This window comes from Dama dama, chromosome X (genome assembly GCF_033118175.1).
Source record: "Dama dama isolate Ldn47 chromosome X, ASM3311817v1, whole genome shotgun sequence".
NCBI lineage: Eukaryota > Metazoa > Chordata > Mammalia > Artiodactyla > Cervidae > Dama > Dama dama.
The window spans coordinates 35803264-35947442 of record NC_083714.1 but is presented as its reverse complement, the minus strand read 5'-3'; the positions used below and the strand labels follow the sequence as shown (position 1 = coordinate 35947442).

General features: G+C 42.7%; 1 protein-coding gene across 1 annotated transcript; it reads left to right on the top strand.

Moving 5' to 3' along the window:
• Window positions 1-29466: 29466 nt before the first annotated feature.
• Window positions 29467-136957, top strand: GPC4 (glypican 4). Its single transcript, XM_061136041.1, has 9 exons — window positions 29467-29965; window positions 101787-101945; window positions 115349-115740; window positions 127356-127521; window positions 132647-132777; window positions 132862-133008; window positions 133696-133832; window positions 134214-134389; window positions 134495-136957. The coding sequence occupies exons 1-9, from the start codon at window positions 29806-29808 to the stop codon at window positions 134695-134697; spliced, it is 1671 nt and encodes a 556-aa protein (XP_060992024.1). The 5' UTR covers window positions 29467-29805; the 3' UTR covers window positions 134698-136957.
• The last annotated feature ends 7222 nt before the right edge of the window (window positions 136958-144179 follow it).

Below are 144179 nucleotides of genomic sequence, written 5' to 3'. Positions count from 1 at the left end.
ATTAAGGCTGCTGAGGACAAGTAACTAGGGGATTGGGTAGACCTGTGTTAAACTGACAAAACGCAAACCCACCTGAGTGGCTAGTTGCCATCGTGTGGTGGTTAAGGATTTGAGCAGAGTTTCAGGCCAAGGATGACGTCGAGGGGGAGAACTTCAAATGCAAGAAATGAACAAATAACAAACTTGGCTTTTGTTCCTAAAAAAAAAAAATCTGAAGAATTTTGTTGTAATACCACCACTCAGCAACGTAAAATGTTGATGCTAACATTTTAGAGTATTTCCTTGCAGATATAGAATGAATATGAAGGTCATAATAATTATGTTATTTCTGTTGTTTTACACAAAAGTTTGTTGTCTCTGAAGACAATGGGCCAGCTGGATTTCCTTCCTTGCTGAGATGTGGGGGTTCTGAAAACCCAGACCTTGAAAGCAGCCAAACTAAGACATTTCCCTGGTCCTATGGCTCACCTCTGTCACTCAGATCACCAAGTGATATGTGTTGCACAATCATACTTTCAAAGATTCTGTGCACAATAGAAAGTCATGAAATAAAGCCGGGCAGTTTCCACTTTAATTCAGAGAGAGAGGAGGTACTTGAAATTGAGCAGTAGACATTCTCTCATTATCTAGGGGAGTGGAGAGCCTGTTAGGCAAACAGGAATCCTTGCAATCTCACTGGTCCTAAGAGTAGTTGGCATTCCAAATGAGGCAGTGACAAAGCTCTAAGGCACCTGGCCTTCAAATAACTGAGGATTTAGAAATCAGAATTCTTGTTCAGCCTTGCTCTGTGGCCACTGGGGCCAACATACTCAGATGCAGCCTGGGATTCTGACAGCTCTGAGCCCCTACTCCTCAAAGAATTTGGAGATGTGAGCCTGACCCCCGGGCTTTCATGATCTGGATAAATGCTGTTTCTCTTCCCTCCTTTGTCCAAATCTTATTCATGATCCCGAAGGAATTAGGTTTGATGTAGAAAGGCATGCTTTCAAACCCTGATTTTGGTCACTCGTAATATATATGAGGTCTTGGCTGCTGCACTGAACCCCTCAGATCCTCAGTTTCCATACGTGTAAAATGAAGCTAATGATATGACTTCTCTACTTGGTTTAGTGTGAGGATTCATTGAGACAGCTTCCAGAAAGTTTCCTGAGCCCAGGGAATGCGTTCAATCAATGAGAGAGTGGGGGATTCCCTCCTCTCTGTACATGAGAGACTCCATTATTTCTTCAACTAGTCCAAAATATACTTCTCTTTCATCTCTTTGCCAAATCCTTGATGCTGATTTCATGTCTGGAGTCCAGCCTCTTTTGCTTTCAATTGGTCCAAACCGCTGCTACTAAACTGGGTACATCTTTCTCCCACCTGCAGCTAGGACCTGGCTCCACTGTATAGCCCCTCCCAAACTCATCCCTGACTTCCCTGTCCTTTCCTTTCCATGGAGAACTTTCATTCACTTAGCCATTTCTCCTTTAACATCATTACTGGGACAACCTCCCAGTTTCTATTCACTAAGCCATCTTTCTTCATTTAAATCCCACTCACTTCCAAAGGCTTGCTTAAAAAATAAAACCAGAAAAAAACCTAGTAATCAAACTCAATCGAATTCTCTACCAGCTGAGCCAGGAGGGAAGCCCAGTCAAACTCAAGGGGTAGGGAAGAAAGTGTTTTCCCCCCTCCCTGTCAGTCAGAGCATAGTTACCCTGAAAAAAAAAAATCAACATTTTTTTTTTAAAGCTGATAGCCTGTGCTGGGAAGGGTGTGATGAAAAAACACAATCACGTGCTGTAGATCAGAGTATATATCAGTTCAACCCTTTGGAAAGCAACTGGGCAAGATTTACGGAACATAAACATGTTCCTGCTCGTTAACCCCGTATTTCAATTTCTAGGAGATGACTTTAAAGGAAATTGTAAGAAATTTGAGTGAAAAGGCGCTACACTAATATATATTCATTGCAGTGTTAGTTAAGATAGGGTAACATTGGAAACCACCTAAAGGGCCAACAAGAAAAGTGTAAAAGAAGTGACAGGGAATGCCCTAGGTGTATTCCACGGGTATTAAAATAATAATTATGAAGCATCTACCTAGAAAAGTTTATAGTATGAAAAGCAAAGTACAACAAAGTGTGTGTGTGTGTGTGTAGAAATAAATAGGGAAAGATTTAAATTTTAAAAAACAAAACAGCCAAGTACTACCAGTGTCTGCATTGAGGAATTGTTAATACTGAATAGGAAGGGATTTTCTTTTTCTCTACTTTTCAAAGGTTCTGTCATGTGGTTATATTACTATTATAAATGTATAAAAACTACATTATGTCACTTTATATGTTACATTATATTTATAATATATAGCTGAAGCTTCCCTGGAATTAAGGAGTTCAGAACCAGAAGTTCCCAAAAAAGGACCACCACAAACAAACCCATGCCAGGTTGGTCAAACCACCAAGAAACCAGTCCCCCAAGGGACCCTATTTTGGGCTCCACTAAATCGCAAAGCCAGAGCCTGGAATTGAGCTAGGTCTGTGCTTTCCTCAACGGGAAACACTTGCTGTATCTTGGGCTTTGCAACCAAACACCTGGAGGATGGGGAATGGGAGGCCGAGAGGAGCTCGGCCCCGGGGCTTTCCCTTCCCCGCCCCCTGCCAACGCCTGGGGGCTGGGAATTCGAAGTGAAGTCTGAGAAGAAAAAGCGATGACTCTACACTCTTAAGAGATGGTGAATTGGGGCAAATACTTCCCAGGAAGAAAGTTTTAGTGGCCATTTGTAAAACTGAAAGAAGCAATTCAGGTGTGTGTGCTCCCGCAGTGATTGGGAATTAGGGCTTTTTCCAAGCCATGGACTGGATTTGGAAGACAAAGGAACTGGATCGGAGCCAGAGTGTTTTAGGGCTGGAAGGGACTCACAGAGGATGCCAGAAAGGAACAAAAGTTTCCTGAGTGCTGGCTACTATGTGCCAGACACTTTAAAAAAAGTATCTCTTTAATCCTCAGGATAGCTCAGTCAGGAAGGTATTATGGTCCTTGAGTTTCCAGGGAAGGGAACTGAGGCTCAGAGAATGTCTGTTCAAGGTTAGGCATCGGCCAGTGGCCAAGCCAAGAGGCAGACCTGCAGCTGTCTGACTCCAGAGCCATGCCCTTTCCTCTAGGTCTAGGCCAACCCCTTTCTTTTGAAGATGAGGAACCTGAAAGTCAGGGAGGGAAAGTGATTATACCTTGTAGGAGAGCTCATCAGAAGGAGGGCAGGACTTGAAGCCCAGTCTTGTGATCCCCGGCTGGCCAGGCGCTCTCCACTCCCCCCACCCAGGGCTGCCACCCACCTTTGCCTTTAGGCTTCTGCCCAACCTGCTGCTTCTATCCACTTCCCCTTTTCAGGACAATTCCTCCTTGATTGGGAAGCCCAGGTTGACACAATCTCTGGGATCTTTGCAATTTGGGACTTATTAACATCACTATTATTTTTATTTGATTTGATTGTTCACTTCTGTATTTTCTCCCAGGCCAGGAGTATTTGTGGCAAAACATTATCTGTGAAGTAAAGAACATGTAACTGAATATAGAAAAGCTGTTTGCCCTGGGGCTTTATGTTTGAAACCAAAGGCAGCACGACCATTGAGTGTATTATCTGGATGATATCTAATACCACCGCTTTAGAGTGTGAGAATGAACCCTTTTCTTAACAGAAAAAAAAATCAGAAAAGAATATTGACCTTCCTAATGCTTCCCAGCACAAAGAAATCCATCTACTGTAGATTCCAAGACAGACCAGACCAATATGTTGACATGCTGGGCTCAGATTTCATTCCTGAAAATCTGGAACCTTATGCTGTATAAATAACATGATCTTTTCCTTCGTTCGAATCACGGGGGAAAACAATTGCTGGCAGATCTCAGAGTTCGCCCTCCATGCTAACTGTCCCCACAAGTCCTAACTTGCTACCCGCAAGTCACGACTCGCATATTTTCATTTGAAGAGTTTTGAAACATTCTGGAAACCATAGGGGGAAAGAGAACCAAATCCTCCTGAGACAGAGTAAGGGGCAAATATTTTAAGAAAAAAAAACATAAAAGGAAATGTCTTGCATATATAAGGGTATATTGAAACAGTTTATGGGACTTCATGGTACATTTTCCGGCATTGCCTTGTCAGATACAGAAGCACTGTTAGATCTGTCCTCATTTTCCAGAATGGTGTGCAGAGAGGGAATATGCCCAAAGCCATAGAAGGAACTGGCTAACTTTGACTTCTAGTCACATTCTCAGTTCTCTGTGCCAATCAGAAGAGCTAAATACCATATTTTAGTCTTTGTGGAAGATATTTCTGCCTAAACGAGTATCATTTCCTGGTTAAAGATTTTTATATTACCAAAGTGATTATTAGAAGTTGTTATCATTCTAAACCTGTTTACACGTCTTAGTGTTACATTTGTTCCTGTTTAAATTACAGCCATGGGAATTCCCTGGTGGTCCAGTGCTTCCAATGCAGGTGGCACAAGTTGGATCCCTGGCTGAGGAACTAAGGTCCCACATGCCATTGGGCATGGCCAAAAGTAAAATAAAATAATAACAAAATAAATTAAAAGTTACAGTCAAACCCTCTGAAAAATTTCTAGGTTACTCAAATAGCAGAAGAGTTGAGGGGCACTGGCCATGTCTTATTCTTCTCTATAGTCCCAGAGTGCTTAAATAGGGCTTAGTATTGTGCCTGGCACTTTTGGTCATTCATAAGAAATCAGTTGAATGAATGGAAATTAGCTTATTGGCCCATTCCTAGGCTGTTACCTGTGGCAAATTTTCAGAGACTATGGAATATACTGTAGAGATAGAATTTGGTTGGAAGCTGAGTGACCCTGAGTGAGTGATTCCAATAAATATCTTGGGAGTGGAAACAAGGTCTTTGACACTCTACTGATTTATTCCATGCACACTTACTCCCCTCTAGTCCATTCTCACCAGTATGTCTTTTTTTTTTTTTTCCACCAGTATGTCTTCTAGTATGTTCCCCTGGTCATCAAGTCCAAATACCTAAGGTGCTCTGTGGCCTACTATGATGACAAGTCCATCACCCAGGTGATGGGTCACCCAACTCCTGCCCACCTCTGCCCTGTGCTGAAGCCACAGCTAACTGCTTTTAGTCTTTTCTCCCCTACCCCCACCATCCAAGGCCAGACTTTCAACGTCTCAATGCTTCTCCCTTGAACACCCAACTCTCCACTGTTCTTGGCTAGTGAACTTCTACTCATCCTTTATTTCTCGTGTCATCTCCAGGAATCTTCCCTTATGTCAGCATTCAGAGTGCAGCATTCCCTTTCCTGTACTCTCATAGCACCCTGTACATACATAGCACCTGCCCACTGACTTGAAATACACTGTTTAGATGTCTGTTTCCCCTGCGAAGTATGATTTTTTGAGGGCAGGGACCAGATCTTGCTCATTTCTGAGTCCTTGGTGCCTAGCACGTGAACCTGGTCAGAGTAGCTTGGACCATTTAATGACGTCTAAACTTGCCCGAGGAGTTTTAATGGGTGGACCACAGCAAGAGTGCAGTAAGGGTGTTCTCTCTTGGTGGAGGAGGAGTCAGAGGGAAAAGAGGAGCATTTCTGGGGCCTCCCCATCTCCTTATAAGGGCAATATTTTTATTTTATTGAAGTGTTAAGGTAATAGTCAAATGTCACTGTGCCCCTTGGCCCACGGGAACTGAGTTCTCAGACCAGGGATTGAACCTGGGCCACAGCAATGAAAGCCTGGAATCCTAACCATTAGGCCACCGGGGAACTCCCTAAGGCCTAGTTTTCTGTAGGCTGTGAGGGCAATAACTAGCTTTTAAAATCTTATCAGACATTTCAAGATCTGGGATGGGAGACCTCATCTGTCCTACAAAACCTCTCAGATGGACCAGTTGTCTTATTGAATGATGGGGGAAGCTGGATCTTTCCATGAGTCATGGTCAGTTACTACCTTAAAAGTGGTAAGATCATGCTTTCAGGAAATAGGGTTTTATGACTTTTGACCAAGTAGTAACAGTAAGAAAGTGTTCCCCAAAGAGGTTAGGTTCCCCTTTTTGAATGAATATAAGGAAGTAAAGTGAAACAATCAGGTTACCATAAGCAAAGGATTCCAAGTAGATGCTTTCAAGACATTTGGTCTCTTTAGTAGGGCCGGGTACCATTAGCACACATTTGATATGACTTTGACTTTCAACCGTATTTTCATAGATGTTCCAAACCAGCACTATCCAGTAGAACTTTTTGAAATGATGGAAATATTCTATATTTGTCCAAAATGGCAGTCACGAGCACAAGTGGCTGCTAGGCACTTGAAACATGGCTGGTGCAACTAAACTGAATTTTAAATTTTTTTAAATTCCAATTAATTTTATTTCTAAATAACTATGCTTAACTAGTGGGTAGCATATTGGACAGTACAATTCCAAAGTAAATCTCAGTCCAGTGAGGGCCCCAATCACCTTGCCACTTGTAGATCAAGATCAGTTTGCTTCTGGCAAACTTACTTTTAACAAAGCAATTTATTTATTTATTTTGGCTGTGCCACACAGCTTGTGGGATCTTAGTTCCCACAGGGGTTTAACCCGGGCCCAGGCAGTGAAAGCATTGAGTCCTAACCACTGGACACCAGGGAATTTCCGTAACAAAGCAATTTTTAGAACAATTAATATAAACGCTTTCCTGAAAATTTAGACAATAAGGAAAAGGGAAAAACTTCTTATCCCTAATCTCAGCATTGTTACAACCACTGATACATTTTGGTACATATTTTTCCCACTTTGCCCAGCTTGCTCATTAGCACCTTGGCCCTTTTGGCAGTCAGAAGGTGGGCTCTTCAGTGGAACCTAGGGACCCTTGGGGGCAGCCATGACTGGTAGCCTCACACAAGTACTTCCGGAGGGGTGAGCAGAGGGGCCATGGCTGTTGCCTGTGGCAGCAGCAACCATAATGATGTCCTAGTTTTGACTCTCCAGGTGGAAAGGTCTTCCGTGTGTTCCAGGCTCATATTCTGTCCTACCCAGGTAAACACTGGAATATTGGAGCTTCAAGGTCCCCAGCAATGAGCTAGTCCAACCTGCTTAGAGTGTAGATAAAAGACACAGGACAGAGACTGAAAGAGATTGGACCCCTGACTCTTGATTCCAGTCCAGCACTCCTTCCTCTCAATCACCAGTCTTTACAGCAGCTTCCCAAGCCCAGTGACGGGCCTCCTCCTCCTCCTCCTCCTCCTGGTACTGCCATAACACAGCTGCTGAGGAGAAGCAGGAGAAAAACTGAATGTGAGGCACTTGTCTTCTCCCAGATCTCCTCTATTTTCATTTGCTCAGCAAAGTAGGAGCAAGTGCCCATAACTACACCTGGCCTCTGTCCTTTGGGGAGCCCCAATCAGATAGCAAGGCCACCGTCACATCTCCTCCAGGCCTGCCGCCATTGCCATCATGAAATAAAGCCTTGGTCGCCTGTTCCCACCATCCCCTTCTCTCCGGGCCTTCTCGAAACCTGAGCCTAGTTCTTTCCCATACAGGAAAGAAAGGTTCCCACGATGGAGACCATCTTTTCCAAGACTTCCCTGGCACACCAGAGGGAGGGCCACATTCCTCCAGAAGGCCAGTCCTGGCCTCAGGGAGGGTGATTTGCCCACACAACTCCTGCCTCTTAGGGGGGCGTCCCTGAACCTAAGGCACACATTCACCGCTCTCTCTCTCTATGCCCTCAGAGTTTCTCCACGAGCCCTGGCCATCATGCGGCCTCTAGTAACTTGGAAGTCGGGACCCCATCGCTACCTTCCAAATCCCCTAGCCCCATTTGCTCCCAGTAAATTTAAACAACTGCATGAGTGGGTCTAAACTCCCCTTTGTGCTATAATTAGGCTGGAACAAGGCTCACCCCAGGACAGAAATACTGTATGGGGCAGGTTATAGACTGCTGCTGGTCCCCACAGTAGGGAAGGAGCGACCTTCTGAATAGGAGGATTAACACATTAGCACATAGATTCCTGCTTCCGGGGAGGGTTGAATTCTAGGATAAGAGCTCCAGTTTGTAGAGAGGGGGAGGGGAAGGGGAAGCCGGCACACTACAGACTGTGTGTTTCCTTCTCGGGGTACCTGGGGAGTCGGCTCAGGAATAGGCCGACAGGCACCAGTCAGAGGAGCAGAGCCTCCCCAGTTCCTCCCCAGTTCGGGGTTGTGCCTGGAAAATGCAGAATCCCAAGGGAGAAAAGTCTCTCCTGCCAGCGCCCCTTTCTCCTTCCCTGTCAGATAGTGTTGGGGCAGCTGGCAGGCTGCAGAGAAGCTCAGAAAACAGGAGCGCTGAAGCTAGCCACACAGGAGTACCCGCAGGAGCAGCTGTGTGGTCTCGGGCAGGTGTGGCAGCCATCCGGGCTTGGGTTTCTTCATCCACACAAAAGGGGATATTAACATTCATCTCACAAGCTTGTTAGGAAGATTACATGAGATAACATAAGAAAGCACCTAGAAATGAATAAGTAACACCTAGCAGGCCCTCAACAAATGATAAGGGCTCCCTCTGCAACATCCTCTCTGCCACCCACGTGGGCAATAATTTCCTCAGCAGATTCCCCACTGAGTCTTCTGTTTGACTCAGTTTTCAGCTATGCCCCAAGACAGTCCTCCCACGCCTGTCCCCTCTCCTTGCCCATGAGCGCACAGGGCAGAGGTGGTCGTGTCCACCCTCCTAGCTCTCCTTCAAAGGGCTCAGCCCTGGAACATGGTCAGCCCAAGCTGGTGATAAGCTCTGCCTTGCTTCTTTCACAAGAACTCATGGAAAGGAAGCTCTTGATGTTTTCAAGGGCCATAAGGGAGGTGACGGTGGCTGGGAGGGCCCACAGGGTCTCTATAGCCACTTATGACAATGCATTGAAGTGGGCTCCAAGCCAGCAACAGACAAAGCCAACAATCAAGGAGCCTTAAAAAAAGTAAAATAAATTTTTTTAAATTGAAAATATAAAAAAACACAAATAATCAAGGGGCCTAGGTAACAGGTGCTTTTAAATGAGAGCGAAGTTGGGACATTACCAACTTTCCAACATTACCAACAAGCTTTCCACTTGTCCCTCTTAAGAAAGATGGAAAAAAAGAGAAAAAAACTTTTTTAAAAAAAAAGCCTTTAAAAACTTTTGAAAACTGAAGAGAACCTGATAATGAAGTTTTTCTCAAATCTAACAAAAACAGCAAAGAAACTCGGCAAAGAAATGCCTGGGTTGTTGAGTTACTAAAATAATGAAAAGGTTTTCCTTTACCTCTAGTGTAAGATTTGAAGGGAGCAAAAGATGTTTCCGTCCCCAGACCTGCTAGACAGCCACGACTCTGCGGCTTAGATGCGAGGTATGGTGCGGAACAGCATAAAAGATGCTAACAAAGCACCACTTGCCTGCAGAAGATTTGCCTTCCCCAGAACAGCACGGGGTCAGTTCATTTTCATGGCTTCTGCTTGCCCTATTTAGCTCAAGATTGAGATGGTTGGATGGCACCACTGACTTGATGGACATGAGTTTGAGCAAGCTCCGGGAGTTGGCGATGGACAGGGAAGCCTGGCGTGCTGCAGTCCATGGGGTCGCAGAGTCGGACACGACTGAAAGGAACTGACTGGCAGATGAGGCCAGAGAATAACCCACTGAATGTCTATAAGTCTCAGTTTCCTCATCTGTAACTGCGGGTGGGTGACCCTAATCTACCTTCACCCCAGTGGAGCTCTGACATCCGAGTTTTCATCTGAGATCTTAACATTCAGTGAGTACATATGTTCCTGTGGTAGGCTGAGGCTTTGCTCATTTGATTAAGTCCAGGAAATGAAATGCTTTGTAAACTATAAATTAATACCCACACCCCCTTTCCCCCCATAAAGTATCATGATTGAAAGTAGTACTCAAGAGTCTTGAATGCTTTCTTTAAACTGAATATTCATGTAAGGGCTGAATACACTTAAAACTTAGATGGAACTCAACATACAGGCTCTAAATCTGCCTCTCCGAGTGCACATCTCCAGGTTGAGTCTATCAGGCCTGAGTGGCTGAATTCTGCCTGTGAAAAACCACTCTTTCAGAGAATGATGATTTGTGTAGGATCAAAGGTCAAGAATGCTAATTTCACATCTTTTACTCTTAGAGTAACTTTAAGGCATTGGCAAACTGGTGAAAAATGGTTTGGAGTTTGTAAACATCTTGTATTTACTTGCCAAGCTTGCTTGGTGGTAGCTCTTCATTGGGACAGAAGAATGGACTTGCCTTGGAGAGCAACTGAACAGGTGGGATGCTAGAGCCAGAGGGCCTATCTGGCACCCAGAAAGCCCAATAACAGAAGGAAGGTCCAACACCTGGGGGGCCCAACTCCCTGAGGGTCAAAGCAGGAGCATCTCAACTCACTCCAGGAAGTATTAATACTTGGTCTGGAGCCATGCCCCCTACAGGAGACAGACTTGGGGAACCCTATTTACATTTCTAAGGGAAGAAATCCTCATTGTACCAGCTGGCACTGGCATTGGCCCTGGACTCAACAGCCACCGAAGTCAGCATGCCAGGATCTCATCTTTAGTCACTTTGAATCATGGGCAGTTAGGGCTTTGGTTTTGCAAACTTGGGCAGAGAAGCAGGATATGTGGTTAGGAGGACTAAATCAGAAACTTAAACACTTACCCACATGGAGAACTCATTACCTTAGCAGGCAACCCATTTAGATTTTAACAGCTCTAGTGGGTTAGAAATCTCTTCCTTATATAGCATTGAAATCTGCATCCTCGTAACTTCCACCCTTTGTTCCCAGTTTCTCATTCAGAAACCACATGGACTAAATCTGTTCTCTTCCCCCAAGAGGCCTTAAGAACATTGTTCCTTGACTCTCAGATTTGGCTGGGCATTGGCTATAGTGATAGGCAGTTGTTTAGATAGATGCCTTTCCATCCTTATGATTCTATGTGGGAAGGAAATAAGGAAATTGATCCTAAAAGGAGACATGACAGTTCCTAAGTTACAAAATTTCTTGTGGTTTCACTAGGAATCCTTCCTGACTCCAGGTATGCACTCCTCCACACCTACCCCTCCCCACCCACAATAAAAAGGCTCCCCTGAATTTCCATTATCAACCAGAATGTCCTGCTCTGGCTAGTATGATCAATGACTCCTTAGCCAACAGAAGCAAATATCACACAAATCCCTTTACTGTGGTGGAAGCAGTAGCAGCCAGAAAATATCTGAAGTTTACAATATTAAACACACCTTAAAACGTCAGGCTTTTCAATATAGACATCCCAGTCTCCCTACCCCCACCCCCACCCCCCCTTCCCCTTCCCTACCCCCTTTCACTTTATTACTTTTTAAATATTTTTAATTTTCTTTTTAATTAGAGGATAATTACAATATTTTGATTGTTTCCATCATACATCAACATGAATCAGCCTTAGGTATACAGACTTTTAACAGGCAATTTGGAGATTTCCAAATGGAAGTGGTCCACCAGTTTTAAGACTTGGTGCTTCCACTTCAAAGAGGTGCGGTTTCGATCCTTGGTTGGGGAACCAAGATCCTGCATGCCACATGGTGTGGCCAAATGTCAAAAATAAATAAATAAAATTTAATTTTAAAAAATAGGCAGTTTGCTGTCAAAGACTCAATTCCACAGAAGGTAATCTGGGCTCATGTTGGAGAAGTAAGCAAATCCAATCTACTGAAGGAGATGACTGAGCCATCACGCTGAGCCACCACCCCCCCCACCCCCCCCATCTGCTCACAGGCTGGCTTTCTGAACCAAACTGCCCTTGGCACGCTTGCACTTCGTGGTTCCTTTTGCCTTGTCTGAGCCAGCCAGGGTCACCAGTGAATGCCACTTAACACTACTTTAGCTGGGGCTTCTAACTAGCGTGTTGATCAAGTCCCCAAAGTCAGACAGTCAGTAACTTCTATTGAGCCTCTGCCCTAGAGGCGACTACAGTTGTATTCGCCGTCAGAAGGAAACAAAAGAAGTAAAAGCCTGGGCCCTTGTCTCGGATGGATTTACAGGCCCATTAGCGACTCTCTTGAGAAGAGACTTAAGGACACTTAAAAAACAACATACAAATGGGTATAATAGGGAGGAGAGTGAGCCAAGCAGAGATTCTAAGTTCCTTGAGGGAAGGGCTCTGCCTATGTCCCCCCAGGAAGGGCCTCTCTACTTCCTCATTAACCTTTTGTTTGGAGCAATTAAATAAACCTCAAGGCTGGTCGGCCTCCACTTTCTCTCTGGTCTCAGGCTCAATGATCAAGTTGACAACACTGGGGACTTCATTGACTTCAGATGGGAGTATTGCAATATCTTGGTGAGATGGCTGAATAGGCCTTTGGTGTCTTGTATATCCATGTGGATCTCGGCATTCCATTGAGGAGAGGAATGACAAAGCTTTTCTCTGGAGTATCTTCCCCTACTGGCTCCTGCTTTATAATACTAATAGCAGCTGCTAATTACTGAATACCTACCCTATGCCACTTTACATATGATATTTCATTTAATACAACAGAAAGGATTATTATTAAGTTTAACGAAAGCAGTACTATCAGTATTTCACTTGTTCAGAAATATTAATCTGCAAAAACAAGAAAGCCTGGGTCCAACCTGGAGTTCTTATGCAGAGTGGTGAAAAATAAATCTGAAGAGGACACAGGAAGAAAAAAAAACCACAGGAATAAAACATGCTGAGTATACAGATGAGATTCTCCTATAAAATAAGTCATCCCAGCCACATTTCCCTGTAGCAAAGTGCTGGTTAAAACTCTAGGCAGTGTTACATTTATTAAAGTAATATTTAGATAAACAGAAATTGACATAGATCTTTCATGTTTTTTTGAAATGGATTTAAAAAAAATTCGATATGGCACACTGATGTAAAAAATGAAGGGAACTAATATTTGTCATCTGTATATTATGTTCAAGATACTTTCAAGCTTCACAACCCTTCTTTGAGGAATGCCTCATTTTTATTCCCATTTTTCAGATGAGGAAACTGAAGCCCAAAAGATTAAATATCTTTCCCGAGATCATGTATGAACAAAATGGCAGAGTAAGGATTCAAACACAAGTTTACCTAATTCCAAAAATATCAATAGGATTCTTACCTCTACATCATGTTGCTTCCTAGCAATGAATGAGTTAACCCAGATAATGAGACAACAGAGGAAAAAACTCAGTTGCATCCATCCAGCCCCAGGCTAAGTGCTAAGCGGCTCTCTGCCTCCCTTCGGGTCCAAGGAAGTGCCCCTAGCCCTGAACTGCAGCCAGAGGGATGGCCCATCTCTGAGTCTCACCCCACTGAAAGGCAAGTGATTGACTGTCCATGCTTGGGTTGGGGCTGAAAAGGAAGCCAGGAAAGCCACCAGGCTCCCTGTGGCCTCCGTGTGGGCCAGGCCCGCCCTTCCTCCAGGCCTCTGCCCCTGCAGCCCCTGCCACTAGCCACAGACCAGTGCACGGGGACCCCCTCCTTCCTGTTGGGTCTGGGAAGCACTTCCTTCGTGTCAGGCCAGTTCACCTCTGTGCCAAGTGCCCAGCTGTGCTGGTGGCCTCTCTCTGGACACCTATTGTCACCTGTCAGGGTGGTCCAGTCCCAGACATGCCTGGCAGCAGGCCCTGGTGGACAGGCAGACTTCCTGGGACAGAATGGATGGATACGAGCCCAGGAGGCGGTGCTGGAGGATGGTGTAGCCAGAACAGAGGGGCACCATCTATATTGCTTCTCTTTATGCCTAATGGATCATAATTATAATACTTGGAATGTATGTGGGGCCTGCTTTCCAGAAGCGCAAAGCCCAATAGAGTACTTTAGTTTCCCAACCAGTCTCTCACACACACACAGGCAGGCACGCAAGCACACTTTAAAGAGCAGGCCAAAAAGTGTTATAAATAAAATTCTAGAACATGAGTGGGAGGAATAAACAGGAAAATTTCACTGTAAGAGATGAAAATGCACCAATTCCTTGTAGGATGGCTTTGCTCCAACAACCCACAATTGTGCTGTTAACCAGAAAGTGGGAGAGATCTCTCTTGTCGCTTTGCTCAGGCTTTTTCTCCTTCTCCTTGTCAATACACATTAGCGATGGTGTAAATATGGTTGTTTCTCAGGGTTAAGCTAACAGTAAGAAAAAGAAGGCAGTCTTCATTGGTACAGTTACAGAACACAACCTGATGGGTCACACTGACATTACAGAGCATCCTTCCCACCCAGCCAGTCTGGGCTCCTGACTGCCAACCCCATGGGCTCAGCTCACTTGCTTCTCTCCACCTGTATCCACTCTTCCTACAAGCTGAAATGTCCCTCACAGCCCTCCCTCTGCTCATCCCCAAAGCCTCCACATCCTCTAGCGCTTTGTTCAAGATATTCTGATGATCTGACAAGCCTTCCACCATCTTCCCATCCTGTTAAGGGTCTCACTGGTGTGGATAACTAAATCCAGCCCCAGAAGGTCCAGCCATTTGACCCCTCCTCTGACCATGAGGACCACAGGCTATCTGGATCTAATACATGGCCTGCTTTGTGAGTTAATAGCTCAGTCCTCACCAAAAGTGGATGCTCCCAGAGGCCAGGCCAGGGCTGTGGCTTATTCCCTCTTCATAATACATGCTTAACTTTTTTCAAAACTTGAAAAACAGAGAAGTTGTCCAGGACATGGTCCCTATTTTGATCTCTTTCATCAAAGCATAACTTACTAAATGGCTGCGTATATGATTCATAACTCTCCTGACAATTCCTCTATCAGTTCATTCTTCTCTTACTCACACAATCCCTCCTCTGCCCCAACCCTGGCCTTTGGTTCAGTGGTTGTGATGGGCCAGTAATTCATATATTTCAGGCCAGGGTAGTATTTTCAAAATAACACAAGAGCCAGCTCCATAGCGCTAGAACTTCTTTCAGTTCTTATATTGTACAAGCCCAGGAAATACACGTACGGAGGTTGCTAGGAAGTAAGAGAGATTTTTTTTTTTTCCTTTGGGCCTCCACGAATTGGAAATAAAAGAGCCCATGGGGAAAGACGGGTTCTGGAAGGCTCAGAAGAACTTTTAGAAAATCTGCTAAATAATATTTCTGTCTGCTGTTTGTAGACGTGACTCGCTTTGAAACCATCTGTCATGCAGTCCTTTGGAGAGAGTTGAGACGTATTTAAATCTGTGAAAATGAGTATATTTTGGTATATACCAAAGCAGTGTCTTAATGGGTGCCTGCTGCACATTGTCCAGTGCATTCTTCCAAGTGTGATTTTTATCCAGTTGTCAAGTAACATTTAGAAGAGAGTTGAAAGGGAGAGGGCGAGGAACGGCCAGGTCCAGGGCAGTCTGTAGCTGTGCTTCTTGCGGAATGGGGGAATGGGCGGACAGGCTGCCGGGCAGGTGGGAGAGCCGTGTTTCCTCAGGGGTCTGGGGTGGAGCTAGGGAAGGGGGAGGGCTGTGGCCAGCTGCTCCTCTTTCCTAGGAAGGGGCTAGCTTTGTGCAGCCAGAATGGGGCATGCTGACAGCCCAGCACTTCAACCTTTGTAACATTTCTGTTTTCACTGCTGCCCTTGGTCCCTCTGGGTAATATCCCAACTTAGCAGTGCCCAAGATGTCTAAATTTCTGGCAGCAGCAGCAACTGTTGCATTACAAAAAATATTAATAATTGAAAATCATCAAAAAGGGCTTCTTCATGTTGAGTGGAGAAGGTAGATGGAAATAAAAACTCCTTTCTCCCAACACCAGGAAGACTAATTGTTGGTGTTTCACATATGCCTTGGCCTTGTTTGCCCAGTTAAATTGTAAATTTCTTGAGGGCTAGAATCTTGTTTAGAGCAAAAATCAAGCGTCAGAACCAGAAGGAATTCCAGAGCTCACATATCAGAGATGAGAAAATTGAAGTAAAAAAACCTGGGCAGTGGATTTCCCTGGTGATCCAGTGGCTAAGACTCTGCATTCCCAATGCAGGGGCACAGGTGTGATCCCTGATCAGGGGGCTAGACCCCACATGCCACAACTAAAGATCCTATATGCTACAGTGAAGACCAAAGAGCCCATGTGCTACAACTAAGACCCTGAACAGCCAAACGAATAAATAAAAATTTTTTTAAATGGGGCAAAACTGACATAAAAAAAGAAAGTGGGAAGTAGCAAAGTTAGGACTCATCAGAGATGTCCAGATTCACGGTCCAATGGCTTCTTACTATGGCATTCTCCAAGATCTGCCAAATACAGACTCCTCAACTACTGTGCCACAGAGGGCAGCAGGCTAGAAACTTCTCTTATAATAGTTAGATACAATCCATGATAAAGAAAGTATGTCAATACCCCAAAGAATTGGAAATCGGTACTCAAATACATGTGTGTGTATGTTCATAGCAGAGGATGAATGGATTAACAAATTGCAGTATATATGCACAATAAATACCCTTATAAAAATCTCTTTATGCATCTCCCTGCTTATTTGTTTAGGGTAAATTCCTGGGCATGCAAAAAATGGAAAGCCAAATGTTCATCAACTGATAAACGGATAAATAAAATGTGCATATTCATACAATGGAATATTATTCAGCCATAAAAAGGAATGAAGTACTGACACATGCTACAGTATGCATAAACCTCAAAAAATTATGCTAAATGAAATGAGCCAGATAAAAGAACCAATATTATATGATCCCACTTATATGAACTGTGGGGGTCACAAAGAGTCAGACGTGATTTAGGGACTGAACAACAACTTATATGAAATGCCCAGAACAGGAAAATTAATAGAGAGAGGGAATAGATGAGAGGTTATTAGGGCCTAGTAGGAGGGAGAGATGAGGAGTTATTACTTAATGGGTAAAGAGTTTCTTTGTGGGGTGATGAAAAGAATTGGACCTAATTAGAGGTGGTCCTTGTACAACACTGTGAATGCACCAAATGTCACTCGGCTCTTCACTTTAAAATGGTTAATTTGGGGCTCCCCTGGTGGTCCACCAGTTAAGAATCTGCCTTGCAATCAAGGTCCACTGATTTGATCCCTGGTCTGGAAAGATCCCACATGCAACTAAGCCCATGTGCTACAACTTCTGAGCCCGAGCTCTAAAGACTGCAAGCGTCAACTACTGACCCCCTCACTGCAGCTACTGAAGCCCACGCGCCTAGAGCCTGTGGTCTGCAGTAAGAGAAACCACCACAATGAGAAGTCCACGCACCACAACGAAGAGTAGCCCCCGCTTGCCGCAACTAGAGAAAGTCCACACGCAGCAACAAAGACCCACCACAGTTTAATAAATGGTTAATTTTATGTTACGTGAATTCCAAGTCAGTTGAAACAAAAAAGGAAGGGGGAAAAAAAAGCATGTCAGCATCTTAGCTCATAAGTCTAGGCCATGTCTGACTGCTGGCTGCCCCCAGCACCGCACAGGGTCTCACTGCTATGTAAATAGTGTTGTAAGGATAGCCTGGCAGTCAAGGGCAGGGCTTTACTATCAGAATCAGGCATAGTTCTCAGCTCTGCCACAGGCCATCTGGGTGCCCTCGGGCAAGTGATTTAATCTCCCTGAGCCTTAGTTTACTTATCTGTAAAATGAAGATTCAGAACCTACCTCACGGAGTTGCCACAAAGTCTAAATAACACATAGCAGGTGCCCAACAGGTGGTAAATTATATTTTTATGGAGGCTGTAGAGATGAGAAGAGTTCAATAAAGAGTAGCCGTTAGCTAAGGTAGGACAGTAACCTCTTCCACCAGCCTGAAAGAAAACAAAGGAGCCAAATGAGTATTAGACCTTAAAAGTGCAACATCTAACAGTATTCAGCTCAGAGGATGTGACCATCCTAAAATATGTTTAATATTTTTGAGACTGTAAAAGTCACACATATTTACTGTAAAATACAGAGAAGTTTCCAAATTTTATGTATACAAACACACACACCTCAACCCATCCACTGAAAAAAATTATAGTTGTGGCTTGTATTCCCCTCTTGTATAACGTACATAAAGTACATACATCTGCAATGTATATATAGCCTGATGAATTTTTACATGTGTATACACGCATGTAATCAGCACATGGATCAAGATATAGAACATTCTGGCACTCCCAGAAGGTTTTCTTGAAATCCTTTTTTCATAAATACTGCCTGTGATGCCTGCTCAGCCGCTTCAGCTGTGTCTGACTCTTTGGGACCCTATGGACTGCAGCCCACCAGGCTCCTGTGGTATGAGATTCTCCAGGCAAGAATCCTCTTGGAGGGGGTTGCCATACCCTCCTCCAGGGGATCTTCCTGACCCAGGGATCGAACCCACGTTTCCTGCATCTCCTGCATTGCAGGTGGATTTTTTACTGCTGAGCCACTGGGACGGGGAAGTCCCAAATATTGCCTACCACCAGCAAATTTTAAAAACCATATCATTTGTACATATGTATTAAAAGTAGACAATGGATCTGTACTTCAAAGGAAGTAAAGTTAGGAGTCAGAGACATGAGAGCATTTATTTTTAAGTAAATCCTTTATTTCCTTATCTTTGGCTGTGCTGGGCTTTCATTACTGCGTGCAGGCTTTTCTCTAGTTGAGGCAAGCTGGAGCTACTCTCTAGTTGCGGTGCTCAGGCTTCTCATTATGGTGGCTTCTCTTATTGCGGAGCACCGGCTCTGGACACATGGCCTTCAGTAGTTGCGGTTCCCGGGCTATAGGGCACAGGCTCGATAGTTGTGGTGTGTGGGCTTAGTTGGTCCGCGGCATGTGGGATCTTCTAGGACCAGGGAGTGAACCCATGTCCCCTGCATTGGCAGGCAAATTCTTAACCACTGGATCACCAGGGAAGTCCCACATGAGAGCATTTAAATTGGAGATTTGACATGAAAATAAATTTATCTTGCTACATTATGTAGCTGCCTCCTTACCTTGACCCTAAAGAGTCAAGGGCAGAAAGGAAAGGTTCTCTTGGAAGCAGAGGAAGTGGAAGAGCAGGGAAGAGCCTCTTTATCATTTCTACCAGTTCCTGTGCGTCCTCCCCCGACCCCCACTCACCAAGCCGCATGCATGCTGTGTACTTGGAGAATTAAGAAAACGGTCTGGCCGTTTGAATTCTGGAAAGTCAGTCTGGGTAAGGGACGATGTCAGCAGAGAGGGACATGGGAAAGGCCAACCCCCCTGTGCTGCCTGTGCAGCCTGGATTCAGCGAGGGGCTCGGAATGTCTGTCCAGGTTTAATGGTTTCCTTGCTCATTTGAATGTGTTATTGTTAGAGCAGCAGCAACAGCAGCCGTTCTGTAGACTTTACCCATCACTGGTTAGAAAATGACAAATGTCAAACTATGTCTGACCCTGACTCTCTTCAGCTCTTTTTATCTGTGGTATCTCTTTGGAATAAAAATGCCTGCTCCCTGCTGGGTCTTCTTAAAAATGCACATTGTCTCTTCACATAAAAGCAGGGATGATGGTGCTAGGGAAAAAGAAGAGGAGGAGACAAAAAAAAAAAGAAAAGAAAAGGCATTCATTCAAACTTCTCAGGTTTGAAGTGCAAGTCCAAAAACCTGTTGGGCTAAACTGACACTTCATTAAGAACTTCCTTCTGTCCCTTTAAAACATTCTGCAGCTTTCTAATGGGGCCTTGGTTTTGTCGCTCAGTGTCCTGATCCTCACAGAGAAGGAACTGGTTTTAGAATGTTCAGGGCCATTGTTGGGGAGAGTGCCCTTCAGCACCAGATGCCTTGTCTATTTTTCCAAACAAGGTGGAGAATGAATTTAAAGTGCACTAGGCAGGATCACATGTCCCTGGGTGTCCTTCGCCACGCTGAGCCACAGTGATCCCTATACCTAGGAACCTGTGTTCTCAGGTGAATCCTGAGTAGAAGCACGCAGCTTGGACAAACATCATTACTATGACCACTGTTCTAGTCAGAACCTATGTTTTTGCCTCTGACAGTCTTTTGCTGGCTTGAAATTTCAAACCAAAAAGGGAAGGTCAAGTTTGAGGTGGATTTACTAAACAAATGCCAAGGTCCCTTCCAGATCTCACATTCTAGAAGTCTCTGCTCAGACTAGAAGCCTCTGCTGGTTTCCTGCCTCCATGCGACCTTTTTGTGCAATTTTCTCATCAGCTAGGCGAGATGCGGAAGTTACAGAAACAATTTTGAAAAACAAATGTTCCAGAATGCTTTCACAATCTAAGTACCAAACACTGAGCTATTAGTATTTTTATTTAATCAAAGTGATATGAAGAAATGATTTTCTTTCCATGTATTAAGCATTTATGTCCAGTGGGTAAATTAGAGAAGGAACTCTCCCAATTATATTGAAATACACATTTTATATCTAAAGCTGTAGGTCAAATCATGGTCAACAAGCTAGAGTAATGAGTATCTATGGCAACAATTTTGCCATCACATGGAAATGTACCCACTGAAAAATGTACCCACATTTCCCCCAATAATTAGAAACCCTCTTTATAAATTAGACTATAAATAAGAGCTTAGGTGTACAGAATGCCAAGACCAGAGACCAAAGATCTCTTTCCCATACAACCCCTGGTTTTGTTCTTCTACAAGCATGAGACATTAGTTGGAATTTATAGAGAAGCTACAGACTTTATGAAACTTTTGCCCCAGTAATAAAGTATGAGAAAATATCAATACCAGTGAATATGTGATTATTGCCTAAAAATGTCCATGTTACTCTCTGGGCCTCAGTTGTCTCTTCAGGAAAATGGCGATAATAAGAAACATCTTCCCTATAATGAGAGAGTACTGTATGAAAGTAACTCAGATCCCTCTCTGCTCTACAACTTGTATAACTTATAATTCAATGCTAATTATGGACCAGTACAGTGGTAATTCATGTATCTCAATACAAAATTATTAGTCCAATTTACTGTCATGCTAAACAACATTCAATGCTGATAGGGCTGGATCAGAGCAAACTGTGAAGTAGATGGAATTTATAATAACCACTGGGCTTCCCAGGTGACTCAATGGTAAAGAATCCGCCTGCCAATGCAGGAAACACAGGTTCAATGCTTGGGTTAGGAAGATCCCCTGGAGAAGGAAATGGCAACCCACTCCAATATTCCTGCCTGGGAAATCCCATGGACAGAGGAGCCTATTGGGCGGTAGTCCATAGGGTCGCAAAGAGTCAGACATGACTGAGTGACTGAGCAAACACATTATAACCATAATAACAACAATATTAGCTCATGTTGATTGAGCCCCAACTTTTAGGCTCCATGAGAGAAGAGATGTTGTTTTATTCATAAATATATTCCCAAAGACTAAAAGAGTGTTGATCTTCTAAAAACGGGTTGAATGAAGGAATGAGTGAATGGACAAATAAACAAATGCTTTATACCAGGCTGTATGCTAACTGCTTTCTGATTACTTCAATATATTTGTATTTTATCCTCCATGCCTGGAGCTGAGGGCACTAAAAGGAATTTGACATGCTCCAGGCCAAGAGGAATGCTTTTCATACGTTTTGGTGTGTGTATGTGTTTGTACTCAAATGTTTTACTGGCTTTATTCATAATCACCAAAACCTGGAAACAATCTAAATGTCAACTAGGGAATAAGTTAACAAACTGTGGTACATCCACACAAAGGAAGAGTACTCAGCTCTGCTGCTGCTGCTGCTAAGTCACTTCAGTCGTGTCCGACTCTGTGTGACCCCATAGACGGCAGCCCACCAGGCTCCGCCGTCCCTGGGATTCTCCAGGCAAGAACGCTGGAGTGGGTTGCCATTTCCTTCTCCAATGCATGAAAGTGAAAAGTGAAAGTGAAGTCGCTCAGTTGTGTCCGATTCTTCGTGACCCCATGGACTACAGCCTACCAGGCTCCTCCATTCATGGGATTTTCCAGGCAAGAGTACTGGAGTGGGGTGCCATTGCCTTCTCTGGTACTCAGCTCTACAAAGGAACAAAAGATGGTTATGGGCAACTGCATGGAGGCATCCCAAATGCACAGTTTCCTGTTGTAATCTTCACAGAATAGGCATGATACATGAGAAAAGGGAGACTTGAAGAGGGTAAGTTACTGATCTAGGGACACACAGACAGGCAATAGCAGAGCCAGGCAGCCAGGCTGCCTGAACCTTTAGCCTTGCCTTCTTCACTGGGGAACCCTACCTTTCTTCTGTCTTATATTTATTTTCTGCTCTTCATATAGAATACCCAGATGAGAATTGTTGGGACTTCATCACTTGGTTGAAAAGACTTCCAGGGCCTAACCTGCCTTTTTTCAGTCCAATCTATGCCTCCTCACTTCCTCATTTCAGTCTTTTGAAAGCACTACTTGCACCTTTTGACTCAACTTACATTATCTTTTCCCAGGGTATTGTGCCACCATTATCTGGCACTGTATTTCATGACAGTCATCCAGATGAGCCTGTACTTGGTCAAAATGTTGTCATCACAGGCCTCAAAATCCCCACTCCTCCTTGCCCACTCCTCTTTCCCACTCTTCTTCCCCATCCTTCATGGTCCAAAGGGAGACCTTTCTTCTCTACTCACTTGCACATCAGCCTTGCACTGTCTTGGAAGTTTTCCTGGGCATATTTCGGGCTTGGGGCATAGTGAGAAGTGACTGTGTCATTGAACTTGGACTGAGAGGGTCTTGATTTAAGACTCAGAACCGGTTTCCTCACCCATGCATTATGGAAAATAATTCAGGCTTCACAGATAATACATGTGGAAGCAATACCTAAACTCTGCTGCACTAAACAAATGTGTTATTAGCAGGAGATTGCCTTCCCACGGAATTCTCTTTTCACCAAAGAGTGTGACACTTGGAAATCATACTATAGGAAGGTTGACTTTGTGATAGTCCCTGGATGGATGGATGGAGGGAGAGGCTGAAGATCACTTAGGCATTGGCTCTGCAGTCCAGACAAGACGTAATGGAACCTGGACAAGGGTTGATGGAGGTTAAGTGGAAAGGAAGACTCAGTTTGGGTTTTTAATGGAGAGAGAAGAAGTGTGTAACAGTAGGATAACAGTAGGCAACACTGGCACAAACAGGGAAGTATGGCGAGGTACCTGGAGCTGGTGATTAAATCTGTAAACACAAATGAGCTCTCAGAGAGAAGAGAAACTAAGGCAAACTTCAGGTACTAGAGAAAGAATACCGAAGGGAGGTAAGGAATAAGGAGACAGGAACAGAGCACACCCATCAACTTCTTCAAAGTCGCTGATCCTTCTATTACTGGTACTTCTGTAAATCTGCAGAGGGACCAAGAGGAAGAGTGGCATCCATGGAACAAACAGCAAATTAGGATGAGTGTCCTAAGGGCTGTGCATTGTCTTGTGTTTTTTTTGCTAGTGTCTTTCTCCACATGGATATGGATCCTACCTCCCCAAGCAGGGTGCCAGCTTCACAAAGGTCTCTGGTCTTTGGAGTTTCTAGGGCCTTTGCAGGAGAAGGCAATGGCACCCCACTCCAGTACTCTTGCCTGGAAAATCCCATGGACAGAGGAGCCTGGTAGGCTGCAGTCCATGGGGTCTCGAAGGGTCGGACATGACTGAGCGACTTCACTTTCACTTTTTACTTTTATGCATTGGAGAAGGAAATGGCAACCCACTCCAGTGTTCTTGCCTGGAGAATCCCAGGGATGGGGTCACACAGAGTCGGACATGACTGAAGTGATTTAGTAGGTCCTTTGCAGAACCAACTTTTGCACACAGGAAGTAGTCAGAACACAGCACTTGGTTGGTTGCTTTCTTTTTTTCTTCAAGTTTTCATTCTTTTTTTAAAAAATTAATTAATTAATTTATTTATGACTGTGCCAGGTCTTTGCTGCTGAAGGGGCTCTTCTCTAGTTGCAGCAAACGGACTCAGCTGCTCCACAGCACGTGGGGGTCTTCTCAGATCAGGGATTGAACCTGTGTCTCCTGCACTGCAGGCAGATTCTTTACCACTGAGCCACCTGGGAAGTCCACTCGGTTGCTTGAAAAGGGGCAAGGGAGGAAAGTTTCCTGGTGAGATCTAGGCTGAAGACAGGCTTAATTTGTCCAGTAAACTTTTAAGAGTTCTGAAGTAATCACTAACATTTAAGCAACAGGGGATTTCTGGGAATTCCCTAGTGGGAATCCCTAGTGGTCCAGTGGTTAGGATCTGACACTCACTGCCATGGCCCAGGTTCAATCCCTGGTTAGGGAACTGAGATATTGCAAGCTGCACTGTGCACCCCAAAACAAAAAATCAGATTTCAGATACAATTCTAGGTCTTTTTTACCCCTGAAAAACTGCCCATCAGGCAAGAGGCATTCGAATGAAAAGCCTAAAAGACCTTTTGGAGGCTGCTGGGGATAGGGTCAAAGAATCCTGAAAGAAATCAGGACCTCTGCTAAGGCGCAAGTGTGGTAGTCATTTTGTATAGACAGGGCTCTGGATGCTCAGAAGCGGGAGCCATCAGCTCTTTTGTGTGGGGGTATGCAAATCCATGAAGGTTTTCCAAGAAGAGGTGCTATCTCAGCTGAGTTCTGTTTTTATTTTTATTTTTTAATATTTATTTGGTTGCACTGGGTCTTAGTTGCTGCATGTGGGATCTTTAGTTGTGGCATGCGAACTCTTAAGTTTTCGCATGTGGGATCTAGTTCCCTGACCAGGAACTGAACCTGGACTCCCTGCATTGGGAGTGAGGAGTCTTAGCCACTGGACCATCAGGGAAGTCCCCTCAGCTGAATTTTGATGGACAAGTATGAACGACTTGTCCAAGGAATGGAGGGGAATGAAAAAGTATTCCCAGCAAAGGCAGGGTGAGGATGCAGGCATGATGGAGAGTGGTGATGCATTCTTGTGGGGCCAAGCACTAGATACAGGGTAGGGAAGGGCCAGTGAGAAAGCTGGTAATAGAGACTCTGGCCCAACAGCAAAAATCCAGAGCTGTCGAGTGACTTGGCAATTGATCTGGAAAGTAATATGGTACGATGCGGGGAGAGGTGCAAGGTTAAGCAGGGGAGGGACATTGTTCAAGCGATGTGAAAGGCTCACTGTGATGGCTGTGGGATGGCTGGGTATGGTAGGGGAGAGACTGGAGGGCTGCAAGACAATCAAGTATTAAGGAAGGAAGTGATGTCCTACTCCTCATCCTCATATTTGGCAACCAAAACAGCTCCTCAGTGGGCCATCTCTTGGCCATCTCATCCCAAAGCTGAGAGAGTGACCGGGGCTCGAGTACTTTCTGGGCTTGGAAGCCTGCAGCAGTGAGTATATACTTTGTTCTTTCTGCCCGCCAGCAAGCGACCTCAGTGCCACCTCAGGAGAAATGCCTCACCTGGAAAAACCAACTCTACCACAATACAAGCCAAATACATTTTGGCTTGTTTATCTCTCCTCCCTCTCAGGCTGGGTAGCATCTGACATGTAGTAGGTGCTCAATGAACATTTATTAATCTGAAATAGGGACATTCATATGGGATTCGGGCTTCCCAGGTGGCACTCGTGGTAAAGAACCCACCTGCCAACACAGGAGACATAAGAGATACGGATTCAATCCCTGGGTCGGGAAGGTTCCCTGGAGTAGGGAATGGCAACCTACTCCAGTACTCTTGCCTGGACAATCCCACGGACAGAGGAACCTGGTGGGCTACTGTCCATAGGCGAGCAAAAGAGTCGGACATGACTGAAGCAACTTAGCACGCATGCACGCATATGACTAAAAAAGCTGGCTTAAAACTCAGCATTAAAAAAAACTAAGATCATGGCATCTGGTCCCATCACTTCACGGCAAATAGATGGGGAAACAGTGGAAACAGTGGCAGACTTTATTTTCTGGGGCTCTGAAATCACTGTGGATGGTAACTGCTGCCATGAAATTAAAAGATGCTTGCTCCTTGGAAGAAAAGCTATGAACAACCTAGACAGCATGTTAAAAAGCAGAGACATTACTTTGCCAACAAAGGTCTGTCTACCCAAAGCTATGGTTTTTCCAGTAATCATGTATGGATGTGAGAGTTGGACTACAAAGAAAGCTGAGCACTGAAGAATTGATGCTTTTGAACTGTAGTGTTGGAGAAGACTCTTGAGTCCCTTGGACAGCGAGGAGATTAAACCAGTCAATCCTAAAGAAAAGCAGTCCTGAATATTCATTGGAAGGACTGATGCTGAAGCTCCAATACTTTGGCCACCTGATGCGAAGAACTGACTCATTGGAAAAGATCCTGATGCTGGGAAAAATTGAAGGCAGGAGGAGAAGGGGACGACAGAGGATGAGATGGTTGGATGGCATCACTGACTTGATGGACATGCGTTTGAGCCAGGAGTTGATGATGATCCAGGAGTTGATGATGGACAGGGAAGCCTGGCATGCCTGTTCATGGCATGTTCATGGGTTCGCAAAAAGTCAGACACAACTGAGCGACTGAACTGAACACATATGGGATTCAGTCAAAGGCCCTACATTTTTTTCAGTCTTGGTTCAGCTACTTAAGAGCTCTGTGGCTGTAGATAAGCCACATAACTTCAGTGAGACTCAGTTTGCTGATCTATTTTCAAAATCACTAAAATTTTCTATGAGTATGAGCGTGTGCCTAGAAGCACTCTGCAAACTCTAAAGTACTGTTTAACCCAAAGTGGTGTACATGCCACTACATGGATGGATCTTAGAAAATAAACATGATGCTAGACACAAAAGGCCACATATGACATGATTTCTTTTATGTAAAATGTCCAGAATGGGCAAATCTATAGAGACAGAAAGAAGATGAGTGGTTGCTAGGGGTTAGCGGGGGAGAAGGGAATGGACTTTAATTGCTTAATGTGTTTTCTTTTGAGATGCTGAAAATATTCTGGAACTAGTTAGTGGTGATGGCTATACACCATGGTGAATGAATTAAATGCCACCAAATTGTACACTTTTTTTTTTTTTTGGCCACACTAGGTGACTTGCAGGATCATATTTGCCTGACCTGGGATGGAACCCAGCCCCATGAGTAAAAGCGAAAGTCCTAATCACTGGACCACCAGGCAATTCCTGGTTAGTGTATTTTATCTCAATTTAAAAAAACAAACCCCAAAGGCAATATGAAAGTTGATCATCCTGAGAAGTTGTTGATTCCCGCACTCTACCTGCAGCCCCCAGTCCATTTTTTGGTATTCAGAGAACTTACAGAATAGGTGCATCTCCACTAAGGAGTGCAGAAAAACTGGAATGGGAGTGAGGGGGATGGGGAGGAGAGCTACAGGCCATCAGAAAAGGGAAGCTAGATGGTATTTGTTTCGCAGATTGCCAGTTGTTCACCCTGTTTGTATTTAAATGAAAGGAGGCTTTGAAGTGGGAGCTGCCTCTGAGCAGGATTTGGGGTTCCTGCCTCGCGTGGTAAAGTTCAGACTTGTCCAGATTCGTTTCTCGCCAGAGGTTACCGTTTCTGGTGGAAAAGGCTCAGGTTTTGGTTAATAATACATAAACAGGAAGAGCTAAAGTAAATTGGGGGACAAAGAATGAGTTCACCCTGTACTTGATGTGAAAGGAAGTTTTCTATGATTTGGGCTGCAGAGTTTGGGAGTATCTTTTTCTCATTTAAGGTGGTTGGGTTTCATTTTATTATTAACGTTGGTCCCACCTCAGATCGTATTCTCTTTGGGAAAGAACATCTTTAAGCAAATGCATCAGTGAGTGAAAGTTAAAATTGCTGGGCTAAGTTCTAGCAATGCCTTGAGGACCTGATGATTATCAGTTTAAGGAAAACCTGGACCATTTGAAAGTCCCTCGAAACTGGCACGAAATTCATTTGTACTGGAGTTTGTTTCTGCCAACCCACAGAAACTGGAAGCCCCACTTACAGATGGGTCACAATCCCATCTGTTTATGCTGATGATCTCCAAGAGTTAATAAAACGTAGAAGAGTCTATAGTGAGCTTTCAAACCAACAGCTAGCTACTTTCTACAGCTCCTCACAGCCAGCCACATCAACCAGGTTTACAAACAACAGTGGAGGGGGAAGTCTCAACAAACCCTATGAGGGTGATAATTGTAATGATGGTTCATATCTTCACCCTATGTAATTTTATGGGAATTGAGAGTCTAGCCAAATAATAAGTTCCAGCCCCTTTTATCTGCCTAGTTCCCAGCACACTCCCGAGGTGTCTGAGGCACTTCTCACCCTAACCTCTTACAGCAGATTGTAACAATAACAAGGGTAATGACAAGTTCCCAATCTGCACAGTTCCCTTCATTAAGGAGCCCTGGGAGCTTCAAAAACATTCATTAATGGAATCTGACGAAGCTTAGAAGGTGGGAAGACTCACCCATTTCCAGTTTTCAGGTGGCTACGTGGAGACGGGGTCCTAGAGAGGTCTGAGTTTCTGTCAAGAGGCTTAAGGGCAGAGGGGAACTCGGTGGTCCTTGGCTAACTTTATTCCATGTGACCTGGGAGTCATCTCTGGATCTGGGGGCACCCCCAGCCTCATGCTAAGTGAGCTTCCTTCTCTGGGCCTCAGTTTCCCTTCGTGCAGAAGGAGATTTGGGGCCAGAAGGTGAGTTTGGGCCAGAAGGTTTCCAAGGTCAACCCTCAATCTGCCAGCTCGCCCCCCTGCCCCGCCCGCGCGGCAGTTGGGGGCGGGGGGTCCAGAACCTCCCAGTTTAGGGTTTGATTAGACTTGTAGCAGAACCAGCTTGGGGGTGGGGGTGGGGGGGTGTGTGGGTGGGCTGAGAATGCCTGCCAGGTTTCCAAACAAGTGAGCACCGTTTGATGGAAAGCAGATCTGAGGAGGCCAGGTGAGGCTCTCTAGGGCCAGCTCGTAGTCACAAGTCCCTAGGCTGCCTGCAGCAAACAATGAGATTAATGCCAGCGCTTTCCATTCCTAGCCCAGGAGCTGGGCGGTGAGGAGCGTCCTCCTGGCTGCGGGGCGGCAGCGGCGGGGTGGGGTGGAGTGGGGTGGGGGGGATGGATTGGGGGGGGTAGGTATGGAGACCAGAGGGCTCGGTCCGGCTTTGGCCCGCGGGGAGCGGGTCAGGTGGCGGCGCGCAGAAGGCCGAGGACTCGGACATGGGTTCCAAGTCCCAGCCGCTCGGCCCGGTCCCCAGGGACTTGGGCCTTTCGACCCGGAGAAGTTAGCCGGTCGTCTCCGGGTGGGGGGCGGCGGGCAGGCTCCCCGCCTCCCGGGAGGAGGGAAGGAGGGAGGAGTCCGGCGGGGCGTGTCGCGCGAGGGAGCGCCGCGCGCCCGGCGCGGCCCCCTAGGAAGTGGATTTGGTTGCTCCGGATCCAACCCCGCTTCCAGGTTTTCTCCCGTCCCGGCCCTGCGTGCTCCCGCCCGTCTCCGGCCCCCCCCGCCGCCCGCCCCCTCCCCCCGGGTGCCGCCCGCTGGGCCAAGTTTGTCGAGCGTCGCCGCGCACGCCGGCCAGTCAATCAGCGGTAGAGCTGAAGAGGGCACAGCCGCGCGGCCGAGGCCAGAGCGAGCCGAGCCGAGTCGAGCCAGCGGAGCGGATCAGCGCCGGGCAGCCCGAGCCGCGCGCCGCGAGCGCCCGCCGCCGCCCACGCCCTCCTCGGCCCCCGCGGCGCCTGCCACCTTCCCCTCCTTCCCCGCGCCCCTGTCCCGCCGCCGACCAGCTCGCCCGGATCGCTGCCCCCGCGGAGCCCGGAGGTCACCGGCCCGCGCCTCCGCTCCCTCTGGGCCGCGCAGCGCCTCCACGCCTTCCTCCTCCTCCTGCTCCCCGGGCCGGGCGCCTGGCACCGGGGACCGTTGCCTGACGCGCGAGGCCCAGATCCACTTTTCGCCCCGCGTCTCCTCCTCCTGTTCTCCTTCTCCAACTCCTCCAACTCCCTCGCCCTCTTGACTCCGCTCTCGAGCCCCCGTCTCCGAGCCCGCCCGCCCGCCACTTTCCGTCCGGTCCCAAAGGTGGGAGCGCGTCCGCCCCGGCCCGCACCATGGCACGGTTCGGCTTGCCCGCGCTGTTCTGCACCCTGGCCGCGCTCTGCGCCGCGCTGCTGGCTGCTGAGCCCAAGTCGAAAAGTTGCTCGGAAGTGCGACGTCTCTACGTGTCCAAAGGCTTCGACAAGAACGATGCCCCCATGCACGAGATCAACGGTAGGTGGGAGCCCCCGGGAGGCGAGCACCGAGACGGGCACCCCGGAGAAGGGGCCGCGGCAGCCCCCTTGCCCCGCCGGTCTCCGCGCCGCCGGACGCAGGTAGCCGAGACGGAGAAATATACGGGCGCGCTGGAGCGAGCCCCGGCGCAGAGCGTGCCCCGCGGCGCGGCGGCCCCCGGTGCGCGGTGGGCGGAGGGGCACCCCGGAGTTGCCCCGTGTCACTCTCGCGCTCTGCTTTCATCCCCCAACCCCCTCCCCCGGTCTCCCGGGTCCCAGGAAGCCCCAGAGGACTCTGGCCCGCAAAGTGCGTGTCACCGGCTCCCTCGCCTTTTCCGGGTTGAACTCCTTATTGGGCTCCCCGCTTTGTTGTCGGGGTGACTAGAGGTTGGGTGGGGTGGGGGCCGCCATTGAGGGGGGTTTCTAGAGCTTGCCAGATTCCCGGGGGCGCGAAACGTGGAATTTGAGTTGATGTTTCATTGATTTTCTTTAAACCCACTCCCCGCCTCTCCCAGCCCTGACATGGATGAGGACTTTTAGTAGCTCCAGCGGCTTTAGAAGTGGCCTTTAAAAAGAAAAACGACTCTCCAGCCCTCCAAACCCTGACTTTTGGAAACTCTCCTGCTTTCCGGAAGGTGTTGGACGAGAAGGGTATCCCCCCCCCCCCCCTTTCTTTTTTTCTTACCTCATTTTAAGGGTTAATTGCACTTTCAATTACAAACCTTTGAAAGGACTGATTACGGGAAACCTGCATCTCAGTTTGGAGATGGTTATGCAAATAGAGACAGTTTAGCCAGTGAAAAAGTTACCCGGATTTCGGCGCTGGGGGTGCGTGGGGTGTTTGTGAAAGCCCTTCTCCGAGCGCCTGGGAGGCAGCTTTGCGTCGGGTGCCCTTCGGCCCTCCTTGCCAGGCGGGCGGCGGTGGCCGGGCCGGTCCCCTCTGGGTGGCACTCAAGCATTCGCAGAGAGGCCAACTGTTCCGCGCAGCCCCGCGGGCCGCGCCGGGGCAGGTAGCCTGTTCGCCCTGAGGGTTCAGAAGGAATCACGAATCTAGCTGGCCGATGGCCAGCTTAACCTAACGGAGAAGTGAGCGATTCGAGCCCCGGGGGCCAAGCCTCCATTCCGAACCTTTCATGGAAGTGAGCAGAGCGCGCTTTTGCCTCGCGGTGTTGGTCACCCGGGTGGGGCGGGCAGGGGGGCGGTAGCCCCAGAGGAAATACTGTAATTTCAACCAGGCGCTTCCAAAGGCTTAGGAAGACTCGGGGGTCATTTTTTGGAAAGGGCTATTAATACCCTTGGAGATTAAGTGCAGTCATCAATTACACATAAATTACAAAGGTAATTGAGGGAAGTTGCTGGGCACTTTTAAGAGTGTGACTGGTATCTATCTAGAAATAGAACCCAAGAAATCGGTGGAGCAGCCTAGGAGCCCACGGCACCTGGGCAGTTATCAAGTAACTCGCACATTACTGATTAGAGACTGTTTGCCCTTGAGCTGCTTGTCTTTTGGGGAGCTCAAGTCTGTCTTCCCAGCGGCACGAGTTTATTGGCTGGAGAGCCCTAAAAAAAGCCCTCTTTCTTTCTCCTCTCCCTCCCGCCCCTCCTGAAAAAGTAAAGTTAAGCCAGCAGCCACTGAAGCTTGGAGGCTCCACAGGTCAGACGTAGGGTCTTTGTGCCCTGCACGGTTTGGGCCCTGGGGCCCAGCGGAGATGATTGGCGTGAAGGTTACAGTTGTCATTCCCCCGTTTTGAAGGGATTGATGCAGCGATGCACTTAATGGGAATGTGACAAGTTTTCATCTTCTGCCCATGCAAAACAGTATGTGCCTTTGAGGTGCACTGGAGGCGTTGGGGGAGTGGGTGGTGAAATTGTTCTCCCCACCTTCTCCAGCTTTGCTCTGTGTAGCCTTGCCAGGGAGGGACATCTTTCCCAGTCAGCATCTCAGGAAAAAGGAAGTTTGCAGGGTGCTCAAGGACAGTGCTAGGTGATCCCTTCAATTGTCATGGTCCCCGGAAAACACCTGAGGAATATATTTGCGTAAATGTTTCTCTGGACATATCCCCCCATCCTAAAGATAGGAGCGTTATTACTGACCAGCAGCAGGAAATGGAAGCTAATGTGCTCACACCCAAAACATTTTATTCTTTTTGTCTTGTCCTTCATCTCCCTCCCAGGGCTGCTGCTTTTATTTCCCCTTTTGAATGACCTACTGGACTGCATTCTCCCGAGGAACAAAGGAAGTGCCTTTTTAGCTGGAATCCTTGGAAGACCACCAAGGACTTGAGCTCATGCAGTGCAATTTCGCACCACTTTCAACAATAACAAAAATGCATGACTGAATGGCTCAAAAATGTGGAGTGTTAGAGGCATTCATTTGAGTCTAGGACACTGTCACAACACAGACAGACCCAAGTAAATACCTTTAGATGGTCAGTATAGAAACAGGGGTAATCTTTACTATCACCCTGGCCTCTCCAGATGCTTACATTGTCCTTGTCTCTCCTATGGTCCACTCAGATAATTTTGGTCATTTGGGAGAGCATAGTCAATGGGGTGATTTGAATGAATTAATTGTCAGGCACTTCCCTTGGTTGAGGCGGGAGGTGTGTGCATTTTCTTAAGTGCAAAAAGTCCGCGATTGTTTTCCAGGCAAAGGGTCACGGCGTCTGAGTGCCTAGCCCCAGGCTTAGCCCAAGTTGAAGGTTTGATTCCCAACGGCCTTGCACTTGCCTTCTAGAGGTTTGAACAGGCTTTGAGACTGTTCCACGTTCTTAAGGACTCTCAGTCTTTTAAGATCATAATTAAGATAATTTGATGTGCTCTCAAGGGTGTCAGGGAATATATCAGGCTGACAGGGCCTCCAACCTAGGTCTTTCTTGCGTTGCCTATCCACTTGACCCCTGTACTTACCAAATAATGGGCAGCTCAGATGCCATGATCAAAAGGGGTCTTTAACACAAAATATAGATTTTTGTTCAGCTTTCATTGGGCATATCTTCTGGAGCATGTACTAGGTGCGATTTTCTGTGGAGGCACTCGGCATCGTGGAGGCAGCAAAGAGGACAGGAGGGCTCTGCCCCTAGGAGCTTCCCAGGTAATAGGGAGAGAAGCTCTGTATACACATGATGGGAATACAACATGGTATGTGATAAGTACCATATGAGTGGTGCAGATGAGGAGAAAGGAGGGCCTGGGGAGTTCAAGGGAGAAGGGATTTGGGACTAGGGTATTAACTCACTAATGGTAGTTCAATAGTTAAGAAAAATAATGTTTATAATGAAAAATTGTAAAATCTTAGCATTCTCATTGTGCCTCCCTCCATAAGGACAGGATAAAGGACATGCAACAGTTGGCGTTTTATTACTCATCTAATCATTGCTTGAAATTATCTTGAGGCGTGAGCCAGTTTGGTTAGAAACCTTAAGCTTGCTAAGGTGAGATCGAAGGCTACCAAGGAGAACTTGGCATCATAGTTGTGATTTGGGAGCTTTTGTTTTCCTGTTCCCATTTACGTTTATGACCAGTGCATCTGTGAGTGTGCTCACACACTCGTGTGTATCTCCAAGGGAATCACATAAGCTATGCTAGGATTACCTGGGAGAATGTGTGTTGGAGAAGTAGGAATACTTTCTGCTATTGCATTGAATATTACATGTAAGACACACAGCGTGTCTTCAAGGTTGTATTCCCTTTTACATACTTTAACTCTGTGGGTTAGATTTTGCTGAGAACTTGTGATTTTTCTCACCTGTCAGTATAGAAATTATCCCAAGTTTCCTGGACATGCTCAGAAAAGAATTTAGGAAAAGTTCTAGCTTACACAGCCCAGTCTCTAGTTAGAACATACAAATATAAAATGTTTGATTCAGCATAATTACTATTTTCCTTTTTGATTTGACTCACATTGGGTTGCATGCAATTTCAGGATTAGCTGGAGACTAGACTGAGGAATGAAAAAGGAAGTTTTCTTTTGTTGTCTCAACAAGGGAAACAGCATCAGTGTTCATCTAAGGCACTTGGCTCCTGAATAACATCATCTGTTTTAGCACTGAATTGGTTGCAATATATGTTTTCCAAAAATGCATTTTGGCCTCAGTGAAAAGATGGGTGGCTCTTAAGTGCTTTCTTTGGGCCTGGCCCTAAACATGATCATCCCGACTCCCATAGAGGGCTGGTTTTGGAAACATAGGCTATGAGAGAACCTATACTTGCGCACTCAGTGGTGTTTGACTCTCTGTGACCCCATGGGCTGTAGCTCACTAGGCTCCTCTGTCCATGGGATTATCCCAGCAAGAATACTGAAGTGGGTTGCCATGCCCCGCTCCAGGAGATCTTTCTGATCCAGGGATCAAACCTGTGTCTCCTGCATTGGCAGGCAGATTCTTTACCACTGAACCATCTGGGAAGCCCATGAAAGAATCAGTAACTAACTAGCTAAAGACCATCCCCACAGCACTATGCTGATGCTATACCCTAATGGAGACAATCTAATGCTAACTGTAAATTGTATTTCCTGGGCCATGGGGAGCCAAAGATAGCTTCTGAGAAGGGGAGTGTTATTAGTCACACTGTTTCTGGAAGATAACTAGTGGCACTGGGAGTTCAGGGTTGGTGAGGCAAGGGGGATAAAGGTAGGGAGGCTGTTTTAAATAGTTCTTAACTGGTCTATCTGCCTCTTGTCTGTCCCCCTCCCCTATTCCATCCTAAGTATCACCAGCTTCCTTTCCCTTCAGCAGTGCTGAGTGGACGCATTCCTCCGCTTTGAGCTTCCCTGGCTTCAAGCATCTCAAGTGATAGTTTCATTGAGTCACTCCTGAACCCCCAGGGTTATGTGCATTCTTCTTCTGAAACCCTGGCTTGAGTCAGAGCCATGGTCTTTGCACCCAGCGGTCTTGCATCCTAGTTCATTGTGTGTGCAGGCACACGTGTGTCTTCTTGCCTCAGCTCTAAGTGAACGAGGGCATATAGCAGCTCCTGGCGTTTTGTGTGCCCAGCGGTGCCAGGTACAGGCGTGCAGTGCAGTATTTGTTAAACAGGTGCGTGTATGGTGGGGGTTGGGGGAGTCACATAGACAATTAGATTGCGTTGTCTGGCAGGACACCAGTGCTCTCATGAGATTATGCTGCCTTGATGATAGATAGATCGTCATTCCGCAGTCTCTTGCTCTCCTGGGAAACTTTTGGGTCTAAACATTCTGAAAAGAAGTAAGTTTAGCGTAAACCCTCCTAGAAATGTTATTATAACTTGGAGACTTTTTATTCTTTGATGGGACTGCCCGTCTTTACCACTTCATTAATAACAGTGTCATAGGAATTTTTCAGAAGGATTCAGAATTCTGATTTTCTTCCTGGTTTCTTTAAGAAACAAACAATTGAGACTTTTGTGATTAGGCAATTTAAAGCAAATGGAGAAGAGTAATTTAACACCTTAGACTCAGCATATAGAGCTGTTTGATGCACATCAACGACCTTTTAAAAAAATCTTCTTTGTTGTCTTTACCAAGGTGAACAACACAGGCTTCAGGATATGGATAGTTTATATCAGCAGGGACTTCCCTGGCGGGCCAGTGGTTAGGACTCCATGCTTTCATTGCCAAGAGCCTGGGTTCAATCCCTGGTCAGGGCACTAAGATCCCACAAGTAATGCAGTGTGACCAAAATATAAGCAAACACACTAAAATGCAAACAGGTAAAAACTAGCATTTTTCAATTCCACTTGGTTAAACATCTGTTTCTTACTATCGAGAACATGAAAGTGCAGAAAATTCATGAAACGATTCCATCCTGGAGGTAATTTGAAATATTATATTTAAGTTCTGATGCATTTAATTCAGCAATCTGGTGGGAGAGAAAAATCAAAGAGATCCATCAGCCAGGTATTCAACTTTTGAAAAAGAAACTCTAACAAATGTTAGAAATTAGGAAAAAAATTGAATGGAAGAGTTAAAAAAAAAAGTCAATAACCTCCAGGAAGCCTGGAAACTATGTAAAAACATCTTATTGGAAGCCCAGATAAATGTGTGCCAAACATCAAAAAGACCAGCTGCTTGGGGGAAGAAAAAAAGAACCCGGCATGACTAACTGGCAGAGTAAAAGAGGCTGCTTCAGGGAAAAAGGCATCTTTCACAAAATGGGAAGAGTTTAGGAAGTCCATGAGGTGTAGCAGGGCAGGTACAAACTAGAAATTAAGTGAGCTGAAAGAGAATCAGAGGTGAGCCTTGCCAGGGACTTGAAAGAGGGCTCAGGTGATGATAATGGTGAGAAGGATGGGCTAAGTGAGTCCAGCCTCAGAGGAAAAGCAATATGGCTTCTTTAAGGGGCAGCCACGCCGGATTAACCTCCCAGAGTTCTTTGAGAGAAAAGAACCAAGTGCATACAGGGAAACAGACCTAGTTTAGGCTGTCAAGAATTAGGCAATGGGATTCCAAGGCAGAGTATATTCAGGAAATTAATTTAGTTTGGGATAGGTGAGAATGTTTGTTTATTGAAAAGAGGAAAAGGGAAGGGAGGGGTAGAGGGAAGAAACCCCACTGTCCTAGGTTGAGTAGTTTACATGGTTTCTTAGAAAGAGCAGGTCTAGCCCAGCTCTGTGACAAATTAATTATTTGATCCTTTTGGTCAGGTTCTTTTGCCTCCATTTGAAAAATGGGTGTGGCGTTGTTAGAAGACTGGATTACATCAGGGATTCTCAACCCTGGCCATGCTTTAGAACCACCTGGAGATCTTTTAAAATCCACTAGTGCCTGGGCACTACCCCCAGGCCAATTAAATCATACTTGCTGGCAGTAGGGCAAGGTAAGTTTTCAATTTTTCTTTTCTTTTTTTCCTTTGGCCATGCTGCCTGACACGTGGGATCTTAGTTCCCCTACCAGGGATTGAACCCTCACCCCCTGCGTTTGAAGCCCCTTGTAAAATTTTCAAAGCTCCTCAGGGATTCCCATGAGCAGCCATGGTTGAGAAACAGTGCCCTAGATGATCTGAGGTCCCTTCCACCTCATATTCTGTGATTCTGAAGTTTCCAATAAATTTCATCACAAACTTATCTCAGAAGAGTGCTTTGATTGAGATCCAGAGCATGTTTGTTTTGATTTTGGTTAACTGTTTTTAAGAGAAGGATCTGTTAAACTTGGGGAAAATATTTTGTAGTCAAGATGCAAGTACATGCCATCACCAGTGATGCTTTGCTGATGGTTGAGAAATAAAGACTGGGACATTGAGAGTACTTTGGAGAGATTTAGACAGGAATCCAGCCTTGCTGTTGTTTATTGATTAAGTGTCAGTGTGCTGGGTGATACTTCTTCCCTTTATCTTTATTGGTAAAATAAAAAAAAATCTCTTTATCCCTTACTTTAATGTCCTCTTTGCCATGTGTTTATTCTCTTCAAGTATCTTATCAAGAAATAGAAGTACAGTAAATCCCTAGGCTTCTGGCCGGCATAGTCATCCAGAACGCAGCTGGGAATGTGGAAGTAAGCAGAAAAGCTAAATGATGGAAACAGCTGTCATAAAGCCCATGCATTCTACTTGGAGAAAAGGCCTTCAGAAATTTATCATCCCTGATCATTGATTGAATGCCTTTTGTATCGAGCAGAATGCTAGGTGCTGGGGATTCAAAGATTTTGTTCAAAACCAGAATCCAGTTTTTTGGAGGCACTTATATTCAAATTCGGTAGATAGGGTTTATAGGTGAGAAGATAAAAAGCTTAAGTTACCTGGCTTCCCAGTCCAAAACTGATTAGGAGTAGGCATAGGAGTAGCCAGTAGTGCTGGTTGGAGAGTGGATGGGTCAGAGGAATGGGTAGGTTTAGAGGCTTGACATCTGGGAGGAGTGAGAGATGAAACAGGTTGGGTGGCCAGAGGCTGAATAGTAGACCCAGAATTTGCTGATCCTTGGCAGTTGGAGCCCTATTAGGATGGGTGAATACTCAGAGACACCTCTCTAACATAACCGTTGAGGGCACTGGTATATTTCAGGGCAGTATTAAATAATTGTGTTTGGAATATTCTGATTTAAAAGTTAAGAAAGTATATATGTGTGTTTGTGTATGTTTGACTATACCGCATAGCTTGTGGAATCTTAGTTCCCTGACCAGGGATTGAACCCACATCTCCCTGCAGTAAAAGCACAGTCTTAATCACTGGACTGCCAGAAAAGTCCCAGAAAGTATAATTTTAGAAAAAGTGGATGCCTTCAAAATACAGAAATTGCCCTTGAAAGCATATTGCCTTTTTAGAGCACCTAGTTTCCTGACAGTGCTGGGTCAATAAATTGGAGTCAATTCTGTGTGTCACTTTGTTGTTTTCTAGGGTGAAAAAAAAAAAGGCTGTGTATCTTTCTGACCCAGGGATCAAACCTGGGTCTCCTGCATTGCACACAGATTCTTTACCATCTCAGCCACCAGGGAAGCCCATTAATAATTCAGGGATTTACTCACAGCCAGAACTTTTTGGTTGGTGATTTTGTTGCTCTGCACTTTGTCTTCTAAGCCCCCTAAAATGTCCCAGGAAGATTTTGTTCTTACACTCTCAGCACCTGCTAAACTCACCTTGCGAAACTGACATTCTGACCTGAAGTTATCAAAGGCAAGGGTTGGTTTTGAGTTAGAGGTGACAGGTTTTTTTTTTTTTTAATTTAATTGAGTGTAGATATTCCTTTTTCATCAGCCAGACTTTCTTTTTTAAAATTTATTCTTGTTTATTTATGCTTGGCTATGCTGGGTCTTCATTGCTGCACAGACTTTCTGTAGTTGGGGCGATCAGGGGGCTACTCTCTAGTTGTGGAGTTTAGGCTCTAGGGCACACAGGCTTCAGTAGTTGTGACACACCAGCTTAGTTGCCCCATGGCAAATAAGATCTCCCCAGACCAGGGATCGAACTCATGTCCCCTGCATCGGCAGGTGGATTCTTAGCCACTGGACCACCAAGGAAACCCGTGACAGGTTTAAATATGTGTATGTTGGTTTCCCTTTTAAACATTTACCAAACTAAGTAAATGGATAATCATATATAAAGAAACAGTAAAAGTTAAGGACACGGGTACTATATTAAAAGTGAGGACACATTTGAGGGTTCCCATCTCTGATGAGGTGGCTGTTTGAACCTTTAAAGAAAAAGAAGCTGTTCCTGACGGGTCACACGTGCTCTGAGAGGCTGTGTAGCTCCAGGTTCTATCACACTGCCTGGCACATGGTAGGTCTTAGAGAAATGTTTGTGGTTGATGAATAAGTTCAAGCATGATTTGTGACTTCGGTAAATTCATTCGAGGAATGAAACATTTCTATTCATCCATCCCTTTTAATTCAATTAGTTAATTTTAACTATTTATTTTAAAATTTCTAATACATTCAGTACTAGATGCCTAAGTGAGAAAAATTAATAACCTTTAAAAAAAAACAAAACCAAAAACCAACTTGTAGTGTTATTTTTCAGTTCGTCCAGAGATGGGAGCTAAGTATTTCATGTGCTTTGTTTTAATCCTGGTGGGACAAATGGTTGCTGCTGCTTACATTGTCTGCTCCAGACATTAACAGGAACTTCACTGTACCTGCCGAGGTGCTTCTAGAGAAAAAGAACCATTGCTCCTGTTCCTTGCTTTGGCTCCTCAGCCTGGTATTCATGTCCTTCCCCTTCCTCAGGCAGCTCAGGTTGGGCCCCAGGCAGGATTGCCTGTCTTTGTCTAGTCGAGCTCAAGGTCACCTTGTTCCCGCCAACCCCCCAGCCATTCTTTTCATGCCAGTCCTTTCTCCTCCCAGCTAGTTTGTCCGTTGGCTTTTGCAAGCCTCTTTAAGCCTGGCTTCTTCTTGATGTTGGGCTTCTGTCCACAGGAGCAGCCTGGGAAGTGGTTTCTCTTGGACTGCAGAGGTTTCCTTAGTTCTCCAAACCCTTGACGTCGGCATCCCAGCAAGCATCAAGCCACAGGAAAAATTTTTTCCCTTCAGTTATTGTTTCTATTCCACCACCCGGGTTTGTCTCCATTGAGTTTTCAGTCTGGTGTTTGGTTAATGAAAACAAAGCACTGTGTCCTTGCAAACTGCAGTGTGAAGCATGTGGTTAACAGTTACTACTTGCAATGGTCCAGCCTGAGTGGGAGTATCATTTTTCTTGGCAGTCACTTCACAGAAAGTCCTGCCTCTTTGGTGCCAGAATAAGCAGTCATTACATTCCTTACAATTTATAGTCAAATTATTATCTACTATTGTTAAAATTGCCTTAATTATAGAATATTTCCCCATGCGAAGATTTTAAAAAGCAACGCAAGACAACTTTTCACTGGTGTACTTCAGAAATGGTCCTTAAAAATCACTCACTGACTAGCATGTCAGAAGCTATGATGAGGAATAGTTTTTTGTGTGTGTTTATGGGGAGACTTTTTTTTTTTTAAGGGGAGGCGTGTGGTGGGTTCACTTTAAACTGAATCTGAGCTAAATGCCCCCAGCTGGCTGGTTCGTTAATATTCTGCCTTGTTTATCCTGAGTTTGGAACTAATTTTTTTTCCCCCTGCCCCTTCAGGTCCCATGGGCCTGGATACATTCTGGGAAGAAGGCTCTACTGGTGGGAGGTGGATTGATCATTAAGCCGTGTGGCGATGGGAGAAGACGGTCTTGTATCTTTCAGTTTGGAGGGCAAATGAAGAAACCGGAACCTTCCAAAATAAGAGACTGTCCATTTTCTTGTGATCAGAACACAGATTAAGATGACTGTGGGAAATGTTTCTGTTTAGATTCTTTCAGAATCTCTGCCTTTGGGCTCTGCTTTCAAGATGTATCCAAGAATCTGTCCTCCTCTTTACCACCCCGATAACTACAGTCCTGATCTCATCCCCCATCACTTCTGCCCTGGATTATCACAGTTGGCTCTGAGACATCTCTGCTCTGGCTCTCAGCCCCTCCTCCTCCCCATCAGTCTATTCCCAGCACATCAGCCAGTGTGATACTATTCTGTTAAACCTCACTGGGATCTTAGCACTTTTGCTCAAAGAGCTCCAGTGACTCCCCTTGCCACCCAGACAGAAAGCCAGAGCTTAAGGAGCCTTACGGGGTCTGCCTCTTGCCCCCTACCATGCCAGATGGTACTGTCTTCTTTGTATTTTCTATTGTTGTCTCCACATGCTGGTCGTTCTTCCTTCTGGGTTTTGCTTACCTATCACTTTCATGGGGAAGTCTTTGCTGACTTCTGTGTGAACTAGAATGCCCCCCTCCACATAAACTTTGTCTCTCTCTCCCCACTGCTCTATTCAGATCTCACAATCTGACCTGAGGGCAGGGACTGCCTCTTTAGTCACTGTCCTATCTACGCCTGGTATCTGGCGCATTGCCTGGTACTCGGGTGTTCATTGAATGAATGCATGAGTGAGTACTCCTTGCAAGTAGCATGCTGTTTACCCACCAAAAGCCTTTTCCTAAGAACATCCTACTTGTGAGTGTGAGGCTACATACCTTACCCTCCCTCTGTAGAAAGAGAGGGTGCATAGGCTGAAGGTTTATTTAACAACTGTTTACCAAGTGCCTCTGAATTGAGGGGCATCATCCTGGGCACTGGGGGTGAGGCAGCCACCAGTGCCTTATACAGGCCTGGCTTCACATGCATGGGGCTCACAGTCTAAATGAGGAGACTGATATTGACTTGACAAATCTCCAAATCAGTATTTAGTGACAGCTGTGATAAGTTCTTCCAAGGAGAAGCCCTTGGGCTTGGGTGAATGATGATCAGAGTGAAGCAGAGTGTTTTGGGACTTTAGAACCTGCACTTAGGCCCATAGGCCTCTTCTCACTTCCTAGGAGGTGTGCGTTTTACACCATCACACCCCCCCCACACACACACACACATACACTTGAATGGCAGGGTCTTGAGATGTAAGTCTGGAGCACTTGGGGCGGCACAGGGGAGATGGGCCTGCATTAGTGCTCTTCTCTGGTTTTATCCCTTGGCCATCATTTTAGAGTTGGGGCTTCCGTAGGCACCAGGAAATGCAGAGAACTCTTGTGTCACTTTGCACAGTTGTCTTCTGTCCTCGGAATGCTCTGCAGAGGAACCACTAGATACTCTTGAGTACTGAACCCTCCAGGTTTCTCTGAAAGCTGTGTCCATTCTTAATCCTGCAGAGACCACAGAAGTGCAAGTTAAGAAAATTTATTGAAGTATAGTTGATTTACAATGTTTAATTTTTGTTGTGCGGCAAAGTGACTCAGTTATACATGTTCTTTTCCAGTATGGATTATCACAGGATATTGACTATAGTTCCTTGTGCTATACAGTAGGACCTTGTTGTTTATCCATCCTATATGTAATAGTTTGCATCTTGTTTTTGTTGTTCAGTCTTTCAGTTGTGTCTGACTCTGTGACTCCATGGACTGCAGCACACCAGGCTTCCCTGTCCTTCACCATCTCCCAGAGCTTGCTCAAACTCATGTCTGTTGAGTCAGTGATGGCATCTAACCACCTCATCCTCTGTCGTCCCCTTCTCCTGCCTTCAATCTTTCCCAGCGTCAGGGTCTCTCCCAGTTAGTCAGCTCTTCGCATCAGGTAGCCAAAGTATTGGAGCTTCAGCTTCAGCATCCGTCTTTCTGATGAATATTCAGGCTCGACTTCCTTTAGGATTCACTGGTTTGATATTATCTATGCTTTTTTGACATTATCTGTGTCTCGGTGTGCCTCCATTATGTCTGACTCTTTGAGACCCCATGGACTGCAGCTCGCCAGGCTTTCCTGTCCTTCACTATCTCTCAGAGTTTGCTCAGATTCATGTCCATTGAGTCAATGATGCCATGCAACCATCTGCTAATCCCAAACTCCCAATTCTTCCCTCAGCAACCCCTCCTCCTTGACAACCACAAGTCTATTCTCTATATTTGTGTTTGTTTTTGTCTTGTATATATGTTCATTTGTGTTGTATTTTAGATTCTACATATAAATGATATGGTATTTGTCTTTGTCTGGCTTATCTCAGTATGATAACCTCTGGGTCCTTCCATGTTGCTGCCAATGGCATTATTTCATTCTTTTTTTAATGGTTGAGTAATATTCTCTGTGTGTGTGGAGGAGGGTGGGGGGGGGGGCTTCCCTGGTGGTTCACTTGGTAAGGAATCCATCTGCCAAGCAGGAAACGTGGGTTTGATCTCTGGGTCAGGAAGATCCCCTGGAGAAAGAAATGGCAATCCACTCCAGTATTCTTGCCTGGGAAATTCCATGGACAGAAGAGCCTGGGGGGCTACAGTCCATGGGGTCGCAAAAGAGTTGGACATGACTTAACTAAAACAACAAATGTGTGTGTGTGTGTGTGTATACAGCACATATTCTTTATCCATTCATCTGTTGATGGACGTTTAGGTTGGTTAGATGTCTTGGCTATTGTAAATGGTGCTGCAGTGAACATAGGGGTGCATGTATCTTTTCAAGTTAGTATACTGTTGTCTGGGTATATGCCCAGGCATGGCATTATAGGATTATATGGCAACTCTGGGGCTTCCCTGGTAGCTTAGATGGTAAAGAATCTGCCTGCAATGTGAGAGACCCAGGTTCGATCCCTGGGATGGGAAGATCTCCTGGAGAAGAAAATGGCAGCCCACTCCAATATTCTCGCCTAAAGAATTCCACAGACTGACCATGGGATCACAAAGAGTCAGACACCACTGAGCGACTAACACTTTTCACTTTTTCATGGCAACTCTACTAGTTTTAAGGAACCTTCAGACTGTTTTTCCATAGTGGCTGCACCAATTTACATCCCATCAACAATGTATGTGGGTTCCCTTTTTTCCACACCCTCTCCAGTATTTATTATTTGTAGACTTTTAAATGGTGGCCATTCTGACTGGTGTGAGGTGGTGCCTCATTTCAGTTTTGATTTGCCTTTCTCTAATAAATTGAAATGCTAGGTGTTGTTGTTGTTTTTTTTTTTTTCTTGACCGAGTGGCTCAGACCAAAGCCCTCTGGCCCCATGGTGACTGTTCCAGTAGAATTCTGGTTCAGCAGAAATGGATCCGATACTCCTGCCAGTCGGCAGCAGGATTCCTTAGCTCTCCAAGCCTTTATGAATGGCAACCAAGTGTGTGTGTCTCCCTGGCTGTGTGTGTGTGGGAAGCGGGGGTGAGCATGGAGACTGGCCAGGGAGATAGGATTGTAAGCGAATGCAGCCTGAGTGATAAGTGTTCCCGCAGTTATCAAGGAGACAGAATGGGAAGGCGCCTTCCCTGCCATACCCGTGCCCCTCAGAACAGGGTTGACTCCATTTCAGAGTTTGATACTGTTTTATTTTTTAAAAAGTTGAAATAGGATCGATAGTTTTCAGAATTTTTGATGAGTGCTCTGGATAAAAATAGGGCCTTATTTTTGTTAGTATGTTCAGAAATTCCAGGCTCTAATGAGGGACCCTGAGGCTGAATAATGTATAGGCACCACCTTGCATGCTTGGCAGTTTTACGTACTGGTACACAAGTAGTCATGAGATCCCAGTATTACCAGTGTTTTGCAGTGTTGAAGGCTGAAGTCCCAAGTTCTTGATTTAATGCAGTGAACTGACTGCATCTGTAGTAGATAGGTATATATGTTTGTATGCAAGAACCAAATCTTGTTTAGATATGCAGATTTACGTGTACCCTATTTTATATATGGATTAAAATATGAAGCTTTTGCTATATGTCCTATTCTAAAGAACATAAGCTTGCACTGTCACTATATAAGGATAAATTGCCTGATTAAAAATAGACATAAGCATTTTGTTTCTTGTTGTCCAAGCAAGCAAATGGTTCATATGCTATGAAGTACCCATGGTGTGGACTAAGATATGTAGGTTCATGCTGAGGCAAACCAATCATTAGCTCTCTAAACATAGCTTTACCTTTAGGGAGAAGTGATTAATTGTCTCTGCTTCCATTTTAAAACAGACACAGCATGGACCGTTTTTGCCAATAACCTAGTGTTTCTCTTGGAGCCTGGAGATTTTCTCTTGGTTCCTTTTAAGTTTAAGAATGAGAGATTCTGGGATGAAGGAAGCTGAAGCTAAGCTTGTTTATCTTTGCTGGGTCTGTAATAAAAGGGCTTGCTAAACAAATGAATAAGTACATTAGGAGATGTTTGACACCTGCATAGGGTAAGGGAGTTATCACCAAACACCTCAAGGACAGCCATTTTCATTGAGACCATTGTGTTCATTACAAATATGTCTGTTTATTGAAGTAGGTCTCTAAGTTGCTTTAAAACTTTGGCGGGGGTTTGGGGAGAAGTCACTTTGTGTTTAAAAAGTGATAAGTCTGCGTTTCTTTAAAATATTGTATAATTCAACCCATATTCCCTCCAATTAGTCAAATTTATAGAAGGCATTTCTATAATTGACATAGCAACATGAGTGACTAATGGCAGTTCTGCTGTTAGGGTAGGATATTTGTTTTCTTTCTTGAAATCCCAGCAGCTGTTGTATCCTCAGAGTTTGCAGAAGGGAAAAACAGCCCCCCCAAATTGAGATGTGTTTTTCATGTGAGAGGAATGCAAGCTGATCACTAAGAATAAAGGGAAATGATTGCATTGGCATAGTTATTAATTTCAGAAATGTCTTTGAATCTGTGCTATATGCTGGCGTGTTATGCCAGTGCTTTGTGGCTTCCTGGGGTGACATTTAAGAAATGTAAGACTTAGATTGTGTATTTTGCCAAATATAAATTGCCTCTAATATTAAGTGTTTTTCTTAACAAAAATTTGTTGTAAAGGAATTTTTCACCATTTTCAATTTACTTGATGTGTGATCAAAGCCTCAATTTTCATCATTGTGTATATTTAGTAGTGTACACTCTTGTGGGAGAAAGAATGCCAACTGTAGACAGCTTCCTTAAGGTATGTCACTTATGATAGTCATTCTTGGAAATGAAGGATCGTTAATTTTAAAAAGGAAGAATAGGGACAGCCCTAGTAGTCCAGTGGTTAGGACTTTGCTTCTGCTGAAGGGGGCATGGGTTCAGTCCCTGGTTGGGAAACTAAGATCCTGCAATGCTGCACAGAGTGGCCAAATAAATAAATAAAAACTTTAAAAAAAGGAAGTATAGGGCATTTTACTCCAGCTAAATGTAAAATACTGGCAGTTTCTTTAAATACCACATCACTCTAGTATGTTTCTTGGTTATATTGAATTCTGTCCACTGAAGCAGTTGACTTTGTGCTTTTGTTCCTTTTTAAACAATTTATTGTAACCTTGATGGGACCTTTCTGACCTCCTTTCTCTTCTCTTCCTTTCCTAATATTTGTTTTGTTTAATCAGTCAATATTGATATATTTTTCCCATTTAAAAAAAACAGCCAAGAGGCTAACATGATTTCATCAGCTTTCTAATTGCTTTACTAATGGAAATCTGTTGGTCCCTTCAACATCAAGGGTGCAGTTTTAAAAGGAGCTGGTGACCGACTCTTTAGCCATATGTCTTTAATTTTTAAAAATCTGGCAGGGCCTGAAATTTTGAGAAGTCACGTCATTTTCTTCCAAGGCTTTAAAATTTTAATTGTAAAATAAACCCTACCTGCTTAAGATCATTTAATCCATATTCAGTAAGATTCCTACAAGCATAGTGATCATTATTATTTTAGTTACCATAGATAGCATGTACTGAGTACTCGCCTTGGGTCTTTTTGGAAAGCATTATGTAGATTAACCCATTTTATATAAATAAAATTAAAAGATACATGATGAAAGGAGAGGGGAATGAGGAATTCTAAAAGAGAGGCTTATGCCAGTGAATGGGCAAGCCAGTAGGCTTTCTAGGTAGCTTTTATCAGCCAGTGGGAATTTGCTATATGACTCAGAGAGCTGAAACCGGGGCTCTGTGACAACTTAGAGGAGTGGGATGGAGTGAGAGGTGGGAAGGAGGTTCAAGAGGGAGGGGACAGATGTATGCCTATGGCTGATTCATGTTGATGTGTGGCAGAAACCAACACAATATTGTAAAGCAATTATTCTTCAATTAAAAATAAATAAAAAGAAAAAATATAAATCAAATCACATTGAAAAAAAGAAAGCTGACAGTTCTTAAGGCAAGACATTTTCTTGTTGTTACTAAACCTAGAAAGAATTTATTATATAGGTTCTTAAGTAAAAGACATCAAACAGTGTAATAATCAGTGTCGTCAACATGATTTCATTTCTTGTACTGGTCTCCCGTAAAACCCCAAGAAACAACATTTGAGAAATTCAGTCTGGCTTTTGAATCCATGGGATTATCTTTAGTCGAAAGAATTCAACTCTTCTATCATTCTAGATAACTGCTTCCTTTTCGTGTATAAATTCATATCTCTTGGTTTCTGAGTCAGAGCTCTCCTGTAATGGCCCCTGATAGCAGCCATTACAGCCGCATGCAATGTTCAGAAAACCAGGAAGAGTTACACTCCAAGGGAAGTGAGAGCCTGTGGGCTGAAGCCACTTTAGATCTAGGGATTGAAACCATTTGAGGGAGGCTGGACAGCATCTTTGATTCTTCAGCCATTTTCCTTCTCCCTGTCCTGATTAACTCTGCTCTCAGGACTTTGTACCTGGCCCTCAGAATTGTCACAGTGTCATTTGGTCTCCAGAAGTGAAAGTGTTAGTCACTCAGACATGACTGACTCTTTGTGACACCATGGACTGTAGCCCGCCAGGCTTCCCCTATCCATAGGCTTTTCCAGGCAAGAATACTGGAGTGGGTTGCCATGCCCTCCTCCTCCAGGGAATCTTCCCAACCCAGGGATCAAACCCAAGTCCCCCTCATTGCAGGCAGATTCTTTACTGTCTGAGCCACCATGGAAGCCCATTGGTCTCCAGAGATACTGTTTATAGTAGGCTAAATTTTTTCCAATTGAAAAGATGATATGACAATAATAATAAAGAGTAACTTTTGTGTCCTTTTCACATCATAGTTCAAACCCTATTCACATGAACATGTTTTTATGTGATTGAAATTATAGTGCTTGGTGTATCTGCTGTTTTCTTCCAGTTTTATTGAGGTATTATTGACATACAGCATAATGATATGACTTACATATACCATGAAGTAATTATTACAAGTTTAGTGAACATTCATCATCTCGTGTAGATATAACATTAAAGAAATAGAGAAGAACTTTTTTCTTATAATGAGAACACTTAGGATTTACTCTTTTAACAACTTTTATATACAACATACAGCTCTCATGCTGTACATCACATCTTTAGTATTTATAACTGGACATTTGTACATTTTGACCACCCTCATGCAATTCCTCCTGTATCTGCTATTTGAAACAGAACATGAGAAGTGCTTCTGTAGTTCTATACAGTTCAGATTTTCTAATGGCCACATAGATGTCTGTGAAGTTGATGCACTAGAATCTATTTTACATGTGCCATACGACTGTGTAGTTATTTTTGGTGGTTTGTAGATGCACATGTTTATGTGTGTTGGGTATTACATTGAGTGCAACAGTGATCATCTACATACTTATGTGTTTGGCTTCTGTCGAAGAACTTCCTTCAGTTAAATTTTATGTAAATCTGTTTTTTTTTAAACTTTCAGAAAGCTTGGGCGGAGAGAAAATGACACATTGCTCTGGTGTCTAAAGCCTGTTGGCAGCACACACCAGACTCCTTTGTTTCAGGTGTGCAGGGAAGAGAGAAGAGAGAAAATCTGAGGTTTAGCCTAGGGACTTGGTCAGCTCTAGGAGTTCAGTTGTTTTTTCCAGCATTTCCCAGATGTACTGTCTCAGCTCTTGCCAGGAACCTACATGTACTTTGCTTCCTAAAAACGTAGTTCAGCAATATTTCGAGAAACAGCTCAAATGTTGGCTGCTGGGGGGATGGCGATTAAACCTGAAGGAGAGAGAATTTTTTGCTTGCATGGCCTTTTTCTGTGGTTCTTATGCCCTTTGACTTGAGGAAAGTTTCCCACATGTTTGTGCATCCTACTTAAAAAAAAAAAAAAAAAAAAGGCGTGTTGGGGGGGAACCCAAACAAAACCCGTCCTAAAAACATTTGTCATCTAAACAGAACTTCCTAGAAAGCAGTGCCATTGTTTCTCAAAGGAGGGGCTCGTAATAACCCTCCTTCTCACTCCTCTCCCAGTTTTTGACAATGAAAAGATTTTATGACTATTAGTTGTGAAATGGCTTAATTCAGCTTCTTATTCTTTATGGAAACTAACTTTGCTATGCCTAGTGTCTGGCTCTGGTCAAAGGGCGTTTCCTCTGTCATTGGCTTCCACGGTTTGTCTGCTTTCAGCTTTGTGATCGGGAGGGTACAGTCTCGCCTTTTAAATTGTCTGCTTCATCTTTTATCTTTCAACAGGTCCTGGAAGAAAAATCGTCCAACGGCTTCTTTCCAGGGTCAGTTTTTGAAAGATCCGGGGCTTGCTTTATTTTGACAGGTGGCTGGTGAAAGAGGTGCTTACAGGGTGGGGTAAAGGAGGAGGGCAGGAAGAGAATGGTTGGCTGTTGCTTCTGGGGCTTTCTGACACAACGGCGAATAATTAGGATGCTCTTTCTCCTCAAATGGGGCGTTGAAGGAGGAGTTTGCCAACAAGTCCTCCAGTTAGAAGACAGCTGTACCCTTTTTAGAACCATTGTGGGGTCTTTGGGAACAGAATTAGGATCTGTAGAAGATGCAATTGTGTAGATTAATTGGCTGCAGTGATGCACAGGAGTGATGAATCATTCAAACGGTGTCCTTCTCCCGAGGACCTGTCACTTTGGATCAGTCCCAGAGGCCAGGCCAGCATGGTATCTCAACGACCCTGGTGTTCCGGGATATCTTCCAGTAGTCCTGACTTGCTTTAGCCACGCTTGCTTCAGTTTATAGCACTCCTGGGGATGGCTAATTACTGACTGCCTGCTGAATAAGGTAGTGCCTCTTTGTTATAACTGAAGCAACTCCCCAGGTCATTTAAATTTGGGTTATTTGTAGCTTCCAGAGATGGCCACTTGTAGGGTTCATGGGCCTTTGTGATGTCTGAAGCGTTAGAACTACACATGGATTCCTTACATCTTCTCTCCTGTACCAAACTGCCCTCACCCTCTTCCTACTGTACATCCGACTGTTGATCACTTCAGCTTCTCCTTCCTGAGCCGTCAGTTCAGTTTGTCTTGTTTCATTTGCACAACCCAGAATTAAACAATAATATTCCAGGTGGTTGGAAGAAAAGGAAGAGAGTATTTTCTTTTTTGATGCCTACAGCCTCCCCAGGTTCAGGAACAGTTTCATTTTTGGTGTTTTTGACTACATTTAACAGATTAAGTCCTGTTAATAATTAAGAACAAGATGTAAGATGTAAACCGGTTTAAAACATTAACTAGTAAAACAAGTGAAGCTCAGACAGTTCAGAACTGAAGGGATTCGAGATCTAGGAGGTTCTTTTCCAGACCCCCTTTTCTTGGCTCTAGGCCAGTTCGGGCTTCCAAGTGGCTTCGTGGGAGGATACAGAGTGATCAGTTAGGGTGAAAGCAGGGAGCAGAAGATGGTCCATGTTGCCTTTTTGTACTAGAACACTGTGATAACAAAGGCCTCTTGGAAAGAGGGCCATCTGTTGAGGCAGCATAAGCCTTCTATCGTGAAGGAGGATGCTTGTTCCACGGGGTTTTAGGAATTCACTGTAAATTAAAGAGCCTTGATATGAAAGAAGATGGCTCAGTTTCCTAAGTGAAGGCGGGTGCTGGCAACAACAGTAATAATAAGTTTTTTTTTTTTAATGGAGGGGTTTCAAGAAACTTGACAGTATGCTTTTAATAGCTTTTAATTCCTTTGCTGACCTTTTCCGAAGTTCTAAGCTATTTCATTATGCTATTCAATTTCAATATTTACATTAGACTTTAAGCCAATTTGTTTGGTTTGGTTTTTCCCCTCAGCGGACACAAGCTATAACATAAGCACAGAAATATAGTACTGCCAGGCAGGAGAGAGCCTTCCTTGGACCATGTGTGACTCAGAAAGCCTGGGTCCTTTGCCCTGCTTGGCCCCCGACCAGCAGAGTGGTGGGCATTCAATAACTCATCATATCAGGGCCTTGTTTGTCCCTGGTGTTCATTAAAGGAGGGCATTTAACTAGATGATCCCTAGGATCCTTTCCAGCTCTGATACTCTATATTTCACTGCAAATGTGTTGAGAGCTGATGAGATGATCTGGAAAGATGAGAGGAATATGAGGAAAGCCCTTTCCTCATTGCATATGTATTCTTGAGTACAATAAAACCTTGAAATGAGCGGTTCTGGGTAACTGAGCCTTCTGAATGGTTTTTGTCTCCTTGCTCGCTGTCAGCTGTCATTCTGTACTGCTGTCAGCATGCCCGCTTTTAGCAACTCCTGTCCGCCCCCCCCCCCCGCCCCCCGCCTTCTTGGCTGCTTCCCTTGTGGTCTTAGGAACCGTAGCATTACGCTCATCAGGACTCTGGGCCAAGTAAGCATACAGAAGCCACGGGGGGAGGGCCTCTCCTATGACCCTAGCCCACGGACTTTGGCCGATCAGAGCCTCTGGAGGCTTATTTTTAGGTTCCAGATAGGCTGTGTGTCACTCTATCCCTGTTTGTCTCAGGCTAGACATTAGTGTAGTTAATAATAAGCACATTTCTTCTCTAAGTTAACCAGTAAGAGTAGGTGGATGAGAGGAGGCTAGGATGCACTGAGACTGGAAAGGGGCTGGGAAGGCGGTGTGTATCCCAGGGCCTTAGCCAGATGGCTCATCTTATAAAAGATCAAAAAAGTGGTTTGGAGAGTGAAGTAAGTCACAAAGAGAAAAACAAGTTGTGTATATAAACACATGTATATGGCATCTAGAGAAATAGTACTGATAAACCTATTTGCAGGACAGGAATAGAGATGCAGACATCGAGAACTGACTTGTGGAAAGACATACACAGCAGCGGCAGGAGAGGCGGGATGAACTGCGAGATTAGTAGTGGTATACACACGCTACCGTGTGCAAAACAGAGAGCTGGTTGGAAGCTGCTGTAGGGTGCTCTGTGACGACCTGGGTTCGGGGGCGATGGAGAGGTAGGAAGGAGGCTCAAGAGAGAGGGTATATATGTATGCGTGAGTGTGTGCTAAGTTGCTTCAGTCGAGTCTACCTCTGTGACCCTATGGACTGTAGCTTGCCAGGCTCCACTGTCCATGGGTATTCTCCAGGCAAGAATACTGGAGTGGGTTGCTGTGCCCTCCTCCAGGGGACCTTCCTGCCCCAGGGATCGAACGCTGTGTCTCCTGCAGCTCCTGCATTGCAGGCAGATTCTTTACTGCTGATTGACTGGGAAGCCCTGTAAAGTAATTATTCTCCAATTAAAAAATTTAAAAAAAAAACTTTTTTAAAGACAAAAAAGTGGTTTGGGGTGAAGAGCTAGGCTAAGGAGCTATTTGAGAAAGTTGGAGTCACATTGTAGCTTGGATGCTTGGATTCTAAAGAGAAACGTGCCTTGGGCGTGCCTCTCTGCTTGAAGCAGGATGCTGGCAAGCGCAGGCTGCCCCAGCAAGTGTGTGTATGTTCAGGGTTTGCTTGTCTGGCTGGGGCCTGGAATGTTTCATGCGAGCTTCTGAAAGGCCACAGACATCCTGCTCCCTGTGACTCAGGGCGTAGTCCCAGAGTGGGAATTTGAATCGAGTTAACCCTTCAACAAGTTCAACGGCTAGCCATTAATGTCCTGATATGCTTCCCTATTCTGAAGTCGAAGGATTCATCATTATGGCACAGTAGTCTCTCTGGCCATCAGGCCAATAGCAGTATGTATAACCCACAGTTAAGGGCGCTGGCCACACAATATGTTTTGTGGTCACTACTACCCACACTCTGCATCTCTCTCAGACGTTTGCATCCATTTTCTCTGATACCCACAGTTGGACAACTCTTCTGCTTACCTGTAGCATTTTGCGAGGAAGGAATAGAAGGACGAATGCGTGGACATTCGAATAATGAATATTCATTCACTTATTCTGTTTCTGCAACATCGTCTATGTGCCCAACTAAGTGGCAGTTACTAGGAATATAAAAAAGACCGTGTCTCAGTCCTCAAGGAAATAATCCTCACCTATTAAAATTGGCTATCAGTTTTATTACTTCTCCAGGTCTGGAAGCTCCTTGAAGTCAGGCACCCTTTCTTGCTCAGTTCTATAATCCCCCCATCGTGCCTTGCAACACAGTGCAGGGGCTTCATAAGTGTTTATTAGCTTGATCTGAAAAACACCCAACATTTTGCCCATTAAAAAAAAAAAAAAGGGCTTACATTCCCAGAAGCTTTTTCCAGACCATCATCTTTGGCTTGATGCTTTCTTTGATCTAACACCAGCAGGCATGTTAGTCTTTGAAGCACATACTGCCCTTGACATCAAGTGGACTGAAAACATGGGTCACTGTCAGCCAGGTACCAAAAGGGTCCTCTTTTTATTGTGAAGCCTTCAAAGTAAGGACTTCTGCCCATTTGTACTCCCGGATAAGTGCACATTCCAGCCCACCACTAATCTTGTTATGCCCAGAGTTGCTAAAGTGCTTTAGCCACAAACATGTGTATCTATTGAAAAGATTTGATGCCATCTACTCAGCTGTGGGAAAGCCCAGCAGAAGAATTGTCCCAGGAAGAATAAGGCTTTTAGACCACACAGCAGTGTTGGAAAAAACAACGTCTAATCATCTAGTTCTTGAGCTTAAGTCTAGCGTGAAAATAATATAGCTAGGGATAGTTTACGCTGAGGGTAAATGGGTGTTCAAAGTTAGCAACTGAAGAACTTACTGGGGGAATTTCAATTCAAGCATTGGAGCCCTTTGATTCAAGCATAAGTGCTGCACGGAACTTGAAGGGCTGCTACCTCACAGGTCACATGATTAATAATCAGCAAGCCTTTCGAAGTACAATGATAAAATTAAATCCAGCTCTCATTTACAGGAAACGCTGCCTCTAGTACAGATTATAGACTTATTAGGTTTATCTGGCAAGGCCTGTCCTTTAAGTGCTGTATAATTATTCCTAAACCTTTCAGGAAAGAATTTGAGAAATAATATTTGAAACCCATAAGCTATAATTCACTAACAAGGTGGAAATTTCATTTAGTCGTCTGTGCTTGCTTGCTTATTTATTTATTTTATTGTTCAAAAATTAACCTTTACTCACCAGAATTGCTTCCAGTTCTCTGCTGTTTCCATTCTGGCAGACAACTATAAATAACACAGAATTAATATCACTACAAAATGCTTTATTCGCAGCATATAATTGAAACCCACTGCTGTTTGCATGGGGCATGACTGCAATAACAGGAAATGCTGGGAGACAAAAGGAGACACTCTCGGCCCACCCCAAGGATAACTGGAGGCCCTCTCCCATAAAGCTACTTGGCCCTCGTGAATGGAGGCCGGTGTGTTTTGGCCAAGGATGATTTAGCAGACATCTGTACAAACAGGCTCCTGTCAGGACACAGCTAGTCAGAAGTCACACGGCAGACTCGAACAGGCCTTTGGCCAGCCGCACAGGTATCTGCCTTCATGGGCTGCAGGTCCCAACCTCTGCTATCACTAGCGGGCCGGGGTGCATGAAATTTCTTGATTGAGCCCTCAGAGGGAGGCTCTGGGGGCTTCTGGCTGCTGTCCCCCTTCGAGGCTTACAACAGAATCTGGCCTCTAATCGCCATGAGAATCAGCTTGGGGTCCAGAAGCACCGGGTGTGAGTTCTTTCTTCCTAAAATCAGATTTCTGCATAAAACGAGCCCTCGTCTGAAACACATAAACTAAACTGAGTAGAAACTGGGGGGGGGGGGGGGGGGCGTCCTTTGTACTCAGAGAATAGGTACTTTTACTTCAAATGTGTCAGCGTGAATTAGCACTATTAATGCTTTCACAACTCAGCTAGTTATTGAGCCGGTCCTTAAAACAAGGGAGGCGAGGGGGATTTGAATAGACAGATCTCTGACTTAATAGCCACTTCTCAGGTTGTTCTTTAGGCTCTGAGCATGTGCACCTGCCTCCCATTTCCATTAACGTCATTAAGAGCTGCGTATCGTGTGTAATACAGGACCATCAGGGTTCTTTATGGCTGTTCTTTGAAAGGGAATAAAATCATGTTCTTTTCATCCTCCCTAAAACATGACGTGTTAAAATTAAGAGCCGTGGTGCTTTTGCCCAATTACTTTTGCAGATCAAGTTTCTCGATAATCGCCTAGAAGTGAATTTTCATTTAAACAAGCAAGTTGTGTATTCTTTGTTCAAACATTTTCCAATTCCATTTGTGTCCCTGGTAGAATCCTCTGAAAGAACTGCTGAGATTTGGGGGAAAAAAAATCAAAGAACACCCCTCCACCACCAAACACAAGTAAAATGGATGCCAGTGCCCTTACTGCTATTTCACAGCCCACTACCTCCTCACGGGGCCCCCATATCAAAAAGCTGCTGAACAAAGCTGAAACCCCCATCTTATCCCCTCTGCCCAACTATTGTTTTAGAAATGGCCCTTAATTTTAGCATTAGCTTAATAAGATAAGCCATCCACAAATCACACATGAGGGAGTTTTGGCTCCCTCACTTTTGGAGATGTAGGTCAGAGCAGCAGAAGGACCTCAGCAGTTAAATGACCTGCATTGTGACTAGTACTGAGCACCTATTCTGAGATAAGCTTCAGGGAATATTTCATCAACTTCATAAGCATCTTAGAAGACGATTATTTTCTTCTTCATTTTTCTGATCAGAAACTGAGCCTCAGTTTTTCTAACTGTAAAATAGGATACTACTTTCAGGGCTGGTGATGACAAAATAAAACAATATATGGAAAGATGCTTCAAGAACCATATGAACCATACCAGGCGCCATTATTGAGACAGCTACTTCTGATTATGCATAGGTGCTTGGAGTGAAAAATGAAGCAGGGCAAAGGCTAACAGTTTTTTCAAGAGAACACACTGGTCATAGCAAAACCCTCTTCCAACAACACAAGAGATGACTCTATACATGGACATCTCCAGATGGTCAATACCAAAATCAGATTATATTCTTTGCAGCCAAAGATGGAGAAGCTCTATACAGTCAGCAAAAACAAGACCAGGAGCTGACTGTGACTCAGATCATGAGCTCTTTATTGCCAAATTCAGACTTAAATTGAAGAAAGTAGGAGAAACCAGTAGACCATTCAGGTATGACTTTAGGATTATACAGTTGAGGTGACAAATAGATTCAAGGGATTATGTCTGGTAGATAGAGTGCCTGAAGAACTATGGACGGAGGTTTGTTGTAGCATTGTATAGAAGACAGGGACCAAAATTATCCCAAAGTAAAAAGCAAGATGGCAAAGTGGTTGTCTGAAGAGGAAAATAGCTGAGGAAAAAGGAAAGGCAAGGGAGGAAGGAAAGATATGCCTAACTGAATGCAGAGTTCCAGAGATTAGCAAGGAGAGATGTGGTTGAGTTGCTAAGTTATGTCTGACTCTTGCAACCCCATGGACCATAGCCTGCCAGGCTCCTCTGTCCATGGGATTTCCCAGACAAGAATACTGGAGTGAGTTGCCATTTCCTCAAGGAGAGATAAGAAAACCTTCTTAAGTGAACAATGCAAAGAAATAGAGGAAAACAATAGAATGGGAAAGACTAGAGATCCCTTTAAGAAAATTGGAGATACCAAGGAAACATTTCATGTAAGGATGGGTATGATAAAGGGAGAGAAGTTGAAGAGATTAAAGAAGAGGTGGCAAGAATACACAGAAGAACTAAACAGAAAAGGTCTTAATGTCCTGGGGAACCATGATGGTGTCCCGTCACTTCATGGCAATAGAAAGGGACAAAAGTGGAAGCAGTGACAGGTTTTATTTTCTTGGGCTCCAAAATCACTGGGGACGGTTGGTGACAGCAGCCATGAAATTTAAAAGACACTTGCTCCTTGGAAGGAAAGCTATGACAAACCTAGACAGCATATATTAAAAAGCAGTGACATCACTTTGCCAACAAAAGCCCATATAGTCAAACCTATGGTTTTTCCAGTAGTCATGTAGGGATGTGAGAATTGGACCTTAAGACTGAGTGCCGAAGAATTGGTGGTTTTGAAGTGTGGTGCTCGAGAAGACTTTCAGAGTCCCTTGGACTGCAAAGAGATCAAACCAGTCAATCCTAAAGGAGATCAACCCTGAATATTTAATGGAAGGACTGATGCTGAAGCTCCAGTACTTTGGCCACCTGATGTGAAGAGCCGACTCATTGGAAAAGACCCTGATGCTGGGAAAGATTGCAGGCAGGAGAAGGGGACGACAGAGGATGAGGTGGTTAGATAGCATCACTGACTCAATGGAGATGAATCTGAGCAAACTGTGGGAGGGTAGTGAGGGACAGAGGAGCCTGGCGTGCTGCAGTTCATGGGGTCACAAAGAGTCCGACATGACTTAGCAGCTGAACAACAACTTTGAAGTAAAGATCACAATCAGATGAGCCCAATCTTTTGACTGTTTCTGATGTTTAACAACAGAATTAAAATTTTTAAATCATTTCTGACATTTCTCCTGAGACCACCATTTTTAGAATCCTTTTCCCCAATCTGCCACCCCATAAAAATTGATTTGTAAATATCACTGCAGGTCACCCTATTTGTGAGCAATATTGAGTCCTTAAATGAAATGCTCTACTACAAAGTCAAAAAGGACATATTCCTGTGAGGCAGAGGTTGTGTCGCCCCAAAGTACATTTTCTTTATTCACTTACAAGTTGGAAAGGTGCAGGGACTTGGTAAGGAAGTAATCCTAGGCTCTTGGAGGCATCAATTACCTGAATTAAGGTACATTCTGATACTCTTTTGCACACAGATGTGTGTTTGTTACGAGTCCTGGCTTAGGGTTCTCTGGCCCTGATCTGGGTTCAGAAGGGCTGCTGAGGGGATCCTCAAGGGCAGTGCCTCCCAATAGGCTCTTAGAGCCTAGAGAGAGAGGGACTTAGTCTTTTCAAGCTGGATCCAGTTGGTCTTCCTGTTTTTCAGGGGTTGGGGTTATACCCCTGTGCCCAAGATGTGACATCTGTGCTAGGAACTTCTTAAAGTGAAAGTGAAACTCGCTCAGTCATGTCCAACTCTTTGTGACCTCATGGACTATACAGTCCATGGAATTTTCCAGGCCAGAATACTGGAGTGGGTAGCCTATCCCTTCTCCAGCTGATCTTCCCGACCCAGGAATCGAACCAGGTTCTCCTGCATTATTGGAGGTGGATTCTTTCTCCCACCTGAGCTACCAGGGAATCCCAGGATCTTGTTAGGGCTCCTGGTTACTGGTAAGGTCTTTGATGACACCCTTGGGGAGTGATGTCTGACCTAGGACCTTTCAAGGTTCCTACATGTACCCCAAGGTCTGAAACCTTCCAGAAATGCTTTACATGTGCCAAAGATAAGGGCCAGAGTCTGCTTTTGCCTTGGGCTCTCCCTCCTACTCAGGTAATTGTGCATCCTTAAGTAACCTTTCAAACTGAAGACTGACACATTTATAGCAACCCTGAAGTTCCTCTCATCTCATGGTCTCCCTTTCCCCTTTCAAAGTTTGAACTTTGAGATCCAGGGTGGCAGCAGGGGTGGGGTTGTTTTTTCCTTTTTCTTTTCTTTTTTTTTAAGAAATGAGTTTAATTCACTGAAGATTTAACAACAGGGTATGGCCCTGCTCCCAGCTTCAGCTGAAGGACATGGCCTTTGTTTGACAAAGATCCTTGAGACTTATTAACTTTTAAAAAACTGATAGCATGATCCCTTCCAGGAAAAAGGAGAAAGAAAGATTGTATGGGTCCTTCTCATAAAGGAGTCAGAATTGTCCCAACCAGTTAGGGCTTTTTTATCTTGCTCATGGCCATTTGCTGTAGGTGGTGGATTCCTATGGACACATTAAAGTGCGATTCTTTGTGCATTTTTAGTTCTATGAAGAAAATTCTCATGTTGCATGTTCACAATAATAAGCTACATGCTTTTGAAAGGGCTTTTTAACTTTAAGAGCACCTCGTAATATTTTTAATGGACTTTATTTTTTAGAGCAAGTTTAGGCTCAGAGCAAATTTGAGCACAGAGTACAAAGAGTTCCCATATAGCTCCTGCCTGCCCACATGCACAGCCTCCCCCACTATCAACATCTTGCACCAGGGTCGTACATCTGTTACAATCTGAGCCTACGTTGATATATCAGCGAGCCTGCATTATCAGCCAAAGCCCATCCTTTCTTTACATTAGGGTTCTCTGGTACATTCTGTGGGTTTTTGACAGATGTATGACAACAGGGATTCACTATTACAATATCACATGGAATAGTGTCACTGCCCTAAAAATCCTCTGTGCTCTGCATATTCATCCTTCCCTCCTCCCTGCTACCCATCTACCCCACCCCCAACCCCTGGCAAGCCCTGAACTTCCAACTGTCTCCATAGTTTCGCTTTTTCCAGAATGGCCTATAATTGGCATCAGATAGCATGCGGTCTTTTCAGATTGGCTTCTTTCAGTTAGTAATGTGCATTTAAGCTTCCTTCATGTCTTTTCATGGTTTGATAGCTCATTTCTTTTTAGCACTGAGTAATATTTCATTGTCTGGATGGGCCACAGTTTGCTTATCCATTCACCTACTCAAGGATGTATTGGTTGCTTCTAGATTTTGGTAATTATGAATAAATCTGTAAACATCCTTGTGCAGGCTTTTGGGTGGACATAGTTTCCAGCTCATGGATAAATACCATCTAGCATGTTTAGTTTGATAGGAAATTTCCAAACTGTTCCAGAGTGACTGTGCTGTTTTGTATTCCTATCAGCAATGAATGAGAGTTACTTTTGTTCCACATCCTCACCAGCACTTGGTATTGTCAGTGTTTTGGATTTTAGCCATTCTATTAGGTGTGTAGTGGTATCTCATTGTCATTTTAATTTGCAGTTCTCCAGTGATGACATGGAACATTTTTTCAAATGCGTTTTTGCCATCTGTGTGTCTTTGGTGAGGTGTCTTCTTAGGTCTCATGTTTTTAATCAGGTTGTTCATTTTCTCATTAATATTTTTTTATCCTATGATAGATGTTCATTTGTTCTCTTCTAACTGGCAGCTGGACATTTTAATTTTGGTTACATATCTCACCTAAGATGTAGGTTTTAAGGTGGATCATACCTGGTAAATGTTCCTCCTGGGTTTGCTGAAGGATTCACTTTTATTACCACGATTCTGGTGAAAGGGTGAGTGAAAAGTTAGTGATCAACTCAGTGTACAGCTGCCAGTTAACCTGTTGAATGTATAAATCTGTTGAATGTATAAACTTGTTGAATGTATAAACTTGTTGAATGTTTAAGCCCAGTTGGTATTGTTATATATAACACAGTGTATTCCTTCTTAAAAATCACTGTGCTATGCAAAATCGTGCAGTAAAACCAGAGGCCTTAATGGGAATATTGGGGTTAGGGTACAACACTAAGTATCTTCATCAGTGGCATATAGCATAGCAAGAAACCTAATAAAAACAATAACCTAGTTTTGTTCATTCTAAATGGTTTAAAAATATGTACAAACTACAATAAATATGAACCACCTCAAGTTTGCATGGGGGTTCAGAAGGGTTCAGCCTGTGACTTGTGGTGAAGTGGTGAATGGAAGGTTATCTGAAATCAGATGGTAAATGAATGTGAATGGGTGTGACTCGACTAGTCCAGTGAACTGAGGGAACTAGTTGATGTTTGTGTGTTTATGTGTATGCTTGCATACACATTTTGTGGATTCCTACATGATTTGTTTCAGCTGGTGGAATTGTCTGCTTTCTTTTGTTTTTTTTTTACCTAGGATTTCTTGATGAAATCACCAGTGAAGGAACCATGTGGGGGCTATGAAATTCACATTATGCCCAAATTGTTTCCTAATATAACAATTGCAGTGGAAGAAATTTACATTTTCAAAATAAGCATTGTAACCTATTAGTCAATTTCTTGAACAGGGTGTGGGAGGGTTCATTTCATCCTCAGAGTAACTGCTCACATATGACCTCCTTTGTCCAGCTGCTCTTGAGGGCCCACCCACCAGGGTGCTTATCACCAGTCATTCCCTCCATGAGGGACCTCTTGTGCTGCCTGGGGAAGCTGGTTGGCATGCGAAGAGTGATTTCTGGTTTTATACTGATGGGAGAATGCTGGGTTGTTTAAGACCTCTGGCTTAAAAACTCAAAATTGCTGCTGTGGATGAGGCATTGGCCAGCACTGAGTGGCGAACAGGCTTCGCTGGAGCTGGTCTAAGTAAGGCTGGCTGCATATCTGAGCCCTCAAATAGACTGTCTTCCTAGAGTAATTAAAAGCATATTGAAAGCTGGTCTTCTTTGCAGTCTCTGGCATGGATTGTAATAGGACTGGATTCCAAGTGTCTGTTTTCTGTGTACTTTTCCCCTTATGGATTATAGAAACCATCTCTTGCTAAGGAGAACTTTCAATCAAGTCAAAACCTCGTTTTCCAAGGGAAAACAACACCTTAGAGAGGAATTTATTTTCAGAAATAGATATTCACCTTGCATATAGACAAGTGCTCTAACACCACCACCATGTTGCCCTTCTGATTTGGGAAATAAATACATTATTGTTAGTTTGGAGGGAGGGATTCTCCATAAAAGACAGATGCTCTGCTCTATGTGTATTTCCAATGATCCCCACTCACTAAAGATGCCGTGGCTCTATCATTCTTGGGAAGCTTTGGGGTTTCCTGTAGATTGGCTGAGACAGACAGGTAGGTCCTTAGCCTTAAAACTTCTTGCTACCTGGGAGCTGCATCAAAGGTATGCTCTGCTTGATTGGGAATGGGTCCTTGGAATTAGGAGCTAACATTTTAAAAAGGTTTTGTGAACAAAATTCAGGACCATCCCATCTCCGGGTCAAAGCCATGTAGTTCTCCTGGAGCCCCATGTTTCTCTGTTATTACTTGCTCTTTAGAACCACTCTCTTGTCTGCAGAAACTCCATTTCAGCACTGCTTTTCATGTGTTTCTCCTTTCATCCTTACAAAACATTGTAAAATTACTCTTCTCCCCCTAATTTTCCACTTACGGCACTTAGCTCCAAGTCCCTTGCACTGGATCAAGCAACATGCAGTTTGAACCCAAAACTTCTGTTTTTTAACTCTTGCTATTGTTGCGTTAGATTTCATATAATAGAGAATCTACTATTTTTCACCCATTTCCTTCTTTTTTTTCTTTTTTGGCCATACCACATGGCTTGTGGGATTTTAGTTCCCTAACCAGGGGTCAAACCCACGCCTTCAGCAATAAAAACGCAGAGTTCTAGCCACTGGACCTCCAGACAGTTTGCCATTTTAACCATTTTAAAATGTCACAGTTCAGTGACATTTAGTACATTCCACAACATTGTGCAACAGTCAACACTAATTCTTTTTTCATGTGAAAAGTAAAATCCTGTATCATTCTTCATCTGACCCCCTGCCTTGGCAGTCATTGATCTGCTTTCTGTCTGTAAGCATCTTGTCTATTCTGGATATTTCCTATATATGAAGTCATACAATGTTGGAACTTTTGTGTCTGACTTCTTCACTTAGCAAAGTTTATCCCCACAGTCGCATCTATTGGTATTTTGTTCTTTTTACAGCCAAATAATAGTCCATTGTACAGACATACCACATTTGTAATCCATTCCTCATTTGATGGTTGACCTGTGGGTTGTTTGTACCTTTTGGCAATTTCAGCAGTGGTACTATGAACATTGATGTACATGTTTGTCTGAACACCTGTTTTCATTTTTCTTGAGTCTATATGGAGGAGTGAAGTTTCAGGTCATATGGTAATTCTGTGTTTCACTTTTTGTGGAGCTGCCAAACTGTTCTCCACAGTGGCTGCGCTGTTTCACACTCCCATCAGCAGGTGAGAGGTGCACGCAGGTCTTTCTGAAGCCAGAGGCTGTGTTCATTTTCTTAGGCCATACCATCTCATAAGTCCCCAAAGGTTCCAGCAGCCCCTTGCCAGGTGTTCCCTCCAGCCAACAACAGAAGCAGGTTTCAGGGGGTCTTGTGTTGTGAGGGGAAGTTGCTAGTAATTACCACTTGGGCTTGGGGAAGAGAACAGGTGTTAGCAATCCGTCAGTGGCCATCCTCCTCTTCCTCCGTGTCAGATAGTGAAGAGTGTAGGTGCTGAAACCACACACTGTGTGAGCTGCCAGGGAAGCCCAAGAAATACCCAGAATGGGCAAATCAGTTACTACCTAGGATTTAGGGAGTGATAACTGTGGTATCTTCCCTGGTGGCTTAGATGGTAAAGAATCTGCTGGTAATGTGGGAGACCAGAGTTTGATCCCTGGGTGGGGAAGATCCCCTGGAGAAGGAAATAGCAACCCACTCCAGTATTCTTGCCTGGAGAACTCCATGGACCGAGGAGCCTGGTGGGCTACAGTCCATGGGATCACAAAGAGTCAGACATGACTGAGCGACTAACACACAACTGTTGTATGGAGTTTTTAGGAGTCACAAAAATATTTTAATATTGACCTTGGTGATGGTTGGAGTAATTATACTAAAAACCATTGTGTGGTATATATATTTTTTGCCACACTATGCAGCTTGTGGGATCTTGGTTCCCTGAGCAGGGATTGAACCTGCACTCACAGCAGTGAAAGCACTGGACCACCAGCGAATTCCCTGTGTTTTACTTTAAATGGGCAAGTATTATATTAATATCTCATTAAAACATTAAAAACCAGAGTTGGTTCTGGAGCCTTACTGCTGCTTATTAGCTCTGGCCTGGGACAAGTTCATTAGTGCCTCTGTTCCAGGGTTCATATGTGTAAAAGGTGGTAAAATAATAGGTTGTACCTACCTCATATCAAAGGGGCTAATATACATAATATAGTGCTTGGCATGGTGCCTGACACATAACCAGTGCTTGGTGCATGCTGGTAACTATTAATATTAGCATCATAAAATAGTTTTTGAAGATCCAGCTGATAGATGGTGTTCATGATGGGACAATGAGGACAGGAAATAGGTAGAATTCCTCTTAAAATTTGAATTCTTAGTTCAGCCCTACTGCTAAGGGCAATCAGCAATGCAGGACCGCGTAATGAGGCAATAATTCGGATAGTAATGGGAGATGAGGTCATGTGGCAGGGGGTGTTGGGTAGACCTAAGGGCTAGAAAAAGAATATTGGTACTGATGTGGGAGAGGAAATTGTATTAAAAAGGCTGCTCTACCTTCACTGACAACACATGTTGGGAGGTCTCGGGCTCTGGGCTCCAGGGCCTCTGACCCCCTTGGAATTCTCTCCAGTTCCTTTAGAGGTCACGATCCGATAGTTGGAGGAGTTGTCATGTGGAGGAGTCATGGTATAGAGTAGCTCCCTTGGATAGCTTTGCCTAATGTATCCCATCCCCAGGAACCTGTGGGGTGGTTCAGTTCAGTTCAGTTCAGTCGCTCAGTCGTGTCTGACTCTTTGCGACCCCATGAATCGCAGCACTCCAGGCCTCCCTGTCCATCACCAACTCCTGGAGTTTACTTAGGTGCTAGCAAAGAAAGCAGCCACTTTTCAAGAGCAACGGAGGAAAAAGCTGGAATGGGATGGGAGGCAGGCGCCTAAAGGACAGAGAAGGACCTGTGAGTGAAAAAGAAAGCTGAACAAAATGCCAAGCTGCTCCTGCCGGTCCAGTTGCTCTCAGGCTGAAGGGCTTCCAGAGAGAGCCGAGCCATCGTCTGTGTTCACACTTGCAGGCTCCAGGCATGGGACAGCCTCCCGCAGGAGGGGCACACAAGAGCCAAGACAGCCACCCTCCCCCCAGTACTTGAGAGAGACTCAGAGTAAACACACAAAGGGACTGAAGATCATGTTCAGAGAACAAGCTCACAAGTGCCACAGGCTGGCTGTAAACCGAGTGTATCAAGTGCCCAGAGAGTCAATATGGTTGTGTTTAGGTTCACCGGGTGCTTTTCTTCTATCTCTGTGCCTCCTTTCCATAACCCGGCATCCTGCATGGACTGATCATGTTTTACAGCTGGGAACACCCTGGGTTCCAGACCCGCCAAGTGATTTGTCACCAAGAGATGGTTCAGCATTGCTGTCTGCTTCTGCGAGGGTATTTGTGTTGGATTCCATCATCGGGGTAGATTGCCTCTGCCAGCTGAAGCCACACACGCACACGCCGTGCCCGAGCCCAGGCCCCGGGCCATCGCGGCAGATACATTGCCAGGATGCCGGCGAGTGTGAAATGCCATTGGCAAGGACCAGGGGCTGGAGCGTGCAGCCCTGTTCCCCCGGGGGAGGTGGTTGTGGGCTCAGATGTACAGCTTCTTCCTGCCTGCTCGCCAGCCCCTCCCCAGCCTGCTGTCTGTCCATCAGCTGCAGGACCGCCGGCCGGTGCCCGCGGACTGCTCCTTGGCACCAAGCCAGTGGCGAGCTCGGAGCCTGTGACTTTGAGACTTGGCCCTTTTCAGTTATCTTTGTTTCGAAAGAAGTTTCATCCTGGCTCTCTTCAGTGGCTGCGGAGGATTAGGAGAACCCCGGGGAGACTTGGCTATAGGACAGCTCTCAATGCTGTGCTGGGAAATTTGAAGAGGGGCCATCTCTCTCTGTCTTAGTTGAAGTGACATTCTTCTCTACTTTCCTAAATGGGTTTTTACTGTTGCAAACCCTACAGCATAATCCCTGCGTGTACTTTTGTGATTTTGCAGCTATGGAGGGGATTAGACCAGTATCTGGACCAATAAAATATGGTAAGAACTGTTGAAATGGACAATATGAAGGAAAGTTCAAATGTCAGTGCTTATTTTTAACAGTTAGACTAGTTAGAATCAGTGCTAACTTTTCCAGGTTAGCATTTCTCATTCTTTTTAAAAAAAAAGAAAAAAGAAAATGAGAAGTCTGCTTTTCAGTGCCTTGATAAAAGAAAGAAGGGAGGCTTTGCTCCCCTGAACAGAGCTTGACAATCGGATCATTAAATGGCCAAAGGCTATGGTATCCCCAAGTACAAGTGGGCCATTTTCCAGAATGTGTAACTACTTGTACTTTTCCTGGTTTAATATTCTTAAGAAATGGAAATCACCTCAGTTGTAAAGTGGTTTCGTATTAAGCTTTTTTATTAGTGTCAATGGCTTTTAGCTTTTTAAAAAAATGCTATTTACTCCATGACTATGAATAACTTGTGTTCTGAGTGTCTGATTATTAAAATACATGGACAGATTTTTCCATTTTCCATAAACTGCCCTTTGGTGTAAATATGAGATAAATGCCTCTCTCCACCTTGTTAACCATGTTTCTTTTGGTATCTTGGGGAGAACTTAACTGTGAGCTGCTTCTGTTAGATTTATTACCTTGAGGACACATTAACAAATCAAAAAGCTGTAACCGACTGCATATATACATACCAGAGGTGGGGAGTTCAGTTTCTGTAATCCCACAATACACAAATGTTGGCAGAATTTCCATGATTGTATTAATCCTATGAGTTACTCTGTCATGCATGGTAGCTGATATTTACAAATTGAGGTCTGGAATGGTCAGAAGCTTTGAGGATGTTTTATTATGCAGTATGTGAAAGTGGAAGTGTTTTAGACTCTATTGGCTAACCGGGCAGCAAAAAGTACACAGTCTCCTAATAGGGTGCAGCAATCTCCTAACAAACCTGAAGGCTGCTGGAGAGTTTTTATAGCCTAAACCAACAATGTTTGGTCAAAGGTTTCACCAAGGTCTTACTCCCTGTGGATGGGTTTTTGATACCTGCTGTGAAATGTTAGTTCATTTCTATGTCATCTACCTACCTGTTGACTGACTTGCTTAGTCAATTTCTGTATTGTGAGCTCAAATGGAATAGGATAGCCCTGCTACAAGGAGTTCCTGGGTCTTTAAGGGCTCTGCTTGATTAATGGGAGAGGATTTGAGCATAATTAGGAATCACATTGTGTTTGAAGTGGAAGCCCAAGAAGGGTCACTGATTTGTCCTCAAGGTCATAGAGTTAGATTGAGTCAGCCTTGCTTCCTTGCAACATATGTAACAGTCTGTATAGAGGTTGCTTTTGCGCGCCCCCCTCCCCCCATTGGATACTGTCACCCTTTAAAGGTTTTTGTGATCAAAGAAAGCCTTGGCTCACCCTGGCCAGCTCTTTGTGACTTTCCACATTTCTGTTTCCTCCATTCACCTTCCACCAGTTGTCTTTTTCTCCCATCTGCCTTCTCCCTTCTTGTTCCTTTCATTTTGTTGTTGTTGCCCTTCTCTAGAAAGTCTCTAGGTAGTGTTCAGTAGTTTCAGAACAGCAGATGATATTCCAGGGACAAATGAATTACCCTTTGGTTTGTCTAAAGAGTAGGACTTTCTTTTTCCTTTGGTGGCTATGAGGGGAGTGTTTGTTCTGGTTTCTCAAAGCCTTCCCCAACCACAGCAGTCTCATGGATTGGAGTATTTTTTCCCCCAGCTCTACAAGTCATGCTATGAAAGTCACCATGTTAAAGTGTACAATTCGGTGGTTTTTAATATAGTCACAGAGTTGTGCGACCATCACTAACTCTACTTTAGAACATTTTTGTCACCCTCCCCAAAGAAACCCCCTTAGCAATCAGTCTCCCTTTAGCCCCCTGCTTAGTCCTAGGTAACTACACATCTGCTTTCTGTGGACAGAGGGGCATCCTGAGGGCCCTGTCTCCAGTCCCTTCCCTATGATAAGAGGAGTCATGGACAGTGACCTTCCTGATTTTTGCCCATTTTCCCTCAATAACCTGGAGATGAGTGTGCCCTGTATTCCAATTCCTATTCTGTAGGCTCCACAGTCAGACTTTGCAGAGCCTCCCTTTCTGATGTCTGACTTCCTGCAACCTTGTTGTCAGATGATGGCATCCCCTTTGCCTCGGAGCCCTGGTAATGGGAAAGCCCAAGCTTCCTTAAGGCAGGGACTTGGAGACCCTGGCTCTGAGCCCAGTGCATGCCTACCACATGGGAGATGCTCAGTGTTGACTAAATAAGTGAACTTATGCACTGACATTAACGAAGATGAATGCCATTGTGTGTGTGTTTGTGTGTTTTCTTTAAATAACCCAACTTTGGAATCATTTTTAAAATAGCATGTAAAGCTGTCGTCAGAACACATTTGAGATGTATCTCATTTTGTGTACTAGTGAGACATGGGTACTTTTCTCTCAACCGTTTTGTGTATTGTCTTGTGAGTCTGGTGCTCTGTTTGAAGGGGGAAAAAACCGAAGGTTTAGAGGATACAGTCAGACTAGTGCTATAGACATCAGTACTACTCCATGTAGCTGCTTAGGTTCTTTTTAGCATTGTTCTCCTTTATCTGAGGATGAGCATCTGGTAAGGAATGCTTTTACTTGCCGTTGAGGACATGCATGTTGTGCATTCAGAAAATAAGTGGTATTGAGAGATTCTATCTCAAATTCCTCTGAGTACCGTAACAAGGGCCCTGGCGTCCAAGTTGAGAAGGTATCAATAAAACATTAATGGGGAGAGTGCAGGAGTTCAGGGCATTTTGAAGCTCAGCACATGTTCGCATCCCTCTAAAATTGGTGAAGACTCCAAAGTGAAACCTGGAGGATCATGTGGTTTTAATGTTGTCCTGCAATAAGATATGAAAAGCCACACACTAAGGAGCACAATATTGAAAATTGCTTTGAACTTGCAAAGCTCGCTATCTCAGCTGTCCCGGCAACTTTCAAAACGTGATAAGCAGGAATGCAGCAGTTCCAAAGACATGTGCTTGCTCTTAAGCAAACGCCTCAAATGCTCCTAATTTGTACCAGAGACCTTATCAAAGGCCTTGGCAAAACTTCCAGTTTGGCAATTATGAGTATTAGTTGAGCTTAACCTCTGAGGCGTGGGGTGGGGGTGGGGAATGAGTATTTCATGCAACTCTCGTCAAGGCAGGTGGACAGAGAATGGAAAAGGAATTGAGAAGCAAAGGGGCAGGAATTTGAGAGGACCCTCTTTTTTGAGCCACTAGAACTTTCCCTCCAAGAGCACTGTCCCCACCAGTCAGGCTGTGAGAGCTCATTATTTATTAATAACGTTAACCCCATTGGTGAACACTTGGCTTCGTGTTAAGCTTTGGATTGTCGCTGCTCCCACCCTTAGGCTCCATTTAGGAGCCTGATACCGCTAGGAATCAAGCCTTTCTAAAGAAATTTCTTTCATTGTTCATTCTTATTAAAACTTTTTAACAGTCCAGAAGACAAATTTCGTGTTAGGAAAATAAGTGATGCATATCTGGATGTCTGTGACCTTGAAGTAATGACTGGTTTTCCTAGAATTAGAATCTGTATTTCTTGAGAAGCTTTTAAGTAGATTGTAAAAGAGCAGGTCAGAGGAATATTTTCAGAGATGCAAAGTATCTATAACTTTGCAAATACAATGGTCAGCAACAAAAAATAACTCCATCTTCCTCAGGAAGGCTGAACAAATAGTGTCTATCAGTAAATGGAGGCCACAGCTCTTTTTCTGTAACATGTGACAGGGGAATAAAAATCTTTTACTATATTTTGGCATTTAGGAAAATGTTATAATTTGCTTTTGGGGGGAGTGGGGAGTGTATGTGTGTGAGTGAGGAGGGGGAACACATTTTCCTTTATACTATGTGTTTCAATCTTTATTCATTTTCAGAAAATGGAAGAAATGGGAAGAATTTTGAAGGAACTAGTAAGTTAGGTGTTGCTATTGAACCAGAACACATTTGCTGATATTTTCTCCATGAACATCTGAGAGTTTTGGTTGTCAGGAGTAGTCCTGAAGCTGATTGACTTGGGGGGGGGTGTCGTTGGTCAGAAGTAGGGGTAGATGACTCGGAAGAGAGGGGCCCGAGTGTTAAGCTTGAAAGTGGGTCAGGAGGTTTCATTCTAGAAAATGAACACCAGCATGTTATGATTGCCCTTAATTTATACCCTAGGGCCTCCTTAAAAAACAAAAAGACATAAATTGAAAAGCAAAACTTGGGCTTCGTGGAGACTCCTCAAACTGTTGAGCCAGGGTCTGGATAGAGTGGCCTTGGGTGTTGAGGAAATGGAGGTGCTTATTTAGGGTAGGTGGCCTCACTCCTTGCTTTGAAAACACCCGCGGCCCTTGGCTCAATCTTAGAATGACTTTTAGAATGTCCTGGAAAGCAAATTATCTTGGGGCCTTAGTTTCTGTTGGGTCGGTGAATTGTCTCTCCCTGTGAGAAACCTTGTAACTCATATAATGGCCTAAGGATTTTCTTATATTTATACGAACCAATTTGGAAAAAGAGAACTCAACTCAAGCTTGTTTTTTTTCTATCAAAGAAAGGGTATGCCCATTAAAGACAAGCTTTGTGTATGAAGATGGCTTTATTTATATTTAGAAATGATGGCTTCAGGCTTCTCTTTGAGTTTATTTAGATTCCAAAACCTGAGCATGTTTCAGCACTGGGGCAGGAGGGACACTGACACTTCCCCACGAAAGACAGTAGTGATTTGAGTAAAGCAGAAGTTTGAGTAGTGTGTGTGTGTGTGAGAGAGACTTTTTAGTCCTGCAACTGAAAGTTATTTAAAATAATGAACACCGTAATTCAAAGGGCTGCCTTAAGAATATCAGTGAGTATGAGTTGCTTCTTAGCAATTTTTGTAGTTCTGCCCTGTCTTGCTTGTTGTGGGGGTCATGACAGACTCTGAGAGAAGAGATATTGAGGCTAGTTTAGGCCTGAAAGTCAAATAAAGTAGGCTTTTAATGAACAGTTTCAAAATTTGCCATAGTTTCCAACTACATTTATTATTTGAACACGAAGATGGCTTAGGACTTTTAAGAAAAATGATGTTCATAAAACACACTGAAGGGGGACTTGCTGAAAGACTAATTTCATATATGTGCACACACACCCAGCAGCTAAATTGGGATGCCACAGCTTGATGAATTTTTCAAATATTTTAGCAAAGGTTTCAGAGCACTCATGAAACAAACTAAGGATTGCTTGTCATAGCTAATAAAGTTTGCTTGGATCTCACTTAATTTTTCTGCTTCACTTCACAAAGTAATGGAAACTTCCTTTTTGCTTCGAAACCTCCGCCCCCTACCCCAAGAGCTAGTCTTAAAAGAACCTCTCTTTTGGTTAGCAATTCTATGGAATTTTTCTGAATGTAGGACTAGGTCCTTAAATAGTTACTGAGCTAGTGGTCATTCAGTCCTCGAAAGGGAAATTAGTTAAATCTGTAAGTGGCTTCTGGAGGCTGAAGAACATCCAAGGAGGAAAAAATGGCTTATTACAACTGGAGCATTTAAAGCATTTCTTGGGTAAGACTGGAAGTATGACCCAAGTCGAAAAGTGGAGATGAAACTGTCCACCTGGAACAATGAAGGTGTGAAAAAAGGATCTCCAAGCAACCTGAAGAACTTAGGTATGGGAACTCTGAATTGATGCAGATGAATCCAAATGATGAGCTTTCCCAGTGTTCCAGCGTCTGCTTGTTGGCTTCTTTATTTCAAGTGGTTCTCTAGAAAATTGCTTTTTTCCATCAAATAAACCAACCCAGAACCCTTAACCAACTCTTGCAAAATAGCCTCTCCCTCCCTCCCTTCCACCCATGGTTTGTTTTGGGTTGACAGTAAAAGACAAGACAGATTGTTGACTTTACCAGAAAATTTGGGGAGGGGAGTGCTGTGGACAGATTTTGCTGCTGTAGCTGTGAGGTGATCAAAATCCTCAGATTGCATGTCCCATATTCTCAGGGCAAAAACACTTATTTTGGGAGCAATGTGGGTGGGTTTTGAGGCGCTTTTCTGTTTTTGTTTTAAAGCATTTGGTAAGAAGACACTTGACTTTGAAATTTTACTTTCATATGTACTGGGTGTACTGGCTTGAGAACTCTGACCTCCCACCTCTGCTCAATCCACCTTGTCAGCTTTCATTTTTAACTAAGTAATCAACTGGTTGACATAACTTGCTTATTTTAAAAGCAATCATATGGGAGTAATTTGGCCTTTTTTTTTTTATCAAGTCGAGTGTTAATTATTTTGATCTGCCTTTTGAATGGTGGGTTGTTAATAGTAATATTAGTCACAGCTGGGCTGTGAGTGCTTGATTCCAGATTCCTTGGTTGAATGTTTCATAGGTCACTAAACAATTTTCTGATGAAAATGATTTATTTAAAGCCTAATTCTTGACCTCTCTCTTCCCCCAGTGCCTTAGGATAATTAAATGCTCAGTACTGTACCTCTAGTTACTTGCTGTTCAAGAATTCCTCATTTCAATGTTCATATAATATGCAGAAAGAATTATGTATCCTAGAAGGAAAGCTTTGTAAATACTGGGGGTGTTTAATTCAATTTAAATTCATTTAGGAGAGACTAGTACCATGGATGGAGTGACTGCATTATAATTCACAATGCAAATGAAGCATTTGAAAAAAATTTGACATTCTTGACTAGGTTTATTGTCATTCATAATAGTATATTAGGTTTCTTAGCTCAAATGGTCTAATGTGTATACATTTAATATCATTTAAGACAGACTCTGGTTATCTCATGTAAGTGACAGTGGCTCTGTGAGAACTATAACTTCCCAGAAATATAAGAAAAAACAGGAACTAGGGTCAAAAGCCCCACAGGGTATAAAAAGGTCATAACCTTTCTCAGAGGGGGCAAACTGAACTGATAAACTAGTTTTTGAAGAGCACTTTATTACATGAAGGAATGTAGTAACAGGACTGAAAGCAAACATATAGCAGTAGTAAAGGTTAAATCAGTTGTATGTCCTGCTATGGGGGGAGATTAAAGGATGCGGTTTTGTATAAAATTATTTAATTATAAGTACGCTAAAAAGGCCCTGTTTTTGCATATCAAAAAGGTACAGATCTTCCTCAACTTAACAGTAAGTTGAAAATGCATTTAATGCACCTAACCCACAGAGCATCATAACTTAGCCTAGTCTACCTTAAACATGCTCAGAACACTTAAAAATAGCCTACAGCTGGGCAAAATCATCTAGCACAAAGCCTATTTTATAATAGTGCTGGAAATATCATGTAGTTTATTAATTACTGTCCCGAAAGTGGAAAACAGAATGGTGGTCTGGGTACAGTGGTGTATGGCTGGTTTCCCTCGTGAATGCATGGCTGACGGGAGCTTCAGTGGCAGCCACTGCCCGGCATCACCTACTGTATATCCCTAGCCCAGCAAAAGATCAACATTCAAAGTTTGAAGTGTGGTTTCAAGTGGAAGAATGGTAAGTTGAACCACTCTAAGTTGGGAACGGTCTTCACTGTATTTTATGACATCTTACACGTATACATCTATGTATAAGTAGGAGTTGGGCTTCCCTGGTGGCTCAGATGGTAAAGAATCTGCCTGCAATGCAGGAGACCCAGGTTGGATCCCTGGGTCGGGAAGATCCCCTGGAGAAAGGGAATGGCTACTCACTCCAGTATTCTTGCCTGGAGAATTCTATGACAGAGGAGCCTGGTGGCTGCAGTCCCTGGGTCGCAAAGAGTCGGACACGACTGAGTGACTAAGCACACATAAGTAGGATTTACACTTGGATATGTGAGCAAAATCAAGAAGCCATGTCAAAGTCTAAAGATCCAATTTTTTTTTCTTGCCACACCAGTTCCCCAGACCACAGCTCGAACCCCTGCCCCCTGCATTGGAAGCGCAGTCTTAACCACCAGCTTGCCATGGACGTTCGCTCTTATATCCTTTAATATTGAAGTAATGTTGTCAATATTTTCTTAGATGACAAAAATACCATCTTCTTGAAGATCTTGAGAATGAAGCTCTAAGTGAATCAAAATCTTTTAGATGATAAGTAATGAGAGGACAAAGATGTTGAAATGCAAATACTTAACAATGCTTTTGTGAAATGAAGACATTCCATTAGACCTTGGTGTGGTGGGTGGAAAGAATGTGATGTATTCAGCATGGATGTTGGAAGTTCTGTAAAATATGCTGCATCACTGGCCCTGGGGATTCCAGGTGGCCCAGTGGTAAAGAACGCCTGCAATGCAGGAGATGCCGGTTCGATCCCTGAGTCAGGAAGATGCCCTGGAGAAGGAAATGGTAACCCGCTCCAGTATTCTTGCCTGGAAAATCCCATGGACAGAGGAGCCTGGTGGGCTGCAGTCCATGGAGTCAGACGTGACTTAGTGACTGAGCATGCACGCATCCTTATCAAAGGGTTTGGTTTGACCACTCAGATAATTGAGATTGAAGGATGGTTTGACCATCCAGATAATTGAGATAATTGAGATTAAATTAAGACTTCAGATGCTGCCAGGAAAAATAATAGCATATACATTTCATCCCCAGTTCTGTTTCAAGATGATTCACAGTTGGCAGATAGACAGCATAGAGTTTAACCACTAGGCATTTTTTTTAAATCCCTTTTATTTGAAAATCTCAGCAAATACTTTACTTGAAATATTATAGGTGAGGGAGGGGCTCATTTTTCCGGTCTGCCCAGCACAGTCCAGCCAGGTTCACACCTGTTGCCAGCGTGATTGTTAATGGTACCTTTTTTCACTCTCTTAATGTGTTCTGGTGTGGGCTGTAATTTACGGTCACCTTAAGGACAGGAAATGGTATATTCACAAAAAGAACTCAATAATTTAAAATGATTTAAGAGTCTTGCTCCAAAAAAAAAAGGGGGGTAAGTGAACTTGCAAATCTTTTCTAGACGTGACTTAGCATAAGGTTGAGGAATGAAGCAGCAGCAGGTTGATGTCCTGGCAGGTTCTGTGTATGTCGGAAGAGCACTTAGAGGCAAGAAAGCCATCTAGATGATGTCTAGAAAGAAACACTCAGAATTGACTCTGATGACATTCCAAGGCCACCATTATGACTAGCACTTCTGTCACTGGCTGTGCACGCAGCTGCAGTAGGTGCAGAACAGTCAGGGCTTATGTCCTGGGAGGGGTTTTGTGGGCTCTAAAGTGTCTTCTTCCCTCCATAGTGCTTCTGCCTGAGAGTTGAATATGCAACTGCCTTCCTCCAGGACTTGCCAGTGTTTTTGTCTTTGAAATGACCAACAGGGAATCTTTTCTTCTTTGTGAACCTCTTTCCAGGGAACAACAAAGAACAGCAAAGAAGTGCTCTCTTCTGTTTTATTTGTGCATTTAAAAAAAAAAAAACTGGTTACAATACTATAGGGCGAAACTATGAATTATGGTTTTGTGCTCAGTGATCAAATATCCTCAGCCTAGGGAACACCATAATACCCAAGTTGTATAGCAATATCCAAATAGTGCAGAGGAGGTGTTTTTTGGATCAGATTTATGTGTTTATTATGATGGCATGTAGTTTAGTGGACTTCGAGCTGGGAGACTGATTTCCGGGCTACATTGGATGACCTTGGATAAGTCACTTAATCCCTCTGTGCTTTAGGTCCCTTTTCTATTTTTTGAGGCTTAACACAGCTATAGAAATCCTCTTCTGGGGTTGAAGGAGTGAACTGCTGGCTTCCAGGAGATGTATTCACTCACTCAGCCTTGTGTCTCACTTGCTAAAACAGGAGAGGTCATGGAGGGCTTTGTAAGTGCCTTCAGCTCTAACCCTTGCCCCAAGCAGAATGAGATTCCGAATGCGGAAAGTTCCCTGGACAGGAATGTGCAACCTAAGTGCAGTGGGAGGTAAGAGGGCCTGGAACTGGCCTGCCTGCAGGACTATTTTTAGTTCTGGGGCACTAGGGTGGGTCAGCTCCTTTTCCAGGGCAGTGTTTTAAACTAGAGCCTTGAGTGGCAGGCCCCTCTGGGGAAGCTTTAAATTGGGCCAGGATGGGGTCCCAGTCCAGCCCTGGCTGATGATAGGAAAACTTAGTTTGGGCAGCAGTGGTAGGGCAGTTGCAAGTTATTTACAAGCAGAGTATCTCAGTTGAGAAACCTGGATTACCTTGGAGCAGTCAGAAAGTGCTTCTTAAGCAGTGTGGTTCAGAGAGACATGACAGAGAGAATAGGGCAAGGAGCAAGGACAGACCCACAGATCCCCGTATTTTAAAAGCACCTTCGTTCATTAAGTCCAGATTTGGATCATCTCAGCCTGCTTTCTGTGGAGCCCTGTCCCCTTGGAGTTCATTGTTAGCTTCACCTGTGGACCTTTATGGTCATGGGAACAGGTTATGGTCATCCTGCTGTCAGTGGTGATTAGAACACTTTTTAGGCTTTTCTTACCTTAATCAATTGCAAGCGATTTGGCCTCAATTCTTTTCGGTATTAAATAGAGAAAGACCATAGTATATTAGACCTGGAGCTAGCCCGAAACTTAAGTTCGTTGCTTGGACACAGTTTATGAAGTTGGTCCTAGGGACTTACCTCTGTCCTGCTAGGCTGGCGGTGAGAGTAGATTAGTCTGGCAGTGGTCCTGGGAAGAATGTTTTGCTTTAGTTAACTACCGTTTAACTCATCACTGCTTTTAAGTTCTCTACCCTTTGATAGAATGGGAATCATTTTCTGTTTGTCTGTGGTAGAAGTTTAAAATTCATTTCCAAAGCACAAGTCTGCAAAGGGGCTCCATTTATTTGTCTAGAAATGTCCCCCCATTAGCCTTGGCAGGCCTCCAGCCTTGCAGACGTAATGGACCGAAAACTCTGCTAGTTCCCAGATTTTGGCATTCATACATTGGAATGTACAAACTGAACCACCCCCACAGAGGTAGACAAAACTGTAGTCTCATAATTTACAAAAATACAGCTACTCTATTTGGCCTGCTACTATATGCAGAATGTAGAAGTTGCCTTTGAACTCAGAGAAGTGGGCTTGGAGAAGAGAACGTACACTGCAGAAGGAATTCAAAGTGATCAGGAGATCTACCTAAGAACCTCTAAGGACTTCCGTTGACTAAGAAATCAGAGGTTTAGTCTGAAGGCCGTTTCCAGCCCTCCTATTCATTCACACATTTATTGAGAACTCAGCCAGGTACTTCGGCCCTAAGGACACTCAGGAGAATAAAAGAAACTGTTGACTGCCAGAGGAGCATTAAGTCTCGGAGCTCATTTGGGGACCGATGTTCCTCAGCTCTGCCCTCCACTAGAAGTCCCTGGGTGCCCCTGAGAAGCAGAATCATGGGAACATAAGATGTTAGAGCTCTTTTGAATGTTAGAGCCAGAGGAGAGGTCAAAAATCATTTAACATACAAGGTCATTGAGACTAAGACAGCCAGTTACTTGTCCCGCTTCACCCAGCTGCCTTGTTGCAGAGCCAGTTCGAGGACCAAGGCTTCTCATCTTTATTGCTCTTTAAATGACACTGTGCTACTTGTGCTCTCTTTTTGGCCTCAATAGAACTTGGGAGACTTATAAATCCAAAGATGTTTGGGAATGTCTCTTAAGGCCAACAGGTTGGGAACCACTGAACTGAACCATTGAAAACATATGTGTGTGCTTTAATGGAATGACAACATTTGGCGCTTTGGTCTTGGAACTTAATGTTATGATCTGAAATGCTTTTAAACTTGAGTCACCTCAGTGCATACCTGATCCATGCGTGGCTTCATTACATACTTTTGACCTGAAATACATAAAGCTGATAAGGACTTGAGAAGGCTGCTCTGATAGCATTGGAGGGCTGATGAATGTCCTGCTGTATCTTTGCTGTCCAGCTCTTGAGGGATTGCTTCTTAACATTTCATCAGCCAGTCATTTGCCATTTCTGATCTTACTGTCTAAAAAGCACACCCTCTAACCTAACATCCAGTAGAGGATGTTGCTCCATCTTTTTGCAGGGAAAAAGCATGTGAAACAGCTGCAACTATTTAGGAAAGATGAGTAATGCAGAAAATAGTGCATATTTGCAGGTTTTAACAGACTTGTTTCCTTTTCTAACAAAAAATAAAGGAAAATAATCAGTCTGTAGGTTTGGAAGACTTTTGAAAATAAAATCACTCTAACTTTGGTTTATTAAATGATGGAAATTCTTAAGACTTTCATGTTCTGAAGAGATTGACCACTCAGTGTTTCTGTTGAACATCAGAATAAAAATGGAGTAATTTGAGTATGAAAGATCAGTAAGTCAGAGGGTATTCTGGCAAGAAATCTCAAATTCAACAGGCTTTCCAACAGTTGGTTTTGACATGGAAGCTTGGTAGGATATTGTTATAACTGCAATGGGAATGGGTGGGGTGGGTTGGTGGAATAATCCATACTAGACTCCAAGCTCCTTTAGGGCAGAGAGTATGCTTATTTTTTTCCTCACCATCTGGCACCATGCCTGACACATACTGGGTCCCCAGTAAATGTTCATTGAGTGACTAGAGAAAGAAAACTTGTGGAGATAGGTACAGCAAGCAAGGTAGTGACCTGTGAAGTCGCTCAGTCGTGTCCGACTCTTGGCGAACCCATAGCCTACCTACCGGACTGCTCAAGTCCATGGAATTTTCCAGGCAAGAGTACTGGAGTGGGTGGCCATTTCCTTCTCCAGGGGCTCTTCCCAACCCAGGGATCGAACCTGGGTCTTCCGCACTACAGGCAGATGCTTTACCGTCTCAGCCAACAGGAAAGCTCAGGTAGTAGTGAATGACTAATGATACTGGGATAAAAAGGGGAAGTTTTAAAAAGGTGGAAGCCATAGGTTGTATCTATAGGCAGTCACCAAAACTACAGTTGAGGTAGAATGAAAGATTAAGAAAAAACTAATTAGGGATGTTGAAAAAATCACTTATTTGTCTTTGGGGCTAAAATTCTGCAGCTGTAATCGGGGGAAAAGCTCAGCCCAGCAGCCTGAGTAATGAATAAAAAGAATTTTTCAGAATGAAAATAAATCAACAAGCTCTGTGACTCTCCAGTGGAAGGCCAATTGCTGCCTCCCAGCATCTTTAAGAATGACATTTTACTCACCCAAGCCATTCTCCTCTAAAATGAATTGCTAATGTTTGCCTTAGTAGTATCTCTTGTTAGAGAATGAGACTGCCTTAAATTTCTTACTCAGGTTTTAGCTGTGTCAGAAGCAGTGGATATTCTTAGATTTTCAACAGCATTCATATCTGGATGTCTTTGGGATAATTTGTTGTGTTCTGATCCAGAAAGTTGATTATGTGTTTCTTTTACCATTTCTGAAAGATGTGATTCACACGAGAGTTATTAAAAAACGAGGAGAGTGTTATCGGATTGTTATTTACTGTTTCATTCCAGTTTTATAAGTGTGTGTGTGTGTGTGTGTGTGTGTGTGTGTGTGTGTGTGTGTGTATGGAAGTTCAGAATGCTCTGGCTAAATTCTAGGATGAAAACAGGAAGTAGTGACTATATTTAAGTGTTTTCTTATTTGAGGGATTAAAACCCATGTTTTAGAGTTTGTTCTGTTTTGGTCATCACTCCCAATTTAAATGGCATTGTTGTTTTCTGGTGGCTAGAGCAGCTTGTGGAGACCAATAACTTGTGTGAAACTTGTATGTGAGGCCATTTCAGATGGTATTCTTAACTCTAAGATGTCTCTGGGTGGCATTCAGCATACTCTTTGGCCTATCTGACTGACTCAGTAATTCCACTCCTAGGTACATACTGAAGAGAAATGAAGCCTTTTGGGCAAAAAAAGAAAACCAAAACACGTAAATTTGGGGATTACTGAGATTTTAGTGTTGTAAAGATGGTTTCCTATTTAATGTTTGTATCCAGTATCAAAATAAAAACCTACTATAATTGTGACAACATGATCCACAGTTGTCACAAGGTGGAAACAATCTAAATGTTCATCAACTGATCAACGCATAAACAAAATACAGGCCTACCTCATTTTATTGTGCTTTACTTTATTACACTTCACTGATACTTGTGTGTTTTTTTTACATATATACAAATTGAAGGTTTGGCAACCCCGCATGTTGACTAATCTGTCAGTACCACTCTCTTGATGTTAGTTGCTCACTCCATGTCTCTCTGTCACATTTTGGTAATTCTCACAATATTTCAGACTTTCTTTATATTTGTTCTGGTCGGTAGTCTTTGTTACTATTGTAATTGGTTCTGGCATTTTTTTTAGCAGTAAAGTATTTTAAAATTAAGGTCTGTACTAAAGAAGGAATGTAAAATTAAGGCATAGCACAGTGTAAACAGGGGGTTCCTGGTGGCTCAGGCGGTAATTCAGTTTATTGTGGTGGTCTGGAACCAAACCTGCAGTATTTCTGAGATATTCTTCTTTGCTATATCCATACAATGAAATATTATATAGCCATAAAAGGAAATGCTATATAGCCACAAAGAGGAATGAAGCACTGATACATGTTACAACACAGATGAACCTTGAAATCTTCATGCTTTGTGAGAAAAGCCAGTACAGAAAGACTGTATATTGTATGATTCTTTCTGTATGAAATGTCCAGAATAGGTAAATCCATAGAGTCAGAAAATAGATTACTGGTTGTCTAGGGCTGATGTGTGTAGGCAGTTGGATGGGGGAGAGTGATGGTGACTACTAATAGGCATGAGATTTCTTTTGGGGGTGAGGGAAATGTTTTAGAATTAGATAGTTGTAATGGTTGCAAAACTCTATGAACATACCAGAACCCAGTGAATTGTACACTTTAAATGGGCAAAGTGTATAGTATGTGAATTATATTAGGATTTTTAGAAGTTGGTGGGGTGGATGTGGAAAGAAGCATGTTAGTGTCGTTTCTGATGTCCAGTTCTCAAATGGCTAATGTCAGGGTTCACCTGACTGATGGGATTCAAGAATTACAACCCGGACCACAAGAGACCAGAGTGCTGCAGCTGCTGCTGCTTCAGCCATGTCTGACTCTGTGCGACCCTATAGATGGCAGCCCACCAGGCTCCCCCTTAACCAAATAAGTTGTGCCACCTTGCACAAGTTCATCCACATTGGCAGAGAACTTCATTTCCTCCTCCACAGACTGAGGAAACGTGATCTCAAGATCATTAAGTCCCTTCTAGTTTTTAGTACTTGGAAACTTTGATAGCATTACTAACATACAAGCTTATTTCACCGTTTTCCATTCCCAGAGAATGAAGGGTGATGTTGGGAAATGAGCAGTGGAAAAAACAGCATATCCTTTTTCATAATAAAAGGATTGAGGATGTCTGGAGAAGGGTGAAAGAAAGAAATGGAACTTGGCTTAGTCTCTTTGAGCTGCTATAACAAAAATACCATAGATTCGGTGACTTAACAGAATTTTTTTCCCACAGTTCTAGAGTCCAAGACCATGGTGCCAGGAGAGTCTAGTGAGTGTCTAGAGTCAGTGTCTTGGAGAAGGAAATGGCAGCCCACTCCAGTATTGTTGCCTGGAGAATCCTGTGGATGGAGGAGCCTGCTGGGCTGCTGTCCACGGGGTGGCACAGATTCGGACACAACTGAGGCGACTTAGCATGCATGAATGCATTGGAGAAGGAAATGGGAACCCACTCCAGTGTTCTTGCCTGGAGATTCCCAGGGACGGAGGAGCCTGGTGGGCAACATCTATGGGGTTGCAAGGAGTCTGAGGCGACTGAAGCGACTTAGCAGCAGCAGCAGAGTCACTGTCTAGTGAGAGCCCCTGGAATATTTTTATAAGGTCCCTTATCCCATTCATGAGGGCTCCACCCTCATGACCTAATCACCTCCCAAAGGCCCCAGCTCCAGATACCATCACATTGGGGGGTTAGGTTTCAACATAGGAGTTTGGGAGGTGGAGGTACACAAATATTCAGCCGATAGCAGAGCTATATGTTTGAAAAAAACAAATATGGTTTTTCAGACTGTTGGGCAAGGGCATGAATGTCAGGGTAATTTGTATTAGTGATCCAGGCCAGGAATTGACAATAATTTACCCATGCACCCCTTGGCCTCTCTGTCATGGCATTCCCAGCTCTCAGTCATTCCTCAGTTTTCTGTCCCTCATCACCATTTGTTTTTACCAATAGGAGCATCGTCTCTGGCACACACACCCCACACACCAAACTCCTTCTGCCCTTAGGCTGGCTTGCCTGACTTGACTTACCTGTTACTTGTTTTATTTATTTATTTTTGGCCAAGGGGCCTGTGAGATCTTAGTTCCCCCACCAGGGATGGAACCCACACCCCCTGCAGTGGAAGCACAGAGTCTTAACCACTGGATTGCCAGGGAAGTCCCTGACTTAACCTGTTCTTTGTAGTGGGAGGCAGCTATGCAGATCCACAGCAGCACCCATTCATCCCTCTGAGAGGAAGCAAGGAGGGTACAAGCTTTTTCTGAAAAGTCATCATCATGGAGGTTTTCAGGAAATAAAGCTTGTGTGAGCAAGCCATCCCAGGGGACCGTTTTCAGGACATCTCTCATCAAGGAGGCTCATTCCCCTCAGAAATGCTGGCAGCATGTAGGCTTTCCACCCCTTCTTTAGCAAGGCATTACTCAGTATCCAAATCGGGGCCCTTTAAAATTGTAAAACCGTGCTGAACTTGTTCTTACCAGCATAGAACATTTGTATTGTGTTTGTGTTACATGTAGGGTACAGGTTTGGCAAGTGGCATTTGGTCCTGGCAGTAGAACGAGAAATAGTGAGTTACTGCTGGCTCCAGCTTCTTCCCTTCTGTGTCCTTTTTCTTCATGGTTTTGGTTTCTGTATTGTTTCCCTTATGGCTCAGCTGGTAAAGAATCCACCTGCAATGCGGGAGACCTGGGTTCGATCCCTGGGTTGGGAAGATCCCCTGGAGGATCGACTGAGCGACTTTCAAATTGTGTTTAATTTGTTTAGGGGTCTTTTCCTTGCTGAGTCCTGCCTTGTCACTTGTTCTCTTTTGGGAGAGATGAGCAACTGTGGCATGGGTACTGTAAAATGAATGAATGAGAAAACTTATGCAATTTTGTTTTCCAGAAACTTTGGTTATTTTGGTCTTTGATATTACCCAGGTTTTCTTCCATTTCATTTCCCTGGAGTACTTCAGACAGCAGTGGTGTTTTTCCTGGTGTGTGCTTCTTCTAAAGGCATGTGGTTTGAGAGATTGCTCCACTTCAGGATCTTATTTTTGCTTTCTTCTTGGATGTTTCAGATCAATTTCCTTCACTAGGATAGGGTTGTCTTGAGAGAAATAAAGAATGATCTGAAGTGCAGATAGCAGAGTGTCTCTCCCCAAATGAGAAAGTAGGTGTTTGAAGAAATAAGCCCACTTTGAGAAATAGACCTTATTTTCATGTTTACTTAACTCTTCTCTTTTAAATCTTCTGGGATTAACATTTTTGGTAATATGAATCAGCCGTTTGATGTCCTTTGAAAGGAAAAAAACAGCACTCTGGTCAGTTGTATCTCTGGTATGGACACCACACTCAGGTGAAAGGAAGAGGAATGTTTTGTTGAAACATAAAATCTAAGGATTTAAATGTATACAAAAGAAGCCAGTTTTCCCTAATGAATTGCCCCACTGATCTCTCTTTGAACACATCTAGAACTTTTCATGAAGCTCTTGGGTTGTAGCCTCAGACAACTGTTGACCTTACCCTTGTGACATTAAAATGTTATGTGTTGGTTGTGTTGCTTCCTCTAAAAAGGAAATATTTGGGGTAACAAATTTTTCTAGATGATTATTCTCTTACACATCAAACAAACTTATAAAATGTTCTAAACACCTCTGAGAAAATATCTTGGAAATATTTATTCTCTTGCCTAATTAAATAGAATGATAAAAATCATAATTAATTAGTTAAAGAAGACCCAGGGCCATCATGAAAATCATTTAATAAATGATGCTCTAATGTGGTCATGTCGTTAGGGCTTTTTGAAGGAACTCTTTGCCCCTAAGCTAAATGGCCCCGTACTGTTCTGCCTCTGTGGCTTCTGCCTCCCTTTTCAGCCGTCACTTGAGCTGTCATTGATTTGGGTTCCCTCTTTGTCCTTTTTCACCCAAGGCAGAACTGAACGTCTAGAAATCAGACAGCAGCAGCAGAGTGGGTTAAATAGGAAACTGGAATATTTGTGTGCAAAATAAAGGCTATGTCCCAGAGGGTGGCTCCAATATTCTACAGTAAATTTCACAGACTTTGTCCCTGCACCCCACCTCCACCCCCCATTGTTGTTGTTGTTAAAGTCAGGCTTCTCTTGCTCATTGGATTGTCTCAAAACTTGAAGCAATGTGTAAGTGAGAGATTGCTATGCTTCTGGGGTTGTTTATTGAATGAGTTTAATATATGAGGAGTCAATAAAAAGAATACTCTTAAAGCCTCTTTTTTTATATATATATTTATTTATTTATTTGACTGCATGAGGTCTTAGTTACAGCACATGGGATCTTGTTCCCTGACCAGGGTTTGAACCCGGGCCCCCTGCATTGGAAGCACAGAGTCCCAGCCACTTAACCACCAGGGAAGTCCACTTAAAGCCTCTTTTAAAACTTTGGCATTCTGCTTATCTCTTTTGTATCTTTTAAGGTTCAGTGCCAGTATACGGGAGCACGGGTACATGGTAAATGCTTTCTGTTAGCACCCTCCATAAATTGTATATTCAGGGTCCCATTTATTCAAAGGCATATTCTCCTTGCCTCACCAACCCGGCAAGCTCTGGTTTATTAGATGAACAGGAATTTTCTCCTTTGCCAAAATATTTGGTGTTGTGTCTCCTCCATCGGGTTTATTTTTGTAAATATGCAGTGATTTCACCTTTATCAGAAAGTTGGCCAGCCTACTTGATTCGGAAATGAGCCCTACTGGTTTCTACTTCCCAGGGTCCCCTCTGGAACCCTTCTTATGAATAGGAATTGCATTGACAAGCACCAGTCTCGGGCAGTGGCTGTTTGTAAAGATGGCCTACACATGTTGGCCGAAACAGTCTCACCCTTGAGTTACTTCAAAACTGACTGGTGGATACCATCTGGTCCCAGTGATTTCTCTACTCCTGGTTTGTGATTAGATGCATAGCATCGTGTTTACCACCATTTGATCTAGTACCTCTGACCTGCCGAGTTCAGTGTTCTGCTTTGGGAATGCGAACCTCCAAGACAAAGAATTCATTCAGTCTCTCAACCCGTCTCCTTTTTAGCTCTGTGACTGTGATTAAGTGAGTCCTTGGATGCTCTAAATGGCTTCCTCTCTTTGATAGAGAGAAAGAGCCTCTTACTCTGTTGACTTGGCAATCTCTTGCAAGGTGCTCCTGCCTAATTTTGATTTTGTGTCTAACCTGCATGTCTTTTGGGCTTTTCTATATACCCAGTCTGGAATTAGCTTTTTATTTCATCAAGATACCTTCACTTCTTTTTTACTCTGGCCTTTTAGCTGTGCTGAAGTTTCTCTCAGAGTTCTCTCTCTCTCTCCAGCCCTCTTTCAAAATATAAGTGCTTGGGAGCACTTAACTCTGAAGTAACAGGTAAAGGACTCTTCCCCTCACCCCCGATTTTCAAACTAGTCTCCAGACATCTAGCATGTTGTTTACTTTTTGAACTCTTTTTTTTAAAACCCTCAATAATGCCTGGTTTTGTCATAGCTTCTTACTCTAAAATCGGGGGGGGGGGGGGGGGCGGGAATCCATGCATTGTGTTTTGCACTTTTCTTTTCCTCTCCCGATGAGTTGTTGAATTGCATAGGGCTGTGATCCCCATTATATACTCTTTATCCTGTTCCTCAGTGCCGGAGTTGTGTAGACTACTCAGGATCAAGGCCAGGGTATCTCAGGCCCCTGTTCTCCCCTCCCTCCCTCCCTGCATATCCCACCCCCCACCCCCCCACCCCCACCACCCCCACCACCCCCGCCATAAAAACACTTGTTCAGGAAGCATTTTTTTATCTCTCCAAACCTTGCCTACACATCCTGGCAAGTAAGTATTATGGTGATGAATTTTCCTTTTCTCACTCATGTCCATAAACCTTAGGCACAATTGTGAGGGATAATAGAGGGAAATCTATGGTCCCAGTCTAAAACCCAGTAGAGGAAGACCTGTTTGACAGAAATAGCAAAGAAATAAAGCGAGTAGAAGGAGGTGATCAGGTAATAAACTGACAGACGCTCTGAGGTCAATATACTCTCATCAGCAACATCAAAAAATCAGCACTTAAATGCACCACAATTGTGCAGGGAGCTGTCATTTCCATCTTTGTTCTCCCTTCCTTTGATGTGATAGGGAACGAATTCCCTTCATCTCAGGGTGAGTGTTTTTTTTTTTTTTCCTGGTTTTTATTTGACACACATTTATCCTTAGATATTCTAAATTTCTGAATCATTCACCTTTATCTTATAGAGCAGAGTGTTCTTTCAACAAAATGATTGGCTAGTAAGAAAGAACTGATCATTTGTCAGGATAGTGCAGTTAACTTGGTACGTACTCCAGGCATGCATATTCTTTTTTTAAAGTAAGATGCTTATTTAAGTAAGTAAATAGGAGTGTCTTATTTCAACCTTTTGATTTGTATTTGTGAGTGCAGGAGTCCTAGAATGCAAATGATTCATACTTTACATGTAAGAATACTTAGGTATTGATGCAGAGTTGATTCCTCAAAATATTAGGCTAGGCTATTGCTGGTATTTCACCCTTTTGACCTGAAATAATGGCAGCTTCATATGAATCAACCTTTATTAATTTTTTTTTTAAGTCTCCCAACAGTATAACAGTCATTTTAAAACTAAAGAAAAGGTTCTCTAACCTGTAATCCCAGAGTGATATTGCTATAGCCTGAATTTTTACCAAGGGACAGTCTGTGTTTTGGCTAAATTAAGCTAAATTGCTGGTTTTTTCTGTAATTTTTAGAAATAATGGTTCCTAAGCCTAATAATAGTAGCTGTAGTAGTAGTAGCAGAAGTAATAATCACAACAGGAAAATACTCTTCCTTTAATTAAATATAGTTGAACCCCAAGGCATAGAAAGGATCCCCCTTCTGAGAAATACACAGCCATTCCTTGGGGTGGGGGTTTATGGTTACAAGATCCCCCAGGAAACCAAAATCCACAAACATCCTAGCACATCGTTCCACATGCTTTAACTCATCTGTAGATTATTTATAATATTTCAGTTCAGTTCAGTCGCTCAGTTTTGTCTGACTCTTTGCAACCCCATGAACTGCAGCACACCAGGCCTCCCTGTCCATCACCAACTCCCAGAGTCCACCCAAACCCATGTCCATCGAGTCAGTGATGCCATCCAGCCATCTCATCCTCTGTCGTCCCCTTCTACTCCTGCCCTCAATCTCTCCCAGCATCGGGGTCTTTTCCAGTGAGTCAGCTCTTCGCATCAGGTGGCCAAAGTATTGGAGTTTCAGCTTCAACATCAGTCCTTCAAATGAACACCCAGTACTGATCTCCTTTAGGATGGACTGGTTGGATTTCCTTGCAGTCCAAGGGACTCTAAAGAGTCTTCTCCAACACTACAGTTCAAAAGCATCAATTCTTCAACGTTCAGCTTTCTTTATAGTCCATACAAGACCACTGGAAAAATCATAGCCTTGACCAGACGGACCTTTGTTGGCAAAGTAATGTCTCTGCTTTTTAATATGCTGTCTAGGTTGGTCATAACTTTCCTTCCAAGGAGTAAGTGTCGTTTAATTTCATGGCTGCAGTCACCATCTACAGTGATTTTGGAGCCCAGAAAAATAAAGTCAGCCACTGTTTCCACTGTTTCCCCATCTATTTGCCATGAACTGATGGGACTGGATGCCATGATCTTAGTTTTCTGAATGTTGAGCTTTAAGCCAACTTTTTCACTCTCCTCTTTCACTTTCATCAAGAGGCTCTTTAGTTAACACAATGTAAATATTATATAAATAGTTGCTGGACATTGAGTGGGCTTCAGCTTTTGAAATGGCCTTTCCTCACTACATTGAAACAGATTCCAGAATATGATTGAAAATCTTGAACTGTGGTAATGCAGAAACTGAAGCTCCAATACTTTGGCCACCTGATGTGAAGAGCTGACCCATTGGCAAAGACCCTGATGCTGGGAAAGATTGAGGGCAGGAGAGCAGGGGGCAACAGAGGATGAGATGGTTGGATAGCATCACCGACTCAATGGACATGAGTTTGAGCAAACTCTGGGAGATGGTGAAGGATAGGGAAGCCTGGCATGCTGCAGTCCATGGGGTCACAAAGAATCGGACATGACTGAGCGAATGAACAACAATGCATATGCTCCTGTAACATTGGCTGTAGTTTGGGATCATGCTACCTTGACTCAGAGTTAGAATGTAAGATTAAATAGATTTTATTTTTCAAGTGAAAAATAAAAATACAATTTTTCAAGTGCACAATTTATGGTTCTATGAAAAGGGATAAAGAAAGCTATTTTCTATTCATTATTGCTAGTTACCAATACTCATTTAAGTACACTAAAATGTTTTCTAATTCAAACAGATAAGCACACTGTTATCTTTAAAAGAGATGGACATTTAATATCACTCGGCATTTGTTTTCATCCTCAAAGACAGTTTAAAAAATTGCCTCTCTTGGGTTACTGTGGGGTCTGGAAAAACTACAAACTTGCACAAATATATGTGTGTCTGCAAGGAAAAGGTTACTTTAGTTTTATTTTCCTTTGAAGTACCTTTAAGAACCACGTACCATTGTTCGTTTTTCACATAGGATAAAACATCTTCAAGGAGAGGAGCCGAAAACAAGTATATTAAAGTGACATACTCTTTTCTGGCAGAAAGTCCCAGTATGAAACTGGGTCCTTGAATTTTGCAAAGGAGACTGTGTTTATTGCCCTTCTTTTCTAAGAGGGGCCATTTTAATAATTTTGCTATCACTTCAAAGACTTTTCACAATAATTATAGTCAATAATTGCAGTAGTAATGCAGTATGCCATCTGCAGACTCTGTGTAATGGAAACTAAAGAGAAAAACATGTCCCTCTGCTTGATGGGGGTTACCGTGAACTTGAGGCCCTGGTGCTAGCATCAGCTTTGGGTGGCCCTCCCAGTACTCAGCCTTGGGTCCTATACCAGTTTCCTTTTCTTTCCCTGGACCCATTTCTCTTTAGTTCTTGCTGTCTCTCTCTCCCCTACCCCTGCCACCAGCACCTCCCCCATCCCCCTTTACGGATGGGTCACCTTCTCAGACTGGAGGAGTAGTTGGAACTTCTTTGGGATCAGATATTTGACCAGATCAATTGCTTTATAAGGGAGTAGTTGGCCAATGGCCCCAGAGATTTATGGAAAACAAGTTGGATATTGAAATAATGAAACAGATGCTTACTCTCCCATTGCTCCAGGCTGTGGAAAGCTGTTTGATGCCTTGAATTGGTGAACATCAGGCCTCCAGACTGTGTCCTGGCCAGATTCAGATTCTGATGCTCTGGTGGCTCTCTTAGGTCCTGTGACTGTTCTTTAGTGTCTCCAATGGCAACTCTCAGGCAGGAACCTTCCTGTCTTCTTTGAGGCTCAAACCAGAATGGCCTCTCTCCTTTCATCCCCACCCAAAGCAAAAAATGGAACAGGAAACCCCTTTATACCTAGTTTTCTGACAGTTCTGCAGGAAACAGGGCCAGATCACCTCCAATGTACTAGTTGCTTTCTGGAACATCATATCTATCTCTGTGGCCCTGGATCTGGCAGGCCTGTATCTGAGGATGGTCAGGAATTGAATAGGCCTGTGGGGACTTGAACACAGCAAACAACTGGCTTTTCTCTTTTCCTTGTCACTTGCTGGCAAGGGCAATCACTTTTCCATCTTCTTCTGTAAATTTGTGTTTGTGTCATAAATAAGTAATCACATTAATCCGTTAATTTAGTGCCCAAGATCTGCCCTTACTTTTCCCTTCTCTGTGATACTTAAACCAGAGGAAAATGGTAGGTGACTGGCATGGCAGCCCAGCCGAAGAATTTCCTAACTGATACCTTACATTTAAGTACCTTTTTATTGGAGTTTCAGAGCCCAGAACAAACAGGGATTTTTTCCTAGCATGATAGAAAGGAATTGTATACTATCTCAGTTCCTTTGCTGTTTGGTGTGTCAGTCACTTGAGGGCATAAAAGCTCCTCTCCTGAGACCACAGCAGCAAAAATTGAATGGGGTGTCACACCAGTGATTTATTGACTATTGGATATTAAGGTTAGGGAAGTTCATCATCAAGGGATCAAGTTTAGATTCACAGACTTTTCAAAAATCAAAGCATGAACATTGTCTGCAAGATGGGGTTTTAAAATTAATTTGAGTGGTTAGTGACCTGATTTGGCAAGCCGAATAGCTAAAGCATTTGTGTGAAGCTTTTCCTTTGTGGATTTTGCTTTATTGACCAAGAAAGGCAGCAGAAATAGATCCTTAAGGAATTTGCTCATTGCAAGATTTTGCTTTGAGTCTAAACTAATATATTCTGTTACTGTTGAGGACTCAAAAAATGGCCACAGCATATCTGGCAAGGTATTATATATGAATATGTAACTCTCTCCCAGCTTGTCAAAAGGACCTACTATAAGGCACATCTCTTGAAGCCTCAGTGTAAGATGCATGAGTTGTGGTGGATTTACCTGGGATAGAATCACCTCTTCTCCTGTCTTTTGAACTTGAGTTGTTTCTAGATAAGATCAGGAGACCACAGAGAGAGATCTTTTGGGGAGGGGATGGAGGAGTGGAGTAATTCAGAATATATAGTAAGAGGGAGAGAGAAAAAGCCTATAGAAGAACAATAAAGTCCACGTCAGATTATCTTGTCATTTTCAAGAGGGTGGAGCCCCAAGCATTTTGCCTTCTGCACTGAGGAATGGTGTCTGGCATGTAAGACACACCAGGTAAAAATACTAGATTAAGCGCCCCCAATTTTTTGTGCTGCCAAATTGGGCCAAAGGTTAGTTTTGGAGAAGTGAATCAAGTCTATATCAGACTTGGGAAAAATTTTAGGACAGGGTTTCATTTCCAGATAGTCTCTTCAGGTGGACTGGTTGAAGTAGTAAATATACTGAATTTTCTAATTCTAATGAACAAATAAAATATAATTAATCAACAGGTCTGAGCCCAAAGGAGAGATTCTGAAAGGTGAGATTGGGGAGTTGGTTGGTGTCAAGGAGACAGCCATTAGAATAAATAGGGAGATGACCATTAAAATAAATCCCAGTTAGACCTGGGATGCCTCACTTATAAAGACAGGCAGGTAGACGATATAATAAAGAATGAGACCATGGAAAGTTAAGCAAATTTAATCTTCTAGGAAGGCCAAGATCATTTCTATAAGCGGAGTCTCTGCTTGACTAATGACCTTGTGTTTTCCCAGAGACTAAAGCATATGTGGATGAAGGGAAACCAGTGAACTTGATCTATCTAGGCTTTCAAAAAGCTTCTCCTGGGATTGCACCAAGCCAAGGCAATGTAAAATAACTGCTATCACCATAGAATTGTGGGACTGTTTCACCAAGTACTACGATTGGCTTAGAGGCAGGATGCAGAGGGTTAGGGATAATAAGTCAAGTCTCTGTATAGCTACATTAAAGTGGCATTCTCTCCAAAATTAGGATGAAGAAAATTTTGCTTAAAACTTTAGTAAATGGCCTAGGAAAGGAAGTGTACTTTACTTTTGGCAACAAAATGGGAATGAATTCTAGGGGACTGTCCCAGGCGTGGCAGGCCCAGGTGTGAGGATACTAGATAATGGTGAAGAGGAGGGTTTTTTTGAGGGTTGGGGAAACCCTCAAAACAAGGGCTCTGCCTTTCTTCCATCTGCCTGTGCTAAGATGTGCTAAGGCTGAGTTTTTCTCTCATGTTATAAAAATGAACCCCTATTGAACTGTGGTCCATGCCCATGTCCATGGGAATGGAGACCAAGAGTCCTTACATGCAGATCTGTAGTGTTCTTCAGTCTCTCAGGCATGTCTGACTCTTTGCGACCCCATGGACTGCAGCTTGCCAAACTTCCCTGTCTGTCACCATCTCCTGGAGCTTGCTCAAACTCATGTCTGTTGAGTTGGTGTTGCTATTCAACCATCTCATCCTCTGTCAGCCCCTTCTCCTCCTGCCCTCAATCTTTTCCAGCATCAGGGTCTTTTCCAGTGAGTTGGCTCTTCATACCAGGTAGCCAAAGTATTGGAGCTTCAGCATCAGTCTTTCCAATGAATATTCAGGGTTGATTTCCTTTAGCATTGATGGGTTTGATCTCCTTGCTGTCCAAGAGACTCTCCAGGACCACAGTTTGAAACAATTCTGTATTAGGGTAACCTGTAACTTACAGTGACCCTTAACAAGAATTTTGTGAAAGTGGATTTTAAGGGTTGTAATGAAGTGCAAACTAATCTATTTCATTGATATCTGGCTGGAATTTTTAATGTATTTATTTATTTATTTGCCTGCATCAGGTCTTAGTTGTGGCATGTGGGATCAATTTTCCTGGCCAGGGATTGAACCTGGCCCCCCTTCACTGGGGAAAGTCTCCTGACTAGAATTTTAAAGACTGGTTCATGTGGCTTGAAATCTGTTGTTAGAGAATCATTTTTCTTTATGTGAGTCAGTGAACCTTGTTATCATTCAAAGTAAAAGCATTCTAAATAGCCATTTGGAGAAATATCTTTGGGAGAATTCCTAATGAATGACTATGTTGTTCTTTAGGTATATTTTCACTAGAAAGTAGATTTACTGAAAACCTATTTGCACGCTATTCTGGAGAGAGGAATTTTAGGTATGTCTTGAAAAGGGGTGAGTAAAGAGAAGCTTAGGAGGGTTTTTATTTTTCTAGTTACCCAAGCTGAAAAGAAGCATGGAAAAAAAAAGAGAAAATATGTTAAAAATATTCATGACCCACACGACCTGTGACATGTCTATAAAACAAAAGGTATTCATATTTGTATTAGATCAAGTGTCTGGTATTGATAAGCCTCCCCACCAACTACATTTTTTAAAATAAACTGTTAATTTTGTATCCAGGTATAGCTGATCAGGGTTTCCCAGGGGGCTGTAGTGGTAAAGAATCCACCTGCCAGTGCAGGAGACAAAAGAGACACGGGTTCAATCCTGGGTCCAGAAGATCCCTGGAGGAGTGCGTGGCAGCCCACTCCAGTATTCTTGCCTGGAGAATCCCATGGACAGAGGAGCCTGGTAGGCTACACAGTCCATAGTGTCTCACAGAGTCGTATATGACTGAAGCGACTTAGCACGATCAACAAACAGTGTTGTGATAGTGAACAGTGAAGGGACTCAGCCATATATATACATGTATCCATTCTCCCCCAAGCTCCCTTCCCATCCAGGCTGCCACATAACATTGAGCAGAGTTTATGTGCTATACAGTAGGTGATTGTTGGTTATCCATTTTACATATAGCAGTGTGTACCTGTCCATCCCAAACTCCCTAACTATCCATTGCCCCCATCTTTCCCACCAGCAACCATAAATACAGTCTCTGAGTCTCTTTCTGTTTTGTGAGTAAGTTCATTTGTATCATTTCTTTTTAGATCCCACCATATAAGATACGCTCACCGACTGCATTTTTCTCCTACACATGGAATAAAGTTGGTACCCAGATGTTGACCCTTTCTAATCTTGCTGTGAAACCTCAATGTCTGTGGCAGATTATCTTAGAATGAGGCTCTCGGGGGATTCTTTAGAGATGAGTGGGAAATAATAAGGAAAATCGCTCCCTATTAGAAGTGTGGTGTTCAATCAGCCCCTGGGAGGAGGGGGAAAGGAACATAGTGTTTTTTCTGAGGATGCCTTCTCCCTTGCCTTCCTCTGAGGTCTGATGTGCTTGTCTGCAGGAGACTTCACAGAGACCATCTTATGACTTACACTAGGGGTGCAGAGGAAGGACAAGATGCTGGTGGCCAGCATCGCCCCATCCTGAGACTCCTCTGAGCCTGGTCTTAGAGATGTCTGAGGCCTTTGAACTGTCTTAGAAATGGCCTTCCCAAGGCCTTGGTCTACCAGGAATTTGGACACACAGCGTGGGTACATAGGTTCCAGAAAGAAGTACCATTGGGCACCAAAGAAGAAAATGTTCTAGCCAGTAGTGTTTCCTCTCTAGGCTACCTTTTATTTGTAGTTGAATATGAAATAGGCATATTTGGTCTCAAGCTTTCTGTTAAATGATGAGCCCAATGGAAAATCATAGATTAGTATTTGCAAGAAACTCTGAAATGATGCTACCTGACTCATTGACATGAAAGTTCTTTGTTACTTGCAAAACAAGTAAGAGACCTTCTTTTCCTGCCTCCTGCTCCCCCTCCCCTGATCCAAGATCCCCAATACCTTTCAGTGAGCCTTTTATTAGAAACGACTGCTTATGTGGTATTTACTGGATCCTCAGAATTGTTGAAGAGATTTGGGTTAATTTCCAGTATTATTATTCCTGTTGAGTCCTAGATCTGGATGAAGTGGTTGGAAATGTGCAAAATAGATGCAGTCACTCTGGCTGCTCTAAAGTAATGGTAACATAAGGTCAAAGTATGCATTTCAGGCCATTCACTCAGTTTGGTTGATGTGCCTTACTTTAGTAAACCTTTGGTACAGTTAAAATGGGGTTTTAAGATTGTCGGATAAAAACTTAGGTTCATAATTTGCTTATCAGTATAAAGCAATATAAAGCCCTGCTTGATTTCAGTCTGGAGTGGGTTTTAAAGCTGTTGCAAGCTCCCTGAAATGAAGTGTGGAGTTTGAAAGTAGCAACCCTAACTCTTCCAGCTACACTTACATGAAGTATTCTTAGAAAAATATAATAAAACTGACGTTTGAAATGTATGTGTTTCTGATTGGCCTGCTAGAGAACCTTGCAGGATTAGTGGACCTAAAAATAATTGGCAGCTAAGCCCTCCAGAGCTATATTTTGGCAAGGTTTTTCAAAATGCTCACTAGCTGCATTTCTCCTACTGATTGGTAGGCGATCTCAAATCATACATCTCCATAATGACTATAATTTATGTGCTTTATTATTAAGGTTTAGGTCAAGTGACTTCAGGCTTTGGATGTGCAGAGCACTTTACTTTCAGTCATTTCACTGCTGCTTTGCAAGGGAGGAAGGATGGATTAATATATACATTCCCTCACCCCCCTGGGATTATTAAAACCTTTAGAGATTTTGTTTCTTTGTTCCCATGAAGCTGAGCATTGTATATTCCTCCTGGGGTTCTTAGGTAACCTGGAGGGGCTGGAGTTATACAGCAACCTGTGTTTTAGCTCACTTTGTGGCTCCATGAATTTAGATCGAGAAAGTGAACAGAAACTATTTTGGCAACCCATGTGACCAATGGCTAGGAATTGTTTACTTCAGAACAAATAAAAATTAGGAAAAGAGTAAAGTAGCAATTGAGGGATTAGGAAAATTACCCCAGCAAATAATAGCTTGATGTGATTCCCCAATATTAGGATTAAATCAAGTGTTTGATGTAATATTGATGGAAGGCAACTCCCCCACATATTTATCCTTTTTACTTTGTAATCTGAAGCTTGCTTTTTAAAAAGAAAGAAAAAATCTTTATCCTGGAAGTGTTAGATTTACAGAATTTGGGAAGATAGAGCCCAGAGTTTTCCTGTACCCCACATCCAGTTTCTCCCATTATTAACATCATATGTTTCTGTAGTACCTTGACACAATTGACAAACCAATATTGATGCATTATTAACAACCAGTACATTTTTAAAATTAATGGTTTCATTGAGATACGATTTATAACCCAAACAATTCACCCATTTAAAGTATACAGTGGCTTTTAAAATACTCACAGAATTGTGTGTTTATCACCAACATCAATTAGAACATTTTCATTATCCCAGAGAGAAATCATACCTTTAAGCTTTAACCCCTTCCTTACTTCTCACCCCTGACCGTCACCCTCCCCCCTCAGCTCCAGGCAACCACTTTCTGTCTCTATAGATTGACCTAGGCTGGACATTTCACATAAGTGGCATCATAGAATATATGGACTTTTGCAAGTGGCTCACTCACTTAATACAGTATTTTCAAGAGTTCACCATATTGGAACACATTTCAGAACTTCTTTCCTTCTTATGGCTGAATAATATTTCATTGTTCAGATACATCCCATTGTGTTTATCCATCCATTGTTGGACATTTGGCTATTATGAATAATACTATTAACATTTGCATGTAAGTCTTTGTGTGATTTCCTTTGTGTGTTTTCCCCTAATGTTTTTTTTTTCTGGTCCAGGATCCCAGCCGGGGCACCACATTACATCTCGTCATCATGTCTGGCCTAAGACAAGGCTTTGCTTCTGAAGGCCCTTTAGATAAATAAATGTCTGTACTTACTTGTCATCAGTTCCCTGTCACTTATGCATGCCACTCAACTTCTAATTGATAATGCTTTCTCTTCTGGCTATCTTTATTCCCCTAAATTCCACTTCCAATAAGAAATTTCCCTGTAATACCTAGAAGAAAGAAGATGCCCCTCTTCTAGGCCCTCTCCCTCACAAAGTACAAGTCATCAGTGAAGCCTCTTCCTGGAGAACTTTAGTAGCTTATCAGTATAATAGATGTTCTTCATTTCTGTCTTGGTTTTATTATTCCACTGTATTCACAATGCTTCCCTCTTTACAAAGGGCTCAGCCTCCAGTGGGCAAGTGACTTTCCCTCAAGCTTACAGTGAATCAAGTAGGGCTGAGACTCAAACCCATATTTCCAACTCCCTGTATCAGTCTTCTTATCCCCAGACTACCATAGACCTGCAGAATGAAAGACTCAGATAGTATCAGGTATTTGGAAGTTTTAAAAATTCACTTCTTTAAAACTGCTTGTCAAGAGCTAAGTTTTCATAAGCCTCACCAAGGAGGTGAAAGAATTAAACACTGAGAAATATAAAACATTAATAAAGGAAATTGAAGATGATTCAAAGAATTGGAAAGATATTCCATGCTCTTGGATTGAAAAAATTAATGTTGTTAAACTGGTCAAAAAGCGATCTGTAGATTTAATGCAATTACTATCAAATTACCCATGAAATTTTTCATAGAACTAGAACAAATAATCTTAAAATTTATATGGAAGCACAAAAGATTCAGAATTGCCAGTGGAATTCTGAGGAAAATGCACAAAGTAGGAGGCAAAACCCTTTCAGACTTCAGACAATTATACAAAGCTACACCTATCAAAACAGTGTGGTATTGGCACAAAAACAGACATCTAGATCAGTGGAACAGAATAGAGAGCCCAGAAATAAACCTACACACTTAAGAGACAATTAATCTTCAACAAAGGTGGCAAGAATACACAATGAGGAAAAGATTGTCTTCAAGTGGTGTTGGGAAAGTTGGGCAGTACATGTAAATCAGTGAAGCTAGAATACACTCTTACAACATACACAAAAATGACAAGATACCACAAAACTCCTATAAGAAAATATAGGCAAAAGATTGTCATAAATTGTACCTTTGTTAGGTCACTCTACCAAGGCAATAGAAATAAAGAAAAAATAAACAAATGGGACCTAATCAAATTTACAAGCTTTTGCACAGGAAAAGAAACCATAAACAAAACACAAAAAAAGACAACCTACAGACTGGGATGTAGTATTTGCAAATGATGCAACCTACAGGGGCCAAATTTTCAAAATATACAAATAGCTCCCACAATTCAATAACAAAATCCCCAAACAACCAAATTTTTTTTAAAAAAGGACACAATACCTAAATAGACATTTCTTCAAAGAAGACATACAGATGGCCAATAGGCACATGAAAAGATAGTCCACATTGCTAATTATTGGGTAAATGCAAATCAAAATTACAATGAGGTCTCACCCCACACCAGTCAGAATGGCCATCATCAAAAAATCTACAAACAGTAAATGCTGGAGAGGGTGTGGAGAAAAGGGAACCCCCCTCCTACACTGTTACTGGGAATGCAAATTGTTATAGCTACTATGGAGAATAGTATGAGGGTTCCTCAAAAAAACTAAAAAAAAAAAAAAAAAACAAGCTACCATATGACCCAGCACACCTACTCCTGGGCATATATTCAGAAAAGATAAAAACTCCTAAAAAGATACATGCACCCCAATGTTTATTGCAGCATTATTTACAATAGCCAAGACATGGAAGCAAAGTGAGCATCAATAGACTTGGTTTAAGAAGTTGTGGTATTTATATATAATGAAATATTACCCAGCCATTAAAAAGAGTGAAGCAATGCCATTAGCCACAAATGGACCTAGAGATTAACACACTTAGCCAGAAAGAGAAAGATAAATACCATATGATGTCACTTATATGTGGAGTCTTAATACAGTGTAAATGAACATATCTATGAAACAAAAAGAGACACAGATGGAGAACCAACTTGTATTCAAGGGGGAAGGAAGGACTGGGAATTTGGGATTAGCAGATGTGAGCTATTATATGTAAGATGGATAAGCAAGGTTGTTCCCTATATAGCACAGGGAACTATATTCAGTGTCCTGTGGTAAATTATAATGGAAAAGAATATACATGTATATGTGTGTGTGTGTGTGTAACTGAGTCACTTTGTTCAATAGCAGAAATTAAATACAACATTGTAAATTAACCATACTTCAATAAAATTAATAAAGCAAAAACCCAGAAACAAACAAAAAGCTGAGTTTTCTCCAAATTCCTTTCTGCTTGAAAGGCTTTTTCAAAATCAGAACCTCTTACATTGGCAGTTTTTCTAAGTACTTTCCAGTCGGTTCTTCTCAAATGCCCCTCACTGCAGTGCTCACCCTTAGGGTGCAGTTTGTATATTTGTTATTTACCAAAGGCATTTGGTTTGCGTTTTGAGGAAAATCAGTTGGGCATCAGACAATGTCTGCCTTCCAAATTGTGCTGGTGCAGGCAAGCCTGAGTTTTCTGCATTGTGTCCCATACACTGGCTGCTGTTTCCTCCATTTAGAACTCTGGCAGAGTAATCCTGAATAGACTTATTCTGTCTCCTACAGGTACAGAAAGCTGATACCCTAGTAGTAATTACAAGTATTCCTGTATAACCATCTCCCTCCAAATGTGTGAGAATCTGAGAGACATTTTCTTGACTTCTAGTTGGAGTTCAAAATGAAATTACAGTTAGAAGTAGTTAGGTTTATAGTGAATAGGCCAGGAACCTAACCACCATTTTTAACATTTTCTATAGGTAGGTGGGTTATGAATAATTAGAAGTAAATGGACGTTAGCTGCACCTCCTCTGTACATCAGAGCCAGCTTTAGTGGGAGGAGTAAATGAAATAAAATGAGAAAGCCCAGTTTTGCAGATTGCCTGCCGCAGATCCGTGTTAAAGGATGGACTGGATTCCCCATTCTCAATGCCTGCTTCTTTAACCATTGATTTGAAGTGCTGCAGAAAAAAAAAGAGCCAATCCACACTCAGCAGGATTGAGGAGTAATTTATTGTGATTGTCTTTGTTCAGCTTTGAAAAACGAAGGCATTGATATTAGGACTAAGGAGAAATTACATCGAGCTGGTGTGATTGAAAAAAGTTTGGCTCTTTCGAGTGATTTTTTTGTTTTTAATGCCGCAGAGTTAGGCTTTAAAAGCACGCTTCATTGACTCTCATCCAAGCCTCTGAGGACAAGGCTAAGGGACCTTTTTTCTTTTGAGGGCCACTGACCCACAAAGAAAAAAACCTAATCAAGGGCCATGTACAAAAAGCAACTTAATTTAGGTGCTTCCTTAGAAATCCATAAAGCCTTCAATACACCTGCTTTTGAACTTAAGAACAGGGAACTCTCAACAAGTATAACAAATACAAAAAGTCCTTCAGTTTCTCATTATGAGCTGTTAAAAGAGGTGGAGTGGGTTAAGAGAGAATAAGATGAGAAGAGTGAAAAGGGGTGAAAGGCAGACAGAAGAGGTAAGGGACCAGAAGAAGGCTATGAAGAGCACAGCCAGCATTCCAGAAGCAAGGAAGTTGAGTTAGGGACGTAGAGGAGGTAAATGATGGCTGTAGATCATAGCCCTGTTTACTTGAACTGTTGGATGAACTAAGACTCCCAAGTCTTCTGTGGCTCTAATGCTTCAGGCTTTGAAGCTAGAATTCTTCAGAAAGGGCATGTGTCAGAAGCTCCTCTCAGGATCTCACACCCTGTCCCACATTGGATCCTGATGTCCCTGTGCCCTACTCTTTCAGCCTAAAGACCAAATTGGGACATCCTTCTTAAATGAGAAGTACATAGGATCACCAAGTTTAGAGGAGATCTCCAGAAACAAAAGGCATTTCTCATTCAGACCCAGCATTTTAGAAGCAATCTCCAACAAAGTGGAATGTCTTTCCATCGATACAATATGGCCTGGCTTTGAATCATAGAAATCATTTTTGGGTGTTAAAGTAGAACTATTTATGTTTTAAAAATCAAATGAGTTGCTTGAGTTCTTACCAGTATGCAGAACTGTAATTTCTTCTTCAGATGCACCAAGAATTGTCCCTTTTCCTCCCTTGGAACTTCTCATCAGCCAAAACTGGTTATGGCACCAAATCCCTAGTAGCCCAAGTATGGTTTGGGATTTAATTCACAAGTGTGTCTTGGACAGGGCTTCTGACAAGAATGTCACATTACATTTTCAAGTAACACCTTTTAGAAATGCAGACAGATTACGTGGTGTATTCAAGGCTCAAATGAGCAGAAGTGGCTCTGTGATGATTTGTAGCCTGTGAAAATCTTAAAAAGTAGCTGCTCTCTTATTATAATTCATTTATGTAGCTTTGTACATCCTAAGTTCTCATTGTATTTCAGTTCATTTTCTGTGTGGGGTGTGAGTGTGATATGGATTTTTTTTTAAACACAGTTACAAGTACTGTAACTTGTACTTGCTGTAGTAGTTGGGGACCTTTGCATTATTTTTTGTGTGAAGATTGTGTTGCGGGGGAGATCCTCCACCCTAAAACCAGGAGACAACTGGGTATCTCTTTGCTAATTAGATGTCTCAGTACCAAAGACCTGCTGTGAACTTGTTAAGCCAGTGAGGAGGCAGTTTTGTTTTTGGTTGTAACAAGGTGTTTCCAGAAAACTGGGCTTCTTCCACTAATGAGATCTAAGATGTTCAGCAACCTCACAGCTCTAAACTCTTTCACATCCTTCCTTAGCCCCCATCCCCACCCCAAAGGTTTCAAAATGGCAAAAGAAGCATTTTGTAGTTTCTGGATGAGGAAGTTATTTGAAGATTGTTTCCCTTCTCCTCTTCTTTAAATAGCCCTTTAATGCTGCAAACCCGTTTTTGTCTGGCAGTAACACTCTCCCTACTTTTTAATTGCCAGGAAGGAAGAATGGTCAGGAATATATCTGATTATGTAATTATTTGCATCTGTGCAGTTGACAACACTAGTGTTAGTCAAATAAATTGCCAATACCATGTTATCTGAAGTCTGCCCCTGCCACAAGGCTACTTTGCTATCTGTCCGAGGTGAAGACTTATTTCCTCTAAGCACCCGCAGCCAAGAAGCAGCAGTGGTCGGCTCCTGGCCCAGTTCATGTCCACGATTAGTGTTGTTACACAGATTTTACTCTTCGTTCCTCATCCCTTGTTTTATTATTCACACTTAACCATTGAAAGGTTCATATGTCTTCAGTATACGCCTTCCTGAGTTCCTGAGACCTTAGGGCTTTTCAGAACCCTTTTGTCTATCATGGAACATGAACTGCAACAACAGGAGGAACAGTGAAAGTAAATCCTTGTAAACCAGTAGAAAATTATACAAGGGTACCTATATCACACAATTAATATTGGCATAACTAATGTGATGGTACCTGGTGGGATTATTTTTGAGTGGCACCGTATCTGTCAGTCATTATAAGGGAAAGGCATGGTCTGTTCGAAGGGTAAATTTTGGTCTGTGACAGAGGAACAAGGCAGGAGTGAAGTTTGGGGTTTATTAAAAAGAAGCTTTCTAGACTCTCACGTCCAAACCACAAACAGAATGCTGTTGGTGTAGGGGAGGCAGATGGTTTGTGCATTGAGCTGCTATGGAGTGAATGTGTCTTGGACATTTTCCTTGACTCTTCGAGCTACCTGAAGATTACATTTATTGAAAGCCATTAGTCTGTATTTGGATGAATGAGTGACTACACCACACACAGTCATAAGGTCAATCTTCTGGTGTCTTAATACCTGTAACAAGAAAATCTTGACATCTGGGCTTTTGCAGGAATATCACAGACAGAGATGAAGCCAAGCATGTGCACCTAAATCAACCTCTTCCCTCTTGAACTTGATGACTTATGTTGGAGATTGATTGTCCTACATTTTCTCTTCCAGGTGATCATTTGAAAATCTGTCTCCAGGGTTATACCTGCTGCTCTCAAGAGATGGAGGAGAAGTACAGCCTACAAAGTAAGGAGGATTTCAAAAGTGTGGTCAGCGAACAGTGCAATCATTTACAAGCTGTATTTGCCTCCCGCTACAAGAAGTTTGATGGTATGTATTGGAACTTTGGTCTCATTAAGTGTAGTCATTTACTTATTTATTTATAGCCATGTTGCTTGTAGGATCTTATTTCCCTTACCAGGCATTGAACCTGGACCACGGCAGTAAAGTACTGTGTCCTAAGCACTGGATGGCCAGGGAACTCCCTTGAATTCACTTTATACCTTTTAGTCAAGCTACATCCATGAGCTGCCAGTGAAATTTGTACAGTTGCTTCTCCCTGAGCGCCCTTCTTCTCTCAGTGTTCATTTTCTCTCAAGATGCTCTCTTTCCTGGATCCCAGGGGCAAGTGAGCCTTACAGTTTTAGTGCTAGAATCCTTCCAGATACACTAGGATCTGTATGGTATGGTAGCCATTATGGAAATATGGTCACAAGAAGCCAAGGAAGAGATTAAAGTAGTTTAAATGCTTTCATTTATTTTCTTGGGTGAACACACAATAGTGTTGTTGACGCAAGTCACTTAAAAAAAAGCTTTCTAATAAAAAACAGGCATCTGAAAACTTAGCCAAAATAACCATAGATATTCTGCAGATGCTGGACTTCAAATTTAATTTCAAAATGGCTCCCCCCAAAGCCAAGCCTGTAGAACACAGGATTAAAGCTCAGCTCTCGAGTGTCCATGCAGCGGCGACCCAGAGGTAGCTCCTGGGCTCTAGTATTAAGTATACTGGGCTCCATCCAGGGCCTCATTTTAGCTGGAACTTCAGTGGTTCAGATGGTAAAGAATCTGCCTGCAGTGCAGAAGACCTGGGTTTGATCCCTGGGTTGGGAAATCCCCTGGAGTAGGACATGGCAACCCACTCCAGTGCTCTTGTCTGGAGAATCCCCATAGACAGAGGAGCCGGGTGGGCTGTAGTCCATGGGGTCGCAAAGAGTTGGACATGACTGAGTGACTCACACTTTAAATTTCACACTTGGTCTATCTGTGTGACACTTGATCTTAGCCAAGGCCAAGAAGCAATGGTCTATCCACGTCAAAGCCACGAACAAACCCATTTCAGTCCCCTGTGCCAAATACGGATTCTCAGATGCACACTTCATCTTTTCAGAGTGAAGAAATAGCCAATCCGAGTTAGATGAGAGGGACTTCAACATACCTGAAGCAATGTAATAGATAACAGACTTTTCAAAACTAGACTTACATGGTCCCAAACACCTCAGGATTCCTTTTTCTGGTGCTGTTCACTCAGTCTGAAGATTGTTGTGAAGTAGACTTAATTTTAATAGAAATGATTTCCTTTGTGCCTGTTGTAAAGGCCATTCTAATTACATAGTACCTTTGAAGCATGCTTTTCCTGACATTCTGTGTGGTGAAGAAGTACAAGGCAAATTTTCAAGATGTGAAATGTCTTTGAGCATTTCTGCAAAGGGCTCATTACCATGGTGAGAAGTGGGACTAAATTAGATTTGATCTAGCTGATAAGGCAGTCCCCAGTTAAAGAACAGGTTGTATTTCAAATGTTGGCTTTGAGATTCGTTACCTGAAACTGATAACTGATTTAATAAGTGTTAGTAGGTTCCCAGGCTACATGACAAATGCATAATTAAACTGTAATATAGGTGAACTAAATTTTTCTATGCACCAATTTTTGTGCCCACTTTCCCCAACACTTTGTATGAGGAATTATGCTTAGTCTGTATCTCCTTTGCTTAAATAGATGGAAATAATTTATATATTTCTGTATCCTGTTGACACCACGTGAAGATGAGTGTTACTGGCAAAAGACATTATTAGACCACCTGTGTCTCCTGGTCACTTAATTTATCAGTATGATCATTGAAAAGAATGGTATTCTCTTGACTATGGCATTTCCCATTCAAGACAATAACTGAGAAAAAACTTAGGAAGATAGTCATTTTTCAAAACATGAGATGCTAGTAATTAAAAATTACCACTTGGGGGTTTACTAATGGGACTTAAAAGGGAAAATTCCAGCTCTTTAGAAGTGGCTAGCCTGTTTGTCGGAGAAGGCGATGGCATCCCACTCCAGTACCTTGCCTGGAAAATCCCATGGACGGAGGAGCCTGGTAGGCTGCAGTCCATGGGGTCGCTCAGAGTTGGACACGACTGAGCGACTTCACTTTCACTTTTCACTTTCATGCATTGGAGAAGGAAATGGCAACCCACTCCAGTGTTCTTGCCTGGAGAATCCCAGGGACGGCAGGGCCTGGTGGGCTGTAGTCCATGGGGTTGCACAGAGTCGGACACGACTGAAGCGACTTAGCAGCAGCAGCCTGTTTGTAGCCTGCTGGAGTGGAGATGAGGCTGTTAACTTCCAAGGTCACCACCTCCAGATCACCACATTTCTTATTAGACATGTGTCCTGGTGTGGAGCACAGACATTTAGTGATTTCTCTTGCTGATGGGCCTGCTGGTTTTGCTATTCTTTCCCCTTCACATTCCGCATGATTTTATAGCATTATTTGTATGACTCCAGTGTGTAGTTTTTAAAAAGCCATACAAAGAAATTTATCAGTAAGTGTTAACATATTTTTTTTTAAAAAGTAGAGAAAAACAGTTTCTCTTGCCCATCCCTACCAGCCTTCACCTTCAATATATGTGTTTAACACTGTTTCTTGGTCAGTTTCAAAACTGGCCATGAAAAATGATTATGAAACTCCAGCGTGTTTCTTCTGACTTCACATTAGACTATGGCATAGACAATAAAGGTAGGCGGCATAGATTTAAATTATTTTGAAGGTGTAGTAGCTAAAATGTGTTTGACCTGCAGATCAGAACAGAGCTTGGATATTTTGCTTCCCCTCCTCCCCAAGTTAGGTCTTCTGAGACAATTAACTGCTTCTATATGGTAAAAGTTGATTGTTAGCCAAGAAACCATAATCTTCTGGTGGGTGCTGCATTTATTGATTGATTTTTAAGGTTGGCAATTATGACCTGCCGGTACTCCACAAGGCCTAAAATGATGTTGAGTGAAGTTGTACAGGGGCTGTTGTGACTCTCAGAAATTCAAAGGTGGGGTGATTTGGTCACCACCTTTGTAAAAGCCAAACCAAGGGTTATTGATGTGAATGGAATGCAGGAAGTTGAGCAGAGTAACAAGATGGCGACTGGAAAGACAAAATGGGGCAGCAAGGTGGCACAAAGAAGGCTAGTGATAAGTACTGAGAAAATAGTGAAGGACACATGGGAACAGGGGAGGTCAGACTACTTCAAAGAAGCATCTTTGGCCATCTCCAAGCTTACAGTTTAAATTCAAAGTGGCTATCCTGAGCTCAGGCAACTTCCTGTATCATCAAAACCTCAGTCATGTTTATGAGATACCATGTTTTTCTAAAGCAGGAACAAGTATTTTTTCTAAAATTTCAAATAAAAACAAGGTTTTTTGAGGCTTTTCAGGAATTCACCCTTTTTAACCAGAAAGCATCCCATTATCATACTGCCTCAATGAGCTCTGGGCAGTCTGAGCTCTGGCGTTTTGGAATCAGTTAGTCCCCTTATCTCTAAGGCCCATTGTTCTACACCTTTAATTTTCTATTCTTTGCACCTGTACAATGCATAAACCAGTTTTTAAGTTGTAAACTCTACCCATGTGTGTTTTGAGACCTGACTGAAGTACAGAACTTCCTTAGGCATCAGTTCCCCCACCCACACCCCCTTTCTCAGATATCCCATATATTAAACCAATACCTCTGAGTTTAGGACTCATCTTTGTATTCTCCTATACTTTAATCTACTCTTTGACTTGGAATGTTCAATACCAGAAATCTACTATCCTGGGCTAGAGACATGGAGCCAGACAGAGTTAGCTGCTCCCCCTCTTGGTCAGTTCTGGGAATTTTTCTTTTTCTTTTTTTTGAAGTATAGAACTGCTAATTAACATAGCTGAATCAGTTGTCTCATAAATATGCTAATCAGATACTTCGTTCAGGGGGCTTTGAAAGAATTGCTTGGCAAAAGGAATAGAAATAATAGAAGTGGGGCATAATCCGTGTTTGGGGACCACAACATAAAGACCCGCCCCCAAATGTCACATTTTGTGAGGCTAGTTGTTTTTAAAAGAATCAGAGCTAAATCAAACAACCCAAATAGATTAAGAAGATTAGAGCTGCCATGTTAAATGTATTTTCAAATGACATAGTAAAAATGATGGTAACAACCACAAAGATAGATTCTTGCTTACAGACTCCACAAATCAAGTTATTTGCACGTTGTTTTGCAGGTTCAAAAAGACTTTTTAAGAAAATTGCGATGTTGTCTGATGGTAATCCCTTGGGGAAACTGCTTTCATTTGCCATTGTGGGACCAAATGTAGCAACTTTGGGCAGGAGGCGGAGCCTACCGAGTTATCAGCCTGGTTCTGCTGTGAACCCACTGTGACCTGGGGCAATTAACTGGTCTCAGTTTTCCCATCCATAAAATGAAGGGGTTGAGTTGGATGCTCTGTAAAGACCCTTTCAATTCTACAAATTCTGTGAATCTTCTAAACATGTGACCAGACCAGCTGCTTCAGTGAAAGGTCTTACAAGATGTTAATTAGGCGTCTGCATGGTCCCCTCTATTTTCCTCCTATCATTTCTTAACCCTCCGCTACTTTCACCAGGTCTTTGAAAACCCTCTCATGGGCCTGAAGCTTGTTAACTCGAATAATAGTAGAAATGTTCTGAATTAGCTTAAAACGCACATAAAAGAAATAATTGTCTGTCCCATCTATCTGAAGAGTGCTTCATGTCCTGCTTTTGTGAAATGATAGAAAACAAGAGGACTGGAGAGCTTAAGTGAAGGGTGGCCACTCTTCAGATTGAGCCAAATTTGTGTTTTAATCACTGACTAAAAATTTTCCATGGTTCATCCTGGCCATTACTTCATTAGGCCAATAGGCAAAGCAGTGTGGAGATTCAGCGAGTTGAAGGCATTCGAATTCACGTGCCTACGTAAAACAAATATATAGCCAAGTAAACTTCATGGCCATTAGCTAAGCTGAAATTTTCCTGACCCCTGCCCATAATTATTTTTCAACTGCATAGTTCTCTTACTCTCCTTTGTAAGGCCATACCAACTTACTAAAGACTTCCTGGGTCTTTAGTTTAAGTCTTAGACATCCTTAAGATAGATGTGTCATAGAAATGTGTAACATACCCAAACCATAGTGTTGTTTTTAAGCCTTACCTCGGGTTTCATTCATCAAGATGTCTTTTTTAAATTTGTTGCTTCTTAAAACTTATATGAAAGTCCAGCAGGCAAGATGAGTAGCCACAAAAAGTACAGAAAAAGACATGAGGCCTCTGGCCTTCCTGCAAATGCAGTGTTCCTTTCAGATCGTAGTGTGCTTGGAAAGCACTGCTACTCTCTGTTTTCCAATTCTGTTTTTCTTTCTTTGGTTTTTTCCCTCCATGCAAAAGAGACTAAAACGCTGGGTATTTTTCCTAATGCTTTGATAATCTCTCTGTGAAACGTGACTAGAACGAGCCACTACCAGTTTACTGTAATCAAATCAAGAGCTCAGACAAAACACACACGTTTCCGTATTGACAAAGGTTTTCTGCCTTTTGAGCTGTTATCTCAGGTGTGACCAATTGTGACTGTGGTGTTGGCTCTCTCATTGAAAATGCCTGTGCAGCTTTCCGAGAGCCCCCGAGCACTCTCTCTTTGGACCTCTGCTATTAGCTGTGGCTTCAGCAAGAAGCAGCTGATCTGTTTGGAGGCAAGTGCTTGAGCCAAACTGCTTTTATCTGTTTTTGTTGGTTCATTGTGCTTTGAGCCTGGGAGTTGAGAACCTTGTTGATCATCCCTGCTCGCCCTTTTCTTCCATGCGTCTGTCTGTCCTGGCAAAGAAAAGGGCTTATTTGATCTAGCAGTTATTCTGATTGACTGAGAATTCCCAAGCCATTCAGGCCTTTCTTGTTCATTGTCCTGGCCCATCTCCACCTCTCTCTCTCTCTCTCTCTCTCTCATAATAAAGGGGACTCAAGCAGGGAGTGCTACATGGGCACACCTTTTCTGTAGGTCACTTTGGCAGTGTGTCAGGCATGTCACATAGGTTCATTCATACCCTTTGATTCAATAATTCTGCTTCTAGGTATTGATCACAAGGAAAGAAAAATCTGCATACAGCTTTATGTACAGGAATGTTGTACATACATTAATTCCTGTACATACAGTAATTAATGAAAAATAGGAAATCAGTCTAAATGTCCCATAGTGATTACATTATGATTTGCCCATATAGTGTCATAGTATGCAGTTGCTAAAAATGATATTTCTGGAAGCTTTTTAATCACATCGGAAGTGCTAACCATACAGTGTTACGTGAGAACAGGGTATAAATACAGTATGACTTCAACCGTGTGACAACACATTCCTTCATAGAAAAGACAGGAAAGAAATTCAATAAACCATTGTTCTCTCAATGGTGGGATTATGGGTAATTTTTATTTTCTTCATACCTTGCCATATTTTCCACATTGCTACAACTTCAAAGGAATAGTTTGTAGGAAAAAACAGTATTTTTTAACAAAAAATGTAAGAACTGCTTTGGTGTTTTGCCACTTTTGGGTTATTTTCAGCATCATGATACTCACTGTAGACAATTAGGAAAAAGTAGAAAAAAATGCGTTGAAGCATTTAAGTTGGATGAATATGATAAGAGAAAAAAGTCATTTTTGAAAGCATGAGGTGGATTACTTTTCTGATTATGTCACTGAAAAGTTGGAATGAACAAAATTGAGAATCATTGAAAAGCATCATGCTGATTCCCCAATATCCCACTATCACCATTGTATACCTCATCTTTTTTTGGTCAGGTAGATAATGTATATATGTACATAGAAATCAGAATCATAACTGATTATGCTACTGTGCATCCTCATTTTTCATTTCATATTAGATCATGAACAGATAGACCATATATGAGGCTTGTGTATAAGGTCATATCATATAATAGATGGACATGGAGGTTAGTATATGGAGTACTTGAAACACTACTCCAGCCTCTTTCTTTTCTTTTTTTTTTTTTTTTTTTTGGTTGGAGGTTTCTTAAACCTGCCCCCATGGGCCCTTCTCAGCAAGAAGGGATACAGCTGTGCTAAGGTGACTTGGCTAGCTGGTGCTGGGAGGATCATTACTAGAAATGGAACAAGGTCCAGGGGAAGGGCTTACAGCTCTGAGCCTTGTGTCCTGGGCCAAGTTACCCCGGGGAGAGAGAAAGGAAAGGAGCTTTAGCATTCAACATGCATTAACTACTGAAAGCAACCTTGGGAAGAAACGGCTGCTCCTACTGTGGCTGGATCCCCCAGCCCCTTTCATATGTTAACAGCCCCTAATAAGGGCCGCAGCTGGCAATGGCCTTGTCATCCTAGGAGAGGTCCATTGTTGGGCGATAGCTGATGAACATTAGTCAAGTACAAGTCCTTTTAGTGCACCATGCCCTCACTAGCAGGCACTCCTGAGGAGGGAGATTATGCCAAGCTGGAGGACAGTGCCTGTTAAAAACTTAACATGGATTTGGCCAGAAAAGCAAGACAGAGGAGATAGTCAGAAGCCACAGTTTCAGTTTGGTTTGGTCAGTAAAATGCTTGTTTAATCTGCCCCCTCCCACCTCCATTTGTAGATGCCTGTGTTAGCTGTTCTTCATCAAATACTTAAGATCTTGGGTGAAAGCATGGATAGCTATAATTCTCTGAGTTTTCTTAACTGTGAGAAGTATGATTTGTAGCATTTACCAGAAGGTTTCTTTCTCAGGAATTTTGTGGATGTGGTAACTTACTGTTTGCACACCACACCAGGGCTGTGAAATAAGGCCTTTACAGTAAAAAGGAAATTAATCCTTATATGTAAAAGGCAGCTTCCTAATAACATAAATACAAGGGGGTAATTTATAGCACCAAGCAAATGGATTGAATAGAAAGGGCTCCCAGTCTCTTCAGGTCACGGGTTAATTCTAGAATGCATTCTAACTCATTAATCAATAGCCGGTCGATTGTTTATAAAGTAGTAACTAATGGCATTTAATAGCAGAACTGAAGGCCTTTTGACCCATTTCAAGAATTTTGAATGTTTATTTGATGCAAGACAAGTGGCAGTGGATAGAAGTTCCAAAAGCCCACGATGTTCTTTTTGTAAAAGACAGGATATTTACATAGAAAACTTTTATATGGAAAAGTTTTGCCTTTTCACTCTGGTAGTTTTTCCCATCTTGAATGGGTACTACTGACAAGAAGAATAATCACGTTTAAAAAAAGGAATAATCACATGTTAAAGGTGGAAAATAGTCCCAGTCTCCCAGTCTCTTAGCTCAACCCTTGCACTGAGCTGCTTCTGGCAAAGAACATAGGTGAACTACATGGGGGTGGGGCATTGACCTACTGTTTCTGAATTCCTAATTTTCCTTTCCCTAACTCTTTGCCTTGATCTTTTTGTATTGGGTTAACCAAAAAATTTATTCAGGTCTCTCCATACTGTCTTGCAGGAAAATCTGAATGACCTTTTTGGCCAACGCAATATATATATGTGTGTGCTATATATGATATTCTGTTGTAATATCATGTGTAATCTCTTCCTTGGATTTCTCTATCCCGTGTTTTTCACTCAGGAGTTGCTCCACTCTTGTGGATGTCTGGGACATTTTACAGCATTGGAAGCTACAGCCATTAAGCATCTTTATCTTTGGCTAAATTGCTCCCAGTTTTATAAGGTTTTGGGTCTTAACTGTTCTCCAGCAGCTTTGGCTTAATTTATGTTCCCCCAAGATCGATAATATTTGACTCTGCCAAGAAAGATAAAAACCAGCCTTGAAAGTTTTTTTTTAAATGATTGTAGATATAAAGAAACTCTAAAGGTGACAATATCATTTCATATATCACGAATGGTGTCCATTTATTGAGCAGCTATTATGTGCGAGGCATGATCCATAATGAGGGGAGCAGTGATAGTCCCATTTAATGGAGGAAGAAGCAACAGGCTCGCTGAGGTTTAGATCTTCTGTCCCATCAAGGTCACACAGCTCATAAATGAGAGGTCTCATGCCTTTCCCGCTGTGTGATGTTGCTTTAGATCCTGGCACGTTACACTGTTTATTTCCATTCCTGTGTTAAGTGGTCATTCATGAGCCCTAGGTGTAGCAGCTGTTTGATCCTTAGAACATAAACCCTTAAGCCCCCAAACTGAAAATTGAAGGAGAAATAAACCCTGATCAGAGACGCCATATTTCTCAAATGCTTATAAACTGTCTCCTCTCTGACTCTTCTTTCAGACACCAGTAGCATCACTTAAAACTGACTCCCTGAGCAGCATTTTTCATGAACATAAGCAGTTCCTACAAGGGAGATTGGATTTCCAATTAATTCAGCTTCTGATTGTGGTGGAACTCTGGTTGACACTGCCCCTGACTGGTTCTCTTTTAGCCACCAGCTGTCATATAATTGGCTTTAGGCATAATGTTTATGAAAGAATTATTGCTAGGTATCTCAGGCCCTCACGGTTTTTCTTCGGGAGTTAAGATCTGATTTGAATAATGGGGTAGAAAGTAGAGATGAGCTTTGCAACAATGAATGAAGTTGCTATTAATGGCTGGGGACTATGTCCTGAATGTCTAGTTTGTGTTTGGTACCCCACTGTAGAAGGAAATGTAGGAAGAGAGGGGGATGGGGATGTGAAGGAATCTACAAGAACATATGAGAGCTGCCCGTTAGGTAAGAGGAACAGATGCAAAAGCTTTCCTCCCCGTGTTTTTCCTTTCAGCAAATTGTTATGCTTTGATTGGTATTGTACCTAATTGGTATGGATTTTAGAATCTAAATTATATCTGCCATCCTTAAAAGATCTCTTTGAGACAAAAAACATAGGTGGAATAGTCCCATTTACCAGGCTGATAAGAACATGTCTGGGGCTTCCCAGGTGGTGTTAGTGATAAAGAACCCCTCTGCCAATGCAGGAGACATAAGAGGTGCAGATTCGATCCCTGGGTCAGGAAGATTCCCTGAAGGACACCGCAACCCACTCCAATATTCTTGCCTAAAGAATCCCTTGGACAGAGGAGCCTGCTGGGGCTCCTCCATGGGGTCGCAAAGAGTCAAGCACGACTAAAACGACTGAGCAAGAACATGTCTAAGGAAGGACCCCTGGTGGTCCAGTGGCTAAGACTTCACACTAACAATCCTGCATTTGATCCCTGGTCAGGGAACTCGATCCCACATGTTCCATCTAAAGAGCCGACATACCACAACTAAGACCAAACACGGCCAGATAAAAACTAAATATTTTTTTTAAAAAAGAACACATCTAAGGAGAAATGAGGTTGAGTCTCTTGGATCACTTGACTTTTGTTCTGTTGACTTCATAGGTGAGAAATAGATGAATATTAAAAAAAAACTTGCTATATGAAATGAAAGATTAAGGATTTTATAGATGTTTTAAAAATCTCTGATGCCTCCATAAAACCATGTGCAGAAAGTAGCAGGATAGTAAAGGTGAATTGGATGGAGAAAATTCATCTTCCTAGAAATTTTCATTATAGTCTGCTTGGGCAGGAATGTTAAGATGCATGGCAAAACCATGTGCTTTGCTTTGAGCACATAGCAACCACTTGGTACATACTTGTCAAATTGCATAGTTTGGAGAGATCAAATTATCAGATTTCTAACTCCTTATATCAGTGTTATAGTGTTTCTATATATAATCCATTCAGCCTTTATATTTGCAAGTTATGGCCACACTAAAGAATTTTTTAAAATGTGAAGAAAAGGAAATCAATTTTCTGAATGGTTAAATTAATTAGAGCCTAATATGTATGTAGCACCAAACTAAACTCTGAAAAATATAAGCTAACATCACACACACATGCACATGCACACACACACACACAAAACCTTCCTAGACAGAATTTGAGTCCTGGGAAATAAAGTCCATTGTGGTATTAGGTAGAGAACATGCTGTGGTAAAATCAGATCCGTTCTCCATTGGATCATTGATCTTGTACCTCAGTGTAGCTATATAAAAATATCTACACTGACCCACAGGTTTTTGACTCAAATGAGGAAGTCTTGAGAATGTTTTATTTTTACCATAAAATTTTCAGTGTCTTAGTGATTCTTTGGCCTTGAACACTTTTAAGCCTAAAAAAATAAACTCTGGCCTTTCATAGTAGTATTCAGTTAAAACCAAGCTATCCATGCCATTCTGCCCCCACGTTTAAAAAGAGTATTCATTAGAAATGTGAGTATTCAGCATTATTTAATGAGTCATGAGAGCACAAGTCAAATCATTCTTAACTTCCCATTTCTACAGTAAATGATGTGTGCCAATTTTATGAGCAATATAGTAAAAATCCAGTATAGGGAAGGACCTATGCTTGTCTTTGCCATCCACTCTTTTGGATGGTTGAAATATTAGTACCATTGGGTTGACACAAGTTTTCCATATTGATATCAGTGACCAGGCTTTATTTTTCCAGTATGTGAGAGCCAGCACCACTTGGCAAAGGATGCTAGTTACTCAAGGACGGTATGGCAAGTGGACCAGCTGACGTTTAATGTCTTTTCTCACCCCAACTTTCCCCAACTTTGAAGTCTTAGAAAAATGCTACCTCCCTCCTGACTCTTAGTTTCGGGATACTTCCACATAAGGAAATTCACCCCCAACCACCTTCAAGAAATGACCCCCAAGAATGCAATAAAAAAAGCGAAAACCCAATTTATTGGAAATGTATTTTCTTCTAATTAAAGCATTAACCCTTACCCTGAATGCTTCACATTCAGCACAGTTCCTGAGCTGGTGATGACTGCTAGTGAGAGGCAAAATGGGACAAGTTTCATTGAGAGTCTTTTTTTTTTAATTGATTTATTTTTTAATTGAAGGATAATTGCTCTACAGAATTTTGTTGTTCTCTGTCACACCTCAACATGAATCAGCCATATGTCCCCCACTTCTTGAACCCCCCTCCCATCTCCCTCCCCATCCCACCCCTCATTGAGAGTCTTGATTCTCAAACTGCAGGGTTGTAGCAGAGTCCCAGATGGCTGCCCCCTCCCCCCGGGGTTTCTGATCCAGTAGGTTTAAAGTGGGATCCAGGAACTTGTGACCCAGTGATGTCAATGCATGTCTAGACCATGGGACCACAGTTGAGAACCATTTGGGATCTTGCCGAGAACGAGAGTCCTTCCCAGGTACCTGATAGCTGTAACTCTTTTCATATGGTTCCCCTAGCTCCTTCTGTACTTTATGTCCTTTCAGGGAGAGAATTTTGGTAAAAATGCCAGGCTGTACAGTATAATGGGGATCGCCCTTTCCCTCACTGAAGAAAACCCAGGAAATAAAAGGCAAACAGTAGAGAAGGGTTTTGTAGTGCTATTGCATTTTGATAAGCTTACTAATGTTCTTCTGGCTTTGAAGGAGTTGTCTTATTTTTTCTTTCTGCTCCGCGTTCACTTGGAGGCAGCTTCTTTTTTGATGCAGTCCTTATATTTTGCTTTGGTATTTATTACATTTCCTGCTTATAAAAGTGATACCATGAGGTGTTTATTTTTATACCAGACATAGATTCTTTCAGAATGATTAATGTTGCAGAAGACTGTTAACTCCTCTTTTCAGTGAACTTCCTGAGAAAAGATTCAGGAGAAACTAATTTACTATTTGTATTTAAGAGATTAAGTCTTTAACATTTAGGCTGTGGGAGTGTGTGATGGCCAAAAAGTAAATCTGGGAAGGGGTATTCTTTTTTCCCTATTTATTTTCCTGTGTTACCTTATAAATATACCAGATCTGTGGTTGAATCTGTTATGCATTTCGTTTCTGTCTTTCTGGACTGGAAAGTATCTCCTGGTGTTACTGTATGAATCCTTTAGGAACCCAAGGCCACCTTGGTTACCCCAGTTTATACTGATGTCACAGGGAATACCTGAGAACTTCTTTTCTTGCTTATGTGGGGTGTTTCATTATGTTTCTTGGCCTCAAGCATTTCCCAGGCAGTTTTCTTATATGTCATGTAGATGTAAGAAGGAGAAAGGCGGTTAAAATCATGTCTAAGTAAACAGCACATCTTGAAAACACCTGTCCTGGTGTCAGGTTACAGTGAGGAGGCCTTATTCACTTCGGTTTAGATTCTTACAGTAAAAAGTTCAGGGAAACTTTACGTGTTCATTTTTGTCCAGTTCTTTACTTACCTTGTGACTGACTGAAAAAAGGAGGGAGGGAGGGAGACAGTTTTATATTGAGTCCTGAGAAATTATTGGTTTAAAGTTTCTTTTTTTATATAAGTGTCTTTGTGACATAGTTTCCTATCAGAGATGCCAAATTCCCCCCAAAGAAATCCACCCTATATACAAGCATGTTTTCCAATTTAATATCAAGACTTTTTTTTTTCAGTTTTCAGATTTATCTGAAAAGCACTCCCATTATTTAATTATTGAGAACCCTTTCCGTTTTGGTTTTGTGTCTAGAATTCTTCAAAGAACTACTTGAAAATGCGGAAAAGTCCCTGAATGACATGTTTGTGAAGACATACGGCCACTTGTACATGCAGAATTCTGAGCTATTTAAAGATCTCTTCGAAGAATTGAAGCGCTACTATGTGGCAGGGAACGTGAACCTGGAAGAAATGCTGAATGACTTCTGGGCCCGCCTCCTGGAGCGCATGTTTCGCCTGGTGAACTCCCAGTACCACTTCACAGACGAATATCTGGAGTGCGTGAGCAAGTACACAGAGCAGCTGAAGCCCTTTGGAGATGTCCCTCGGAAACTGAAGCTCCAGGTCACTCGTGCATTTGTGGCAGCCCGCACTTTTGCTCAGGGCTTAGCAGTTGCAAGAGATGTAGTGAGCAAAGTCTCAGTGGTAAGTACTGTTTACATTCTATGTTATTGTTTTGTTTCATGTTAAAAAACAGTCATCTTTTCTTTCTCTCCCCTCTTCTCACCTACCCTTTGTCCTGATACATGAGCATTGTATCGCTATAAACAATACAGTGATGAACATCTTCATATATTGTCATCATTCTTTTAATGGTTTCCTTGGTAGCCATTCTTAGAAATGTGCACTACATGCTCTTGACTTAATGGCTTTGCAGAATTATCAGGAAAGAGAATGAAATTGTAGTATGCAGGAAAGAACAGATGCAATGAACCATGTTTTCCTCGTTTGTAAATTACAAGAATCAGATGAGACCAGTATTTTTCACACTGTTCTTTAGAGCCAGCTAAGGGGGTACCTCAGGGGCCTCCTTGACAGGAGACAAGGGAGATGCAGACTTAGTGGACAAGATTCTGCATCTGTGCCTTTACCTCCTGGCTGCCCTAGGAAACCTTTGCTCTCAGTTTTATGTAGTAGGGTTTTTTGGTTGGTTGGGTTTTGTTTTTGTATTTTTTTTTTTTTGGCTGCACCAAGTGGAGTCTTCATTCCCCAACCGGGGATCAAATCCATGACCCCTGCAATTGGAAGCATGGAGGCTTAACCACTGGACCACCAGGAAAATCCCTGTAGTTAGGATTTTGAGCAAGATTTCAAGGAGGGAAAAATTCTATGCCTCCTTCACCCACCCCCTCCCCACGGTGAAATTTGAAAACGTTTTGAAGGCCTTTCTGCCTCTACCTTTCTGTGACTCAGTGCCAGTGAAGACAGACTATTCCAGAGCAAAGTTATCTGTTGTAGGACTGATCTTAGTGCTATTACCATTAGACCCTCAAAGGGTCATATCCAGACAACATGGGCAGACCAGGATTCATGGCCCCCCTGATTATAGAGGAAACTTAATTTAATAGAGTGAAGATAAAGAATTATGTATTGTGAAAATTAGGTGCTTATCAGATGTTTTGTTTTAGCGTTGTATGGTGTATTAATTGATTGGTTGCATTCATTTTTACAGTTGTGTGTGTTCACTTTCCCAGCCATAAAATGACAGGAAACAATTCTTTATAGCACGTTGTTCACTCCTTTCCCTCCTGATACTTTCATCATAAATTGCAAAAAAAAAAAAAAAGAAAAGAAATGTTGGGGCATAGGAGAGTTGGGTGGGAGCAAGTAGGGAGATGATGGTTATAATTAAAGGAATAGCCTGGTTCCTGAAATTCTGCCCACCCCAGCACCCATTATTAATTTTGGAGATGCTCATGTCAGAGCCCCTAAACAATGCATAGTGAATCCAGATCAAAGTTATTGACATCATAGTTCCCCTCACACATCTGCCCTCTTTCAGCAATTCCTTGCATTTATCCTAAGCTGAGTAGCCAGTAAGGCACTGCTGTGTGATTTTGAATGTCTGTGTGCATGTGCATGTGCGTGCCAGAGAGAAAAGCAAGGACTAGAAAACCCTTTGCAAGTGTTTTAAAGTGGTTTCTTTACATTAACCTCCCCCTTCTCTTTGAGTTTATTCCTGTGAAGAAGGACCAGGCTGACACAAGCCCGCTATGGTGTTGGCCTCACTTGGCAAGGTTGGGGCCCCTTAGAGAACTGAGATTCCAGAATCCCTAACTGGAGGAGGAAGGTGGCGGTCAGAACAAGGAAGCAGGTTAGAAGCTTGAGGGCTAGAAGGCTAGTCTTCGTCACGCCACCTCCCAGAGGAGAGAGAAATGAACACTTGCAGCTTCCCTGTGTTGCATTTGTCTTGACATAGTTTTCAGAATTAACTGTGGGCAATCAGTAAGACTGACCATTACCCCCTACTTACCTATTCAGTAAACATTATGTGACCCAAAAGGAAATAATCACAATTTTCCAATGTTGCTTTTGATATTAATTTTTTTTAAGCAAGAAAGAAATTTCTGTGTACCTTAGTTTTGAAAAGTTGTTTAAGAAAGTTACTTTTCAAATACGACCCTAGATTTTTTTCAGAATTGATCCCTATTCTGTATTCTCATGTCTGCCTGAGAGATATTTGCATTATTTTGTGAGGATGCAGTGAATACAAGCTGTAGAGCTCAATTTACTTTGAGTAAAACATTATTTGCCAATTGTTTAGTGGAAAATACTGTTATGACTTAAAACATTTTTTATTAAAATATAGTTTATTTCCAATGTTAGTTTCTCATGTACAACCAAGTGATTCAGTTATATATATATATATATATACATATATATATATATATATGTATATACATACACATATTTTTCATATTCTTTTCCATTATGATTTATCCCAGGATTTGAATATAGTTCCTTGTGCTATACAGTAAGATCTTGCTGTTTATCTATTATATATAGTAGTGTGTATCTGTTAATCCCAAACTCTTAATTTCTCCCTCCCCCATTCCCTTTTCCCTTTGCTAAGCATAATTTTGTTTTCTATGAGTCTGTTTCTGTTTTATAAATATGTTCATTTGCATCATCTTTTAGATTCTACATATAGATACTACCATATGGTATTTGTCTTACTGTCTGACATACTTTACTTAACATGACACTCTCTAGCTCCATCCATGTTGCTGCAAATGGCATTTCATTCTTTTTTATAACAGAATAGTATTCCATTGAACAGTTACCACATGTTCTTTATCGATTTGTCTGTTGATGGGCATTTAGGTTGCTGCCACGTCATGGCTATTGTAAATGATACTGCTATAAACATTGGAGTGCCTGTATTTTTTCAAATTAGAGTTTTTGCCATAAATAAGCCAAGGAGTGAGATTGCAAGATCATGTGGTAACTGTTTTTGGTTTTGTAAGGAACCTCCATATGGGGCTTCCCTGATAGCTCAGTTGGGAAAGAATCCGCCTGCAGTGCAAGAGACCTGGGTTCGATCCCTGGGTTGGGAAGATCTCCTAGAGAAGGGAACGGCTACCCACCCCAGTATTCTGGCCTGGAGAATTCCATGGACTCTATAGTCTGCGGGGTTGTAAAGAGTCGGACACGACTGAGCGACTTTCACTTTCCATATGGTTCTTCATAGTGGCTGTACCAATTTACACTCGCACCAGCAATGTAGTGGGGTCCTTTTTCTCCACATCCTCTCCAGCATTTATTATTTGTAGACTTTTTAATGATGGCCAATCTGACTGGACTGAGGTGGTACCTTATTATAGTTTTGATTTGCATTTCTCTACAATTATTGAAGGTGAGCATCTTTTCGTGTGCTTATTGGCCATCTGTGTGTCTTGCTTAGAGAAATGTGATTATTCTAAATGTTATGCTTATAATTAGAAACCTTAAAAAATAATATTTTGCTTCACTACTGAGCATCTTCTCAACCTAAGGACTGACTTGAAATCAAACTCTTCAACTAGGTTGAGTTGTATCTAAATTATGTAATAATAAGACACTCAAGTATGAAATCAGTTTCTAAAACTGCCAAAACACAAATTATGTAAAAATCTATCATCTATGTAATGTTTCTTTTTAGAAGGTTGTAATTTCATTATGTTTGTTTTTGGACTATGACTACCAGTTCAACAGAGATATTAATTTAAGGTGTAGTGTGTATTTAAAATTGAAGATGTTGAAGAAACTACATTTGATTAATAAAATAAGTAAGCTCTAACAGTTTGGGGACTCGGGGAATATTTTTTCATATAGATTCCCACCCCTGCCAACTGTTATCCACTTGTACTTTACAAGTGGACTAGAACAACCCAAGAAGTAAATATTTCCTTCTTTTAGTATCCAGTAGAATTAATTACCTTTTTAAAGAGACCCACCTCACCCATTTCATCTAACAAGAGGTTTGTAAAGTCAAATATGAAGACCATTGCGGTCTTGGGGCTAGTTATTGCTTACTTAACTCAGAGATGTTCCCACTTTCTCTTCATGAACATATGCCCTGCTTTTCCAGTTTACTTGAGCAACAAAAGGGTTGTGGTTACGTGTTGAGCAATGATTTGATTGTCACTAAGCCTTTTAAAGGCCATTAGCACCAGCAGGCTTAACTGACGGCAAGAGAAGTCACTTCTTAAAGTATACTTGCCTTGCTTCAGTTTTTCTGGGCACAGACATCCAGAGATTTCAGCTTACTCCATTGAGCTTTGCAATTCAAACTGCAGAAAAGTTCCTTTAATTAGGAACAGATGTTTCAAGAATACCCCGGTGCTCCACATCTTTGTATTACTTATTCCGTCTTTACTTGTCATGGTTCATGATACATTTCTTATTTACCTGCTTGCAGCAGCAGTTTTGCCTGGAAGGATGAAGTCTGTTGTGGTCTTTCAAAAATGCACAAGTGGTTACATGCACCATGAAAATCAATAGCTCCTATGCCAAAGAGAGTTGCATTCTCATGGTTTCAATTAACACTGACATAATGGGGCTATGTCTACACCCCCCACCCCAAACCACGGGGACTATAATTAGAAATCAGTGCCTTAGCATTGTGATGTCTAAATTACTATCCTGCCTTGAAAACGAGATCCATTGATCCCTCTTCATTTCTGTTGATTTGCAATGCACCAACACCTACAAGAGTACTATACAAACTATTTTTCCATTTTCCCAAATTGTTATAAATGTCTGTTTTTAAAATGAGCAATACAAAAAAGCTTTTAAGCGTACATATATATTGAGCCCTTAAGATTCTTTTTCAGTCACAGTCTTAAAGACTAGAATTGCAAAGAGGAAGGAGGGATGTATATATATTCTCTACACTACAATACATACAGAGGTAGAGATGAGGAAGGTAGGGGTATGGGAAGTGTCACAGAGTGAAGATTCTCAAAATGGTAATAGAGCCTTTTACAAGGGGGAAATACAAGGATGCTTCAATTTAATCACTAAGTTGTGTCTGACTCTTTGTGACCCCATGGACTATAGCCTGCCAGGCTCCTCTGTCCATGGGATTCTCCAGGCAAGATTCCTGGAGTGGGTTGCCATTTCCTTCTCCAGGGAATCTTCCAGACCCCGGAAATGAACCTGCATCTCCTGCCTGGCAGGCGGATTCTTTAACTACTGAGCCACCTGGGAAGCCCCTTGACTTATCGTTAACAAGTCTAACTAAAAACACAACAACACTTACTTTCAAGCATTTCTGTAGTTGCAGTTTTACCTACTATGTGGCCTAAATACTCTTGAATGGATTCTAGCTTATTTCATGCTTTTTGTTACATCTTTGAAATTCTACTATTAGGGAAATAGGAGCATCTTCACCTTCTTTCTTTGCACGTGTGTGTATTGAATCCAAAACTAGTTGGGAAATTGTTGAATAAACCCTTCACATCTCACGGTGTGTTTGGGTTCCCCATCTTTTTCTTTAACCATAATTTGGAAAATGATTTCCTGTTATTTTTATTTGGTGCTCATGTTACCAAGCAACAGATAAAAATCTAGACCCTTTCTGTTTGTTCAGTACTATTGGCAGCACAGGGGAAAAAATGTTGTAGTGAATGTATGTTAGGAACTGGAAGAAACTAGGAGGAAATGTGTTTTTAACTTGAGTGCCGCATGTTGACTGCCATCACTGTGTAATGTGGCTGAAGGCTCGTTCTGAATTACTGAAATGAAATCCAGGCTGTGTGAAGAGCTTGGCTCCAGCATTTCTTTTTTTTTCAGGCGGCTTGCAGTAGTTTTTAATGTGGTGTTTTGAAAATGCAGGTTATTTGGTAGAAAGTCCTGATCTATATTAAGAGAATCTTTGCAGAGAAAAGGACATTTCTGCAAAAAGCTTTTTATAGCAGAAATGGCGTGCAGATGTCATGTTAAATATATATTCTGAGGAAGGTAGGAACGAGTATTGTCAAGAGTCTTTACTAGTTAAAAAGGGAAATGAGGATCCCCCTGCCCCACCCTGATGGACTTTTACCATAAAACAAACTAGCAGCTAAGATCTAAATGCTTGTTTATCTTACCATTTAGAAACACCTTAGTCTTGAGGGGCTTCCCTGGTAGCTCTGTTGATAAAGAATCCACCTGCAATGCAGGAGACCCTGGTTTGATTCCTGGGCCAGGAAGATCTCCTGGAGAAGGGGTGGGCCACCCACTCCCATATCCCTGGGCTTCTCTGGTGGCTCAGACAGTCAAGAATCTGCCTGCAGTGTGGGAGACCCGAGTTTGATCCCCTGGGGGAGGATATGACACCCCACTCCAGTATTCTTGCCTAGAGAATCCTCATGGACAGAGGAGCCTGGTCGGCTACAGTCCATGGGGTCACAAAGAGCCAGACACGACTGAGCGAGTAAGCACAGCATAGTCAGTCTTGAGGATTTCATAAGGCTTGTAAATTGGCTATTAATATATTGTCATTATGCTCAGTAGCTCAAATTGATTTTGATTTGCATTAATAAATATTGAGTCCAGATGATGTTCCCTTTCTTTTAGGTCCCCCAAAGTAAACAAACTAAGCCATCCCATTCGTCTATAAATAATGTCCAAAACTTGTTCTTATGCTCAGCCAGTAAAGAATCCACCTGCAATGTGGGAGACCTGGGTTCGATCTGAGGGTTGGGAAGATCCCCTGGAGAAGGGCATGGCAACCCACTCCAGTATTCTTGCCTGGAGAATCCGCATGAAAAGAGGAGTCTGATGGGCTACAGCCCATGGGGTCACAAAGAGTTGGACATGACTGAGCGACTAAACACATGCAAATAATATGTCATGTTCTAGCAGAGACCGATCATCTCTGCTACATTTGGCTGCTAGTTTTTCAAAATGTGAAAACTTTGGCAAAATATATATTATTTTTGGTTTTGTTCAAGTAGCTTCTTTTCTCTCCATGTCTACCAGTGTTTACTTGAGCTTTTGAGTTCTTTGTATCTCTACTGCTGGTGAATATTTTCTTTCTCACCCTGTAGCACCTTGAAGCATTCTGAAGATATAGCATTGAGTGCATGAGTCATTAATCTTTGTTAAAAACTATGTCATCTCATCCATAGTGTCCAGTCATACACTGTCCCATGTAGAACAGTTGCATCCTAACTTGCTCTCCCACCTTAAAAGCTGGTGAATAAATTTGAAGCCTGCAAATTCTCGTTAGAAAATATCCAGCCCCAGAGCTGAGATAGTCACTGTGTGTGGATACCCTATGCTAAATCATGGAGCTGTGGAGAAGGGCCAGCCCCATGGGCTTCCCTCAAGGTTCCTATGTAATCTGTTACTCAAAATATACACATTAAGGAAATTCAATGTACCTGCTCCCAGACAAAACTGCCCGAGTTCAAATCTTGGCCATTTACTGGAAGATCTTGCGTCTATTCCTTAATCTCTTTGGGCCTCTGCTTCCTCGTCTGTGAAATGAGATAATATTCATCTCCTATGATTATTTTGAATCTTAAATAAGTTAATACGCATAAAGTACTTTGAATGGAACCTGGCACACATAGTAAGTACTCAATATCATATAAATCTGTGAAATCCAATAAAAGGTATCAGAAAATGAATTCTGACATTGAAGAAAATATTTTTCTCTTGAATGTTTACACCTCAATCTTCATGATCATGGTGGTTTAGTTGCTAAGTGCTGTCCGACTCTTGCTGACCCCATGGACTGTAGCCTCAGGCTCCTCTGTCCATGGGATTCTCCAGGCAAGAATAGTGGAGTGGGTTGCCATTTCCTTCTCCAGGGAATCTTCTGACCCAGGGATTGAACCCAGGTCCTCCTGCATTGCAGGCAGATTCTTTACCAACTAAGCTACGAGGGAAGTCCAACATAGAAATTGAATTAACCATTCTCTCTGAGACCTCTAACCCATTCTTTATGTAAGTGGTTCAGAGCAGGAAGAGAGGACTGTATAGTTTTCTTGTTCTTTCCAAATATCATTTTGAGAAATAACTATTAACTGCTAAGAGAGGTCTGAAATATCTGACTTTTATAAAAGCCATCATGACTAACTCCCACCCAACTCCTACCCCAGCTCCAGGGATTCTGGAAGCCACAGGTGGACCCAAGAGACCCTTCTAAATAAAAATAAAACATATCAAATGTTAGTCAAGAGCTGTGACCCAAAGGAATAATCAGATTGATCATTTTAAGTGGCATGCCATGCCATAGAGAATCAGTACATAAGTGAGGATTAAAGAAAGATCTTAGAGTATGGTTACCCCTTTTGTTAATCCCCACGTGGCATGATCTACCACTCAGCCTTGGGTCTTCTGGAGTAAATTACTTCAGTAAGTAAGTTCTTTGAGGACTTCAGAGGAGTAATTGATTTTGAGTGTTATAAGGGAGTAGAATGTGAATGAAGTTGATTTTATATTCAAAATTAATAAATCCCCAGAACAAAGTATGACTTAGTCCACTGTTAAGTCTGCCTATGGGTGAAAGGTTTGCCCTTGGAATCTTGGCAAGACCATTGAGAGCTTGTAAGGGAGCATGGTAGTCTAGAGTCAAAAAGTAGAGCTTGTCCTTGTACTCTGGATTCACCATCCTGAGCTTGGTCAGGTCAGTGAGAGTGGGGACCCAGCACCTGAGGTGGGGTGGTTTTATCACTTCTTCTGGGGGCACTTCTTTTGGGGGAATGAGCATTGCAGGGGATCCCTGTTTCTGTAGTTCTCATGACTGTTTTAAAAGCCTTTGTCTTTTACTGGGGCCTCATCCCACACAAGGTGTTTATTTCCCAGGTTCTGAATTCCCTTCATGTACAATACTGCATGGTGGTCTCAGTAGTGGTTGGAAGAGGAAAGACAGATTTTCTCTAACTTTGGTGTTTCAAATGTCCGTTCTCATCCTAGCTTTCTTATAATTTCCCCGTCTGTCTTCTCAGTCTGGTATTTAGTGTTTCCATAGCATGTTATAGCTGAGTTACTTGTGATCATTTTTAGTAGTTACAGAACAAATCATGTGCAGAACGTGAGCCATTACTTAAAGTATGAAATGGAAAACCTCTGCCAAACCCAGCTTCATAATCTTCCTTTCATAAAACTCTACTGTGTCACTTGGTTTGATCTCTCTTTTTAAAACTTCAGCCTCCATCAGCCTATTTAAGGAAAGGACAGTACTACAAGGCCTACTGCCTAAATGATTTAGCTTATAGTTGAACCAAGGATACAGTGAACCCATCCTAGAGTTAAAAAAGAAAGAAGGGGAAAAGGACCTCTTTGACCAAAGTGTTTCTTGAGCACGGTTACGGAGTATAAATTTTTGCCTATTTACTAATGGTCTATACCATTTCGAAATTTCTTTTGTGTTTTCTATAGTCTAGAAATTCCTACTTGCCTTGCTACCTAATCAGAAATGCATTCCAGAAAAATCTCTGGCCCAGTAACTACTTGTTGACATTTTAACTCTTTTTACATTGTTTTCTGCTACAAGTCCTTTTTTTCCTAATAAGCATTGTAATGAAAAAATGTCATGCACTAGCCTGCTTTTCACAAGACATTTTTTTATAATAACTCTTTACCTCTCCAAAATGCCGTTTTAGCAGTCTCACCAGTGTGGAACCTAATTAAAGATCAGAAAACAAGCAATGTTTAACATTTAAGTTTCATATTATTTTCTTTAAAGAGGCAGCAGCACATGACAGATGTGGGAAATGATTTCAGTGTTTGCTAAGGTGCAGTGCTAGAGTCAGATGCAGTGAAGTGGCTGTCCACAAGTCAAGTGTTCTCTCTGGCTTTGGTTTTTTCGTCTATTAAATGTGAGAGCTATACTCAGTTATCTCTAGGGTCTCTTCCAACTCTAAGACTTCTATGATTCTCTGACCACCTCCTCTCCTCCCTCCAGGCTTGTTTGTTCCTCTGTCAAATGAGAGGGTGAGAAAGTATCAAAGTCCTAAGTCTCTGTAACTTTAAAGGCATGCTCTTGTTTTCTTGTCCAGAAAACCTAGCTTTCCAGCATGGCTATTCCTTAAGGGTATTGGTTAGCCAAGATTTTACTGTACATTAATACGTGGTTAAAAGGACCCATTTAGTGCCTAGGAAAACATTTGGCACTGGTTAAAACTGTGGAAAAGTCCTAATTCTTCCTAGGGAGCCTTGACATCAGTGTATACAGTTACATCCTGTTGGACAGTCGTCCCCCTTTACACTTGAGTTCTGTTTGAGATAAGAGAGTGTGTGTGTACATCAGATAGGAGCCTAACAGTGTGAAGTTTTTCTCCTGACAGTGTTAATCCCCCATTCCTGTTCCTAAGGCTACTGTTGATAAGTGGTATCCAAAGTTACACTCCAGAGCAGGTGAAGTGCACTGCTGCACTGCCTGTGTCCCAGCATCTGTCCCCTGCGGTGGTATCTGCTTTCACAAGTGTGTTTGCAGAACTGGTTGGTACTGATAGAGAGGAATGCAGTAATCCTCTGATACTGACTCCAAAAGGGGAGGGTGGGGCCGAGAGACTGAGAAGACCGGACCTCTTGGGGAGCTGCCAGCTCGTGATCCTGGCCATGATCCTTTCTAAGCATTGATGGAAATGAGTGACAGGGTGGGATCAGCTCTTCTATGCCCAGACAGTTGCATCCTATAGAAGTAGAAAGATGAAACTAAGTCTCTATCTGCAGAGGCCCGTCAGGCTCCATCCGATTTCGGTGCCACCTTCATCCTTGCTGCTTCCCTCGCTCATGAACTTTTAGTAGCTCTCTGTGTCCTGCCATATGGTGTCGTTTCTGCCTGGTGTCCAAGCCCCTTAATAGCCTGGCCACATACACAGTCTGTCCTATACGCAGGCAACTTTATTTCCCAGAATTCCTTAACCCCACCCACAGTCTGCTCCGTACTATCTATGCTTTTGTTGATTTCACTCTCCCTTCCTTAACTGCAGTATTCTCCCTTCATTTGATCATTTCAATCTAAACCGCTTATGATCAGCAGATGCAAACTGTTGTACATAGAATGGATAAACCACAAGGTCCTATTGTATGGCATAGGGAACTCTATTCAACATCCTGTTCTAAAACATAATGGAAAAGAATCTGAAAAATATAAATATATGCACAACTGAGTTCCGCTACTGTACAACAGAAATGAAGCACGGCGTGGTAAATCAACTATACATCAATAAAATTTAAGGTATAAATAAATCAACCCCTTCTTCAGAATGTAACTAAGTCCCACATCTTCTCTCAAGTGGGCCCTGAGCACTCCATGCTGCTCCCAAGCCTCAGACAGCCTTCACATAACCCCAAATTCAAATTTATTCATATTCTTCCATGTAGGATACATCCGTTTTGCCTTCTGTGCAGCTATGGGCCCAGAAAGGAGTACGCACGAGCTACCCTTCTAAACCTTGACAGGGGGCTTATATTTGAAAGGGCGGTCTAGCAGTTTGAAAAGAAGACATGCTCAGATTACAGTCTGGCATGGCACACCCAGTGATGGCCATCTAAAATGAGTGGGAATAGTTGAATGTGTGTGTGTCATATACAGCTGAGTTGCTGAATGTTCATTCCTACTTCCCCATGCCTTCCTAGCATACCCTTTTTCTTTATGTAATCTTGCTGTAATTCACCTCTGCAGTAAGCCCGCCAGGCCATGCTACATGTGATCCATTGTGACTCACACGTGAAATTCATGGCCAAGCCTTCAAAGTCAAGTTGATAGATTTGCAATAGATATGCAGTTGCTGTCTCTATCTTGGCCCCACCATTGTCTGTTTCTTCTCCCAAATTAGGTGAATCCCACCGCCCAGTGTACCCACGCCCTGGTGAAGATGATGTACTGCTCCCACTGCCAAGGTCTCGTGACTGTGAAACCCTGTTACAACTATTGCTCCAACATCATGAGAGGCTGTTTGGCCAACCAAGGGGATCTTGATCTCGAGTGGAACAATTTCATAGGTGAGCAGGTGATTAATGTTTTTGTGTCACTCCCGGGCTTCCCAGGTGGCCCTCTGGTAAATAACTCACCTGCCAATGCAGGAGACATGGATTCGACCCCTGAGTTGGGAAGATCTCCTGGAGGAGGGCATGGTAACCCACTTCAGTATTCTTGCCTGGAGAATCCCATGGACAGAGGAGCCTTGTGGGCTACAGTCCATGGGGTTGCCAAAAGTCAGACACGACTGGGCAACTAAGCACCCACGCACGTACATCACCTATTAGGGATAGCTCACCTTCCAGCAACAAGAAATGTTTTGTTTTTTAATTAAAAAAGATTTTTTTTTTTTTTGGCTGTGCTACTTGGCTTGTGGGATCTTAGTTACATGACCAGGGATTGAGCCCTTAGCCCCAGCAGTGAAAGTGCCAAGTCCTGCCCACTGGACCAGCAGGGAATTCCCCAAGGGATGTTTTCATTGTCAGTGATGGAATTTCTGTTCATTATATAGTGATTCCCGGAGTTCTGATGGTACTTACCACTCTACGAGTAAATGTTCCTTTGAACTAATGGTGGCATTTCTGAAGACAGTGGACACCAAGCAAATACCAATTTTCAGTAATGAGAAAGTGCCTTTTTGACATTTTCCCCCAAAGATTAGTTTTAGTTCTACATCATAGGCTTATATCCATGTAAACACTGGAGTGCAGCCATCACTGACCTGTGGAAGGAGCTTTTCAAATGTTATATTTGTGACATTGCAACTGAAACTTCTGCATACCTGCCAGATACCACTTAGATATTTGGATCAAGTGCAATCTGACTGTGGAAATTTAGCGGTTATATTTCTATAGAGGATTTAACAACCATAGACTGCTCTGGTGAGAATGGAAGGACTTTTGCCCTGAGAATTTCAGAGGTCAGTGTTCTCACCTACAACTTAAAACCTAGAAAACCTATTACTAGAACCCAGACAGTGATGGAAGTGACCTAGCCAGTTTCCAAGAGGGTTAAGTATGATTTGTGGGAAATGACAAATTAGGGATAATTGAAATATCCAGTCATCAACTCCCTGGATGCCTGCTTAATGCATATGGGAATCCTGGAATGTTAGTGGCAGGGGTTGAAGCTGCTATCTGTGTGGCTGCACACACAGACAATCAGTACCCCAAAACAAACTCCCTCCCATCCCCCAGTTGCATTTGCATAATTGCAAATTTTGAGTGTCTTTGTCAGCACCTATTTTTCACTTATTTGTCCACATCAAGGGCACAGGTATGCAATTTGCTGAGGGTTTTTTGTGGGGAGGGGGGAATAGGGGGATTTGAGCTGGGGAATGCTTTTTAGTCTGCATGAGATCTAATTATATTAACTCTGAAAGTGCATCAATAAATTGGCTTCAACAGATTCTTGAGAATACTGACACAAGGAAAAAAAGATGTGAATATTAAAACACCACAGCACAATTGTAGGCTAAATAGTTCAAAGCTAGAAGACCTGAAAAAAGTCCACACACAGAAAAGCAGAATCCCATGAAAGAGAAGGCCTAAGACCAGACACACACACACACCAGTGGCACATCATGCCCAGAAAGAAGCATGGGAGAAATTGTTACTTGAAGATATGTCCAAATCTAAATTAAAGTTGATATACTTTTTTCTTTTCTTTCTTTTTTACTCGCCTTCTCACCTCTACCCATAAATGTCATGTTTGCGATTCACTTTTGCTTAATTCATTTTTAAGAAACAAGATGGTTTACCTTTTCACTTTTCCCTGTAACATCTAATGCACTAGTTCTCTGGGCAAAGCAGTAACACTTGCACACAGTGATCTAGGTTGGCTAACTTTTCTACAGGCACATCATGAATAATGTACATTATTCTGTTATTCTGACATGTCTTGGAGAAAGTATAAGCATAAATTTGTCTTAAAATACAAATTCTAGGGACTCCCCTGTTGGTCCAGTGGCTAAGACTCTGAGCTTTTAATGCTGGGGCCCTGGGTTTGATCCCTGATTGGGGAACTAGATCCCACATGTCACAACTAAGACCCTATGCAGCCAAATAAATTAGTAAAAATAAACATTTAAAAAAGCAAATTCTATATATTTTTCCAAGAGCTTGCAGGTCCATATCAAAACCATACTCTGGCTTCCTTAATTTACATCTTCAGCCACTTACTGTAAATCAAGGAGGACTTCCATGGCTGCTATTCTTGCTGTGTGTTTTACAAATTACATTTGATATCTTCAGAAACAAAATCAAACTCAAGTGGAAATTGGTGGGATTTCAGAATCATTTTCCTCATTTATTTTAAATTATATTTTTTTGGAGGGAGGAGGAATATAATTCTATCTAAACTGCATTTTTAATGGGTATTTTATCCTTTATTTTTAATAAGCTGATATAAAAGGCCAAGAGTAACAGACATTGTTAATCTCCAGTGCTTTTTCATGGATTTTCACAAGGGTTTAATTAATTTGCTCTGTGGTTGTCGAATTCAGCCCCAATTTACATGCCTGTGCCATAAGTTCAGTGTTGTTTTTTTTTTTTTTCTTCACAAGGAATTTTTCCTCCTTTAAATGACTGCAGTTAATGAATGGTCAATGGCATTTTCCCCCTGCTTATTTAAATCAGATCATGGGGTTAAGTTGGAAAACTGCCTTTTGTTCATCCAGTCTGGTCGTGAGACTAAAGATGTGGGGTCATGATTATCAGCAGCCCAGACCAAAAGGAATCACTTTTTCTTGTGAGAAGGGGCTGCTTTGTTGCAGGGTGGGAGGGAGCTGTCATGAACACTGAAATGCTGCAGTCGGACTAGAACCTTTAAAGAGACTAAGGATGAGTTTTTCAAACCTGCTTTTCCTCTATGCCCTCCTCTCTCTCTTGAACTGCACCTATTAAACTGTCACCCACCTTGATAAAGGTGGATCCAAATAGTTAAAACACCTTGGACTTGGTTTCTGAGCAGTTATAGGAAACCCTCTTTTTGAAAAATAGTGCCCCCACAACAAAAGTCAATTTCTGGAGAATCATAAATTATGTGTAGGTGCAACTTGCTCTCCGTCATATACTACCATTGTGCTAACATTCATTTGACTCCCAGCCAACCTTATTCACATCACATGTCGCTGCCATTGGGAATTTAGTATAAGGGGGTGGAATTGCTGGCTAGGCCATCAGCTAGTTCCTGGCACGAGGCAGGAGCTGGTCAGCTGTCCCCCAAAGGGAGACCTGCAGCCTAGATTCATCAGAAGCAATGACACTGGATCTGACATCATCAGATCATGGAGGCGCCCAGTGGATGGCTTAGCAGGACCTGTCCCAGGACTGAGCAGGGACTTTGGTTTCTGGGCTGCAGGCTCTGGGCAAAACACAGCCTCACTCACATTCTTCAGCGACACCACACATTCTTCAGCGACACCACACGCAGTGCTGGTATGACAATTCTAGCCCCACTCCCTTCTCAAGCCCTTGTGCATGGCCAGCCGACCTGGAGTTGACAGAGACGCCAAACAGCCAGAAGAATCGGGGTTTATGTTCCCTTTCACGAGCACGTTCGTGATCTGGCCTTTCCTCACCACTAGGGAAATAAGTAGTGATGGGATGCACTGTATGTAAACCTCTGTATTTGGGATTTTTCTCTGGAGCTGGTGACTTCTTGGCTCTGAGGGTTTGTGCTCTGCAGACATGGTGGTGCTGATGCTTTGACAACGATGAACACGTTTAGGTTGTGCTCTACTTGTTTACAGGACTCCCCTTTCACTAGCACATCAAACGCATTTTTCCTCTCCTGGAAGAATGGTATATTCATGCCAGCAGGCTTTCCTTAGAGGTTGGGAGTGTCAGTTTTGGTGATTACCACAACGTGACCTAAAACTTCACTCATGATGACTTTCCCCCCAAATGTGCATTGCTCGGAAGTCTACTCGTGGTTTGTGACATTGGAATTTTGGTTGAGAGAAATGAGCTCGAGCTTTAAAATGTTGGGTCACATTCGTTCTTGGGGGAGGTGAAAGGTTGCTGACCACCTATGAGCTTAGGTAGAAGTTCAGCTGTGACCTATGCTTTGAGAGGGACACACTCTGTTCTAGAACCTTGCCCTTCTTTCCGGCAGCCGTCCTTAGACTACCCGAAGGCTGTGGAGTATGTGGGCCTAACTCTCCTTTAAGGGGAAAGAGCACATGGAAAAGTTCACTGCTTGCCATAAATGAGGCATCCTTTTTCTTATTTGGAGATGACCTTTCCAGTTTCTTCTAATTTTGCACAATAAGTATCAGGAAAAACTACTAACTAAACCCAAGAACCATGGATGACAAGAAAACCAGTATAGGGGGTGTTTTTCTTTAAGAGATTCAACATGTCCTAAAAAATTCTAGACTTTTCCAAAATGTAGAAATGATTTGCTGAGTAATTAGTGAAGACACACATTGTAAACACAGATTTTGTGCCTTGTCTCTGTTTTTTTCATTTGGATAAAAAGTGGCACATGTTTTTTGCTTTAAAATAACTCTGGACCCTTGTATTTGAAATTGGAAGTTTATCTTAATACAAAAATTGTATTTTACAAAATGCCATTATTTCTAAAGTCCTTAGAATTCCTATGGAGGCGCCTAGAATTCCTAGGAACACTTTCATTTATATTGTCTAACTGTGTACCCAAGCATCTGAAAGGGTTTCATTTAAAAAATGAAAGAAAGGAATTGATATGCCAGGATTTGAGCTGATTTATGTTTTTGAGTCTTGTAAATTGAACATGAAATGGGAAGAGTCGTGGAAATCCCTGGGCGAGCCGGCATGTTATTCTGCTCCCAGCCTTAGGTGTGTCAGGCAGGAGCTAGGTCAGAGCTATGCAGTGACAGCCACTGATACGTGGAGGGATGAATTAGCAGTGTAATAGAATGTTCCCAATTGTGTTTTCTTGCTGGGGAATAAAGTCTTCATCTGGCAATTTCCCACTCTAGAGAGCGGGTGGTATATAGCGACTGAATGCAGTTTTGTGTCATAGAAAAAGATACAAAAGCATGAATTAATCCCCCTCCAACACCCCCCACCAAGGGAAACAGACCGTAAAATAATCAGACTGATCACTCAAGGGCAAGCTAATGATTCACTTTGCTGCATTGTTCTACCCCAAACCTCATGTTAGATGCTATGCTGATGGTGGCCGAGAGGCTGGAGGGCCCTTTCAACATTGAGTCGGTCATGGATCCCATCGACGTGAAGATTTCAGATGCTATTATGAACATGCAGGAGAACAGTGTGCAGGTATCTCAGAAGGTAAGGAAGGCAGGTCCTGGATTGGAGAGGCGGGGCCCACTCTAGCCTGCTATGCCTCACGTGGCCACATTTATGCCCATGCAGGTTTTCCAGGGATGCGGACCCCCCAAGCCCCTCCCAGCCGGTCGGATATCCCGTTCCATCTCAGAAGGCACCTTCAGTGCCCGCTTCAGGCCCTTCCATCCCGAGGAGCGCCCCACCACAGCAGCTGGCACCAGTTTGGACCGATTGGTGAGCCCTGGGGCAGGAATGGCTGTGTTTAATGGCAAAAAACTGAAAACATTTGCTCAAAATATAGTTTGATTTGGAGGATTCCAAGCACGGGGTCTTTTCAGGTGAAACTTTTCCAGCAAATTGCACAGGGATGTCAGTGAACCAGCTTCTCTGATGTCCTCACTCAGACAGTTCATCCATAGAGCTAGAAAGTGGGGTGCTCTGAGGCTTATCTGAACACCTACCTTTTATGTCACAGTGAGGCTAACTCATAGGCTGGATCCTGAGTCATCAAAGCCCTGCAAGCAGATACTGTGTTTTTCCAGTGTATCTCTGGGGCTGGGACCTGGTAGGCCCCAGATGGTAGCTCTAATGAAGAACAGGAAGGATCAGTGGGTGTAGGCACTAGGCAGCTGTTTTTTTTAAATGGCAACTTAATTCAGAGCTTGAATTTCACCTGTTAATTCTTTTGGTGATTTTATACATTTTACAGAGAAGTACTGGGGCAACCAGTGAGGTCGTTCAGGTTTTCCCACAAAATGGTGTGGGAAAACCTGAACGAATTTTTGGCCAAGTCAAAATCTGCATTTTTTTTCTTCAGACTACAGAGAGACTCTGGAGATACTTTTGACATGATCTGAAGGCACATCTGTAGGTAGTTTTGGGTTTTTACAGAGGTGTTTTTTTTTTCTCTCTCTCAATGAGGTTACTGATGTCAAGGAGAAATTGAAGCAGGCCAAGAAGTTCTGGTCCTCTCTTCCTAGCAATGTCTGCAACGATGAGAGGATGGCTGCAGGGAATGGCAATGAGGATGACTGCTGGAATGGAAAAGGCAAAAGCAGGTGAGCCATCACTGGGCAAGTGTTCAGTTTCTCCCTACACACCTGGGGAACTTTCAGAGAAGGTTTGCTTGGTTGTTTCATCAAGGCATGTGAAGCCTTTCACAAGCAGGGGGCAACAACATGGAACATTTCTAGGCATTCTTAGGAATTGGCGTAGAAGTGTCGGGAAGGCCCCCAGCTACTTGCAGAGAGTCTCAGGGCAAAGGTTTGTGCCTGTGGTTCTATGATAGCGTTACTGCTGCAATCAAGGATTGAGTTGTTCTAATAGTGTCATTATTTTTCACTGCTAGTGGCAAATACTAGAACCTAGCAAGAATCTTTGCCGATCTTCAGCAGCTTTTGTTTTACTGATCCTCTTAACGAGGTCATTTCTCATTACAGGTACTTGTTTGCTGTGACAGGAAATGGTCTAGCCAACCAGGGCAATAATCCAGAGGTCCAGGTTGACACCAGCAAACCGGACATACTGATCCTTCGTCAAGTCATGGCTCTTCGAGTTATGACCAGTAAGATGAAGAATGCTTACAATGGGAATGATGTGGACTTCTTTGATATCAGTAAGAATGTGTGCTTCTAAAGAACAAATTGTTTTATGTTTGTTTGTACACCTTGAGATGAGAAAGAGCAGAATAAACATTCCCTTTTTTTCCCCAAAAAAATAGGTGACGAAAGCAGTGGAGAAGGAAGTGGTAGTGGATGTGAGTCTCAGCAGTGTCCTTCGGAGTTTGAATATAATGCAACTGACCACTCTGGGAAGAGTGCCAATGATAAAGCCAGCAGCGCTGGGGTCCCCGCTGGGGCCTGGCCCTACCTCCTCACTGCCTTCTGCATCTTATCCCTGGTTATGCAGAGAGAGTGGAGATAATTCTCAACCTTAGAGAACAAGTGTTCATCGTCAGTTACAAAGGCACTGGTTATCACTTTTATACCATCCTAGTGACTTTGCTTTTTAAATGAATGGACAACAATGTACAGTTTTTACTATGTGGCCACTGGTTTAAAAGATGCTGACTTTGTTTTTTCATTCAGTTTTGTGGGAGAAGGGGACTTGTACGTAAGGTCAGTCTGGCCTCCTCAGAATCATGTTAAATGTGGCTAACAGTGTAGGTACAGAACTGTAGTTAGTTGTGCATTTGTGATTTTTATCACTCTGTTTGTTTTCTTTCTGTTTGTGGGTTTTTTTTTTTCCTTTCAATATGATCTCACCTTGTTTCTTACAAGAAAACCAGGGTCCTTTCTTGGCATGTAACATGTACGTATTTCTGAAATATTAAATAGCTGTACAGAAGCAGGTTTTATTTATCACGTTATCTTATTAAAAGAAAAAGCCCAACAAGCAGTAAAATTGCCATCTATCCCTGTTGTTTTAGTTGCCTTATCTGGAGAGAAGAGGAGGCGTTGTATTTTTTTTTTTTTCTGCAATGTGAAGGCACAAGAGGGCTTCTAAGCCACTTGTCAGGTTGTGTTCAGGCATCAATTCAAGAAGAAGGTTATACTTCATTTATAGCTGGTGACTGGAAGAGGCTGCAGACTACCCATTTTGGTTGAGTTGGGTTGTATAAACTTCAATCACAGATCAGTCCATTTCTGGAAGCCGCTTATCCATCTAGAAGATTCTTGATCTCCCTTGAAAGATATAAGGCATTCAGGGTATCCCAGGGTATCACACTTAATTTGAGGGTGGGTTTGGTTTGGTGTTTTGTTTTTTTTTTTTCTTAATAGAGGCAAGTTAGCAAGCCACTGTGCTGGTCTTTGTGTCCACACTTGACCCACTTTGACAAGATCAGGTGTGTTGAGGGTGGTATGGCCATAGACCACCCTCTTTGAACTGATATCCCACCAGCAGAAGTAAGTGTCTAGCAATCTCACTAGGTCCCTCTTGTTCCAGATTCCAAACCTAATCATAGCCGTCTGGGGGGCTAGCCAGAATTGGGGTATACAGCCTGGGTTCAGGCAGTAAGTATCAATACTCAAGCAAAGTTTTTGTCCGTGCATGTGTAATTTGCATTTATTTGGTTTTGGATCCCAGTGTTTTGTTTTGTTTTTTAAAAAAGATTCTAAGGTGTCTTATTGAGTCTTTTTCTTGCCCAGCCCTGCCCCATATGAAAGCCAAAGGTCTTGCCATGGATCACAGCTGTGTGCTACCCTATCAGCCAAGCACCCCAGTTGGGGAGCTCTGAGTGTCCAGATTTTTCTTCTCATGTTGTTGGGCGTTTGGGGGGGCAGGGAGGAATGGGAGTAGGTAAAACTGAGAAGAACACATCTTCGGGGCGCCCTTTAACCACGCAGGTGAACTGACAAAGGCCATTGACTCTTGTCCCAAACCAAAGAGTAACCACTGCCTTGGCCCCTTTGGGGCTGTTTCCTTGTGTCTTTACCAAATGACAGCTCATAAAACTGTGAGAATGTAACAAATCACATTAAAAGGAGTTCCAGAAGTCTTCAGAAAGAATCAAACTCTGCAAAGGCTCTTCTTGCTTTAGACAGCCATTCAGATCCCAACCAATTCCCCAAAAGCTGAAACCCACAGAGAGGTTGTTTGTGTTATTGTTCAATCTTCAGTTATAAGAGTAATTCTCTATTTTTATATTGAAACGTAATTACTTGATAGCTCAGGGTCTACATTTCATTCAGCTTTTTACACCAAATTCTGCAGAATGGACAAAATGGAATATTGGGGCTGTTATAAACAGAGGCTTAATTTTATTAGAAGTAGCCAGTTATTTATTAAAGCATGATGTTAATAAAATAGGCATATTCTGGCTCATGTGTATAAGTTTTGTTTCTTTTAAACAAATCACAGAAGACGTAAAATTGAGAAGGCGCTCCATTTATGTATGAGGAAAAATTGATTGTAAATAGCTAAGCTGCCTTGTGAGAACTTGGAAAATGTGCTGATACTTAGTAACTACCTCAGTTGTGAGGAATTTCCTTTTTAGCTTAGACTGCTATTACTTTTACTTGGTAGAAATCAATCTGGTCTCCAAAATGTGGCTCAGAGAGTTATCCCCATAGACCTTGTTAGATTGTTTTTAATTTAAAACCTTGAACTCTGCCCAGCTGTTTTCTTTCAGTCAAGTTCTCTAAACCAATAACATTTTCCGAATTAAATATTCTTGAAGGTTCTTCTGGAGTCTAAATGATTTGTTTTCTTTCTTTGCAATTTTTCCTGTTACTCTTTTATTATTTAAATTGTCTCTTGCCTTTGAACTTGAACTATGAAATAAACAAATCATAGATTTTTCCATTCAGGTCTGACTGGATAACTGTTGGCTTCCAACCAGCTGGCAGGCTCACACCCCCACCCTCCCCAAAACAGGAATAAAGGCAAGTTGAATATTTTAAAAATCTTAAGAGTTCAGTATATGAGGTAGAAGGAAAGCTTTGTGAGGAGACCTTACTTTTCCAAAGCCTCAGTTAATAGCATGTGAAGAGTTTGCGCTTTGCAAAGTCATTAATTAATTACTGGTTACTTTCAAACACTTCACTCACTCTGTACCTTAAGAAACATGTTACGACTCTTAGATTGTATTTTATTTCAAAACTAGTCATTAGCACCTGTTATTTTGCTAAAACTGTACAAACAATTGACTTAGATTTTTGAACTTTAGTTTCCTGGCTGTTAGAAGCCTAACAGTATACAAATAATTTTTTTACGAAAATTAAGTTAAATCTTTAAAGTGAAACTTACTGTATATGATTACAAAACCACAATAAAAATAGGTATAGATGGTGCTACACAAAATTCTACTTCCCCTTTTGTGTTGGCAGAATATGTCTATTTGCATAGCTCAAAGGCAGTTGTGTTAATAACAGTGTCTACTACAGGAAGCGTCTGTGTGTGTGTGCACTCGCTCTCAAGCAAAGACCACACTATCAAATACAACTTTCTTTTTGAAATCAAAAAAGCACTGAGAATAATCTTCTAATTAGAACTTAGTAGGAAAAATGTAATTTGGCATTCCATGATATACTCTAAAAATTCAGTTTCTACCTTTAAACTCCTGATTGTTTTCTTTTAAAAATCCTTCTATATATGTGAAAAATACCTGAAAGATAACATGGTAATACAGGAATTCAAGCCCTTCAGTAAAGCTAATGGCCATGTAATAAAAAATGGTTGTCTAATTGAGGTTTTAAGTAGGTTGTATATTGACCAGGTTTGAAAACAAAAACCTGTACTACAGAAGTACGGAGTGAAAGTTTCTATCTTGTTCTTGCATTTATCTGCTCATTATCCCTACACCCTAGATAAACTTATTAGTTATTTCTATATATCTTCTTCCAAAGTTCCTTTATACAAATATAAGCAAATATAAATCAAGATTTTTCTTTTTTGTCTCTTTACCTGAAAGGTAGAATATTATGCCCAATCATCTCATATTTTTTTAGGTTTATCATAACTTTAAAAAATATTGAGAGGAAGAGGAGACCCTAAAGGACTCCTGTTCAAAAGGCATGGCTTCTCTGTGCTACCACAATTTGGATTTTTACTGCATTTTGGCCCAGATTAATCTGAGTAATTTTTCAAGAAATAAACATGGAATTGATGAGGAACAGTTTGGCCCTGTAGTGCTGTAATCCCAGAGTGCACAATTAGGATGCTCTCTGTGCTTCATTAAGGTTCATTTTTGGCACTTTGTTTCCGTATCATCACCAGCAAAGAAGACCTTGGGCAAAGTGATTGGATAGATCTTCTTAAAGCACAGCACATTAATACCACTGTTAATGCTTGGAAATGGTTCAAGAAGGAAATGTCATGCCCTAGAGTGGACTCATATTCTATTAAAGTACTCTTAATGTTTCCTCAAGCTCAAATGCCTTGAAATAGCATCAGCCACCACACAGGAAGGAGATGAGAGTGTTAGGAAAATGTGTAACTAGATTGTCTGGGATACCACATGAATTATCTGTCTAGTGGTCAGGGAATCATTAGGATTTGCACGTGTCCAAGTTCAGTTTTCATGTAAGATTAAGTTTTTACTCATCAGAGTATGAAGTGACTTCTAAATTCAGAAGTAATCAGAGAAATTCCAAAACTCATTTTTCAGCTTGAGGGTCCATGTGTGGGATTAAATGCCCAGTTTTACTCTGCTTTTGATATTTCTTCAAGAAATATTACGAATTCGGGGGGGGGGGGAGCGGGAAGTATAGGATCATTGGAAAGAAGATTTTCATGCATCAATCCTGCCCGGTTCATGCTGATAAAAGGTGAAAGGTATGGCTAAAGAATTGAAGAAACAGCACATGTGTGATGACCCAAGATGCTTTTCTAAAGGGTTCATGGTCTGGGACTTACTTGGCGGTCCAGTGGTTGGGACTCCACACAGGAGGCATGGGTTCAGTCCGTCGTCAGGGAACTAAGATCCCATATGCCTCTTTGGCACAGCCAGAAAAAAGAAAAATCATTAAAGAAAATAAAGGGCTTGTGGTCTAATAGACTTTAATCAAAGTTCCCTGCACTTCGGGGAAGTTTTGCAACAACTTTCTTGCCGTACTATGTGTTGCTGTGTTTCTTACCAGAGAGAGTTGGAAGTCCTGTGTGTTTGTGAGTATAAACAGAGTTGTATCTACACACAGAGGTGCATTTGTGTATTTTCAAAAACCCTGTCACTTAGGGCTGCCTTCTCCCTGCTGGCAGTGGTGTTTGCTTGGGGAACACAGACAAATTTTAATAATAGCCTAAGGGAAACATAATTAGGAAGGTAGGTCTCCTGCCAAGGGGAAAAAAAAATACACTCACAATAAAATGCATTCCAGATAGAATTTCTTAGATTTACCACTGCCTGGGATTTGCTTTTCTGCCTCGCAGTAGACAGCCTCAAGCTGCCCATAACCCTCTCTTCTTGGTGACTTGCTGCATGGGGCAATTTGTGCCAAGTTGGCCAGAAAGAAATAGTCATGGTCAGCGGGTGGCTTTCTGAATACACCCTCGGATCTCAACTCATCTGACTGCAGTTGACTTTAAAAGTCTTTAGTGGCCCTGCTCTCACTTCTCTCTTTTTGTTGTTATTGTTCAGTCACTAAATTGTGTCCGATTCTTTATGACCCCATGGACTGCAGCACACCAGGCTTCCCTGCTCTTGCGCATCTCCCAGAGCTTGCTCATGCTCATGTCGAGTCAGGTGGCCAAAGTATCGGAGCATCAGCTTCAGCGTTGCTCCTTCCCGTGAATATTAAGAGTTGATTTCCTTTAGGATTGACTGGATTGATCTCCTTGCAGTCCAAGGGACTCTCAAGAGTCGTCTACAACACCACAGTTTAAAAGGATCAATTCTTCAGCGCTCAGCCTTCTTTATGGTCCTACTTACATCTGTACATAACTACTGAAAAAACCATAGCTTTTACTATATGGACCTTTGTCGGCAAAGTAATGTCTTTGCTTTCTAATATGCTGTCCAGGTTTGTCAGCTTTCCTTCCAAGGAGCAAGCATCCATGGCTGAAGTCACTATCCACAGTGATTTTGGAGTCCAAGAAAATAAAATCTCATTGCTTGTACTTTCCCCTTTTCTATTTGCCATGAAGTGATGGGACCAGATGCCATGATCTTAGTTTTTTAATGCTGAGTTTTCAGCCAGCATTTTTACTTCTCATTTAAGTATAAGGAAAAATTGTGTTTACTCTGTTGTTGGAGTTCTGAATACTTTGCAACAAGTTCTGGCAGCAGCAATGAACAGAAAAACAGCACATTGACTGTAAAAAATCATTCCTTTGTACTTCAGTTAATTCACCTGCAGTGAGGCAGGATGAACCTGAGTGCCTGACACTAAAGCTGGGCCATGGCCATGATCTCACAGGATCTTGAAGAGTAGAAACCCTTCCATTTTGCAGGTGTGTCAAAGGGATAAGTTGGGTGACTTGTCCAAGGGGTGACAGGTAAGAAATGCAAAAACAAGAGCTGGAACAGGGCTTTGTCTGCCACAAGGGCCTACTTATCTTGGGCACTATTTTTCCTTCTGTTACCCTTTTCCCCCTTATTTCATGTCTGAGTAGGCAGGAAGGAATGGTGCTTGTCAGGCTTGCTGCATGAAGAGCTCTCCCAATCCTGTGGAAGGGCCAGGGTGAGGGTCACGGCAGACCTTGGTTGATTTGGCTGGCCCGAGTACAAGGCGAGGAGTCAAGGACCACTGGAGACAAATCTTGTAACATTTTTCTAACCACACCGTGGCTCCTTGCTCAGCTGACTTCAAGTCAGAAAGAGCTTTGATGATAGTGCAAGGGGACCTTGTGGTTGTAAGGAACTGACATTAAGTCCTGTGACTTTGTCTGCCCCAGGACAGCATCATATGACCATGTATGAACTGGCATTGGGGGTGCTGGACAGCTGCCTTGCTGAGAAGGGACTCACTGAATACCATGGTAATGAAAAGAATACCGTGATTTATGTTGGAAAAATTCACACCTGTTTAATCAACTGGAGTTTAGTGAGGAGGTAAATAAATCTTGCAATAAATAAGGCACAGTGAATATTATCTGGGCTTCTTAAAGAGCTCTTGAGAAGATTTCAAAGTCATACCCAGATTAGAGATAGGACACAACCGAGCTTACAGGGACTATTCCAGCCTGGGGAGTGTAACAAAAGCTTCCTCCTGCTGTACTAGTCTTCATGCTGCTTAGAAATGATAACATCTGAAGACAATCTGTGCTTTAGGGTCCAGAGATTTTTGACTGACCTTTTGCTACCTAGGGCAAGGTGGGGTGGGGAGGAGAGAGAGAACCTGGGAGCTTTGGTTGGTTTCCTGAATACATGTCCAAGCGGGCCCATCAAGCAGTATGTGCTATAAAGCTTCGGAAAAGTCCTGCTCTAGCTGTATTCTGATTCTGGTGTTTGATCTCTTGACACAAGGTCCAGAGAGATGTCATTGAAAACCAGCAGGGACCAAGGGCTCTGCCTCCAAAAGAAAGGCAAGTGAAGGCCTCACTGGTCTATGGAGAGAGGTGCTGAGAGGCCACGTGACCCCCACCCCCAGATGTGGGAAGAGCAAAGTCCTAGGACTCAAGGCAAACTGTCTTAGAATGTGTAAATGGTCCGTTTTGAAGAAAGAGGAGTCCTTCCTTTACTCAATGAATAGTGACTTATGTAATTGGTTAAACCAAAGGTACTGTAGGCTGATAATGAACAAAATGGTGGATAGGAGTGGTGTAGAGGCAGCCACCTTGGGGGCTGACAGAGGTTGGTTGGTGTTCACCTTGCCCTTGGGCCACTGGCCTAAACACAAGTCAGAGCTGGATGGATCCTTATGTGCCCCACATTGTGTAATTTGCCCTCTAAATTCCCTTTTGGAGAACTGTAATTTATGTGCAACCAAAGTATTTGAAATTCCTTGTAGTATTGAACCAGACTCCAAAGATGAAATACCTAGAGATGTCCGCCTTTGGTGAGCAGAGGTCTCTAATGGTTCTGGGTATATGGGCCTCCCAAACTACATGGGATTTGAGGCAATAATCTGATTTCTGACACATATGGCCTTGCTCTATGTTGGAGGACAAGAGGGAGGATGTAAGTAAGATGGAGTCCTCGTCAGGAAGCCACTGGGGAGACACAGCGATGTAGGACTAACTGTTCTGAGCATGGTAGTGTGATAGGTATGGATAGTGAGCAGGTGGAAAGGAAAGGTGTGTGAAGCACAGAGACCATTTCGCTAGTACATGGTGGGGCAATGGTGGGGTCAGTAGGAAGCTCTCAGAAGCCAGGCAATTTTCAGTTCAAGGGAGCAGGGACTTCCCTGGCGGTCCAGTGGCTAAGACTCAAGCTCCCAGTGCAGAGGGTCCAGGCTCAATTCCTGGTTAGGGAACTGCAAGGAACCACATGCTGCAAGGAAGATCAAAGATCACATGTGCAAGACCCAGTGCAGCTAAATAAATATTTGTATAAAATTCAAGGAGGGCACAATCTAATGCAAATTATTGAAAGGACTTGACCTGTTGCCCAGTGTGTATAAAGAAGATAAACTAAGTATGAAGTTGCCCTTGGGTTTGACCACATGCTCAGCACTATATAGCCTGAAAGGGCTATACTATGGAAGGGCTCAGTTCCCTTCATAACTCGTGCACTCTGGCCTCCCCCAAATGATCTTGATTTGTAACTCTCTGGTAATGCCAACCCAGTTCCACTCACGGAGTACTTTTTGGATGTCCAGGCTCAGAATGCAGTCAGACACATTCAAAGTGCCCCTCCCAGCCCATCAGATATTTGCATTCCGGCCACCCACCTGCACACGTCTTCTCCATTTCTTTGAGCACTGCCTCCAGCTCACCTGCACGGCCAGGCCCTCCAGAGCTCCCAGGTATATTCAGCCACACCCTTCTGCTCTGGCCTCCTGGCTCTGGAGAAAAACACAAGAGAAGCATCCCAGGAGTCTGGTTCCCCAGATACCATCCTGCACAGACCTGGGATTGCAAGGGAGTGAGGAAACATCCTGAAACATTAGACAGCCAGTGAGGGGGATGAATGGGCCAAATATCTTTCAGGTTGAAGGAGGAGCCCTGCCTGCTTGCCTCCTGCCATCCCAGGTGGCTTATGTCACTTGACCACTGGGGTAGTCAATCACAGTTTGAAGACCACAAAGTCTCCACTTCTTCCTGGGCTTTTCGCATCTAGACTTCGGGTGCTGGAAACACAGTGGTGTTCCAAGGGTGAGGAGTGCTCCTCTAAGGGATGAGGAATCAGGAGCTGCTTCATTCATCACAGGCCTTTGCCCAGAACAGTGGCTATTTTCAAACCTTGCTCACCAGGTTCCGTGGCCACTAAGGCCCCTGGAGGCGGGATGACCGCCTTCCCAAGGCCTGCACGGAGCCCCACCTCTGGCAGAGGACCCAGGTTAGAGCCTGTACAGAAAGGAGCCCCAGCTGCAGGACCTCTGAGATCCTGGCTCCATCTGCCCTCTTGGCACCCTGTTTGTGGGCTGCATGCTATCCACATTTAGAACGGAGCTGGCCTGGACACTGACCATTGCTGAGTGATAGCAGGAAAGCTGCATTTAGATCAAAGCCTTAGGCTGAGGTTTTCTGGAAAATGAGCAAGGAGAATGAAGCCTGGTTCTTGCAGGCAAGAAAATATTCTAACTTTCTAATAATGTTGGTGTTCAGTCGCTAAGTCATGTCTGACTCTTTGCGACCCCATGGACTGCCGAATGTCAGGTTCCTCTGTCCTCCACAATCTCCTAGAGTTTGCTCAAATTCATGTCCACTGAGTCAGTGATGCCATCCAACCATCTCATCCTCTGTCACCCCCTTCTCCTTTTGCCTTCATATTCTGATTTGAGGGTTCAAAACAGAGGAAGATCCAAAGTGTCCCCTGACCTCCCATCACCCCGACCTTTTACTGTTCTCCGTCCCCAGAACAT

Bases quoted from the DNA above. Each gene is read 5' to 3' on its own strand.
- GPC4 (XM_061136041.1), top strand. From the start codon at position 29,806: ATGGCACGGTTCGGCTTGCCCGCGCTGTTCTGCACCCTGGCCGCGCTC. The intron at 115,741-127,355 runs GTAAGTACTGTT...CTCCCAAATTAG, and splicing joins TAGTGAGCAAAGTCTCAGTG to GTGAATCCCACCGCCCAGTG. The intron at 132,778-132,861 runs GTAAGGAAGGCA...ATGCCCATGCAG, and splicing joins GTGTGCAGGTATCTCAGAAG to GTTTTCCAGGGATGCGGACC.